The sequence below is a fragment of the Mesoplodon mirus genome (genome assembly GCF_964341445.2).
Source record: "Mesoplodon mirus genome assembly, chromosome: 6".
NCBI lineage: Eukaryota > Metazoa > Chordata > Mammalia > Artiodactyla > Ziphiidae > Mesoplodon > Mesoplodon mirus.
The window spans coordinates 682,315-806,244 of record NC_138982.1 but is presented as its reverse complement, the minus strand read 5'-3'; the positions used below and the strand labels follow the sequence as shown (position 1 = coordinate 806,244).

General features: G+C 38.8%; 2 protein-coding genes across 8 annotated transcripts; one reads left to right on the top strand and one right to left on the bottom strand.

Annotated features, from left to right (window-relative positions):
• Positions 1–6,518: 6,518 nt before the first annotated feature.
• TOPBP1 (DNA topoisomerase II binding protein 1) lies at positions 6,519–76,721 on the top strand. 2 transcript variants are annotated; one of them, XM_082625275.1, is made up of 28 exons: positions 6,519–6,598; positions 7,237–7,327; positions 9,316–9,450; positions 10,922–11,065; positions 11,743–11,924; positions 13,156–13,352; positions 14,811–14,990; positions 15,664–15,824; positions 17,521–17,684; positions 17,831–18,081; positions 36,426–36,769; positions 37,417–37,589; positions 41,894–42,105; positions 43,354–43,640; positions 50,406–50,579; positions 50,672–50,781; positions 53,362–53,485; positions 54,305–54,454; positions 54,572–54,674; positions 56,264–56,456; positions 57,864–58,084; positions 58,937–59,103; positions 59,343–59,454; positions 61,344–61,507; positions 62,047–62,184; positions 65,146–65,235; positions 65,374–65,535; positions 76,316–76,721. In XM_082625275.1, the coding sequence occupies exons 2-28, from the start codon at positions 7,244–7,246 to the stop codon at positions 76,457–76,459; spliced, it is 4,566 nt and encodes a 1,521-aa protein (XP_082481401.1). In that variant the 5' UTR covers positions 6,519–6,598; positions 7,237–7,243; the 3' UTR covers positions 76,460–76,721. The 2 variants fall into 2 exon arrangements, with proteins under 2 accessions (XP_082481401.1, XP_082481402.1); XM_082625276.1 differs by lacking the exon at positions 6,519–6,598 and adding an exon at positions 8,441–8,528 and having other exon boundaries at positions 7,255–7,327.
• Positions 76,722–107,635: 30,914 nt separating this feature from the next.
• On the bottom strand, positions 107,636–123,807 carry CDV3 (CDV3 homolog; the record flags this gene model as incomplete). 6 transcript variants are annotated; one of them, XM_082625279.1, is made up of 5 exons in its annotated part: positions 107,636–109,983; positions 111,149–111,308; positions 112,586–112,731; positions 122,764–122,840; positions 123,568–123,807. In XM_082625279.1, the coding sequence occupies 5 exons, from the start codon at positions 123,805–123,807 to the stop codon at positions 109,833–109,835; spliced, it is 774 nt and encodes a 257-aa protein (XP_082481405.1). The 6 variants fall into 6 exon arrangements, with proteins under 6 accessions (XP_082481405.1, XP_082481409.1, XP_082481408.1 ...); XM_082625283.1 differs by having other exon boundaries at positions 107,636–109,805; XM_082625282.1 differs by having other exon boundaries at positions 107,636–109,525.
• Positions 123,808–123,930: the final 123 nt, after the last annotated feature.

Below are 123,930 nucleotides of genomic sequence, written 5' to 3'. Positions count from 1 at the left end.
AAGCAGAAGAGTTAAGTGTCTGAATAAGGCAAAGAAAGCCTGCAGTTGCTGGCTTTGAAGATGGAATGGGCTGCAGTCACGAGCCAAGAAATGTGAGCAGCTCTAAAGCAGGAAAAGCCAGAAAATGGATTCTCCTATGGAGCCTTCAGAAAGGAGAGCAGCCCTGCTGACAACTTGAGTTTAGCCCAGTGAGACCCATTTCAGACTTTAGTCCTACAAAACTGTAATATAACAAATCTGTGTTGTTTTAAGCCACTTAATTTGTGGTGATTGTTACAGCAGCAATAGGAAACTAATACACCTGGTATATTCTTTGGGACCTCTCTAAGGTGTGGAATTATATTTTTTGCCTCCCTTTCCATGGAACTTCAAATTGTGCCAAATATCTTAAGGGGAGAACTGGTCATTTATCAGGCTTCGTTCTCTGCACCTCCATTCTCATTGGGATCTTGACTCCACTTGCGTTTTTCCAGCCGTGAGACTGCCAAAGCTCTGCTAGCAGGAGCCCTCTGCTCAGGCAAAGCCAGATAGATACCTCTTACCTTGTACCAGGAAGTGGCAAATTCCCCCAAGGAAATGTGGTTCCAGAATGTCATCTCACCTCCCTGGGTTACCCCTTCCCTTTTCCAGAAATTTGGCACCTCTAATGTCTAATGTTCTTAAATAGGTTTTCTGGTGGTTTATCCACATCTAGATGTGCTCAACAAGAGCACAGTTCTTGAATAAGTTACTTCACCATTACAGAAGCACAAATGAGGACATTAACTACAATTTTTAATCTTTATTTTTGAAGATTCTAGTATATTGTTACTGAATGAATGAATTTTACAAGTTATTGTGCTCACAACTGCTCTAACTCCTCATTTATTCATAACTTTGAAAGGAAATAGGGTCTATGAGGGCAGAGACCACATTCTTCTAGTTCAGCACGCTAACCCTAGGTTGGAAAACAGTGCCTGGTATAAGACTCAAAAAAAAGAAAAAGATCAAATATATGATAATTATGATGAATAAATGCATGTAAAGGATTGACTCAAAAGTAGGTTGAACAATCTTCTCTGTAGGCCTGTGGACAAAAACCAAATAGGGTCAAGAGGTGAGCATTGCTCCTAAGGTTAATGATCTACCTAAAGCTAACACAGCCTAAATCCAATAGACCAAGATGCCCTCTGACCTCCGAGTGGAGCAAACTCTGGAAAATTCCTATGTACCGGAACAAAGTCATATTGCAAAGGAAGGACATCCATAGTCCTAAAGCCATCTCTGTTGTTTTGGCACAATCTCTCATAACAGCAGAGCAGGAGGTTAGGAGATTGTATTGTAGGAAACAATGTAAAGACTTCACTATGGCCTTTGGAAAATTAGGAATTTGTGAATTTATCATTAACTGTGTGCGAGGCACTGAGCTAAGTGCTTTTCAGGTATTAATTTATAGCAACTCCATAAGGTAGGGGCTACTGTCATCCCCATTTCATACAGGAAGAAAGCGAAGCACAGAGAGGTTAAGTTACTTGCCGAAGGTCAGACAGCCAGTGCATGTCACAGCCGGCAATCAAACTAGGCAGCCTGCTTCCAAGTCCAAGCTCTCCCCATGTGGCCTCTGGCATTTGTCTCTGAAGCAGTTTCACTTTCCTCTTTCCAAGGGCCTTTGTGGTAATAAAAACAGTTTTTGAAGCGGCAGCACATTTGTTTAAACCCTGGCAACTTCAGAATTGATTAGGTTGGTCCTAGTTGACATAACAGATGAAACTCCCAATCTCAATGGTTTAACATAATGGAAGTTGGCTTCTTGCTAATAGAAAACCCAGATGGCAGCAGTGGTCTTGTTTTGTTGGAGAGGCAGGGATGGGGAGTTCACCTTCATAGCTCTGGTCAGTCATTCAGAGATCCAGGCTAAGAGATGCTCTGCCATCTTCAACATGTGGTTTCCAAGATTGCCTTGTGTATTGACATCTAGAATAAGGAATTGTGTAAGGCAGTACAAGAAGTTTCCATGAGCCAGGCCTGGAAGTGCTAAACATCACTTCTACCTATATTCTATTGGCTATAACTCAGTCACACGATCCCACTGAGATGCAAATATGATGGGAACTGGAATCCCTGGCTGGGCAACTTTGTCCCAGCAACAACACACACTATCAAAGAGGACCGCATGCCTTGGGTCTTTTGTCTCAGTTTGAGTTTCCCCAGAAAGCACACTTTTAGACAAGCCTTTCTAAATGTTTTATTTGGTAAGTGAAGAAACAAAGGTTAGAGAATGGGGAGGGGAGACAGGGATAAGAAGGCATCCAAAGGATGTACTGACAGGTCAGTTACCACTGTGGGGACTGGGGCTTAATTCCACTGGGGAAACTCTGGGAGCCAGGGTAGAATATTCCATTAAGAGGCTTGCAAACAAGAGTCTTTATACACGAACTCCTGTCAGTCATTGTTTGAGGGTTTTTTCCCATGGGTCATAAATCACCTTGCCTTCTAGGATACTGTGCAGGTGGCTAAGCAGACTTCTGGTGTCAGAGAATGCCTTCATGCAAAGGAATGCAGGTGCTGGCAGTTGGAAGTTTCCCAGTATGTCTGTGAGTGGTAAGGCTGAGGGGATATGTATGGGATACTAAGGATCTGCTACACAGTCTCAGCCAGAGTCCACCGGATGGTCCAGTGACATGTGGACTAACAAGACCAGTTGTTGCCCACCCCTCACCCCCACCCAATCGCATACCTGATATACAGTGGTGGAGCAGGGACGGAATAATTACAATAAAATTCCTTTTCAGAAAGGGAAGGAGGGGAGACTCCTAGCTGTTGCTGATCAGCATTAACTTTGAAGTCCTACTGGGCAGGCATTGGGTGGTTCCTCGGCCTGATTAGACCCAGGTTCTGCTCTCTGAAAGCAGGTCCTTTGCTCATTGCTCTCCAAGGTCCCTGGCCCCTCCCTCTGGGATGGTCTTCCTTTTCTATCAATATTATCCTCTCTAGCCAGGTCTGGATGGGGTACTGAGGAGCTTGTGCTCCCTGGGGGCTGTATGACTTTTCACCCACTTCCGACTATGCAAGCTTGAAGGTTGTACAAAGTTTGAATACTCCAGATTTCTGGTTTTCTTCACAAAACAATGAACCTTCAGAACCTTAGCAACCTTCAGATCTATTTGCTCCCAGTCAGTTTCACACATACAAGACAAGGTCAAGGGCAAGGCCTGACTGATGAGGCTGGTGAAGATACATGAGACACGTTGATTGTTCCATAGATAGCAAAAAGGAAGAAGCCAAAGGTGCCAACTCCCTGGGTCCTTACCCACACACCAAAAAGGATGACACTGACGGGGCTGGTGACTGCAACTTGAGTTGTGGGAAACCCCACCACTGGGGAGCCAAATCTAGATGGTAGCTAAGTCGTTTTATATTCTGTAGCTCTATTCTGAGGGGAGTGGTGCAGAAAGCCCCACACTTCATCAGAATCTGGGAGGTGATGAGAAACTATCTGATGACCGCCTTCCGGGGGAGGCAGGAAGACAAGTGGGAGGTGGCCTCCATCCTCCCATGTTCCTGCAGGATCACAGAGTGTTTTGCCTCACATATGCTGCAATCCCAACCTTAGCCTGCATGGATGTGTGCACGTTTGCCAGGAAGCCATGGCAGAGCTGCTCCCCTACAGTAGCTGCCACACCCACAGTTCTCTCCTGGACTAATTTTCATGCCTGATTGCCATCCTTGGCCCCAAACCTTTCTCTCTCAATTAATGGTGCCTACCCAGCTTGGGTGGGAGGACCACACTCTTAACTAGGTCTTTTCCACGTGGATGGGTTGTAATGTACGTTTGTTCTGGAAAACCTCTCTTGGGTTTGTCTCTCACTTTTAGAGCCTAGATGCAGTCAGCTTTTCCAACCCTGCAAATCGCCAGTTTTGGACTTTTTAATTCCTTTTATTTTTTGCTTGCAAACAAGCCAGTTCTTCCCTGAGTTTATCACTTTCTTATAATGCCTAATTAAATGCAGCCAATAGCAAACAACACGTGCCAGTAACACTCCATTTTACCTCCTCTTCCCAACACTTCAGCAGACCCAGTAGGCCTATGTTCTACCTTCCAGGTGGTACTGAAGACAACAGTTTAAATAAATATTTTGCCGCTGCAAAGACTATTTCTGCAGCAAGAAAGATCATTTACTAATCTCATTTTTTAATTATACATCCCCTTATTTGTACATATTTATTCATTTATAGCACTGGAAACAAATCTAAAACCCTATCACTGAAAAAAAATCTACTTTTACTTTATGTTTTAGTTTTGAGAAATCTTACGTAGCAAAACATAACAAGAAATACTCATATTCCCACCACTCGTATTTTAAAAGTAACCATTTTGTCGTATTTGTTTCCTGTATTTTTTCATTTTACAAACAGATAAAGTTCCCTTTAATTCTACTCCAAGCAGGATCTGGAGTGACTGGCTCTAGGTGACAGAAGTGCCAAGGAAACAGGGAAGGAAGGGGGTGGTTAATGCCCAGACCCCAACTTCAGAGGCAGCTGCCTGAGGACACATCACTATTCCCGGCTGTCACCAACATCTTCATGGACCACAACCCATATAATCATTTTCACCTTTTCCTAAGGGACTGCTATTCAAGCAAACGTTAATATGCATCAGAATCATCCCGAGGGCTTGTTAAAACACAGAGCAGTGGCCCCATCCTGGACCCCAGCAGACCTGTGGTCAGACTCAAGAACACTCACATCTAACAAGTTCTCAGGCGATGCTGATGCTGCTGGTCCAGACACCACACTACCTAGAGAACCACTGCTCTAGCTAATGCCCAAGACTAGGTACCTCAGGGACAGACACAGAACCTCTCTGCCCATGTGGAGACACAGAGGGGAAAACTTGTCACCTGGTCTCCTATTCTGAAGAGGAGGTCAACTCCCCAGCTATTCCAAGCCAGCCACGAAAAGCTAAAGGGTCGATTTCATTTTCATCCTCCTCCTCTTCAGTAGCAGCATCTATGACCCCCCTCCTCCTCCGCTGAGCATCCACTGGGCCCCAGAAATGTCAGGAACGGGCTCCCGCCCCGGTGCAGAGATGGGTGGCAGGATGTGACAGGGAGCACTGCGGTGGGTCAGGAAGGGCAGGGGGGCTCCAGTCACGGCGCCTCTGCTCAAACCCAGGTGCAGCCACCTCCCGGCTGTGTGGCCCTGGGCAAGTCACACTGCCCCTGGGCCTCACCTTCCCATCTACGTGATGCTGCCAGCGACGTCCATGCTCTAGAGGACTTCCGAGCAGAGTGAGCAGAAGCAGTGCAAGCATGAGCCCTCTGTCCACTGTGACATGCCCCACGATAGACCTGCTCCTTCACGGTGGACTGCGGCTGTGCCATCTCTCTCTCTTTCTTTTTTTTTTGTTTAACAACTCTAATAACTTTGGTTTCTTTGTAAGGCTTTCCTCACTCCCTCCCTGACAACAGGCCTTTACCTTTGAGCCCCAGTGTTACTGATTCTGACTCACCTTCCACAGGTGTGTTCACACACTGCTGCTCTTTGCCATCTTGAGACACTAAAAACGATTGAAGTACAGATCATGAAACTGTCACATTACTCAGGTCCTGATTTTCTCAATCTCAATAGTCAAGAATAAAATGAGGAAAACCGCTAGCTAATCAGTTTGTCATTGGCCATCAACAAGCGGAGATCCCGCAGTCCTATTTCGCCTCCTCTCCGCTGACCTGTGCTATCTGAACATTAGGTTCCATCCCAGACTCTGCCCAACACTCGGGGGATTACAGAGAAAGGAAACGAGATGCTCACTGCAGCGGGTGCTGTGGCGCTCCTGAAGAAGTTGGCAAAGACCCCTTTGCACCAGGTGTGTAATCCACGTCATCCTGACATCTTCCTTCCCTTTAGACCGCTTGGCCGTGGTAGCTGGTGAGTACATTCGGGGTATGCTGGAGGAAAAGGAATCCAGTCTGCCAGTCCATGGAGTCAAAAAGACCGGGACGCAGTCTTAATTCTACCACTTACTGTGACCTTGAACACGTCATATACCTTCCCTAAGCCTCAGTGTTTACATCTGTAAAATGGAGATGCCACTGTTTGCCTCACAGAGTTGTTTTGGATGATAATACATGGTTTCTCAGTATAAACGATTTATTACAGAAACCTCTTCCCTGCTTATATTTTTGGATGTGTTAGGGCCTCCTCTAAGGCACTTCTGGCCTGCGGCCCCACCCGCTAGCCGTGGGCGCTTGGCCAGCTCCCAGCGGAGCACAGGCCCGCGCTTGCAAGCCCTGATCACGAGGCTCCGACCTCAACGCTCCTGGTACCCCTCGCCCCCGGCCCAGCGCGCCACGCGCTCCACCCACCTCCGCCGCCTTACGTCTCCGCCGTCCTCCCGCAACTGCGGTGCCGTCACTTCCGCAGGAAGGGGCGGGCGCGTCCGCGAGGTTGGCGCGAAAGTTGGGTGGCGGTTAGGCAACTTCCGGGTCTGCGCTTGCTAGGGTCGGGGGCGCCGCCGGGGGCGGCGGTTGTGCGCCGGCCTGGCGCCCAGCCCCAGCCGCCGTCCCGCCGGCCGCGCGGCTCCCCACTCGCCGCCTGGAGACCCCCAGGCTCCACGGAGGTGAGTGCGGCTCGGAGTAAGGACCCAGCTCCCTCCCCCCGCCCCGCTGGGGTGTCGCGATGCTGCCTCTGGCCTTCGGGGCCCTGGTTTCCGGACCTTGTAACCGGCCCCTGGACCGGCGGATAGGACTTAGACGCCGGAGAGGGAGTAACTGCGGCTGGACCGAGAGCCGGGCCTTTCCCTGGGACCTGGGGAGCTAGAGCGTCCAGCCTTTTAGGCGCCTGACTTTGCTGGCTGGCTTTCATGTTTATATTTGAAGTCCGTTTACTAAGGGCTGAACCTACCTCGAGGGCCGCGGATACCCGCAGGGACCGATTCGTTCTGAGCATCCTTAAGCTTAATGCAGTTGAATGACTGTTGGCTTAGGGGACTTAGCCCCAGAGCAAAGGTCCTAGATGTATTCAGTTTAGCGACATTAATTTCGTTCTCTGATTTGCAAGGATTGGTGTTGTCATCTTTTTCCTTGATTGTGCCCACGTTCCAGTGTTTCTTACAAATCGTAATGGACGAATTCATGGGCAAGGCCGGAATGTTTTTCCTGGGGCATTCTTGTCTTCGCAGAAAAATAGGTGCTTTAAACATTTAACTTAATATGTAACGTGTTTTTCTTCTTGTTAATGGTTCCTTTATTTTGACAGTTCAAAAATGTCCCAAAATGACAAAGAACCGTTTTTTGTGAAGTTTTTAAAGTCTTCAGACAATTCTGAATGTTTTTTTAAAGCTCTTGAGGTAAGACTACTTGAAAATGTCTTGTTTGATGCTGTGAATCCATTTTCTTGTTTTTAGTGTTTTTGATTTATTAGGCCTTTTTGTCTTAGTCATAGTTATTTTATTTTCATAATAGTTTTACTGTCGTCTACATTCATAGGTATCTCATTGTTACACATTTTTGAATTGACATTAGTATATCATTATGTATTTTGGGGGGCTTGAAATCTTTAATGACATTTCTATTGAAAGCGATGGACCTACTATTCTTGGAAATTGTTTTCTTTTGTCTGCTAACCATAGACCTTTGTGTGCTGAAAAAATTTGAGTCAGTCCTATATTGGTTACACTTCATTTTTGTTGTTGTTAATTGTTAACTATGTCTCATTATGTACAGTATTATATTATCTAGGTAGCGTAGGGCCTTGCTACTCACAGACCACAGTAGCATCACCATGGCCTGAGAGTTGGACCCCAACTCAGACTTAGCAGTTGGAATCTGCTTTTTAACAAGATCCGGTGTACTTTAAAGTTTAAGGAGCACTGTTGTAGCAGGTTTTTCTTTAAAGTTCATTCATTGAGCAAACAATTATTGAGTGTCCATCATCTAAGAAGCACTGTTCTAGTACTTGGGATATATCAGTGATAAGAGCAGGCAAAGATCCATGCTTTCTCAGAGCTTACCTTCTATCCTAGCTGGAGGAAATAGACATTAATCAGACATATAAATGAGTAAACTCTAATGTTAGAGGTGCCAAGTGCTATGGGAAGAGAAAAACAAAGCAGGTTAAGGTGTTCTGGAGGTTGTTTGTTGGGGGAGAAGGGAAGGTTACAATTTATTTTAAATGGAGTGTGATCAGGGTAGACTTTATGGAGAAGATGATATTTGAGTATACTTGAAGGAGGTGAGAAAATGAGGCATGTGGATATCTGCAGAGGAAGGTTTCAGGCAGAGGAAATAATCATACACAAGCCCTGGGAAAGTGCTTGCGGTGTCTGTCCTGCTTTAGTGTGGCTATAGTGTAGTGAACAAGGGATGTGGAAAGAATGCTAAGGTATGCTTTAGAGAGTAAGAGTAAGGAGGTCATGAAGGGCCTTGTGGGCCATGGTAAAGACTTTGGCTTTTTCTTCCAGTGAGATGGAGAGCCACTGGGGACTTTTAATTGGAAGAGTAACATGATCTGACTTAATCGTTTTAAAAGGATCACCCTAAGTATTTAATGTAAGGACTTCAAAATTTGTTCAGAAAATATTCGAGTGTTTACTGGGAGCCAGGATATTTTGGCAAACAAGATAGATCATGAAATTTTCATTCTTAGAAGGGAGAGAGACAAAAACAGTATGTGTATACGTGTGTGTGTGTGTGTGTGTGTGTGTGTGTGTATATATAATATCTATGTTATTTTTTCTTCATAAAATACACTAGAGGGATAGGGAAAGAGTATTTTAGAAAAGGGTGATAAGGAAAGGCATCTCTGAGGAAGTGACATGTGAGCAGATATGGTTGAAGTGAGGTAAGTCAGGTGAAGTCCTGGGGGGAAGAGTATTCCAGGCAGCGGGAAAAAGAGTAAAACCTCTAAATGAGGTTATGCTTAGTTTGTTCTAGGTTACAAAAGAAAGCAGGAGTGGCTAGGGAAGAGTGAGCAAAAGGGTTTAGAGGAAGAAGGTAAGTGCGGGGAGACAGACAGGGTCCAGACTCTACGGTCTTGTAGGCAATTGTAAGAAACGTGGATTTTATTCTGAGTGTGGTGGGAAGCTGCTGGAGGTTTTGAGCAGGGTGATATGACCTTTTTTGTATTGTTAAGAGATTACCAGCTGCTGGCTAGAGAATAGATTTAGGGGAAAGGAAGGAGAAGGAACCCCTTGGAGACTTCTGCACAGGTCTAGTGAGAGATGACGGTTCCTTTCAATAGGAGAAAGGCTGGGTTTGAGATGGATTTTAAAGATAGAGTTCATAGGGCATAAATACAGGTGAATTATTTCATATGCATTCTTACTTTTTCTTTCAGTCAATAAAAGAGTTCCAATCAGAAGAATATCTTCAGATTATTACAGAAGAAGAGGCATTGAAAATGAAGGAGAATGATAGATCACTTTATATCTGTGACCCTTTTAGTGGCAAAGTCTTTGATCATCTCAAAAAGGTTTGCTAACTTTTAGTGTGTTCTTTCAGGTAGTCTGTTTTTTGGGTTGTTTTTGCTTCAGTGGACATAAGTTCTTTACTGATCGTGAAGTATTTTGCAAATTATGAATTGAGAGGAATCCTTTGGTTTTGGAAGACCAGAATAGTATTTTTCAAGGTTAATCATTACAGTAGGCTTTGGTTAGTATGTAATTTTTATATTTCAGGGAATTTAACTTCACTTAGAATAATTTAACCCTGTAGTAATGAAGCGTTTTATTGATGAAGTACTACTGTACTTAAACTCAGTTTGATTGCAAGATATATTAGGGAAAAATAGTAGAGTAGGAAAAGACTTCAGCGTAATCCTTGGTTACTTACTGTCTTTCCGATGTGCTCTTGAATTTTAGTACCTGTACTTTGTATAGGGTCTGAAAAATTATATGCTAAAAGGAAGCATTTGGGGGCCGAGCATTGCTAATATACCATTGAGCCATCTTATTTCTTTTTGTTGATTCTAGAGTCTACTGACTCATTACTTTTTTGGTGTCTGGAGAAGAGAGAAACATTGAAATAAAAGTAAACTGGCTGTAATTCCATCCAGAATCCAAAGAAGTGATTCTTGTTTGAAGGAGAAGAAAACATAGAAGAGTAGGTAGCTGCAGTACTATCTGTACAGTATATGGAAGGTCTGTGCCCACCTTTGCCAAAAGCATTGTTGGTCTTACCCTCCTTTTGGAAATAACACCGCTTGTAAGATAGAAGCAATAGCATTGAAAACCCAGTTTTCTTATGACTGACTGGAAAGATAGTAATAATCATTTACCCTGTAGATATTTACATCGGTCATGCTTTGGTGACTTTGGCAGCTGTAGGCTTTTTAGTCTGGGTTGGATGTGCTGATGTTGAGCAAGATTGTCACATTTCTCAGTTATCAATGAAAGTGATACCTTAGGAGAAGTCTTTGTGGGTCTTCCTTGGAAAGACATTGAGTTGCGAACAAAGTATTTAAAAAACAAATGTAGGAACTGCCTAGGATTATACATTTTTTGTAGCAGAATAGGTTTTTTAGAGGGGGGTTAGTTGGGCTCTCAACACTTTTTAACTGCTTCATTGGCTGGCTGCTTCATTTGAAAAGTACATGTAGATATATCCTAATTATTATGGCATAAGACTGTTACTCATATCCCCTATCACTAAGATTGTGTTTGTTTCAGAGATTAAAATTTTAGTGGCAATTTTGAGTCAGTGTGGCTTTTGGAGCCTATTTCTTTTGATAGCCTGCATTGTTTGATTTGCTTGTGTGTGTATGTTAACGTGTGGTGTGTCTGAGAAATTATATAGTGGTTATTTTTTTTTCTTGTAACAATTTGGTGGTTTTTCTGCAGTGGTCATCAACTTCTGTAAAGAATTGGTAAATACAGTATTACAAAATGTAATTTTATAAGACTGGAGGACTTTTTCTACTTAGTAAAGTTTCTCTGTTTTTGTAGCTTGGCTGCAGAATTGTTGGTCCTCAAGTAGTCATATTTTGTATGCACCACCAACGATGTGTCCCAAGAGCTGAACATCCAGTTTATAACATGGTTATGTCTGATGTAACCATATCTTGTACAAGCCTGGAAAATGATAAAAGGGTAGGTGTTGCGGTATTGAGTGAAATATCATGGTCAATATGTATGTATTTCCACACTTAACTTTTCACTGTGTAGGGGATATTTTGAAAGACCTTGACTTGGTGTTTATGACCGATAACCAAGTCAAGATGACAGTGTATACCTTTTTTTATTTTTTAATAAATTGAATACAGTGGAATCTTTTATTGCAAACTGGCTAGTTGAAGTTTTTTGTTTTGATTTAAAAAGGAAACTCACTTTTTTTCCTGTGTAATTTTCCCTGTTTGTTTTTGAGTCACATTTTCCCACCATAGTTGCTTAATCTTTTAAAAAAGGATTGAGATTTACATATAATATATGTTTTTATATATTCTATATATAATTTGTATATTTTTAAGTATCAATATGTATGTAGCATATTAAAATATATAGTGTTTACTGTAGAACCAACATAGTTAAATTCATGGAGTTGCAAAAGATAAATGTAGGAAAATAATGTATATAAAGGTAATTATTCTAAAATGTATACTTTATCTTCCAAAAAGTAATTTCATTAATTATTTAACTTTATAGTGGTGAGAAACATTTGTGCATTCAAGCTAACAACAACAAAAGATGTTTATGGGATATTGTATAAAAAAATGGAAGAGATATTGTTTGTTTCAGTATTAATAATATATTTTCTTTGGGGGCTACAGGAAGAAGTTCATAAATATGTACAAATGATGGGTGGACGCATATACAGAGACCTTAACATATCAGTAACTCACCTTATTGCAGGAGAAGTTGGTAGCAAAAAGTATTTAGTTGCTGCAAACCTGAAGAAACCTATTTTACTTCCTTCTTGGGTAAAAACACTTTGGGAGAAGTCACAAGAGAAGTAAGAAAGATATTCAGATATTTTCTAGATTTGAATAAATGATACATTCAATCATTTTGGCACATTGTGGGTTTTCATAGGGGAGGTTTTATGGTATCCTGTTTGGATTTGTTATTTGGGGACAAAAATAGGATCATTACTCTTCTCTCCAATGAAAACAAAAGATAATCTACAAGCTCTTATTATCAAGGTATAAGTTGATAGGTGGAATGGGCTATGGGCTTTAGCATTAGCTACAAGGTAAGAAATGCTTTGATAATAAAATGGTTTTCAGAAGTAAACATTTATAAAATAGTTGAGAAAATCAGTGTGGCAACTGTAGCTTTTATGCTGCGTTTATCCTTCAATACTGTGCCAACATGTTAAGATGGAGAGTAAATTTTAGCCACTTTGGCATTCGTATTCCCTCCCAAAAGAGACATATTTAAGGTTGAATATAAACACATATAAGCCATTAACTGAGATGTGATCATTCAGTAAACATTAACTCAGCCCATTTTATGTACCTGGCTTGAGTTAGGCATTAGATATAAGTGGAGAGCAGAACAGGACAGCATCCCTGCCCTCATGGAGCTTAGAGCCTATTTCAAAGGATAGAATTGAGTTTCCATTAGAATTAGATTAACAACCAATAAGTGCAGGTACCACTGTTTGAATTAAACAGGCATTTTCCAGTCTTCCTTTCAACACCATCTAGCACATCCTAAACACGTCTCCACGTTGGCACCCTCATTCCTAGCCTGTTTCGTCAGCACATCTGCCTAGCACGGCAACAGAATGATAATGATATTTTTGTTGGCATTCTGCCCAAAATCATTCCTTATTATTTGTATAGTATGGAAAAATTAAAAGTCTGTTTTTCTAGTAGGCAACCAAAGAAGCTTTGGGTTTTTAGGTAGAAATTTAGACTTACAATTTGGAAAATGCACCACTTTCACCAGCATGGATTTACAGTTAATGAAATGTATATTTTCCCGTAAAACAGTTTTATTTGAGAGACTCTGAAACATTAGTTTTTATTAGAGGCATGGTTTGAGCTAGATGAGCAATTAGTATCATTCGAAGTGTGTTTATCAGTTTCCCTTTTCTTAATAATGATTAAAATCCTAAAAAATGAGGAAAGCATTAGTGATATTTCTGTTGTTTGTCATTATTCTTCTGGTAAAATTTAAATTATCTGGTATATTTAATTTGTTAATGTTTTTTCTTTTTTATTGTTTGTTTTCCCCAGAAAAATAGCTAGATATACCGATATAAACATGGAAGACTTCAAGTGTCCTATTTTTCTTGGTTGCATAATCTGTGTCACTGGCTTACGTGGCTTAGACAGGAAAGCAGTTCAGCAACTCACAGTTAAGCATGGAGGTCAATACATGGGACAGTTGAAAATGAATGAGTGTACACACCTCATTGTGCAAGAACCAAAAGGTAAAACTGTTTCCCAAATGAACAAATGCAACATTTTCTTCTATTTAACATTTTAAGGTCATCATAGAATACCTTTTACTTCTGACATGTCATAAATCTGCTATGATTTTTTTTCTTGCAAACATAGTTTGGTTTATAATCTTTAGAAAAATTACATGACTTCCCAAGTCTTTATCAGGTCATTGAATAAATATTAAAAAACAAAAATTTCCAGTGGTGTTTTATCTAAATTTATTTTCAGATCTTTTTTTTTTTTTTTTTTTTTTTAAGTCCCCACACGGTTACCCATTACTTAAGAGATGAGAGATTTGGATGAATAACAAGAAAGCTAATAGATGTCACTAAATTACATTTCTTTCTAATTATAAATTTTAAAGGCTTGTCTTAGTTTTTAATTGAATGAATCAACCTTACTCAATGAACTGCAAGTTTTAACTTGAAGATGCACCTTGCAGAACATGAGACAACTAAAAGAAGAAAAATATATTACCAAGAAGAAGAATTCCTTAAAATTGCAGTTAATTTTAGTGTTCTATAACCTTTATTCTGGAGAATATTTTTTACCAGTACTCTTAAAATGTATAAAAATTGATAAGAGCAGAGTTTTATTAATATTTTATTATATCTTTTTATATCTATACTGTGTTTTATTAAGCTCCCTAAATAATTAAAATTAAGGAAAAAAATTAAAATCAATTAATAATTGTCGTTAAGTGAGAACTTTGGGTATGGCCAATTATGATATTATGATTGTGAGTAAAGTTGATAACTGCTATTGGTTTTCTGAATCTGAAGACAGTACATCTCTCAGCTCTCAAGAACTTCAAAGAAACCTTTCTTGTTATTGTTTACTATATATTGTCCTCAGTTTCTCTATACCGTTTCAAAATACATTGTGTTAAAAAGTTTTTAAGGCAATAAAAGATACGTATTTTTAATATGACTTATTTAACTGTTTGCCTCTCTATCCTGGACTTCAAGTAGAATCCTTTTGACATAGGAGTAGTCTCTTGAAAGTTGGTGTTTTTTATATTGCAGACATTTATAATTTTCATGGTTATTTTATACAATTTATTAAACCACATAATTCTGTGAGTTATCCCCATGTTACAGATTAAGAAAATGGTTTAAAGAATTTAAATGATGGAGGCTGTACTCGAAAATACTGAGTTAACCCCCAGTTGCCTCTGTCTCTGTGAAGTTTTGTAAAAGATAAACCCCCCCTCACATAGCATGTGTATTTAACAACACATAGAAAATACAATTGAGCAATAACCTAATATATTACCTTTTAATACACTGTATAGCATACTGTTAAAAGTAAGAGTAATTGCTAGTAACTTTAATTTTGTCCCAGGTAGATTTTTTTTATAACCTGTCATTTAAATATTTCTGCAAAGATTTTAATGGTTTGCATTTCTCTCTCTCTCTGTTTCTCTTTCTTAATGAACATAATAGGTCAAAAATATGAATGTGCCAGGAGATGGAATGTACACTGTGTGACTGTGCAGTGGTTTTTTGACAGTGTTGAGAAAGGTTTTTGTCAGGATGAATCCATATATAAGACAGAGCCTAGACCAGAAACAAAGACTGTGCCTGCTACTTCAACTCCTACTAGCCAGATCAGCACAACTAATAGTAAGTCTTTTTTGGATTAAAGTAAACAATCAGCTTTGAGACAGTTTTCTGTGTAAGAATTGATTTGTTAATAGGATCAGGGAGGTACAGTAGGGAATTCCATCTTTTTTTGCTATGCTTCCAGGTATAATTGTATAATAACCAAATTGTATTAAAAAATTAGTCCAGAACTCCTGATATTTCTTTTTATAATGCGTACTTTCATACCCTCATGTAATGCACAAGATTATTAAAGAAATTAAGAATATTAATAAAGACTTAAGAGAATTAATTTATTAGTTTGCTACAATTGTTATAGATCATCTATATTCATATAAAATTTAAAACCATTTCTGTTTTGGAGGTATTATGTTGGCAATTTAACAAATGTTATAAATTTTTTTTCAGATGTAACTTTGCTGGACCTTAAAGCCAGCAACTTCAGATTTTTATTGGAAGCAAGTCACTATTAAGAGAATGTATTAAATATATTTTCATTTAAATAAGATATGAGCCTTAATTAGTTTCATTTTCCCTTTTCATACTTTGCCATCAAGACTTCAGTAAAAGCATTTGAATCTTACTTTAGAAATTGTTCATGGCTCTTTTTGTATAAGAAAAGTTCATGTGTAGGAAAATATGTAATCACAGTTATTTTATTTCCATAAATTACATCTTTCTTTTTAATATGTAGGTTATGCTCTTTCAGATGTCAGCCATATTTCCAACAGCAGTGCAAGTTGCATAAATGAATCGATATGTAGTTCAGTTCTTAATAGCAAAGTGGAGCCTACACTTGAAAATCTGGATGTCAGTGCATTTCAGGCACCTGAAGATTTATTAGATGGTTGTCGGGTATGTCTTTATCATGTAGTAAATGCAGTAAGTGATAATATACTTTAGTACTTGTAGCTTCACTTTGAAGACCCTTCAGAGTTGGGCTTGTTCCTTATTTACATAAGCCCTCCACTCTAGCTAAGCAGATGCACTCATTAGGCCATGTCTGTCTTTTAGCTTAGGGGCTCTCTGCCTGGGATGTACCTTCATCTCTCATCCATTAAAAGTTCATATCATTTTTTTCAACTCTTCTCTGAACATTCCTAATAACTACCTTAATCTTCCATCTGCTGTGTTTTGAGAGCATTTAGTTTCTGAACCACTTAATGGATTTTTATTTATAGCTATCATTTATTAAGTGTTTATAATATGCTAGACACTGTGCTAATTATTTCATATACATTGTTGATACGTTTTGTATATAATCCCATTTAATTCCCACAAATAACTCTAAAACAGATGATATTGAGACTGATACTTAGAGGATTAAAGTTCCTGTTCAGAATCTCACAGACATTAAGTAGCCAGACATCTACTCCAAAGCCTGTATTCCTAACCATTAGGTGCACTGCTTTGATCAATATCTCTTGAGCTATTTTATTTTTTAGTGTCTGAGTAACTATCTTATAAGTGCCTTTGATGGGATCATCATATATATCTTCTAGAACTGAATACTTAATATATTCTTGTTTGTAGAATCAATAGGCTAAGCATTAATTCTAGAGTAGCAAAGATTTAACCTTATTTTATTGATAAAGAAATTGGGCAAATTACCTTCCTTTCTATACTTTTAAAACTTAACGGTTTACTAGTAGAACAGGAAGTGTGTTGTCTAATCTTTTATCTAGACTATACTAATTCTGGATATGACTTAATTATTCTTATAGAAAAACATGATTCCTCATTTTTGTTAAAGTGTATTCTAGTGATGGAGGTTATTTAGTTTGGGATATAAATGCAGTTAGGAATAGATTGGTCATTAAGAAGTTTTTTAAAGACACGTTATGTAAAATAGAGTTGAGGATGATTGTTATATTGATTAAATTCATTTAAATACATACATAACCCTGTCCGTGCCTCCAGAAGTATATATATACATATTGATAGTTAAAAATAAGTTACTGCTTACATGTCATCCTAAGCATTCTGCTTAGCTCTTTGACTTAAATTTTCTTGTTTAATCAACTCTGTGAAAAAGATATCTCAATATATAAGTGAGAAAATTGGTTTAAGGAGTCTGAGTATCTTGAGGTGGTCATGTGGTTAATCATTGGCAGCTGAACCAAAATTTAAACCTAGCTTTTCTGAATTCAAGTGTTTAACGCCAGTTTATTTCTGTAATTACTTTAAAATTTAAAAGTGGTAAGACCAATTTAAGAAGCTACCTGATTTTAGAAATTGCTATGCACTAATGTTCAGAAGATAATTGAATTATTCTGGCTTCTATTTTATTTAAAGCCTCAGAATACTTATCAAGTAATGTCTACTGTAAAGGGTAAGAATGCTATGGGACTGTGAAATGATAAAATTTAAGAATACTTTAAAATTCAAACCTTCAGAATATACTTCACTTCCTAATGTATCTTAAAATGTAAACAAGAGTTGTCTTATTTACACGCAATGGATTTAGATATATGCTTTTAATAAATAGGTTTCTATTGAGAGAAATAAGCCATTTTAAATACATTGAACTAAATGTTTTCTTTCTTTGCAGATCTATCTTTGCGGTTTTAGTGGCAGAAAGCTAGATAAACTGAGAAGACTTATTAACAGTGGAGGTGGAGTTCGTTTCAATCAGCTCAATGAAGATGTAACTCATGTTATTGTGGGAGATTATGATGATGAATTGAAGCAGTTTTGGGATAAATCAGCCCACAGGTTTTGTCAGTTTTTAATTCAAAGCAATTTCTACTCTAATAATTTTTTTTAAATTGCATGTCCTGACAGTTATGTAAACTGCATGGCAAGTGGGATTGTGGTCTTTATAGTTTAAACTAATATATAACTATGTACTGTTTTTGTAGGCCTCATGTAGTGGGAGCAAAATGGTTGCTAGAGTGTTTTAGTAAAGGTAATATGCTTCCTGAAGAGCCATATATCCATGCTAACTACCAGCCAGTGGAAATTCCAGTTTCAGATCAACCTGAAAGTAAAACAACCCTTTTAAAAAGGAAGAACAGCAGCTTCTCTAAGAAAGACTTTGCTCCTAATGAAAAGCATGAGGAAACTGATGAAGATCTGCTCTCTCAATATGCAACTATTAACCCAACCATAGGTAAGAAAGAGTGATTAGTGTTTACAGTCATTAAATATTCTGGTAGCAGAATACATACATATGTGATTTCTGCCAGGTTCTCTAGAATTTAGTTAAACTAACGTTTTTCTTGAAGTTTTTTTATGTGTGTTACTTCTTTTTTTTAAGCAGGCAAGGCTAAGGGATTCTGGACCTTCTGACTCCCTCTTCTCTCTTCAACTCACTTGTTCCTCTTAGATCTGTTTTATACACAGGCATTACTTGGTTTGTGTGAGTTTGTAACACCCTGAACTTTTATTTTAACCTTGTAACAAATGTCTCTTACTTGGTAATCCTGCTCTTTGATGGATATAATGCTGCACTGTAGACTACCATCTGAGGATTTAGTCTTCTCAGTGTGGTAAGCAAAATTGCCAGTAAAGAGTTGTGGGCAGCATTTCTTATTTTTTTATTCTTTATACTTTGTTATTCTTCTCTCCTTTTGGCTTGTTCCCACCCCCCACCCTTTTTGCTTCTTTTTTCTGTTGTCGTTTTATTTTACCTTGTTGCAGTTGTTTCAATTATAGTTTTATTTTTTCCTAATATATTTTGTATCTTTCTAATTGTATTTTGTTTTTTATTCTTTGATATTGTACTGCTCCATCCCTCCCCTCCCCTCCCCTCCCCCATGAGTCTTATGGAATCTTGGTTCCCAGGCCGGAGGTCAGGCCCGAGCTCCTGTGGTGGGAGCTCTGAGTTCAAACCTCTGGACTAACAGAGAACATCTGACCCCAGGGAATATTAATTGGAGTGACACCTCCTGGAAGTCCTCATCTCAGCACCAAGACCTTGCTCTATCAAACTGCCTGCAGGCTCCAGTGCTGAACGTCTCAGGCCAAACAACCAGTAAGACAGGAATACAGCACCACCCATCAAAAAAACAAAAAAACCAAAAAACTATGTTGCAGATGATGGAGCAAGGTAAAAACTTACAAGACAAATATATGAAGACGAAATAGGCAACCTACCTGAAAAAGAATGCAGAGTAATGATAGTAAAGATGATTCAAAGTCTCAAAAACAGAATGGAGAAAATACAAAAAACATTTATCAAGGATCTAGAAGAACAAAGGAGCAAACGAACAGTGATGAACTACACAACTACTGAAATTAAAAATACTCAAGGAATCAATAGCAGAATAACTGAGGCAGAAGAACGGATAAGTGAGCTGGAAGATAAAATGGTGAAAATAACTGCCAGGGAGCAGAATAAACAAAAAAAAGAATGAAAACAGGAGAGTCTCAGAGACCTCTGGGACAACATTAAATGCACCAACATTAGAATTATAGGGGTCCCAGAAGAAGAAGAGAAAAAGAAAGGGACTGAGAAAATATTTGAAAAGATTATAGTTGAAAACATCCCTAACATGGAAAAGGACATAGTCAATCAAGTCCAGAAAGTGCAGAGAGTCCCATACAGGATCAATCCAAGGAGAAACACGCCAAGGCACATATTAATCAAACTGTCAAAAATTAAATGCAAAGAACAAATACTAAAAGCAGCAACGGAAAAGCAACAAATAACATACAAGGGAATCCCCATAAGGTTAACAGCTGATCTTTCAGTAGAAACTCAGCAAGACAGAAGGGAGTGGTAGGACATGTTTAAAGTGATGAAAAGGAAAGACCTACAACCAAGATTACTCTACCCAGCAAGGATCTCATTCAGATTCAACAGAGAAATTAAAACCTTTACAGACAAGCAAAAACTAAGAGAATTCATCACAAAAGCAGCTTGACAACAAATGCTAAAGGAACTTCTCTAGGGAGGAAACACAAGAGAAGGAAAAGACCTACAATAACAAACCCAAAACAATTAAGAAAATGGGAATAGGAACATGCATATAGATAATTACCTTAAATGTAAATGGATTAAATGCTCCAACCAAAAGACATAGACTGGCTGAATGGATACAAAAACAAGACCCACATATATGCTGTCTACAAGAGACCCACTTCAGACCTAGCGACATACACAGACTGAAACTGAGGGGATGGAAAAAGATATTCCATGCAAATGGAAATCAAAAGAAAGCTGGAGTAGCAATACTCATATCAGACAAAATAGAGTTTAAAATAAACAATATTACAATAGACCAAGAAGACACTACATAATGATCAAGGGATCAATCCAAGAAGATATAACAATTGTAAGTATTTATGCACCCAACATAGGAGCACCTCAATACATAGGGCAAATGCTAACAGCCATAAAAGGGGAAATTGATGGTAACAATCATAGTAGGGGACTTTAATACCTCACTATCACCAATGAAGAGATCATCCAAAATGAAAATAAATAAGGAAACACAAGCTTTAAATGTCATTAAACAAGATGGACTTAATTGATATTTATAGGACATTACATCAAAAAGCAGCAGAATACACTTTCTTCTCAAGTGCTCATGGAATATTCTCCAGGATAGACCATATCATAGGTCACAAGTCAAGCCTTGGCAAATTTAAGAAAGTTGAAATCATATCAAATATCTTTTCCATCCACAACGCTATGATACTAGATATCAATTACAGGAAAAAAATCTGTAAAAAATACAAACACATGGAGGCTAAACAATACACTACTAAATAACCAAGAGATCACTGAAAATCAAAGAGGAAATCAAAAAATACCTAGAAACAAATGACAATAGAAACACGATGACAGAAAACTACTGGGATGCAGCAAAAGCAGTTCTAAGAGGGAAGTTTAGCAATACAATCCTACTTGAAGAAACAAGAAACATCTCAAACAACCTAACCTTACACCTAAAGGAATTAGAGGAAGAAGAACGAAAAAACCCCAAAGTTAGTAGAAGGAAAGAAATCATAAAGATCAGAATAGAAATCAATGAAGTACAAATGAAGGAAACTATAGCAAAGATCAATACAACTAAAAGCTTGTTCTTTGAGAAGATAAACAAAATTGATAAACCGTTAGCCAGACTCATCAAGAAAAACAGGGAGAAGACAAATCAACAGAAATGAAAAAGGAGAAGTAACAATTGACACTGCAGAAATACAAAGGATCATGAGAGATTACAAGTGACTAAATGCCAAAAAAATGGACAACCTCGAAGAAATGGGCAAATTCTTAGAAAAGCAAAACCTTCCAAGACTGAACCAGGAAGAAATAGAAAATATAAACAGACCAATCACAAGCACTGAAATTGAAACTGTGATTAAAAATCTTCCAACAACTAAAAGCCCAGGACCAGATGGCTTCACAGGCGAATTCTATCAAACATTTACAGAAGAGTTAACACCTATCCTCCTCAAAGGCTTCCAAAATATAGCAGAGGGAAGAATACTCCCAAACTCATTCTACGAGGCCACCATCACCTTGATACCAAAGCCAGACAATGATGTCACAAAAAAAGAAAACTACAGGCCAATATCTCTGATGAACATAGATGCAAAAATCCTCAACAAAATACTAGCAAACAGAATGCAACAGCACACTAAAGGGATCATACACCATGATCAAGTGGGGTTTATCCCAGGAATGCAAGTATTCTTCAATATACACAATTCAATCAATGTGATACACAATATTAACAAATTAAAGGATAAAAACCATATGGTAATCTCAGTAGATGCAGAAAAAGCTTTTGACAAAATTCAGCACCAATTTATGATAAAAACTCTCCAGAAAGTGGGCACAGAGGGAACCTACCTCAACTTAATAAAGGACATGTATGACAAACCGACAGTCAGTATCCTTCTCAAAGGTGAAAAACGGAACCATTTTCTCTAAGATCAGGAACAAGACAAGGGTACCCACTCTCACCAGTATTCAACATAGTTTTGGAAGTTTTACCCACAGCAGTCAGAGAAGAAAAAGAAATAAGAGGAATCCAAATCGGAAAAGAAGTAGTAAAACTGGCACTGTTTGCAGACGACATGATACTATACATAGAAAATCCTAAAGATGCTACCAGAAAACTACTAGAGCTAATCAATGAATTTGGTAGAGTAGTAGGATACAAAATTAATGCACAGAAGTCTCTTGCATTCCTATATACTAATGACAAAAAATCTGAAAGAAATTAAGGAAACACTCCCATTTACTATTGCAACAAAAAGAATAAAATACCTAGGAATAAACCTACCTAAGGAGCTAAAAGACCTGTATGCAGAAAACTATGAGACACTGATGAAAGAAATTAAAGATGATACAAGCAGAGAGATACACCATGTTCTTGCTTTGGAAGAATCAATATTGTGAAAATGACTATACTACCCAAAGCAATCTACGGATTCATTGCAATCCCTACCAAACTACCAATGGCATTTTTCACAGAACTAGAGCAAAAAATTTCACAATTTGTATGGAAACACAAAAGAACCCAAATACGCAATGCAATCTTGAGAAAAAACCAGAGCTGGAGGAATCAGGCTCCCTGACTTCAGACTATACTACAAAGCTACAATGATCAAGACAGTATGGTGCTGGCACAAACAGAAATATAGATCGATGGAACAGGATAGAAAGCCCAGAGATAAACCCCCACCTCTAATGTTCACCTTATCTTTGATAAAGGAGGCAAGAATATACAATGGAGAAAATACAGCCTCTTCAATAAGTGGTGCTGGGAAAACTGGACAGCTACATGTAAAAGAATGAAATTAGAACACTCCCTAACACCATACACAAAAATAAACTCAAAATGGATTAAAGACCTAAATGTAAGGCCAGACACTATCAAACTCTTAGAGGAAAACATAGGCAGAACACTCTATGACATAAATCACAGCAAGATCCTTTTTGACCCACCTCCTAGAGAAATGGAAATAAAAACAAGTAAACAAATGGGACCTAATGAAAGGTAAAGCCTTTTGCACAGCAATGGAAACCATAAACAAGATGAAAAGACAACCCTCAGAATGGGAGAAAATATTTGCAAATGAAGTAACTGACAAAGGATTAATCTCCAAAATATACAAGCAGCTTATGCAGTTCAATGTCAAAAAAAAAAAAATCCAAAAATGGGCAGAAGACCTAAATAGACTTTTCTCCACAGAAGATACACAGATTGCCAACAAGCACACGAAAGGATGCTCAACCTCACTAATCATTAGAGAAATGCAAATCAAAGCTACCATGAGGTATCACCTCACACTTGTCAGAATGGCCATCATCAAAAAATCTACAAACAGGGCTTCCCTGGTGGCGCAGTGGTTGACAGTCCGCCTGCCGATGCAGGGGACACGGGTTCATGCCCTGGTCCGGGAAAATCCCACATGCTGTGGAGCGGCTTGGCCCGTGAGCCATGGCTGCTGAGCCTACGCATCCGGAGCCTGTGCTCCACAACGGGAGAGGCCACAGCAGTGAGAGGCCCGTGTACCGCAAAAAAAAAAATCTACAAACAATAAATGCTGGGGACGGTGTGGAGAAAAGGGAACCCTCTTGCACTGTTGGTGGGAATGTAAATTGGTGCAGCCACTATGGAGAACAGTATGGAGGTACCTTAAAACACTAAGAATAGAACTACTCTATGCCCCAGCAATCCCACTACTGGGCATGTACCCTGAGAAAACCATAATTCAAAAAGAGTCATGTACAACAATGTTCATTGCAGCTCTATTTACAATAACCAGGACATGGAAGCAACCTCAGTATCCATTGACAGATGAATGGATAAAGAAGACGTGGCAATGTATACAATGGAATACTACTCAACCATAAAAAGAAGCAAAATTAAGTTATTTGTAGTGAGGTGGGTGCACCTAGACTCTGTCTTACAGAGTGAAGTAAGTCAGAAAGTGAAAAATACCGTATGGTAACATATATGGAATCTAAATTTTAAAAAAAAGGTTCTGATGAACCTAGGGGCAGGACAGGAATAAAGATGCAGACGTAGAGAATGGACTTGAGGACACAGGGAGGGGGAAGGGTAAGCTGGGATAAAGTGAAAGAGTAACATTGACTTATTTACACTACCACATGTAAAATAGATAGCTAGTGGTAAACATCTGCCTAGCAGGTCCACCTAGAGGGTTGGGATAGGGAGAGTGGGAGGGAGACGCAAGAAGGTGGGGGTATGGGTATATTCGTATGCATATAGCTGATTCACTTTGTTATGCAGCAGAAACAATATTGTAAAGCAATTATACTTTGATAAAGGTGTTAAAAATTTATTATGAACTATTCAATACATCCAAAAACATACAAAGAATAATTTAATGAGTAACCGTATACTACTAATCTAGCTATTAGAAAAAATAAAATACTCTACTTGGTCAAAATTCTCCTGTGAATCCCTTCCCATTTTCTTTGTGGTTTACAACGTGTATATATCTGTAAGTAATATATGCACTACTTTGTTTTGTGTGTATTTTGACTTACATAAGTGATACATGGTATGTACTCTTTTGCTATCCTAATCTCAGCATGAGAGATATTCATCTCATCCAAGTAACTGGTTATGAATGTACCACACTGGTATATGAACATACCACAATTTATTTTCCCACCTAAGGATATTTTTATTGTGTTTTTTTTGGTTTTGCTTTGTTGTTTTGCCAATGCAGTACAAACCGTACTGCTGAGATTGTTCTTATGCACGTCTCTGTGCACATGAGCAAGAATTTTTCTAGGGTGGGCATGGCTGATTCCTGGGATATGTACGTCTTCCACTTTCTTACATAATGCATATTGCTTTCTGAAGTGTTTGTTCTAGTTTACCACTTTATACTAGAACAATAGTAAGGATTCCTATTGCACATCCTTTCAACATTTAGAATTTCCCATAAGGCTTGAAATTCTTATTAATTTGATGGATGTAAAGTGGGATCTCATTGTGTTTTTAATTTTATAACTGATTGCTAGTAAGGTAGAGCATCTTTTTGAGTGTTATTTGATGAATATTTTAAAGTAGTTGGATTTTTCAATCTGTTATTTTGTGGTTTATGGTTTTCTATTTTATACAAGTTTTCCTATCTGAGGGTCATAAAGTTATTTTTATGTGTATTTTTTAGAAGTCTTAAAGTTTTGCCTTTCCACGTTATGTCTTCAGTCCACATGGAGTTGATTTTTGTATTTGATAAGAAGTGTTCAGATTATCCATGTGGATAATCACTTGTTTTCACACTTTTTATTGAATAGGCCATCCTTTCTCTACTAATTTGCACTCCTGCCCCGTCATTTATTAAGGGTCTGTTAAGTGGGGATCTGTGTTTAAGCTTTTTTTTTTTTGCAGTACGCGAGCCTCTCACTGTTGTGGCCTCTCCCTTTGTGGAGCACAGGCTCCAGACGCACAGGCTCAGTGGCCATCGCTCACGGGCCCAGCCGCTCCGCGGCATGTGGGATCTTCCCAGACCGGGGCACGAACCTGTGTCTCCTGCATCGGCAGGCGGACTCTCAACCACTGCGCAACCAGAGAAGCCCTAAGCTTTTTATTCTCTTCCATTGAGATACTGCACTGATAAACCATCTTATTATAATATCCTTGTGTAATATGTTTTGATATCTGAAATAAAAGGACTCCAATTTTCTTTACAAAAGTGTCTTACCCTTTTTTGGACCTTTTCTTCTAATTTTTAAAATTAGTTTTTCAGTTTGCATAAATTAATATGGGAATTTGGTTGGGATTGTACTGAATTTATAATTTGGAGCAGAATTGACATCTTTACAATGAAAAGATCTTCCTTTCTATGACTATAGAATATCAGCATAGAGTTTTATCTTTTTTTAATGTTGTTCAATAAAGTATAACTACATTCATAAGATCCTACACATGCTGTGTTATAACTATTCCTAATTTTTTGTTTTCTATTTATATTATGTTCATTTGTTCTTTTTGATATTTTAATTCTTATGTCTTAAAATTACATTTTTGAACTGTTTGCTGGTATATAAGAATGAAATATTTTTAATACTAGATTTCATATTTAAACTTTTCTATAGAACTTTTTGGGTATTGAGTTTTTAAAAATTATGGTAAAATATGCCTAACATAAAATTTACCATTTAAACTATTTTTAGGTGTACAATTTAGTGGTACTATATTCACACTATTGTGTCACCATCATTACCATTCATGCCAGAATTTTTTATCTTCCCAAACTGAAATTTTATAACCATTAAACAGTAACTCTGTATTCCTCCCTCCACCCAGTCCCTGGCAACCACCATTCTATTTTGTGTCTCTAAATTTGACCATTCTAGGTAGCTCATATAAATGGACTCATACAATATCTGTCCTTTTGTGTCTTATTTCACTTAGCACAATGTCCTCAAGTTTCATCCATGTTTTAGCATGTGTCAGAATTTCATTCCTTATTAAAATTGAATATAGTTCATTGTATGTTGGAATTATCTGTTCCTTTCTGTTGATGGACACTTGAGTTTTCTCTGTGGTTGGCTTTTTAAAATAATGGTGCTGTGAACGTCGCTGTACAGATATCTGTTCAAGTCCCTGCTTTCATTTTTTTAGATATAGTCCCAGAAGTGGAATTGATAAGTCATATGGTAATTCTATGTTTAATTTTTTGGGAAACCACCTTGCTGTTTTCCACAGTGGTGTACCACTTTACATTCTCACCAGCAATGCACAAGGGTCCCAGTTTCTCCACATCCTCACCAACATATTATATTTTCTGTTTTTTTTTTAATAAGCATCATCCTAATGGGTATGAAGTGGTATCTCTCTGGTGGTTTTGATTTGCATTTCCCTGATGATTAGTGACATTGAGCATCATTTCATGTTTTTATTGGCCATCTATAAATCATCTTTGGAGAAATGTTTATTCAATTGAGTTGATTTTTTTTTGTTCCTGAGTAGTAGGAGTTCTTTATGTATTTTGAATATTGATCCCTTATCAGATACATGATTTGCATATATTTTCACCCATTCTTTGGGTGGCCTTTCTACCCTGTGTTCTTTGATGGACAAAAGTTTTAATTGTGATGATGTCCAATTTATCTATTGTTTTCTCATTGCCTGTGTTTTTGTTGTCATAATTAAGAAATCATTGCCAAATCTAATGTAATGATGCTTTTCTTATATGTTTTCTTCTAAAAGTTTTGTAGTTTTTCTTCTTTAGGGCTTTGATCTGGGTATTATGTACTTTTCCTCTGCTCATTAGAATTATCATACTTTTTTTCTCCTTGGTGTGGTAAATTGCATTAGTAGATTTTACATTGTTAAATCAGGTTTAAATTCTGGATATGATATATTCATCTTTTTTTTACTGTGTTCTGTTTACTAATATTTTATTTAGGATTTTATCTATTCGGTGTGATATTGGCCTATAATTTTCCTTTTCCGGTTGTCTTTGTTGGGTTTCGTTATTATTGATAAAATGGATTGGTGAGTTACTTTTTTTTTTCCTTTAATCTCAGTTTGTGTAAGACTGGAGTTCCCTTATACTTGAATGTGTGATGAAATTCATCTGTCTAACGGCCTGGTGTTTATTTTGGTTTGTTTTTTTTGTTTTTTTGCGGTACGTGGGCCTCTCACTGTCGTGGCCTCTCCCGTTGCAGAGCACAGGCTCCGGACGCGCAGGCTCAGCGGCCATGGCTCATGGGCCCAGCCGCTCCACGGCATGTGGGATCTTCCTGGACTGGGGCACGAACCCACGTCCCCTGCATCGGCAGGCGGACTCTCAACCACTGAGCCACCAGGGAAGCCCCGGCCTGGTGTTTTTTTGTAGGAAGGTTTTATAGTATGGATTTATTTAATGGATATGAAACTATTTCATTGTTCTGTTTCTTCCTGAATGAATTTTGGTAAACTATATTTTCTAGGAGATTTAAACACCAGTTTTAATCTTTTTAACAAACCAACTTTGATTTTTGTTTCATTAATTTATTGTCTTATTCTTTTTTTCCTTCTCTTTGTTCTTGATTTCTTAAGTTGTACAATTTGTTTTTTTTGTATTCTTTTTGTCTAAGTGTTTATGTCAGTAGATTTCTCTGAAAGTACTAAGTTATATTTCAAAAGATCTTTTATGTAGCATTTTTGTAATTGTTCAAGTCTAAATACTTTCTAATTTTATCATGTCTTTGGTCTATGACGTGTTTAGGAAGTGGTTTTCATAAATGTTCTTCTGTGCATCAGAAAAATAAAGTGTACTCGTCATCTCCTTTCGCAGGGTGGACTTGGTGGTGGTGGTGGTGGTGAATTGGGTTTTGGTCGACATTTTCACTGAAGGCATTTCCCTTTAGGGTTTCTGAGTGGTAAGGTATACTCTGCCCCACCTCTAATTTGTGTGAGATCAAAGGCTTGACTCCTGTCCCTCTATGTGATATCCTTAAATTCTCAGGGTCACTGCCAAAATAGGTGGTAATCGTTAGCTTTAGTATCACTTAACGATCTGAATTCATGCTACTACTTCATTTTTAGCCCTTGAGAATTTCCCTTGCTTTCTTGCGAACTCAGCTATGTAGTTATAAGGATATCTTTAATATTTCATCCTGTATTCTAGGTGTGTTTAGTGAGTGGGTTTTGAATATCTAGCCTACCATATTTCTAGAAGGGAACTTTCAGTACTCTTATTTTTTTATCCACACTACTTCTCTTCATGGTGTACTGCAGAATTGACTTTTGTCAGACCACTTGTTTATGCTTTAGTAGTGTGTCATATCAGATCATCCTAATTTTTTAGGATGTCCTAGTACTAAGAAGCCACAGATTGGCTGGAAGTAGTTTTATGCATTATCCTTCAACAAGGGTACTTGCTGGAGGCAGGCAGTTGGTTTCTCAAACCTTCCTTTCTAAAGCAGCTAGTAGTCTACTGACTTTGAAAGGATTTAGTAACAGTAAATCTCAGTGAATCCCCAAGCACCAAATTTAGAAGAATGTAATCAAGTGTTTTACAATTACTTCTTAAAATTACTTTTGATTTGAGAGAGTTTTTTCAATAATAGGCTTGTCAAAAAGCCTATTATTATTCGGTAGTTTATTGGGCTACTGAATGACATCTATTTGAGAAAGGGTTTTATTTCTAAAATGGGAAGAACTACTGTAGAACATGTTAATTTATTCTGAGTCTTTAATAACTTCAGGGTTTTACTTATCATTTATAAGAACTTAGTATTTCTAGTTTGTTTTTATAGTAGTCTAAAATTCCCCTGGGCTTCTTCCTTCTTCCCATCTCACCACCTATATATAGACATCAAAAAAAGTTGTTTTTTCCCTCCTTGATGTGATTGTGAACAATTTTAATGGCAAAATACTTTGTTTTTATATTTTATATTAGAAATACCTATTTTAAAAACTACTTTCCAAAATGTTTTATAGTATCATGTCACCTTTATTTCCATCTAAGCTTATTCATCCTCATACATCTCTATAAATTATAAATATACTATTATCCCTTATTCCTTATAATATGAAACTGAGGGTCATAGTCTCCTGACCTACTGATCAGTAATGCTCTAGACAAAACTACTTCTTCAGAGTGTCAGGAAGAGCAATTTAAATACTTGTATTAAGTAGGAATTAAAGTATATATAAACAGTAATTAGTCTAAAAGTGAAAATGGTCATGTCTATTGGAGATGAAGATAGAAATAAGAAGATGGCACTATAACATAATGTTATGGACCCTGGAGTCAGACAGACTTCGGTTTATATCTCATTTCTGCCACCTAATAACTGTATGACTTTAGGTAAGTTACATAACCTCTTTAAGCCTGGTATTCTTCTTGAAGAAAGGGTATAGATACAGCAATAGAATGAGCCTAATAGTATCATGTCCATTAATTACATGCATGTAAAGCACTTAGGCATAGTACCTATATAAATAAATGTTAAGAATCCTTGAATACCTTCCAGGCTTGTTGGAATCCCATGAAGCAGGGCTTGGCAAACTGTTTTTGTAAAAGGCCAGACAGTAAATATTTTGGGCTTTGCCAGCCACATTCTGTCTCTGTCACACATTCTATTTTGTACTGTTCTATTTTTGCAACCCTTTAAACATGTAAAAACCATAATACACAGGCCATGGGCCCACTTTGGCCCCTGGGCTGTAGTTTGCCTATCTCTGCTGTAAGGCATTACCCTTCATCACAGCACCTCTAGAGTTTTCAAAAACATGCTAAGTTTTTACCTCTTAAACTTCTAGTCCTGATTACACGATATTTATTGCATGTTAGGGACTGCATTTTCTTTTTTTGTTTATACAGCAAGTCAGTAGAGCAACTGCTCCTAATCTCTTTACTTTTATTTTTTAAATTTAATTTTATTTATTTTATTATACAGCAGGTTCTTATTAGTTGTCCATTTTATACATATTAGTGTATACATGTCAATCCCAATCTCCCAATTCATCACACCACCCCACCTCCACCACCGCCCCCCCCACCACTTTCCCCCCTTGGTGCCCATACGTTTCTTCACTGCAACTATGTCTCATTTTCTGCCCTGCAAACCAGTTCCTCTGTACCATTTTTCTAGATTCCACATATATGTGTTAATATATTTGTTTTTCTCTTTCTGACTTACTTCACTCCGTATGACAGTCTCTAGATCCATCCACATCTCTACAAATGACCCAGTTTCATTCCTTCTTATGGCTGAGTAATATTCCATTGTGTATATGTGCCACATCTTCTTTATCCATTCATCTGTCGATGGGCATTTAGGTTGCTTCCATGTCCTGGCTATTGTAAATAGTGCTGCAGTGAACACTGGGGTGCGTGTGTCTTTTTGAATTATGGTTTTCTATGGGTGTATGCCCAGTAGTGGGATTGCTGGGCCATATGGTAATGCTATTTTTAGTTTTTTAAGGAACCTCCATACTGTTCTCCATAGTGACTGCATCAGTTTACGTTCCCACCAACAGTGCAAGAGGGTTCCCTTTTCTCCACACCCTCTCCAGCATTTGTTGTTTGAAGATTTTCTGATGATGCCCATTCTAACTGGTGTGAGGTGTGATACCTCATTGTAGTTTTGATTTGCATTTCTCTAATAATTAGTAATGTTGAGCAGCTTTTCATGTGCTTCTTGGCCATCTGTATGTCTTCTTTGGAGAAATGTCTATTTAGGTCTTCTGTCCATTTTTGGATTGTTTTTTTTTTTAAATATTGAGCTGCATGAGCTGTTTATATATTTTGGAGATTAATCCTTTGTCCATTGATTCATTTGCAAATATTTTCTCCCATTCTGAGGGTTGTCTTTTCATCTTGTTTGTAGTTTCCTTTGCTGTGCAAAAACTTAAGTTTCATTAGGTCCCATATGTTTATTTTTGTTTTTATTTCCATTACTCTTGGAGGTGGATCAAAAAAGGCCTTGCTGTGATTTATGTCAAAGAGTGTTCTTCCTATGTTTTCCTCTAAGAGTTTTATAGTGTCTGGCCTTACATTTAGGTCTTTAATCCATTTTGAGTTTATTTTTGTGTATGGTGTTAGGGAGTGCTCTAATTTCATTATTTTATATGTAGCTGTCCAGTTCTCCCAGCACCACTTATTGAAGAGACTGTCTTTTCTCCATTGTATATCCTTGCCTCCTTTGTCATAGATAAGTAGACCACAGGTGCGTGGGTTTACATGTGCGCTTTCTATCCTGTTCCATTGATCTATGTTTCTGTTTTTGTGCCAGTACCATATTGTCTTAATTACCATAGCTTTGTCATGTAGTCTGAAGTCAGGGAGCCTGATTCATCCAGCTCCATTTTTTTTCCCTCAAGACCACTTTGGCTATTCGGGGTATTTTGTGTCTCCATACAAATCTTAAGATTTTTTGTTCCAGTTCTGTAAAAAATGCCATTGGTAATTTGATAGGGATTGCATTGAATCTGTAGATTGCTTTGGGTAGTCAAGTCATTTTCACAATATTGATTCTTCCAATCCAAGAACGTGGTATATCTCTCCATCTGTTTGTTTCATCTGTAATTTCTTTCATGAGTGTCTTATACTTTTCTGCATACAGGTCTTTTGTCTCCCTAGGTACTTTATTCTTTTTGTTGCAGTGGTAAATGGGAGTGTTTCCTTATTTTCTCTTTCACATTTTTCATCATTAGTGTATAGGAATGCAAGAGATTTCTGTACATTAATTTTGTATCCTGCAAGTTTACCAAATTCATTGATTAGCTCTAGTAGTTTTCTGGTGGCATCTTCAGGATTCTCTGTGTATAGTATCATGTCATCTGTAAACAGTGACAGCTTTACTTCTTCTTTTCCAGTTTGGATTCCTTTTATTTCTTTTTCTTCTCTGATTGCCGTGGCTAGGCATTCCAAAACTATGTTGAATAATAGTGGTGAGAGTGGACATCCGTGTCTTGTTCCTGATCTTAGAGGAAATGCTTTCAGTTTTTCACCATTGAGAATGATGTTTGCTGCGGGTTTGTCGTATATGGCCTTTATTATGTTGAGGTACGTTCCCTCTGTGCCCACTTTCTGGAGAGTTTTTATCGTAAATGGGTGTTGAATTTTGTCAAAAGCTTTTTCTGCATCTATGGAGATGATCATATGGTTTTTGTTCTTCAATTTGTTAATGTGGTGTATCACATTGATTGATTTGCATATATTGAAGAATCCTTGCACCCCTGGGATAAATCCCAGTTGATCATGGTGTATGATCCTTTTAATGTGTTGTTGGATTGTTTGCTACTATTTTGTTGAGGAATTTTCATCTATACTCATCAGTGATATTGGTCTGTAATTTTTGTAGTATCTTTGTTTTGATATCAGGGTGACAGTGGCTTCATAGAATGAGTTTGGAAGTGTTCCTTCCTCTGCCATTTTTTGGAAGAGTTTGAGAAGGATGGGTGTTTGCTCTTCTCTAAATGTTTGATAGAATTCACCTGTGAAGCCATCTGGTCCTGAACTTTTGTTTGTTGGAAGATTTTTAATCAGTTTCAATTTCAGTGCTTGGTCTGTTTATATTTTCTGTTTCTTCCTGGTTCAGTCTCGGAAGGTTGTGCTTTTCTAAGAATTTGTCCATTTCTTCCAGGTTGTCCATTTTATTGGCATAGAGTTGCTTGTAGTAGTCTCCTAGCGTGCTTTGTATTTCTGCAGTGTCTGTTGTAACTTCTCCTTTTTCATTTCTAATTTTATTCATTTGAGTCCTCTCCCACTTTTTCTTGATGAGTCTGGCTAATGGTTTATCAGTTATGTTTATCTTCTCAAAGAACCAACTTTCAGTTTTACTGATCTTTGCTATTTTTTTCTTTGTTTCTATTTCATTTATTTCTGCTCTGATCTTTATGATTTCTCTCCTGTTGCTAACCTTGGGTTTTGCTTGTTCTTCTTTCTCTAGTTCTTTTAGGTGTAAGGATAGATTGTTTATTTGAGATGTTTGTTTTTTCTTGAGGTACAATTCTATCGCTATAAACTTCCATCTTAGAACTGCTTTTTCTGCATCCCATAGGTTTTGGATTGACGTGTTTTCATTGTCATTTGTCTCTAGGTATTTTTTGATGTCCTCTTTGATTTCTTCAGTGATGTCTTGGTCATTTAGTAACGTATTGTTTAGCCTCCATGTGTCTGTGGTTTTTACGGTTTTTTTTCCCTGTAATTGATTTCTAATCTCATAATGTTGTGGTTGGAAAAGATGCTTGATATGATTTCAGTTTTCTTAAGTTTACTGGGGCTTGACTTGTGACCCAAGGTGTGATCTGTCATGGAGAATCTTCCGTGTGCACTTGAGAAGAAAGTGTAATCTGCTGTTTATGGATGGAGTGTCTTATAAATATCAATTAAATCTATCTGGTGTATTGTGTCATTTAAAGCTTGTGTTTCCTTATTAATATTCTGTTTGGATGATCTGTCCTTGGTGTAAGTGAGGTGTTAAAGTGCCCCACTGTTGTTATTTTTATTAATTTATTTATTTTTGGCTGCGTTGGGTCTTCGTTGCAGTGCGCGGGCTTTCTCTAGTTGCGGGGAGCGGACTACTCTTTGTTGCGGTGCGCGGGCTTCTCATTGCGGTGGCTTCTCTTGTTGCAGAGCATGGGCTCTAGTCGCGCAGGGTTCAGTACTTGTGGCACTTGGGCTCAGTAGTTGTGGCTCACGGGCTCTAGAGAGCAGGCTCAGTAGTTGTGGCGCACGGGCTTAGTTGCTCCGCAGCATGTGGGATCTTCCTGGACCAGGGCTCAAACACGTGTTCTCTGCATTGGCAGGCGGATTCTTAACCACTGGACCACCAGGGAAGTCCCCCCACTATTATTGTGTTACTGTCGATTTCCTCTTTTATAGCTGTTAGCAGTTGCCTTACATATTGAGGTGGTCCTATGTTGGGTGCATATATGTTTATAATTGTTATATCTTCTTCTTGGATTGATTCCTTGGTCATTATGTAGTGTCCTTCCTTGTCTCTTGTAACATTTTTTGTTTTAAAGTCTATTTTATTGGATATGAGTATTGCTACTCCAGCTTTCTTTTGATTTCCATTTGCATGGAATATCATTTTCCATCCCTTCACTTCCAATCTCTATGTGTCCCTAGGTCTGAAGTGGGCCCTTTGTAGACAGCATATATATGGATCTTGTTTTTGTATCCATTCAGCGAGCCTGTGTCTTTTGGTTGGAGCATTTAATCCATTCATGTTTAAGGTAATTATCGATATGTATGTTCCTGTTACCATTTTCTTTGTTGTTTTGGGTTTGTTTTCGTAGGTCCTTTTCTTCTCTTGTGTTTCCCACTTAGAGAAGTTCCTTTAGCATTTGCTGTAGAGCTGGTTTGGTGGCGCTGAATTCTCTTTGCTTTTGCTTGTCTGTAAAGCTTTTGATTCCTCCATGGAATCTGAATGAGATCCTTGCAGGGTAGAGTAATCTTGGTTTTAGCTTCTTCGCTTTCATCACTTTAAATATGTCATGCCACTCCCTTCTGGCTTTTAGAGTTTCTGTTGAGAAATCAGCTTTTAACCTTATGGGAGTTCCCTTGTATATTATTTGTCACTTTTCCCTTGTTGCTTTCAATAATTTTTCTTTGTGTTTAATTTTTGCCAGTTTGATTACTGTGTGTCTCGGCGTGTTTCTCTTTGGCTTTATCCTGTATGGGAGTCTGTGCTTCCTGGACTTGGGTGGCTGTTTCCTTTCCCATGTTAGGGAAGTTTTTGACTATAATCTCTTCAAATATCTTCTCTGGTCCTTTTTCTCTCTCTTCTCCTTCTGGGACCCCTATAATGTGAATGTTGCGTTTAATGTTGTCCCAGAGGTCTCTTAGTCTGTCTTCATTTCTTTTCATTCTTTTTTCTTTATTCTGTTCCACAGCAGTGAATTCCACCATTCTGTCTTCCAGGTCAGTTATCCGTTCTTCTGTCTCAGTCATTCTGCTATTGATTCCTTCTAGTATATTTTTCATTTCAGTTATTGTATTGTTCATCTCTGTTTGTTTGTTCTTTAATTCTCCTAGGTCTTTGTTAAACATTTCTTGCATTTCCTTAATCTTTGCTTCCATCCTTTTTCCGAGGTCCTGGGTCATCTTCACTATCATTATTCTGAATTCTTTTTCTGGAAGGTTGCCTATCTCCACTTCATTTAGTTTTTTTTTGTGGGGTTTTATCTTGTTCCTTCATCTGGTACATCGCCCTCTGCCTTTTCATCTTGTCTGTCTTTCTGTGAATGTGGTTTTAGTTCCACAGGCTGCAGGACTGCAGTTATTCTTGCTTCTGCTGTCCGCCCTCTCCTAATCCCTTTATTTTTAAACCAGGACTTTTCCAGTGTATAACACCCTGCTAGTGTTGGAAGGTCTCCTGCAGAGGCAGGGGGTAGCTGTGTCTCACCGTGAGGACTAGGACACTGGCAGCAGCTGCATTTTCATTATTGACATGTATATTTTAAAATAGCTATGGTTTTTTCTTCTACTACCCATTTATCAGCCAACTTTATCCTGAAGTGAAATTGTTGAGACTGTTGGGTCCTTGATCAGTTGTTTTCTTAAGAATCTATATAGAAGCTAAATAGCTCCAATTTCATTATGAAACTTTTTAGAAATTTTTGAAAGGGAAGTAACCATAATTCTCTTATTATTGTATTTATTCAGTTATTTCCATGTGATGCGCTTGACCACTTAGGCCTGTTGCTTCCATTTTTTGCTTAATGGTATTTTCTTAATTCTCTTGTGAATTATCTGAACCAGTTTCGGAACTCAAACAGGCCCATGGAGTTATTGGAGCTTCATGATTTTCAACTAATTAAGAGTTTTCTAGTACACTAGCAATACTTAGAATAGTAACATGATTGCTGTTGTCCTAGTAATACTGATACTCCTGGGAACCCAGAGAATGGGATGGTTCGTATTCTTTCTTCATTGTGTGCTTATAAAGCCTTAGTTTTATACGTGTGATCACAGTTCTCAGGTTCCATGTTACCTTAATATCCTTACTAGGAAATAAACTTTATAAAATAAACTACCTGTTAGAAAACATTTCTTTTTCTGTTCCAGTTGAAGTTGCGAAGTCTGAAGTTGGGCCCTTTAATGATTCTGCTCATGTGGAGCCCCTTATTGATTCTACTCATATTTCTCTGCAAGAAGAAAACCAGTCTTCCGTCAGTCATTGCCTCCCTGATGCTTCTACAATTACTGAAGAAGGTTTATTTAGCCAAAAGAGTTTTCTTGTTTTAGGTTTTAGTAATGAAAATGAATTTAGTATTGCAACTATCATAAGAGAAAATGCTGGAAAAATTGTGTCACTTCAGAGCAGAGTTGTTGCTGATTATGCTGTGGTTCCTCTGCTGGGGTGTGAAGTACAGGCAACTGTGGGAGAAGTTGTTACAAATACGTGGCTGGTAAGAAAACACTGTATCAGTTGAAATGTAGTATTGAAGGATGTCTGAAACTAAGAGTACACGTTTATTTCTTAGGCAGTTCCGTTTCAGTAAATTGGTATTTGGGTTTGAGCACTGTCTGGATTTTGCTTTTAGCAAAGGAAATTGTAAATAATAAACTATGCAAGCTTTGTGGTCCTAATCCTGGTAGAATAGAGGGGCCATACCAGCAGTGTTCCTTCTTAGGAAGTTGCTCCAGGTCATCTCATACTATTTCAATTTTCCTAATTTTCTTACTACCAAAACATGACATACACTTTTGTATTATTCCATCTTGCTGGCTTATCACTAATAATTTCATCATTGATTTATTTTTCAACTTTCAAAGAAAAAATGGTAATACATTGGAAGAAATTAAATTTTAAGCAAAATTCAATAAATTCGATGATAAATCTGACTGATTTTAACATCCTATATAATGGATTGATGTGTATGTATTTCTTTAATGTTATAATTTTAAATGGTTGAGAATGCGCATATATACACATTTATATGAAAGTAAAATTGCTTTTCATCTAAACTAAAATTACTGTTACTGTAACTGAACCAGTGTTAACCACTAGTCGCTTATTTCAGGTTGATGTTATTGTTTCTCTTGTTTTTAAAAGGTAACTTGTATAGACTATCAGACTTTAATTGATCCAAAGTCAAATCCTCTCTTCACACCAGTCCCAGTAATGGCAGGAATGACTCCTTTAGAGGATTGTGTTCTTTCATTCAGCCAGTGTGCAGGAGCTGAAAAAGATTCGTTGACATTCTTAGCAAATCGCCTTGGAGCAAGGTATGTAGTATTTTTAGTGTACCTGCTGTCTTGGTGTACTTTTTATTTGTTTTGACTTATAGAAGAGCATTCAAATTAGGATTTCACTGGGTGTCTTTATAATATTTATGAGGAGTGTGTTGAATATCTATGTGATGGCTCAAAGTGGGAGAGGGAGAATGCTGTTAGAAGGCTGCCTGGCAAATGTTAAGACTCCAGGTATTAATGCTTACCTACCAGGAAAGGGAATATTTAAAGCTGATACATGGGTAGTTATTGAGTGTTGCTTATCTAAGCATTATTTATTTCCTTCCGTGTGCCATACGGATGATTTGTTCTTTTTCAGTGAACATGCATTGTTTTTCTGCAGTGCAGATATTAAGCAGGAATAATGACTACTCTGGGAGAAAGAAAATGAACTTTAAAATTCATTTTAATTTAAAAAAAAATTTAAAGTTCATTTTAAAGTTCCAAAATCCAAATTAGCCCAACCTGTAAGTGAACTTTAATGGTGGCTATTTAAAAAGGAAGTAGAAAACTCATTATATAAATAAATATAAATGAAGTAAACTTTACATTAAAGGAAAAGTTCTTTTAGATTATATCATTAAGCAGCACTTAAAATGCTTTTAAACAAGAGACACATCTAAACCGAAATGATCCGGAACATTCGGGGAAAAAAATAAGATGGGCAAAGATACATCAAAAGAAAAGAGAGTGTTGCAGTTTTAACGTCAGACAAGTTTGGATTCAAATCAAAAGGCATTAAACAGGAAAAAGAAGAGCACTGTAAATAAAGAGTGCTATTCACACTGAAGGTGAAAAATATGTATATACCAAATAGAGCGTGACTGCCATTCATAGAACAAAAACAGCAGGAAATTCAATGAGGAATCAGCAGAAACATTAACTGTAGGAGACTTTAATTCCCACCTTTTACCTCATGACAGGTCAAATGGAAAACAAGAAAGGATACAGATTTAAACAGCATAGTTAGCTATCCACCCTAAAACAGTGACCATACCATTTCAAGCACCTTTGGAACACTCATAAACGTTGCTTGTATAGAAATTGGCCACAAAGAAAACCTCAGTAAGTTCCCTGAAGTAGAAAGAGTGGAGACCATATTCTGTAATCACAGTGCAAAAAAAAAAAAAACCCCCAAATTAGAAATGAGTAGTAGAAATAGAAAATGAAAAGACTTTATCAACTGGACATTTTAGAACTTTTTAGTAACTCTTGGTTCAAAGAGGAATTCAAAACCACTTTTAAGCCTAGAAATCATGATCAACCTGATAGTAACAAGCAACACCAGTGCCCACATTGTGACCTTAAAATACCACTTCCCACTAAAAGAAACTGAAGCTTAAAGAAACGATCAGTTCTAGGTCTGGGGCAGAGAAGATACCAGTGAGTCTGAAACATTTTGTCAGAACAGAGAGCAAGTATTGATATATTATTGAAGACTAGTAGGAAGGGTTGTGTCAAAAGGAACTCCACTGGCCAAAGACAGGAAAAGTTAAGTGTCACTAGAAATAATAATGGCAGTGGATCCAGACACATCAAATAATGTTTAAATCATAACTTCATAATGGCACCAAACAAACTAAGCTAATTGGTCATGTTTGAAGGATGCTAGGAAACCAACTCATTATTTTGAAAGCTGGTAAATAAAGAGAAAGGATCAAATATTTATCCTGCCTTTCCTATACAGTCTGTACCAGAGTACCATAATAATGGATAAGACAATTTCCCTTTATAGAAGAATTCCAACAAATAAGTGAAAAAGGAATGATAAGATTGTGACTCCTAATAAATGAAAGAATCTAGGCATTGAAAACCAACAGTTAATCACATACTAAAGAGAAAACCAGACATTATATGCTTCCTTGTGAAGAATACATCACCACCTTGAAGTAGTCTTAGCAAAATAATGAAACCTCAATCTAATAAAACCTAGATTCAACTACTGAATTATAGGAAATACAGGAGAATAACGTTCTATTACAGCACAGCAATACAATCAGCAAGATCCAGACTCTGAGATAACTCTACATTATACTGTCTTCAACAAGGGGGCAAGGAAAGAAGAGGGAACCTGCAAGCTAAAAGACATAAAAAATTAAATGTAGTGTTTAAGGATGCACTATGTGATAAAACAAAAGAAAAGTAAGGAAGTGATAATCATAAATATCCAAATAGTGGCTACTGTTAGCAAGGGAGGGAAGGGGGTTAGTAACTGAGAAGAGGCACATTGGAGAGGTTCTGGAGTGACTGGTAAGATTCTGTCTTCTGACGTGGGTGGTGGATATAAGGGTTTTCATCTTATGATAATTCATTAAATTGTATATTTCCTTTTTTGCTGTGTTGTGTACTTGGATTATACCAAACAGTAAGCTTTTGGAAAAAACTGAAATTGTAGCAAATAACAATAACAAAATATGGCAACAGGCTGAAGTGGTGCTCACAGAAAAATTCAGCAAAGTGGTTATGTAGAATATTAATATACAGAAGTCACTGACCATCATATGTACAACCAGTTAGAAGAGCTAATGAAAACAAAGGTCTCTTACTAAATCTGTAATAAGAGATAAAACACCTAGCAACATGGTGTGGAATCTAAAAAAACAAAACAAATGAACAAACAAAATAAAACCAAAATAGGCTCATAGATACAGAGAACAAATTAGTAGTCACCAGAGGGGAAAGGAATGGAAGGTTGGGCAAAATAGGTGAAGGGGATTAAGAGGTACAAAATTCCGGGCTTCCCTGGTGGCGCAGTGGTTGAGAGTCCGCCTGCTGATGCAGGGGACACAGGTTCGTGCCCCAGTCTGGGAAGATCCCACATGCCGCGGAGCGGCTAGGCCCGTGAGCCATGGCCGCTGAGCCTGCGCGTCCAGAGCCTGTGCTCCACAACGGGAGAGGCCACAACAGTGAGAGGCCCGCGTACCGCAAAAAAAAAAAAAAAAAAAAAAAAGTACAAAATTCCAGTTATAAAATTAAAAAGTCACGGGGATGTAATATTCAGCATAAGGAAAAAAGTAATACTGTACTACCTTTGTATGTTGACAGATGGCTACTAGACTTTTGGTGTTGATCATTTGTAATGCATTTAAACGTCGAGTCACTACGTAGTACACCTGAAACTAATATAATATTGTATGTCAACTATACTTTGATTTTTAAAAGAATTTTAAAGGGAAACTTGGAAGAGCTACAGAAACTTGTAAAATGCTATTGAGGGAAATAAATAAGACTTAAACAGTATGAAAGATGTATCTGCTCTTGGACAGGAAGACTAAACGTTATAAAGAAATTTTTTAGAGAGGGCAATAAGCAAACTAATTCTTAAATTCAAAGAAAATATTAGCAAGCAGGAAAGTCATAAAAATTCTGAAATAGAATAGTTATTTAAATATATATTGTAAACCTCACTAGATAAAATAGTGTGTCTGTAAGTAGCAGAAAGTTCAGTGAACAGGCAGAAAGTCTAGAAATAGACCTAAACACAAACAGGAATTTGGTATATGATAAAAGTGATATTTCCACTTATTGAGGAAGAGATGGTTTATTTAATAAATATGATTCAGTAAAGTTGGAGCAACATCTCATCCCAAAATAAGTACCAAATTAATTGATCAGTGGGTTAAATGTGAAAAATGAATCCATGAAAGTACTAGGAAAAATGTGGAATATTAAAAAAATCTTAAAAGTGGGGATCTAGACCTAAAACCCAGAAGTCCTGAAAGAAAAGACAATTCTGTTTATATCTCATATTCTGTTTTTGCCCCCATATTCTCTTTAATATTCTGTGATCATGAGGAAGGCGTTTAATTTCTCTGCATCTTTTCCCAGGTCGTATTTTTACAATAATTTGTAAAATATTGGTATTTCACAAATATTGAGAGGATCGAATGAGATATATGAAAATAGTTGGAGAAGTTGTAGTGGGCTAAAAGATATAATGTGTTATTAATACTCTTCCTTTGCTCCCGTAGTTGTTCCATGCTGCCTCCTTTTGGGAGGAAAGACAAGGTGGATGGGTGATGACTAATTAAATAGATGGTTTTTCTGGTTATTTCTTGTAAGTGTAGTTTAATTTGCTTATGTTTTTATAAAAAGTTTAATTGTAGTAATACATTTTCATTCTAGAGTAAGCACTTGTAAGGGGATTAGCTTAATTTAAGAAATAGAGCCAACTTTTAATCTGTGAGTATTTTCTTATATTCAGAACTCTAACAAAACCATTGTATTAGAAACTTCATTCTTACTTTGCTGGCTAATTGTGCATATGACATTTAGTTTTCTTTAAATGTAACTTTCAGCGTTCAAGAATTCTTCGTTCGCAAATCCAACGCAAAGAAAGGCATGTTTGCCAGTACACATCTTGTATTGAAAGAACCAGGTGGTTCTAAATATGAAGCTGCCAAGAAGTGGAATTTACCAGCGGTCACTATAGCTTGGCTGTTGGAGACTGCTAGATTGGGAAAGAGAGCAAATGAAAGCCATTTTCTGATCAAAAATTCACCTAAAGAAGGTTAATACTTTTATTTTGTCCTTTTATATATATATTTTTACAATTTGATGGTTTCTGGGATATGAATGTGCTAAAACTTATTTTTAGGACAGGTCGTTAAAATTTCTCCCTTTCACGTGAGCCACTCTTGGGCACTCATTATTGGGGGTGTGGGCAAAATAAATATGCGTTCATAGCACAAATGTTTAATTTGTATCTGTACTATCAAGTGTAGGCACTATCTGAAAGTTAGAGGGTACAGAACAATATAGGAACATTCTAGGGTCTCAGTGTTTGAAGTCTAATGAGCTTAGATCCCATTTACTGTTCCTTCAGTGGCTCATACTGACACATCTTGTGAGTAAAGTACTCTCTATTCCTCATCTTTGGGCTTTTGCATGTTATCTCTTACCTGCTTCATTCTTGCCTATTCCTCCTTATCTTTCAGTTCTCGACTTGGGTATCACTTTCCCTGGAAAGCCTTCCTTGACTCACCAAGTATGGCCTTTGTCTTGCCATAACACCCTGGCCTTTTGTAGCTCTCGTCCCAGTGTTACCGTTCTAGGTTACTTTCATGTTTCCCCGCTCAACCAAAAGCCCTGAAAAGGCAAGGAGTACATGTGTCTTGTGCATTATATATTTTCATTGTCTAGATCGGGCCTGGCACGGAGCAGCCGTCTAATAAGTGTATTCGTTAAATGTTGAAAAAAGGTAGGAGGCAGGGTCGGAGGACACAGTAGCCTCTCTTGTAAGATGATGGCATCCCTGGGCAAACTTCAGGGAAGCTTCTCAAAGCTATTACTTACTACTTTTTTCTAGACAACCTGGAAATTTTACAATGCAGGCAAAGTAATATTAAAACTTCATTAAGCACTTTCCAAAAACTTGACCGTAGTTGTTAACTCTGAGTGCATGTAATTGGGATTTTCTTTTTTACTCTGCCATTGACTAAGATGACATTATTTATATTTTTGGGCAAATTACGAGGTTTATTGAGAATATTTCAAGTTACAACAAGATGAAACAGGAAATCTAATTTCATTAATTATTTGTTTCAGTTGATGTACTTGCCTAACTCAACACATATTTTAATAGATTGTCTGGTTTGTTTCTTTGAAAGTAGGTATATAACTTTGTGGTTTGAAGTATACTTGAGAATTCACATGAAAACTCACAATAAGATGTAAAAACGTCACTTCTTGTGTGCCTCTTTAGACACAAAAAGACATTACTGGCTCACATTTGTTTCTTTTCATTTTAAATCTCTAGAACAAAGTTTGGAAACTGAAACAACAAACGGGGTGAATCTAAATCCAGATACTCCAGAGCATCCTGTCACAGACCTGGAAACTCACAGAAAAACGGCCGTTACACCTTTAGATATGAACCGGTTTCAGAGTAAAGCTTTCCATGCGGTGATCTCACAGCTCTCCGGACAGGCTTCAGTCTCCCCTGCAGCAGGACAACCACTTCAGAAGGAGCCCTCATTACGCCTGGATACGCCATCAAAGTTTCTGTCCAAAGACAAACTCTTCAAGCCTTCCTTTGATGTGAAGGTAAGGCTTATAGAAAATGGTCCTGGAGATAACAGTTTTATAGCTTATAAAGTAAAGCACCAAGTTCTCCATCACCTCTGAAGTTTGTAGTGGTAACTTCCAGAAATGTTGGCAAATAGATGCATAGTATTGAGTCTCTACATATATCCAGGGTTGAGGTAACAGCTAGAGATATATATGGTGTGAAATCAGGACATCTGGATTCAAGTCCTATATCTGTCATGAACGGTATGACTCAGATCATTTAACATATCTGAGCATTAGTTCCTTTTGTACAAAGAGCATAGTATCACTCACTCTGAAAACTTACAGGTTTATCATAAGGATTAAGTGAAATTGTGTGATGAAATAATTTCGTAAACTGTAAAATAACATAAACACATTGCTACTTATGTTTTGATTCTAGGAGTACACCCGCTGCTCTTTCTGAAAATGTCTGTTACCACTTTACTTTTCAATCATTTCCCTTAAAAAGATGAGTTAAGTGTGCATCTTTCTTTGATCTTCTGAGCACTGGAGTATGGCTCCCTTTCTGAAAAATTCATTCACAAATCAAGGGCTAATTCAAGCTTCTCAAATGGTTTCCTTTCATTCCCCAAAGATAATTTCTTCACTATTCCTTTAGTAGTTTTTGGCCTTTCAAGTGGCTATTTAAACCATGTTTTTTTAATCCATGACTTTGCAAAATTATTGTACGATTTATCTATTGAGGTTTTACTCATAGAGTTTAATAATCTTTACTAGTATGTTTTGGAGCAGACTTAAAGTTTACAGATTGTTCATCTTTAGAAAATAAATATAAATTGATACCCAGGACAGTTTGCTCCAAACTAAATCTTTGATCAAATTTCTTCTGAAGTGACATTTTGTGCTGTGATTAACACTGTTCCTTGTGCCTTAAGAAGTAGAGGAAAACCACTGGTTTGGGAACTGCAAGATCTAGAGTCAGGCCTCTGCTTTTCCTTTTGCAGCCTTTTAAGGCGAGTCAACCTTCTTGGGTTTCATTATCCCCGTCTGTAAAATCATGGAGCATATCTAGATGATTTCCAAGGTCTCAAAGGTCATAGACTCTTTGAATAGTAAATGAAATAATATTAGGAGACAAGAAGTTAGCAGAAATATTTCTAGTCATTGAGACCATTCTTCTACCTTGCAGTGAAAAGCTGATGGTTCTGAAATAGAAATAGTCTCAGTGAAGGTACAAAAGACATTTAAAGGTTTCATTGTTTAGTCATAGTGTATTTAGCAGTGTCTCTCTCTCTCTCTGTCTTTTGTGATATATAAAATAGTTCTTCATCTTATAATCAGTGGTTCTTCAAATTGATGTAAAATGGTATTTTGAATTTTTTCTCTGAAAACAGAAGGGCCCATGATTCCATGTGGGTCACAAAATTGAACATACATTAGCCCTCACAATAAAAAGCACCCCTTATTTAACTTAATTTTTAATTGACACACGTCCAGAAAAGTACAACGAATGTGCTGGTAAATGAAACATTAGTGTTAACAGTTGGGAAGACACAGTACACATTCAGAGAGAGATCATTGCCAACGCTATAGAATCTTCCTCAAGTCCCCGCTTCCCATCACTTCTTCCTCCTTCCTCCCCAGAGGTAATACTCCTGACTTCTAACACTAGCTTTTTTTTTTTTTTTCCGGTATGCGGGCCTCTCACTGACGTGGCCTCTCCCGTTGCGGAGCACAGGCTCCGGATGTGCAGGCCCAGCGGCCATGGCTCACGGGCCCAGCCGCTCCACAGCATGTGGGATCCTCCCGGACCGGGGCACGAACCCGTGTGCCCTGCATCGGCAGGCGGACTCCCAACCACTGCGCCACCAGGGAAGCCCCTAACACTAGCTTTGTTACGCTTGTTTTTCACTTTTAAATAGGTGGAATCATAACATGTATTATGAGTCTGTCTATTCTTGTTCAACCTTCATTTAGAAGATTTGTCCATGTTGCTACCTCTAACTATAATTCATTGATTTTATTACTGTGTAATAATCCAGTATATGGATATATCACAATTTACATATTCAGTCTACTGTTGATGGGCATTTAGGTGGTTACTAGTTTTTTGCTCTTACAAATAGCGCTACTGTGAACATTCTTGTGCATGTCTCTTGGAATATGTATACATGCTTTGCTTTTGGGTATATACCTAGAAGTGAAATTGCTGGGTCGTCTTTCACCTTCAGTAGAGACTGACAGGCTGTCCAAATGGTTGTACCAGTTTATACTCCCACCAATAGTGTATTGAGCACCCAGTTTCCCCATCCTTGCCAAAGAAGTATTATACGTTTTTTTTTAATATTATACTTGGAAATAATTCCTAACTTACAAGAAGTTGCAAAATAAAAATAGTATAAGGAATACTCACATAACCTTTTACTCAGATATGTAGAGTTTTCATTAATTTCCAGATGGAAGGATTTTGTTTGTTTCATTTTTAATGTCTAGTTTTATTGCCTTGTGATCAAACTTTGTTTGTAATATTTCTACTTCACAGAACTTACTGATCTTTTCTTTGTACTCTGATATATGAGCAGTTTTTGAGAACATTCTTTGACTTTTGAGAACATTCTTTGATAAGAAGATATATTCTTTATCAGGGTTTTCTCTCTATAGATAGAAGTCTGACATATTGATTATATTGTTTAGATCTTTTATATCCTTTCCTACTTTTTGTTCATTTAACTCTTCTTATACTAAGTGGTATTTTCAAGTTTCCTAATATTGGTGTGTTATTTCTCCTTGCATCTGATGTGGTTTTTGTTTTGAATAGATAATTGCTGTATTACTTAGTGCATAGATAGTCATAACTGTTTATAAGTAGGAATGTGTCCTTTGTCTCATTTAATGCTTTTGGCTTGAAGTGTACTTTGGTATCAGGATTTCAATCGCTTCTCTCTTACTGTTTTCATTTCCCTTATAAATCTGTGCATTCCTTCATTTTTAGCCTTTTTGGATTGCTGTGTTTTAAGTGGGTCTCCTGTATACAGCATAGAGTTGGGTTTGCTTTTTGAGCTATTTTGAAAATCTTTCACTTAGGCAGGTTAAGCCCATTCACATTTAATATGACTTATATTGTATTTGGTCTCATTTCTGTCATATATTATATTGTAATTGCTTCGTGATTATGTTTTATATATTTTTATTATATGTTTCTTCACTTATTGTGTCCTCTTTGCGTTTTTTTTTTTTCCTTTTGGTATTTAGGAAAGAGTTTGTTTATTTTATTCTCATGGTTTCTTATAGTGTTCTTATTCCCCCTTCTTCTTAACCTTTTGTATGTCAGTTTTAAATTATGTCTAGATCCCCTGCTTACTGCTTCTATTGCAGTCAATGATCTTATTCTGTTTCCACCTTTTCTCTCTTCCACTGTTTTTAGTCATATTTGTCTACTTTGTCAGAAAATAAAATGTTTATATATTCTTCAACCCATGGACCTCACCCTTGTTTTAATCTTAACTCTGCATTTAAATATATGAAATGCCCACTGTCTGTCCTTTGTGAAGCTTCCCAGTCCTCTTTTGGTAGGAATGAAGTTCTCCACCTTTAAAACTTTTACTAAGGCCTTGATTCTTCAACAAATTGTTCAGATGTACTATTCTTGGTTTGCTTTTGTTTTTTTTCCCCTTGAGTTTCCGGAAAATGCTGGTCCACTGCTACCTTGGTTTTTTTTTTTTTTTTTTTTTTGCGGTATGCGGGCCTTTCACTGTTGTGACCTCTCCCGTTGTGGAGCACAGGCTCTGGACGCGCAGGCTCAGCGACCATGGCTCACGGGCCCAGCCGCTCCGCGGCATGTGGGATCTTCCCGGACCGGGGCACGAACCTGTGTCGTCAGCATCAGCAGGCGGACTCTCAACCACTGCACCACCAAAGAAGCCCTCCCTACCTTGCTTTTATGTATGTTGTTTTTGAAAATTGTAATGCCAATCTAATTATGTTGTCTTTGTAAATTATTTCTTTTTTACCTGAAAGCCATGTGGATTTTTCTTTTATTTTTAAAGCCTAATAGTTTTACAAGGATATGTCTAGATATTGATCATTCTCAATCAATTTTCCCTAATACATGATAAGATTTTAAATGTTTAGAATTTGGCTTCTCTGAATTTTGGTCTGAGATTAGAAAAATGGAGCTCAACTGAGTTGAATAGAATGCTTTGGGATTAGAGCCTAAAGATCAAGAGCTCGTGTTTTGGACACATAAAGTTTGAGATGCCTGTTAGACATCCAAGTACTTTTGTCAAATAGGCAGTTACACATAAAGCCTGAAGTTTGAGGAATGGTGAGTGGTCTGGGCTAGAGAAAGAAATTTGGAGATCCGAGTTTGTAGGTAATATTTAAAGCCATATGAGAAGAGATGCCAAGAGAGCAGAAGAAGAAAAGAGAAAAGGTCTAAGGAACACCCATAGGGGCTCACATTTAGAGAAGGAAGCAGCAAAGGAGACTGAGAGGAGCCACCAGTGAGGGAAGAGAAAGCCTAGAGATTGTCTTAGAGACCAAGTAAGAAAGTATTGAGGAAGGAGTAGTTCACTATGTCAGATGCTGCTGAAAGATCAACAAAGGTGAGAAGAGAAAGTTGACCACGGGATTTGGCATTGTGGACACTGGTGATCTTAACAATAAGGGTTATTGTGACATTGTGGAGGTGGAAGCAAGTGGGTTCCTACAGGAATGTGGGAAGAGTTCGGGACATTGACTATGAACTATGCGTTTGAGGAGTCTTACTGTAAAGGGGAATGAAGAAATGGGGTGCCAGCTGTAGGGCAAAGTATGATCAAAAGAAGGTTGTTTTTTTAAAATGGAAGAAATAACTGTATGCCAATGTGATGGATCAGTAGAGATCCAGTTGATGGTGCAGATGAGAGGGGAGAATTAGTGAGAGGGGTTGGGATCTAATGTTTAAGTGGGGGAAAGTACCAGAAGGAAAGCAGTGCTCATGGCATAGGTGCAGAAGGCGGGTAGACATGGTGTGGGTGCTCCGATTTCTTTTGTATATGAAGAATTCTTTTAAATGTTGCAGAGAAATTAAAAAACAACAACAAAAAAAACTTTTGCAAATAGAAAGCCTTACCATGTTCTCAAAAAAAAGATTAAACATCCTAAAGATCTAAAAAGATAATATAGATCCTATTAAAAATGTAAGCAGAAATAGTATAAAAATTCTGAAAAGAATAATTAAGGGAAGGCACTAGCCCTACTAATTATTAAAACATCTTATAGAGCTTCAGTAATTGAAGCAGTGTGTTATTGTTACGTGAATAATCAAATCAGTGCAGAAGATTACACCCCATAGATAGAAGAATGCATTATGTGATTAAGGGGACGTTCAAATCAGACAGCTGGGTAGCCATCTGAGAAAACAGTTAGGATAAAACCTCAAACCTTACATCAGAATGAATTTCAGAGGATCCGATACTTAAGTACAAGAAAGGAAGGCATAAAAATACTAGAACAGGCCATGAGAGAGTGAGTTTGTTTTTAAATAATTCCGTTGTGAGGAAGGTCTTTCTAACTATAACATAATACCAAAAGAAATAAAAGATTCATATGAATTTGACAGCACTAAAAAATTATCTACATTCAACTATGCAGATTTTATAAATATGCAATAAAAGTATTTGTTTTAAAAAAAATTCTCCATGGCAAAAATTTGACAAATGACAAATTGGGAACAAATATGTGCATATCATAGTGGGTATATATGTGCATAAAAATATATACAGATATATTTAGGCAAGTGGATATTTTAAAAAGACTAATAACCCAATGGGAAAATAAGCAAAGGATAGGAAGAGATATGTCACAAAAAATTGAATAGAAATATTGTATATGCATGAAGATGTTTAATCTCATTCAGTATAAGAGGATGGAAAATTAAAGCATGCAGATATATTTTTTAACCTATCAGATTCTCAAAAAAGAAAAGTCTGATTACCCACTGTGCTGTCAAGCATGTTGGGAAACACTAATGCTTTGCTCATGAGAATGTCAGTGTTGGTGCGCACATTTTGCTTAAATGGTTCCCTTTACTCTTGTGGGTGCAAAATGTGTGTGTGCAAGGTTATTCACTACATCGTTATACTGGCAAAAGATGGTTAATCTAAATATTCATCAGTTGAGCACTGGTTAAATACCTTCTGCTGTATACATGGAATACTATGTAGATGGGAAAGAGAATGAGCACGAGCCCTGGACAGCAGTGGCCTCTGCTCACGAGGGAATTGTGGGTGGCTTGGGAACAGGAATACATTTTGTACCTTTGAAGATTTTTCACAATTCTCAGCTCAATCTAACTTTTTAACCTTCTTTATAGTTCATGTCTTGTTCATATCCATCCTTACTTGTTTCCGTCTGTGTGTTTTGTTTGTTTACTTGTTCGTTTATTTTGTTTTTTGGTATCATTAATTTTAACCAACTTCAACTCTAAGATCAGACAAATGTGGTAAGTGCTGCTGAAAATGTAAGCTTGTCAGTCTCTTTGAACTAATTTGCTGGACAGTATGAAATTTTTTTTCTTCATAATAGATACTAGTTCAGTCTTTTTATTGTTGTTTAGAGGAAAACTGGAGGAGGTTAAAACTATAATCCAATTAATATTGAGGATTATTCCCTTTCTCTCTTTACCTCTTTTTTCTCCCTCTTTCCTTATTCTGTTTACCTCTCTCTCTTCCCTTCTCTCCCCTCTTCTTCCTTTCTCTCTCCTTTTCTTCTCCTTTTCCTCTCTTCCTTTCTCCCTCTCCCCCTCCATACATACAGGAGGCACTTGCAGCCTTGGAAACTCCAGGAGGTCCCAGCCAGCAGAAGAGGAAACTGAGTACACCACTCTCGGAAGTCATCGTCAGAAACTTGAAACTTGCTCTGGCAAATAGCTCTCGAAATACTGTCGCTCTTTCTGCCAGCCCTCAACTGAAAGATGCCCAGTCAGAAAAGGTAGAATTAAATCTCTCATTATAAGGAAGTTTTAGATAAAAAACACTTAAAACAATAATGGTTGATCTGTTTCTTTTATTTTCCATGGGCAGGAAGAAGCTCCAAAGCCACTTCACAAGGTAGTGGTATGTGTTAGTAAAAAACTCAGTAAGAAGCAGAGTGAACTAAATGGGATTGCAGCCTCTCTAGGTGCAGACTACAGGTAGTTGGCTCATCTTTCTGTTTGGTGGTGATATGGCCTAAATTTATAGGGAAACCTAAAACTGTTGTGAGCATCTACAAAAAACATTATTTTGACTTTTAGTTGGTCATATTATCTACAAAATCTCTCTAATTGACTTTTAATTTAGCACATCCTTTTAAAATATTCTCTGCCATATTAATTCACTCTTACAAGTTTGTTTTTAGGGCATGTTTAACATATATATGAGAACTTATTTTGTGCCACTCTTCTAAAAACTTGGGATCCATGAATGAGTATAATCTAGAAAAAAATCCTTGTCTTCAAGGAGTTTATAGTCTAGTAATACATTTAGGTCTGACATTAAGCATGTTTCTTAATGATTTTCAAATTAGAGCCTTCCTGTACGTAGTACTAAGTACTGCAACACTCCTGAATTAAAAGTGTCTTTTTGAGGATGTTTGAATTTCTATCATTTTTACTACTTTGGAGACATAGTTTATCAGATCCACTCTCAAACTGACAGCCAAACTAGAGCCAGGTCTCTAGCATAAATGGCATCAGTACCAGGCAATGAGAGACCCTTGCCTATTCCGGCCAATCCTGAATTGATTGTATTCCTTCATTGTCTGTGGTGCTTGCTTTCTTGATCACTTGTTTTCAGCCATTCATAGATAGCATAATGGGTGGTTTTACAAGTAACAAACAGTTTGAGGAATATGATTATCTTTCCCTTTGGTAAGTCATTTCAGTTATCTTTCTTTTTGATAAAGAAATTAGATCAGGAGAATGTAAAAATAAAATGGGTCTGTGGTAGTTATAAGCACCTTAGTGTTTAATTCATCTGTTGTCGAAGGGTAAAGCTTTCTTACTTATTATAACTATTATTTGTATTGTCTATTTTATAGATATATTATTCTATAATAATTATGTAATTATCTAATATTATATATTATATTTATATTACCTATTACTAGTTGCTGAGTGCTTAGTATGAGGCAAGTATTATCTCATTTCATTCTCACAATAGCCCTATGAGAGTATACATATTTGTCAAAATTGAATGCTTCCTTCAGTATTCCGTTTGGATGTGGAGTTGATGTAAGATTTAAAAGGAACACATAGGACTTGTGTTTCTATAAGATTTAAAATGCCAGTCCTGGGAATTCCCTGGTGGTCTAGTGGTTAAGACTGTGCTTCCACTCCTGGGGGTACAGGTTCCATCCCTGGTCAGGGAACTAGGATCCTGCATGCTGTACAGTGCAGCCAAGAAAAAAGGAAAGAAAGAAAGAAAGAAAAAATTTGCCAACTCCTGATCTATCTACATTTACTGTCTACAGCCATTGATGGTCTGTTCTTGAAGGACTAAAAGGCACAGTTTTTGTATTATCACAGTGGAGTCGGATAGTAGTAAACCAAGATGATTCAGGCAAAAGATATTCCTTTTTTAAAAAAAATTATCTTGATAATTTATTTACATTTTACTGTTTTACCTCACAGCAGAAATAGAAACGATTATTAGAAAGACTGGCAATTCAATTAGCAAGGGGTTTTTCACTATTATTTTTAAGGACACATGGGCAGTGAGAAATAGAATGTTTATAATATAATTTAGGAGGGAATATTCCTTCTTAATTTGTTTAACTTGGCTATTTAAAAAGATCAGAAATAGGAGTTCCCTGGTGGTCTAGTGGTTAGGATTCTGGGCTTTCACTGCCGTGGCCAGGATTCAGTCCCTGGTCGGGGAACTGAGATCCCGCAAGCCGAGCGACATGACCAATAAAAAAAAAAAAGTTCAGAGATATTTCTTATTTAGGAAATGGGAAGTATGTTAGGTATCCATGAAGAGAAACCTCCCTTTATTTTGGTGATTACATTTGGAATTACAATTTTTATTTCCTCCTTGGTTTTTACTTGATCTTTTGAAGGATGACATATTTTACTCTTTTTAGATTATTTTCCTAAAATAATCAAGAAAATATTAAATGGAAGGAAATCAGGAGCATAATGTAATAGCTAAGAGTGTGAGTTTTGAAGTCAAAACTGGCTCTACCTCTTATTCACTGAATATCCTTGAACAGGTTACTTTAACCATGCCCTTCAGTTTTCTTATCCGTTAAATGAGTAAAATAAATACATTGTTTTAGCATTGTTGTGAGGAATGGATGAAATAATGCTGTGTAAAGTACACAGTGTGTTATGGGGCACAGAGCAAAATGTACAGTGAATAGTGGCTGCCAACAACTGGAGGACAGATTGGATGCTTTGCTATTTCATTAACTTGGAAATACTTTTATTGTTATATCACCTTTATAAAATGATATTATAAAAGAAAATTGAAAATTTAGAAAATTATACAAAGGAAAGTAATATTTTCAAGAATATCCTTCTAAATATATCTCTGCATTTATATACCTAGAGATATATGTATAAAATTTGACAGTGAAAGTGGAGCCTGTCATTTAATGTTTTTTGCTTACTCTGGTTCTTGAAAGTTTTGAGAAGGTCAGAGTATTCTGTTTATAGACAGTAATGATCATCTTAAACGAATGTAGTTATTTCTCTCAGGTATTCATTTTTTTGTGTGTTTGCTTGTTCCAGGTGGAGTTTTGATGAGACAGTGACTCATTTCATTTATCAAGGGAGACCAAATGACACTAATCGGGAGTATAAATCTGTAAAAGAAAGAGGAATACATATTGTTTCAGAGCACTGGCTTTTAGAAGTAAGCCATACTTTTTTCCCTCCCCTCCCTGTTAAATGAAAATGCATGTAAACAGTATTTCAAGGCACAAACCCATTTCTTTCTATGTAAACAAGTTCGATAACCTTAGTTAATTACACATTTCATATCTTTGGCATCAAAAAATTAAGATCTTTAATCCTTAAATGCTTAACGAGTCTTTAATGGGTACTCTTTCAGATTCTGATTCTTTTTGCTAGTTAAAAATGGTATGAGGGCTTCCCTGGTGGCACAGTGGTTGAGAGTCCGCCTGCCGATGCAGGGGACACGGGTTCGTGTCCTGGTCCGGGGAGATCCCACATGCCGCAGAGCGGCTAGGCCCGTGAGCCATGGCTGCTGAGCCTGCACGTCCAGAGCCTGTGCTCCGCAAAGGGAGAGGCCACAGCAGTGAGAGGCCCGCGTACCGTAAAAAAAAAAAAAAAAAAAAAAAAAAAAAAATGGTATGAAAGAAAATTTTATAATTTGAGGAGAATTAATTTAGCATGCCAATACAGCTTCTTTTCTTTCCTCTTCTTCCCTTTCCTTTCCTTTCTGGGTATTGCCTGCAATGTGATAGATACCTTGGCAAAAGCATAGAAATAGAATTAGATTTTATACTTTAGTGGACATGACATTTAAAAAGTGAGGACAATTTGTCATTTGATAGAATTTTTAAGTGTAAAGTACTTTTCAAAACTTTAATTTTGTGGACTCTTGCCATCTTAGAACATAATGTATTAGCTGTCTTTATTCTACTTGACATCACTTATTTGCTAAGATTTTTTTTTCAGTCCTGTTTTAAAGCACACCATTGTATTGCAGTGTGCCCAGGAGTATAAACATCTTCCTGAATCTCTTTATCCACATACTTATAATCCCAAAATGAGCTTGGATATCAGTGCAGTGCAAGATGGCAGACTTTGTAATAACCGACTACTACTCTCAGCTGATTTGACAACGAAGGATGATGAGGTAGATGATGTGGATGATACATTTACCCCCTCTTTAAGCTGAATGTACAATCATATATTGCTGTGAAACCTTATACTGGGCTTGGTTTGAGAAGTGGTAATTTTTCTCCTTCAATAGCCAGATCATTTGCCCGTAGAAGAAAATGATATAGACAGTATGACCACCAGTAATAAAGAACCAGCAACATCAAATGGAAATGGAAGGAATGACTCTAAAGGAGGTAAAATATTTTAAATTACAAACAAAAAAATTTATAAATATGTATCTTTAATATGGAATGATTCCTTTGCATCAGATGGACAAATAAAAGTTTTTTTCTGTGTTGCTAAATACAAGTAAAGCATATATTTGAGGATTGAATTGAGGTTCCATGCCAATCATTAAGTAATAGTTAACAAAGCTTTAAGTGATTTAAGTGTGAAACCTGTGAAATGTGTTGAACTAGGTATTTTACAGAGTTAGTGTGACACAGCCCTATTCTATTAAAGGTAGGTGGAGTTGGTAATTTTTTAAACATTTGTCCTTTGGTTCAGTTCCTTTCAGTGACTTTCAAAAAGTTTTATTATGTGCACAATATATTTTAACATAAATTCACATGGTTTTAAAGGTACAGAAGGAGGTGTGAAAAGTTCCTCCCACCCTTCTGATGTTATTTTCTTATGGAGCCTTCTAGAGCTATTTTATGCATACAATCAAACGTGTTTTCTGGGACTTCCCTGGTGGTGCAGTGGTTAAGAATCCACTTGCTAATGCAGGGGACATGGGTTTGAGCCCTGGTCTGGGAAGATCCCACATGCCGCAGAGCAGCTAAGCCTGTGTGCCACAACTACTGAAGCCTGCGCGCCTAGAGCCCGTGCTCCGCAACAAGAGAAGCCACCACAATAAGAAGCCCGTGCACCGCAACGAAGAGTAGCCCCTGCTCGCCACAACTAGAGAAAGCCCGTGCGCGGCAACAAAGGCCCAAGACAGCCAAAAATAAATATATAAGTTTTCTCCTTCCCCACTTTTAAAAAAAATATGTAAATACTGACTATTGTATATTCTGTTTTATACTTTGATCCTGATCTTTTTATTTAACAGTTCTACCTGTGGAGTGTCTTTATTAGTACATAGGATCTTTTTCAGTCATTTTCCCTTTTTTTGGCAACTGTATAGTATTCACAGTATGAATGGCCCACTTTATTTAGCCAGTTCCTTGTTGATGGGAATGTAGTTTATTTCTAATTTCTTGCTGTTATAAAGAGTGCATCATTGAATAACCTTATATCTATAGGTGTCCTCTTTTTAATGGATTAATATTTTCTATTTTTCTCACCCTACCATAGCTTTCCCTGTCTATGATTTACCTTTTTAGTTAGTCCCACTCTGTTCATTCCAAAAATCTTTATTTAGTACCTACTTCAATGTTTAGTCTACAAGGAAACCAAAGATAAGTATGGTGTGGTCTGTGTTTTTGAGGACCATAGGGGAAAATCATAAATGACTGTAATGTACCTTGGTGTAGTACAGAACATGAGAGGGTCAGAAGCAGGCAGGGAGCTCTACAAAAGGATGACGACTGTGGGTCTTAGCACAGTGTCTGCAAAGGGCTTCCTGATTATTTCCTCTACAGTCCTCGTAGTAATGGTTGCCTTTATGTTCTGCGGGATTCATAGTCTTAGTACATTACTATAGCCTATAGTAAGTATCTGATAAATGTCAGGTTAATAAATTTATGTTCAACCAAATCTAGACAAAATAGTTAATGTGAATAGGGCATGATAGAAAGGAGAAACTTACCTTGATTGGTGTATTTCTGTTTGTTTCAAGCTCTGACACAGACCTTGGAGATGAGAGAGAACTTTCAAAAGCAGCTGCAGGAGATAATGTCTGCAACTTCACTGGTGAAACCCCAAGGGCAGAGGACTTCCCTTTCGAGAAGTCGTTGTAACAGTGCCTCTTCAACGCCTGACAGCGCTCGCTCTGCCCGCAGCGGACGAAGCAGAGTCCTAGAGGCACTGAGGTCCGTACCTGTCGCTGAGGCAGGATAGCTTTTCCTTCCTCCCTTCCTTCCTGACTTTTCCTTCTTCCTTCTCTTGTTCCAGGCAGTTCTAGAATTCTTACTTGGGGACAGGAAGCAGAGGTTTATTCCATACGAAGCAACTGCTTCCAGCGAGGCATGATTAATACATTTTATTACCTCCCCTGAGAAAGAAATGATTTTAAGATCCAGTTTGCCTTGTTTGAAATGGATTCAATGGATAGTCCCCTCAGTTCTTAGTATTAGAATTAAATAATATTGGTATTAAACAGTAAGTGCATATATATGTGTGTATATATATATTTAAGCAGTTACTTCTTATTGGAACTACATGTGTTTTGTATTCTCTTTATAAATCTATCTTCTAGGGAAGGTGATTACAGGTCTTAGTGTGGTGTGACTGAAGTTCAGTAGAATAACTTCATCTTTTCCTTGATAGGAAAATCTCTAACTGATGAATTATAGTACTTATATCTTGAATTAATTGAACTGTGCATTTATCTACATTAACTGTATATTTCACGAGGCTATTTCTTTTATCTGAGTACTGAGCAAAAATGGTTTTTTGTTTAATAGACTAGATCATGTTTTATCATTTTAGAGAGCCTAAATCTTGTGTCAAAGTCAGAGTAAATAAATATGCTCTGAGAATAAAAGGCCATCTTCCTTGTATTTGAGGCAAATGAACACTTTGGGAGTACCATCAGCTTTGGCAAATTATTTTTACTAAGATTCCATATATATATGGAATTGAAATATTCAGTATACACATTGAAGGAAGATATTGGAATTCTATTTACTTTCCAGTGGAATTGTTACAGTTATACCATAAAAACATGTTTCACCCTAGTTCACTGTAAGGCTGTTCTACCTTAGACTCTGGGAGGTTCGGTTACCAGTAGCCAAAAGGACCTGCTTTTAAGGCAGCCTGTAGATAGTACACTTCCTGTGTAATTATAGTTCTTACTACTTCCAGTGATAAAAATACAACTATTGACTGGTCAGCAAAGTAACCAGGTTTCTAAACATTACCACGTTACCCTAAGCCTATATAATTAAGAGAAATCCCTTTTTAAAAGCAATAATCATTTAGAATTTTTTTTAAATTCCTTGACAGTAAACTCCCCCTTTGAAGTTTTAAATATATGGACATTCAGTCAAAATATGTATTTCATTTTCTAGGTAAAACAGATAAGTTTCTGGAAGAAACATTTTAAAAATAAAAAATTTCCCAAAGTTCACTTATTCAATAAGTATTTTCAAGTGCTTACTATGTGCTAGATGGTGGACATATAAAGGTGAACCACCAATTTACAAGACTTACAGAATTTATGAGTGTGGATTTTGTTATGGCTATCCATTACTAAAATTGTGACTTTTATTCCTTAGGCAGTCTCGTCAAACAGTACCTGATGTCAACACAGAGCCCTCCCAAAATGAACAGATCATTTGGGATGACCCTACAGCCAGGGAAGAGAGAGCAAGACTTGCCAGCAACTTGCAGTGGCCTAGTTGTCCCACACAATACTCTGAGCTTCCGGCTGATGTTAAAAAATTGGAGGATTCTCCTTTACAGGAGCCTTTACATGATTCAGAACTTGCTGAACAGGGTAACGAGAAAGAAATCTATTTAGTTGTTTGTATTAGGTACATGTTGACCTCTTGACAATAAACAGATAAGCACCTGTGGTTACTGTGGTTCTCTGAATTGTACATGCAAATGAAAAACTCACTAGATGTTTTAAGTTTAAACCCAAACCTTAGATTTGGGTTTAAGCTTTAAGAAGTCAGAAAAATAATTATAAATTGAGGTAATTTATCAGTAAATTGAAAAATATATTTTGATTCTTAAATTTGGAAATTTAGGGTTAGGCATTTTTTTCCCCGTACATTTTTCCAGTCCTTTTTGCGTTGGGTAGTTAATGCTTGGTTTTTCTTCCAGTCATCTTATTTTCATTTAAGTCTTCTTCTGAATTCCACCCAGCACATACCTACATTTGGAGTTGTATGTGTTTCTTTCTGAATTCCCTATTTTTTTCTTCCTTGGACTTTTACCTTGAAAGCAAAATACTTCCCATCTCTCATCATTGGTCATTTCCCCCCCCTTTCTTTTTCACATGATTATTTCTCTATACTAGATATATAGATTTATCTCTGCTTCTGATTTTCTTCAGGTGCAGAATTGTTCTCATTTTTAAAATTTTGTTTACATTTTACTGGTGAGAGCGTGGTACTTAAAGAAAGGGTTAGGAAACCCACAGATAAGCCATTTGCCCTTTTAAAGCTAACTAATTGCATTTAATTATAAGCTCTAGAAATAGGTTACTTTTTTTGCATGTGCTTTTTACATTCCAGAATTTGTGTTTAATTTCATCTTGGCTAAGACAGATGAGAATATTTCCCAGACTTTGTTCTTAGTCGTATTTGGATAACATCACACTGCAGCATTTTATTGCCCTCAGCTGTCTGTGATCCTGAGAACATATGTGTGACTGAAGCCCCGAAACACCCGATCTCTGAAGAACTGGAAACTCCAATAAAAGACAGCCACCTGATCCCTACGCCTCAAGCCCCCAGTATTGCCTTCCCCCTAGCCAACCCACCTGTGGCTCCACACCCTAGAGAAAAGGTTCGTTTATCCTTAGTTTGGTGATAAGGCTTTGGATATTGCTCTTATGCTGCATTCAGAATTTATTGATATCAATATCGAGGGTTCGTCGAATGTTGAAAACTGCATTTCTTTGCACTCTATTATTATTTCTATATTTGATAACTCAAAAGACTAAGTAAAATGTCACTATAAAAGAACCATAGGCCTGATAACTTTTTTAATGTTAATTTTTTCTAAAATAAACTCTTCCATTCCAGATTATAACGATAGAGGAGACTCACGAAGACTTAAAAAAACAGTACATATTTCAGTTGTCATCTCTGAATCCTCAAGAACGTATTGATTATTGTCATCTGATTGAAAAACTAGGTACAAGTATTTTACTTAGGTCAAAAATGTCCCATATAGTAACCTTATTTGGAAGTCAAATGTAGCTAATTATTGATATCATTTGTAAGCTGTGGAAATTGAGATTAAAAAGATGGGTAACTTGCCTCAGGCCATACACTGAGTCACCAGTAGAACGTTGATTTTATAAAGCTCTAATCTAAATCTAAAGTCACTGGGTCATAGGATTTAAAGATTTAAATTGAAACCAACCATTAAGGTTTAAGAATCTTGTGCTGCTTTGAGCATTTGTTCATTGTTGAAACCTTGGACAAAATCCATGGAATTATAGACTTAAAATATGATTAAAACTACATTTTTATGAAGTTGAAGGTACAGTGACGTCCAGACAGGAGCTCCTCCTCATGTGACATTCTTATTCCACTAGTTGTCAGGCTCTCCATCTGACACCATTCTGAAGGCAGCATACTAGGAAAGTAAACTTTCTCGGAGCTACATTTTAAAGAGTAGAAAGAAAGAGGTGAAATTAATTTAAAATATATAGTTAACCTAGTATATGCAAAATATTATATTCAATGTGTAATTGGTATAAAACATCAGTGAGATAATTCACCTGTTTTTCTTACTATGTCTGGAATCTGGGATATATTTTACACGTACAGCACATCTCAACTTGGACCGGCTGTGCTTCAGGTGTTCCGTAGCCGCATGTGGCGAGTGGCTACTGTATTGAACAAGGCAGCCCTATAGAGTTAGGAACATTACTGGAAAGAACTTAATATGACAGCTTGACCTAGAGAAAACATTAAGAAATAATGGTTGTTTTTAATAGTGGCCCTGAATCATCAAGAAAAGATTAAATGTCATTTAGTGCTATCCTTTTACGGATGTGGAGAACTTTTCTGTCAGTCACAGAATAAATTTGTTATGTAGAGTTAGATATTGATATTAATAATGGAATTTTTACCTATTGCTCTTTTGTCACTGTGATTCTGGGTGACTTACTCTGTACCTGTGTCCTCATGTGTAAATTGCGCATAACAATAGTACGTTCATAGAGTTGTGAGGATTAAATGAGTTAATACTTTCAACTTCCAACAGTCCCTGGCATGTATATAGTAAGTGCTCAAAAGGTCTTGTTGCTATTATTATTAGAGTCATCTGTAAAGCATGAGTAGAGTTCCATTTTTTGTTGAAATCTTAGGAAGTTCTTGATACTCTGCCTAACCTCTGAAGTGTAATCAAAAAAGCCATGCTTTACATAAGCTTACATTTACTTATGCCTTCTTCTGTCCTCAAAGCCAGACTTCATAATACATATCTGAGAAAAGGGTTCAGCTCCCACCTTCTTCATCTCTATTTACCTAGTGTTTTCCTCCCAAGCTTCTGTGTTGGTCTGCTGACCTTATTTCCACTAAAAGCAGAAGAAAAATTTTTTCTTCTGCTTTTAGTCTGTAGTTTCCCCCTTTGAATGAGGATTTAGCATTGAGAGAGCAAAGAATTTTTGTTAATTATATTAGATCTGATAATGGCATTGTAGATGTATGAGAAAATTTCCATGTATTTTAGAGATGCATACTGAATACATAGGGATAAATTAAAATGATATCTGGTATTTGCTTTAAAATGGTTAAGCAAAAATGGGGTAGTTTGAAGTAAGGATGGTGAAATTTTGATAATTTTAGAACCTAGGTAGCCAGTGTATGGGGGTTCATTTTACCGTTTTATCTACTGTTGGATTTAAAATTTTCATAATAAACATTATTTTATTTAAAAATACATGTAAAGTATGTTAGAGGTTTTGTTTATTGGTGCATTTTGTTTATAAATAATTCCTCTGCATAGTTGAGGTACATTTTCCCTCAGGAAAAGTTAAGAATCAATAAAGTACCTATTTTTTTCTAATCAAGGTGGATTAGTGATTGAGAAGCAGTGCTTTGATCCCAACTGTACACACATTGTTGTGGGACATCCACTTCGCAACGAGAAGTATTTAGCTTCTGTGGCAGCTGGGAAGTGGGTGCTCCATCGCTCCTACCTTGAAGCTTGCAGGACTGCTGGGCGCTTCATGCTGGTGTGTATGCAAATTCACGTGAAGGGTTGTTTTTCTTTAAAAGTAAAGGTCTTAATAACTGATTCCAGCACATAAAATATTAAGCTAATTATTTGAACTATTTTGGTTCCTAACTGACCATTGCAGTAATACCTATCATGTACTTTTTGAAGTTTTCAATCAAGATCATTCAGGGATCTCGCCTGTGTAGACAGGTAATCAAGCTGTTAATACATACCTCCTCTGAGACCATGTCCTTCTGTGAAGTTCATCTTACAGTAGGTGAAGCCCAATAATCTATTACCAATTGCTAAGACATAGTTATCTGTTTCTTAGAAATGTATGCAATATTCTTCTGATTTCTAATTAAAAGCCAGATCTACTTGACTTTCATATGAAGCCAAATTAATCTACATTTCCGCCATGCTCATAAACTGATGCTTACTTAGTATCCTCTGTATTTAGAGGAATGGAATGTATAGCTTGTAACTCTTATTAGATTGTGGATTCTTTGAGGACATATTGTATGAACTCAAAAGTTTGTTGGACTAATTCTCTAGGAAGAAGACTATGAATGGGGAAGTAGTTCCATACTTGATGTTTTGACTGGAATCAGTGTACAGCAACGAAAACTAGCACTTGCAGCAATGAGATGGAGGAAGAAAATCCAGCAAAGACAAGAATCAGGCATTATTGAGGTATTAACTTATATAACTATGTAGGTAGTATAAACGGCATTCGATGTCATGACTAGTCCAGATTTTTTTTTTCAGAGAATGTGCTTGACAAAATAAGAAAATTCTACTTGTCTTTTATCCCTTGATTGATATACTTAATTTGGGCATTCTAAATTGAGCTTAGTGTTGATTCCTAATTCTTCTAATTGTGATCAACAGTAAGATATATATAATGTTGATAGCTCTCTAAAAAATCATTTATATGTGTAAAATGTGACCCATACTGTATTTCTCCCAAAGAGTCTTTCTAGCATCCAGCTTCAGGGCTTCTCAACTTGGGGTCCACAGACTCTCCCAAAGGAGTTTTTTTGTTTTTTGCGGTACGCGGGCCTCTCACTGTTGTGGCCTCTCCCGTGGCGGAGCACAGGCTCTGGATGCACAGGCTCAGCGGCCATGGCTCACGGGCCTAGCTGCTCCGCGGCATGTGGGATCTTCCCGGACCAGGGCACGAACCCGTGTCCCCTGCATCGGCAGGTGGACTCTCACCCACTGCGCCACCAGGGAAGCCCCCAAAGGAGTTTTATAGATCAAATTCAGGAAGGCTATATACACTTTGTTTTTGTTTTGTTTTGTTTTGTCTTTTATTGGAGTATACTTACTTTACAATGTTGTGTTAGCTTCTGCTGTACAGCAAAGTGAATCAGCCACATGTATACATATATCCCCTCTTCCTTGGATTTCCTTCCCATTTAGGTCACCACAGAGCACTAAGAGTTCCCTGTGCTATACATTCTGTTCTCATTAGTTATCTGTTTTATACATAGTAGTGTATATATGTCAATCCCAATCTCCCAATCCGTCCCACCCCCTCCCTTCCCCCCTTGGTATCCATACGTTTATTCTCCACATCTGTATCTCTCTTTCTGCTTTGCAAATAAGTTCATCTATACCATTTCTCTAGATTCCACATATATGCGTTAATATACGGTATTTGTTTTTCTCTTTCTGACTTACTTCACTCTGTGACAGCCTCTAGGTCCATCCACATCTCTACAAATGACCCAGTTTTGTTCCTTTATATGGCTGAGTAATATTCCATCATATCTATGTACCACATCTTCTTTATGCATTCCTCTGTTGGTGGACACTTAGGTTGCTTCCATGTCCTGGCTATTGTAAATAGTGCTGCAGTGAACATTGGGATCCAGGAAGGCTTCCACTTTGGATGGGGGAAGAAATACATCCTTACTTTTCCTAACCTCTAATTGAAAGTTAACATTTCCTTCGTTGTCAGTCTAGGCAACAAACTGCAACACTATGAACAGTACTGTGCTCTTGCCCCACAGGAATCAGATATCTGTGGTTGCATTATGATTGCAACCTGAAATACTGTTCATGTTTGTCACAGCTTTAAAATAGTACGTACGGACCTCCCCAACTTGTGATGGTTTGACTGTATGATGGTGCAAAAGTGATACACATTCAGTAAAAACCATAGTGTGAATTTTGAATGTGGGTCTTTTCTCAGGCTAGCATTATGCAGTACAATATTCTCTGGTGATACTGGGCAGCAGCAGCAGCCACAGCTCACAGTGAGCCACGTGATCATGGGGGTAAACAACCGATACACTTAAAACCATTCTGTTTTTCACTTTCAGTATAGTATTCAATAAATTACATGAGATATTCAACCACTTTATTATAAAATTGTCTCTGTATTAGATGATTTTGCCCAACCACAGTCTAATGTAAGTGTTATGAGCATATTTGAGGTAGGCTGGGCTGGTAAGCTATGATGTTCAGTAGGTTAGTTGTATTTAAATGCTTTTTTGGGGGGCTGTGTTGGATCTCAGTTGTGGCCCATGAGATCTTCGTTGAGGCACGCGGGATCTTTCATTGCAGCACATGGGCTCTTCGTTGGCACGCGGGCTTCTCTCTAGTTGTGGCACGCAGGGTGCATGGGCTCTCTAGTTGTGGCGCGTGAGTTCCAGAGCATGTGGGCTCTGTAGTTTGCAGCACGCAGGCTCTCTTGTCGAGGCATGCGAGCTCAGTAGTTGTGGCACACAGGCTTAGTTGCCCCGCGGCATGTGGGTTCCCTGGGACCTGACCAGGGATCGAACCTGCATCCCCTTCATTGGAAGACAGATTCTTTACCACTGGACCACCAGGGAAGTCCCTTAGTGCATGTTTGACTAAACCGTATTTTCAACCCTATGATGGGTTTAATATAGAAGCACGTCTATTATTATGTCACAAATTTTGAAATATTTTGATACTTTTCAATAAAATGGTTTCTTTTGTAATAGTTTGTATTTTATTTTGGACATTTAAAAAACATTCATATGGTATGGAAATTACATCTCAATAAAGCTGTTATTTTTTTAAAAGTTATTTAGAGAACAGATCCATAGGTTTTACTAGACTTCCAAGTGGGTCCATGGCTCACAAAAAGGTTAAGAACCTGAGTTATATCGTCATTTGTGTTATATTCTGAGTTCTCTGCTGTCTTCAAGTCCCTGTTAGCCTTGATTCCCTTTCTTTTAAAGTAATGCCACTGGCTTCTGTTAATTGTTAATGCTGTACTTAAATATTTTATGTTTCAAATTTGTAAACATTTTCAAGACAGATATTAACTGGAGGCTTCATCTCATCTAAGAAGCTGTGCTTTAGGCTCTACCTTTGATTAGTTGTAAGAAAAAAATAGTAGAAAAGACTAAACAAATGTCACATTGCTTTGTTTTAATGTTACCTAATCATTAAATCATTTTCCTTCATTCTTCAAGTATTTATTGATGGCCTACTGTGTGCCAGACACCGTGGCTATCTGTTTCAGAGTATTCTGACCAAGATAGTTATCAGTGTGTTCGTCAGAAGTAAATGTTTTAAGATTATTCATTGACAGAGAAAATAATGTATTTTTTGTATTATTTTGTCATTTATTTTTCCAAATAATTTCAACACTGATTATTTTTTTATTTGTAGGGGGCGTTTAGTGGGTGGAAGGTTATTTTACATGTTGATCAGTCCCGAGAAGCAGGATTCAAACGCCTTCTTCAGTCAGGAGGAGCAAAGGTTTGTATCGACAAGGTTGCTGTGATCAATTCTTGATTTTCTGTGCTTTGTGAGATGGTAATCCTTTATGTGTAGATTATACAGTTGAACTGCTTTGAAACACTGATAGATTGTGATGCTTTTTGTTTTTTTCCTTAGGTGCTACCTGGTCATTCTGTATCTTTATTTAAAGAAGCTACACATCTCTTTTCTGACTTTCATAAACTAAAACCAGATGACTTGGGAGTTAATATAGCAGAAGCTGCTGCCCAGAATGTGTACTGCTTGAAAACGGAATACATTGCTGATTTTCTTATGCAGGTTTGTAAGATCCTGTCCTTGACCTCCTCGCCACTAGAAGTGTGCTTATATGCATAGAGTCCCCTCGGCTTGTTATTCATAGAATGTTAGTCTCTTGTTAGTCTCCCCCATTCAACCCCTTTCAGTTTCAGTCTATTTTTTAAAATAATGAAAACCTATGTAAACATTTAGCCTAGAAGTTAAATATGAAACAGGTATAAAAATCTGGATACCTCTAAAAGCACCCTCTAAAATGTTGGAATATAAAGAAAGCAGAAATTGATTCCACGAGTCCAAGGAGAAACATTTACCCAAGGGTCCTTTTTAAATTTTCTTGACCTTTTGTTTTGATACACTGTAAATACCTGTGTTAGACAGTAAGGGAAATGAAGCACTTACTACATGGAGGGCTCACTATACTCCTGTTCAGAATTGGCCTTTGTTGGGTGATTTGAATGGGCAAAGAAAAATCTTCCTGACACCAGAGTGCCTAAAATGCCATCAGGAATCAGCAAGATATGACACATGATTTTAAATGTCTTACAACAAAGGATTTCAAACAGATTAGTGTAGAAGTAGGGGGAAGCCAAAACTAACCTGCTTTGTGGTGGTTGCTGCTTGCGTTTGGGAGTTGGCCAGCTTTTAATAGGAGTGCCTGAAACATGCATGCAAAGCCTCTGTCATAAAGCAGTGGGGTGTATTGATTAGGACTTAGTAAACCAGTACTAGCTCTCCTTGAACGTCTAAATAACTTTTTACAAATCTCTATTTGTTGAGACATGAGGTTTTAAAATATTACCCACTGGGAAAAGGGCAGGGACTGGGGGAATGTAGAGAACCTCCCATACCTCTTCCCTCCAGAAATTCCTGATCATTTCAGGGATACAGCTGCCATCTAAGATGGGACCCAACATAGATTAATTGCTTAAACTTGTGCTGTGTTAAACTTGCACATGTGCTATAATTTGGGGGTATTTTTTCTTTTTACATAAAAAAGAGTGTATAGAAAATATGTCCTGGTTAAAGAATAGCAAATGTCATTCAGGTGCCCAGGATAAGAAATAGAAGTTTGCTAGTCCCATAGGAGCTCCCTGTTGCTCCTTCCCGGTTGTTCATGTCCCTGCCTTTCTCAGGGTTGTAATGTGTGTCAAATACTAGATGTCTGGAGAAACACCTTGGGGGAGTGAGCTGCTCTGTATTTCTGCATCTGAGCTTATTGTTGCCTATCTCTAGCTCTCAGGAGTAGGTCAAAACAGAACACTTCTATAGCGTGAAGCAGCAGGCTAAGGAGGGGAGAGCAGCAGCTTCGTCAGGTTCATGGCCAAGATAAGCCAAGCACAGATAGGACTCTGAGATAGGCTCACCCCAGTGTTCTGACTTCAGCTTAGAAACTAGGTGTGGTGGCTGCAGAGATCTTGGTTTTCAGTCACACTGCTGCAGTCTGGTTGTCACCCTCTGCCTACTTCTGTACACGGCCATCGTCCCAGAAGCTCCGTTCACCACCACTTGTCTCTTTTCTGTTGAATCTCCTGTTTCTGAATCGCATGTCATCTTGATCTGCCGTCTCATTGTGATGGAGGTCTCTTCTCGTAACTTCTTGAGAGGGAACACATGGAAGGTAAATTGAGACATTCTATGTGTGGAAATTCTTTTCTCTATTCTCATTCCTACTAAACTGATAGTTTGGCTGGGCATCAAATTCTAGGTTGGAAACTGCTTTCTCTTAGACTTTTGGTTCTTTGTCTCTTTGCTTCTAGTATTGCCATTGAGCAGTCTAAAGCCATCTGATGCTTAATCCTTTATATGTAGCTGTAATCTAGTTAGGAAGTTCTTTTTTTGCCCCAGTTTTATGAAATTTCAAAATGATATACTCTCATGAGGATCTGTTTATATTATGCTGGGCACTTGGGCCCTTTCTGGTCTGGTAACTTCTATCTTTGAATTCTGGGAAATCTTGAATGATTTCAATGATGAGGGTTTTGTTTTCCACTTTCTGTTCTCTCCTTCTGTACTTCTGCTATTTGTATATTAGATTTTATTACTTTTCATTTATTTTTATCTTTTTGAGAGATTCTTGCAGTTCAATATTCTATCAACTTCATTTTGCTATCATGTTTTAGACCTGTTTTCATTTTTTTAAATAAATTTATTTATTTTATTTATTTATTTTTGGCTGCATTGTGTCTTTGTTGCTGCACGCAGGCTTCCTCTAGTTGTGGCAAGTGGGGGCTACTCTTCGCAGCAGTGCGCAGGCTTCTCACTGCGGTGGCTTCTCTTGTTGTGGAGCACGGGCTCTAGGCGCACAGGCTTCAGTAGTTGTGGCACGCCGGCTCAGTAGTTGTGGCTCGTGGGCTGTAGAGCACAGGCTCAGTACTTGTGGCACATGGGCTTAGTTGATCCGTGGCATGTGGGATCTTCCGGGACCAGGGCTCGAACCCGTGTCCCCTGCATTGGCAGGCGGATTCTTAACCACTGCACCACCAGGGAAGTCCCTGTTTTCACTTTTTGAATTTATATTTTATTGTTTTAATGTTTTCTTGTTTCATCGATTAATACCTTCTGTAAGCTCTCAGAGGATTTATTGATGTATTTTTTTTAAGTTTTCTTATCTCTGCATAGTTTCTACTTCCACCAAGCTGTGTTTTTTCCTTTATCTGGGTTCTTATCTTCCATGTTAGAGGAATTTATCAGATATCTAGTAATTCTTGGTTTTCTGTCCATGATTAAGAGTAGGGGGTAGGGACTTCCCTGGTGGTGCAGTGGTCAAGAACCCGCCTGCCAGTGCAGGGGACATGGGTTCGAGCCCTGGTCCGGGAAGATCCCACATGCTGCAGAACAACTAAGCCCATGTGCCACAACTACTGAAGCCTGCGAGCCTAGAGCCCGTGCTCCGCAACAAGAGAAGCCACTGCAATGAGAAGCCTGCACACCGCAACGAAGAGTAGCCCCCGCTCACCACAACTAGAGAAAGCCTGCACACAGCAATGAAGACCCAACACAGCCAAACATAAAAATAAATAATTAATATTTTTAAATATCACTTTAAAAAAAAACAGGGGGTAAGAAGCTGATTAGAAGTACTGAGCACAGTTGGGTCTTGTCCATTTTGAGCTGGGTGAGATGGTGTGGGTGAACTAGTTATTGGACACCTCTCCTAGATTCATAACTTTATGTGCTTCTTGAATTTTTTCATTTTTATCCAAAGGGGAGTCTTCTGATCTGCCTAAATGATGAGTCTGGCCACCATTTTTTTTTTGAATTGAGATACAATTGGCATATAACATTAGTTTCAGGTGTCCAAAATAATGAATGATTCAGTATATGTATATTTTACGAAATGATCTACGCAGTAAGTCTAGTTAACATCCATCACCACACATAATTACAATTTTTTTAATCTTGTGATGAGAACTTCCAAAATTGAGTCTCAACAACTTTCAAATATACCATACAGTACTATTAACTATAACCATTATGCTGTGTATTATATCCCCACAGCTTATTTATTTTATAACAAATTTGTACCTCTTGACCACCTTTATCCATTTTGCCCACCCCTCACGCCCCTGCCTCTGTCAAGCAACTACCAGTCTGTTATCCGTATCTATTGAGTTTTGAGGGTTTTGTTTTTTTTAGATTCCACTTACAAGAGATCATACAGTATTTATATTTCTCTGTCTGACTTTTTTTGCTTAGCATAATGCCCTCAAGGTCCATCCATGTTGCCGCAATTGGCAGGATTTCCTCTTTAATGGCTGAATAATATTCTATTTTGTGTGTGTGTGTGTGTGTGTGTATACATAATGGTTTTCTTTATCCATTCATTCACTGCTGTACACTCATATCTTGGCTATTAGATATCTTCGAGTTAGTGTTTTTGTTTCCTTTGGATAAATATCAGAAGTGGAATTGTTGGACCATATAGTAGTTCTGTATTTAATTTTTTGTGGAACCTCCATACTGTTTTCCAGAGAGGCTGCACCATTTACATTCCCACCAATGGTGCACAAAGGTTCCATTTTCTCTGCATCCTTGCCAACATGTGTTATCTCTTGTCTTTTTTACGTTAGTTATCCTAACCGCTGTGAGGTGGTATCTCATTGTGGTTTTGATTTGCATTTCTCTGTTGATTAGTGGTGTTGAGCACCGTTTCATGTACCTGTTGGCCATCTGTATGTCTTCTTTGGAAAAATGTCTCTTCAGATCATCTGCCCATTTTTTAATCAGATTTTTTTTTTTTTTTTTTTGCTGTTGTATAAGTTCTCTATATTTTGGATATTAACTCCTTATCAGGTATATAATTTGCAAATATTTTCTCCCATTTGATAAGTTGCCTTTTCATTTTGTTGATGGTTTCCCTCACTGTGCAGAAGTTTTTTGGTTTGATAGAGTTTCACTAGTTAATTTTTGCTTTTGTTACCTTTGCTTTTGGTGTCAAATCCAAAAAATCATCACCAAAACCAGTGTCAAGGAGCTTGCTGCCTATGTTTTTTTCTAGAAGTTTTATGATTTCAGGTCTTATGTTCAAGTCTTTAATCCATTTTGGGTTTATTTTTGTGTATGATGTAAGATAGTGGTCGAGTTTCATTCTTCTGCATGTGGGGGTTCCATTTTCCCAACACTATTTATCGAAAAGACTGTCTTTTCCCTGTTGTATATTCTTGGCACCTTTGTCGTAAATTAATTGATCATGTATGCATATGTTTACTTCTGGGCTCTCTAGCCTGTTCCATTGATCTGTTTTTGTGCCAATACCATATTATTTTGATTACTATAGCTTTGTAATATAGTTTGAAATCAGGGAGCATGATGCTTCCAAGTTTGTTGTTCTTAACATTGCTTTGGCTATTTGAGATATTTTGTGGTTCCATACAAATTTTAGGTTTGTTTGTTCTGTTTCTCTGAAAAATGCCATTGGAATTTTGATAGGGATTGCATTGAATCTGTAGATTGCTTTGGGTAGTAAGGATATTTTAACAATATTCTTCCAGTCCATGAGCACAGATTATCTTTTCATTTATTTGTATCTTTTTCAGTTTCTTTCATCAGTGTCTTACAGTTTTCAGTTTACAGATGCTTTACCTCCTTGGTTAAATTTTTCCCGAGGTATTTAATTTCTCTTTTTTTAATTTTTAAATTATTTATGTCTTTATATTTAAAATGGCTTTTTTCTAAACAGGATATAGTTGGGCCTTGCTTTTTATTCTCTGGAATGTTTAGTCCATGATGTAATTACTGATACTGTATTTTTTTTTTTTTTTTTTTGCCATTTGTTTTTGGTTTGTCTCTTCAGTTCTTTGTTCCTCAGTTCTTCTTTTCTTGCTTTTTTTGGTATTTAATATTTTTTAGAATTTCATTTCATCCATTGTCTTTTAAAAAAACAATATTTGGCTGTGTTGTGGCATGGGGGATCTTCGTTGCCATGTGCGGGATCTTTGTTGCGGCTTGCAGGATCTTTAGTTGCTGCACATGGGATCTAGTTCCCTGACCAGGGATCAAACCCAGGCCCCCTGCATTGGGAGTGTGGAGTCTTAACCACTGGACCACCAGGGAAGCCCCCTCCATTGTCTCTCTTTTTTTTTTTCTTTTAAATTTATTTATTTTTGGCTGTGTTGGGTCTTCGTTGCTGCACGTGGGCTTTCTCTAGTTGTGGAGAGCAGGAGTTGCTCTTCGTTGCAGTGAGTGGGCTTCTCATTGCTGTGGCTTCTCTTGCTGCGGAGCATGGGCTCTAGGTACACAGGCTTCAGTAGTTGCAGCACGCGGGCTCAGTAGTTGTCGCTCACAGGCTCTAGAGGACACAGGCTCAGTAGCTGTGGCGCACGGGCTTAGTTGCTCCACGGTACCTGGGATCTTCCCTACCCAGGGCTCATACCCACGTCCCCTGCCTTGGCAGGCAGATTCTCAACCACTGCGCCACCAGGGAAGACCCTCCATTGCAAAGACTTCGCTGCTTTTTTTTGGAGGGGCGGGAGTGTTTTGCTTTACAGATTACCATATACTTCCTTAATTTTTCGTAGTCTTCCTAGAGTTAATATTGTGCCACTGTGCATAAAATGCAGAAATCTTGGACCATATAGATTCCTTCGCTTCCCCTGCCCTCAAACCAAGGGCCGTTAAAGTGTAGCCCACCGGTCGAATCCAGCCCACTGCCTGGTTTATTAATAAAGCTTTGTCGACACCTCTAGCCACGCCCATGCATTTGCATATTCTCTGTGGCTGCGTTTGCAGTACAACTGCAGAGTGGAGTGGCCGCAACAGACATTTGCAACCAGTAAAGCACTTAACGTCCGGCCCATCCATCTGTCGTAGCCCCACAGTACAGTGTCATACGTTAAGTAAGGTTTGCTTGAAACAATCCAATGTAGTTTAAGGGAATCAAAAAGGAAAAAAGCATTTTATAGTTACTCTAACATACACCATTTTGAGTGATATGTTTTTCTGAAGACCTAAGTTTCCATCTGGTATCCTTTTCCTTCAGCCTGAAGCACTTTCTGTAGTTTGTAGTACAAATATGATGAGGACCAATGCTAGTTTTCTTTTTCTTCTTTTTTTTGAAAATGTCTATTTTACCTTTATTCTTGAAGATTTTTGGCAGGATATAGAATTTGGGGTTTTTCTCTTCTTCTGGTACTTTAATAAAGACTTCATTTCTCCTGGCCTCCATTGTTTCTTTTTCTTTTTACTTTTCTAAAAAATATTTATTTTTAAAAATAAATAATATTTTTTGGCTGCATTGGGTCTTAGTTGTGGCACTTGGGATCTTTGTTGAGGCATGCAGGATCTTTGTGGCATGGGCTCTTCATTGTGGCAGACAGGCTTCTCGTTGTGGTGTGTGGGTTTTTTTCTCTCTCTAGTTGTGTCATGGGGGCTCCAGAGTGCCTGGGCTCTGTAGTTGTGTGGAATGCGGGCTCTCTCGTTGAGGCGCACGGGCTTAGTTGCTCCAGGGCATCTGGGATCTTAGTTCCCTGACCAGGGATCGAACCTGCGTCCCCTCAATTAGAAAGTGGACTCTTTACCACTGGACCACTGAGGAAGTCCTAAGGCCTCCATTGTTTCTGATAAGAAGTTAATGGTAATTTGAATTGTTCCCCTCTATTCAATGTGTCATTTTTCTCCTGGCTGTTCTCAGGATTTTCTCTTCAACTTTGATTTTCAACCATTTATATTTCCAGGTATGCTTTCTTTGTATGAATCCTGATTGGTATCCACAAAGCTTCTTTAAACTTATGTCTCTCACCAAGTTTGGGAAATTTGGGGCATTATTTCTTCATTCTGCTATTTTTTCTGCTTCATTCTTTTCTGTCTGGGAATTCAGTTACTCATGTTACTCTTTTTATATTGTCCCACAGGCCCCTAAGCCTGTATTCACTTATTTGCAATTATTTTTCTCTGTGTTCTTCTGATTGCCCAATTCCTGTGTATCTATCTCCAACTTCACTGATTTTTTCCTGTTATTTTCATCTGCTCTTAATCCTATCCAGTGAGACTTTGACTTAAGTCTTATATTTTTGGACTTCCCTGGTGGCGCTGTGGTTAAGAATCTGCCTGCGAAAGCAGGGGACGCAGGTTCAATTCCTGGTCTGGGAAGATCCCACATGCCACAGAGCAACTGAGTCTGTGCACCACAACTACTGAGCCTGTGCTCTAGAGCCTGCACGCCACAACTACTGAAGCCTGTGTGCTCTAGGGCCCACATGCCGCAACTACTGAGCCCACATGCTGCAACTCCTGAAGCCTGCGTGCCTGGAGCCCGTGCTCCACAACAAGAAAGCCACTGCAATGAGAAGCCCGCGCACCGAAACGAAGAGTAGCTCCCACTTGCCACAACTAGAGAAAGCCCACGCGCAGCAGTGAAGACCCAACACAGTTTTTTAAAAAGTATTACTTGTTTATATCTAAAATCTCTGGTTCTTTTCTGTGGTTTCTGTTTTTGTGCTGAGATTTCCTCTGTTCACTCATTTCAAGCATATTTTCCTTTATATCATTAAGAACAGTTATAATAGCTATGTTGGAATTGTCTACTATTTCCAACATCTGGGTCATGAGCAAGATGTTCGGTTACTTTTTTTTTTTTTTTTTTTTTTTTTTTGCGGTATGCGGGCCTCTCACTGCTGTGGACAGGCCCAGCCGCTCCGCGGCATGTGGGATCTTCCCAGACCGGGGCACGAACCCACGTCCCCTGCATCAGCAGGCGGACTCTCAACCACTGCGCCACCAGGGAAGCCCCTGTTACTTTTTTTTTAATTAAACTTTTTATTTGGAAATAATTGTAGATTATTGCAGTAGTAAGAAATAATACAGAGAGATTCCATGTACACTTTCTCCAGGTTACACTAGTGGGTAGCATCTTGCAAAAACTATAGTACAGTATTACAACCAGGATATTGGCTTTATACAATCCAAGCTTATTCAGATTTCCCCAGTTTTACTTCTATTCATGTATATTTGTGTATTTAGATTTCTGCAGTTTATCATGTGTAAGTTCATGTATCTGTCGCCACAGTCAAGATACAGAACAGTTCTATCACTACAAGAATCCTTCATTTTTTTAATCTTAAATAAATGGAATTAATAATAGTGTGTAAACTTTGGCAATTGGCTTTTTTCACTCAGTAAAATTCCTTTTAGTTTCATCCAGATTGTTGCATTCTTATGCAACACTGAATACTTTTATTACCTTTTATTGCTGAGTAGTACAGATGTACCACAGTTAATCATTAACCTATTGAAGGACATCTGGGTTGTTTCCGTTTATGTACAGCTTTATATGTGAATATAAGATTTCATTGCACTGGGATAAATGCTCAAGAGTGTGTTTACAAAGTGGACATATTTTACATTCTCACCATCAATGTATGAGTGATCCAGTTTCTTTGTATCCTCATCTGCATTTAGTTGTCATTTTTTATTTAGCCATTTCATTTGGTGTATGATCTCTCTTGTGGTTTTAACTCGCATTTTCCTAGTGGCTAATCAAAGTGAACATCTTTTTGTGTGCTTATTTGCCATGTTCATATCCTCTTCCTTGAAATGTCTCTTCATGTCTTTTGTCCACTTTGTAATTGAATTGTTTCTTTTACGCTTGAGAGTTGTTTGTAATAGATACGTCTCTTGTTGGATATGTATTTGCACATATTTTCTCCCAGTCTGTGGCTTATGTATTCATCCGTTTACCTTTATCCTCTTTTTTCTTTTTTTTGGCTTAGCCACACAGCTAGCAGGATCTTCGTTCCCCAACCAGGGATTGAACTGGTGCCCCCAGTAGTGGAAGCACTGAGTCCTAACCACTGGACCACCAGGGATCCCCTACCTTTATCTTCTTAGGAATTTTTGCAAAACAGAAGTTTTAAAAAAGGTTTTGTAGTTTTTACTTTTATGTCTGATAATACGTAGAGGTGTAAGGTTTAGGTCAAAGTTGTTAGGAGGTTGGTTGAGGGGTTTTCTGCCTCAGAATGTCCAGTTGCTCCAGCACCATTTGTTGAAAGAACTATACTCCATTTAGTTGCATTTGCACTTTGGTCAGTATTCAGATGTGCATTTTGTGTGGGTCTATTTCTGCATCCTCTGTTCTGTTCCATCAATCTATGTGTCTTTCCCTCTGCAAGACTCTTAATTACTGTATACATAATAAGTCCTAATATTAGGTAGTGATTCCTTCCTCTTTATTCCTCTTTTTCAAAATTGTTGTTGCTATTCTAGGGCCTGTACTTTTTTTTTTTTTGCCTGTATCTTTATATGTAAATTTTTAAATAAGCCCGTTTGTCTATAAAAATACCTTGCTACGATTTTGATAGGAATTACATTAAACCTACAGATCAGTTTGAGTGTTTGACATCTTTACTATGTGAAGTCTTTTAGTCACTGAGGACTAATCTCTAATTATTTAGGTTGTCTAATTTCTTTCATGGGCATTTTGTAATTTTCAGTATATGTATATTTTTTTCCTAAGTTGATACCTAAGTATTTCCATTTTGGGGGGTGATTGTTTTTTCTTGAGAATAGTTCATGTTCTGCTTCTTCACATGTATAGTAATTTTGGATGTATCCTAGAAATTACAGATCAGTTGTAGAGACTAGATCCTGTCATGTTCTTCTGAAGAGGACCATTTTATTTGTTTAGCAGGCAGTTTGTTTGGCTGACCTTCCGCAGTGAGTGGCAGCTCAAACCTTAGTTGGGTTCTTTGAGCCTTACCTTGAGTCTCTGCACATACATGATTTAGGGGTCAAGCAAGGATTTGGTCAGCGTTTATAACACAGAGTTTGGAGCTCCTCCCAAACTTTCTGGAATTTCCTACCTTATTTTCTAGTGCTGTGGTTGCCATTCTGTCCTCTGGTTCTTCAGAGTTTTCTGTTAGAGTTTTAGCCAGTCAACATGACACAAACAGGGGCTTCTCCTCAGACTAAAAGCCATAAGAAATGAAAAGGGGAGTTCATCCCATTCCATTCAAAGATTTTCAAAAATTTACACTAAACATAACATCTCACAGTTAAATGATAGCTATTAACTGTATTTTACCATATTTTCCATATTCTGTATTTAATCCATATTTTACAGATGAAACCATTAAGATCTGAGCTAGCCCCACTCTGCCTGAGCTATAAACTCATTTTTCTGATAAAAGGTGAAATTTTGTTACACAGGATCTGTTCACTAAAGGTGACAAGTGCTAAATAGCTACCTTGAAAGACAAATGTTTGAGTTTTTTGTTCATACAGCAGAGTAAAGGAATCTATTACCTAATTAACAGTTTGAAATCTGAAAAAAATGAACAATGTTGGTTTTTTTTACCCCCTTTTATAGGAATCCCCTCCTCAAGTAGAAAATTACTGTCTACCAGAAGCTGTTTCATTTCTTCAGAATAATAAGGAACCTGAGCCTGGATTCTCACAAAAGAGGAAAGCTCCTAGAGAGAAAAATAAAATCAAACGACCTAGAGTACAGTAATTGTATTTACTCAGTTACCAAACATTAAATGTGTTTTTAATTAATAACTTGAATGTAACTGTGATGGATTTGTATAGTAATTTAAAGACAAGAACTTGAAGAATTCAGCTTCAGTGTAACAATGACCCTGCTTGAAGTTAGTTTTTAACACCTGAAATTTTAATCATTGAAATATTAACTGTTCCTGAATGGAAAGTTACCTAAAATAACAAAGTGTAACTCTTCAGCTAGCTTGTCATTAAATCATATTGACATGTGTAAAGGGCTTTTTGTTTATTTATTTTCTTGTAAATATCTGAGTCTGTAGCTTAGTGGAAGTTTTAGCAAGGTGATAGATTTTGCCTTAAAATGTCTGTTTTAATTCATAACAAGGAAATTATCAATTGGGATTTATTCATGTTTTCCATGATTTTTAGCGTCTCACCATTTTACTTTTTAACAGGAGCCTGAGCACAAGGTTTAACGAGGAACTGAGGCTTTAAACTTAAATGTGTGTGTATATATGTAGATGCATGTTTATACAAATCTCCATGATGTTTGCCAAGTTTGGGCGCCAAAACTTGGAAAATAAGGACAATAAAGAATAAAAGTAGTGACTCAAAGTAGTTCAAATAAGTTTTTAAAAAGAAAAGCATTCTGGTATCCATTCTCTTGTTGAAGCAATAAAAGATTTGTAAAACAAACACATTAAAAAGTGAATCTAGTCATGTTTCTGATGTTGTTTATATAGAATATTGTTCTAGTGGGTTGAAAAAAAAGGAACTACAAAATTGCAGTAGCCTCTATTAATCTAAACCTAAACACCAGGTACTACATGCATGACCACAGTTCTCTAATTATAAAGCTACCTCATTTTGTTTGACTGTAATTTTGATGTAAACTGTTCAATTCCTAATAATTCTTTTAAAGCCAAATTCAAGTGGTGATAGATTAAAGTCCTCAACCTGGGCATCAAACCCCTGAAGTTTCCATCAGGTTTTCCTCTAAATGGAGTAGGGGTTATCCCGCCCTTCACAATACGAATTCCTACACCGCCAAACAGGGAGCACTGTTACATAAACTGTACTCCTGTCTCTCCCCCAAGCAAAAAAACACATGGGCCTCGTTTTATTAGAGCCATTTTGTGTAGGCTGGGTCCTTTCATTGGCAGTTTGCAGTAAGTTTCTCCCTGAATTTCACTACTTAAAAATTCTTTGAAATAGTTACTCTACAAATCTTCTTGATGAGCACACTGTTGACAAAACAAATGTTATTCTCCTATTTCTCTATCCCAGGAAAAATTAACTAATGTACCATTTTCTTTTCTAGCAAGATTATGAACTATTTTTTCAGTTCAGGCCTTCAACACACAGTTTACAATTTTAAGGCTCCAGATCGGTCTACACCCTGCATAAATCATTTCAACTCAGGCTTTGACTCTTACACTGTAAATGTCCTAATGCCAGCAAGTTCTTAACATGCAATTAATTCCAAGCATAGGTAGGTATCTCATTTAAAAAGGAAAAAAAAACCCCAAAAATCTTTCCTTGATTATTCTTATTTTCTCCTTAGAATTACTACAGTATTTTAATCTGTGCCACTTAAATTAACATCTTATATTCCTCCATGAATTTTTCTTGTTCATTAGTCTGACCTCATCACCATTAATTCAACAAATAAGACACCTTAGCTGTAAGGTAGTGCGTGGGCTTCAGGAGCAAACCACTTAGAGCACGTGCTCTCTGAGGCAGCTTACAGAAGCAGGGCCCTCAGTGCAGACACAGCACTCAGTTATACTCAGTATTTATATTATGGGCTGAACCGTGTCTTCCTCGACCCCCAAAAGAAAATTTCGTAAATTGAAGCTTAACCCCATATATAACTGTACTTGGAAATTGGGCCATTAAGGGGGTAATTAAGGCTAAGTGAGGTCCTATGAGTGGGGCCCTACTTTGGTAGGACTGGTGGCCTTATGAGGAGAGACCAGGAGTTCATGGCACAGAGGAAAGAGAGGAAAGACCAGACCATGTGGGGACACAGAGGTAGCTGTCTGCAAGTTAGGAGGAGATGCCTTACCAGAAGCCACCCATGGCAGCACCTCCGCCTTAGACTTCTAGCCTCCAGAATTGTGAGAAGTTTGTTGTTCAAGCCACCCACTCTGGTATTCTCATTTGGCAGCCCCAGCAGACTAATACAATATTACCGTGCAGAGGTTCACAAGCTGCGCCATAATGCTCAGGAATGGCATAAGCACACTTCCGTAGGGTAGAGCTCAGAGTTTTAGAGTTCACATCCGTGACTTCCCACCCAAAAAAGACACAAACCACTGCTCTAGTCCAAACCTGTTAAAAGACAGGAGGGAAAGGGGAGGACAGAACAGCTAGAAAATGAAAGAGGGGCGCAGCTGTTGGGATGAAATGAAAAGGAGCTGGAACTGGCTGAAACCAAGGAGCCTTCAAGAATGGCCTGGTCATTGACCTTTAGCTCATTATACCTACATTATACCTACATTATACCTATACCTTGTAATACAGTGATCCCCAACCTTTTTGCCACCAGGGACCAGTTTCGAGGAAGACAATTTTTCCACGGACGGGGGGTGGGGGGGTGGGGGATGGTTCAGGCGGTAATGTGAGCTATGGGGAGCGGCAGTTGAAGCTTTGCCGGCTCACCCGCTGCTCACCTCCTGCTGCGTGGCCCGGGCGTTGGGGACCCCTGTTGTAATACTAAAAATCACTCCTCCTTACGTGGACCAGAAAAGTGGGCAGTGGCTGAACACCTGGGAAATACCCACCCTTCACTGAAATAACAAGAATATTCCTCCCACTCATTAGCCTATGAAATTAGCCCATAAACCCCAAAACCCCATGCCCACTCTCACTTCTGAAGTCATCTGCATTCTGCCTGTGGAGTGTGTATCCCTCCAGATAAACTCACTTTCACTTTTCTTCCAGGGCCCGAGAGTGGGCTCTTGTCTCACACTCAGACATGAATGGTCCGAGGAGGCACACGTGTTGACAAGCAAGGGACTTTATTGGGAAGGGGCACCTGGGCAGAGAGCGGCAGGTAAGGGAGCCCAGGAGGACTGCTCTGCCGCGTGGCTGGCTGTCTCCAGTTCTATGGCAATGGGGTTAGTTTCCGGGTTGTCTCTGGCCAGTCATTCTAACTCAGGTTCTTTCCTGGTTGTGCGTGCATAGCTCAGCCAAGATGCATTCCAGGGAGAAGGATTCTGGGAGGTTAGTAGTACTTATGAACTGGCATCTATTTTTGACCTTTCCTGAATTCTTCCAGTTGGTGGTAGCTTGTTAGTTCCATGTTCCTCACCAGGACCTCCTGCTGTAAGATAACTAACTCATGCAAGTGTTTACTATGGTGCCTGGCCAGGGTGGGTGGTTTCAGTCATTGGTTCACCTAACAGATACACTGCATCCACAGCTGCATACAGAACAATTTCCTCTAAAAGAAACCACAAAACTAGCTAAGTGGCTCCTACCCATCAGGCAAATGAGAAAACCACATCAAAGCAGGTAGGAGGAAGCTGAGACAGTCTCACCATAAACCCCACCCCCAGCACAGCAACCCACAATCAAGGGAACTGGCAGCCCTGAGCTTCTCCCTGAGGAGCAAAGGTTTTGAACCCCGCATCTGACACCCCAGATTTTAAGAACTGTACCTGAGAGACAAGCCTCCAAAACATATAGCTTTGACAGCCAATGTAGCTTGTGTCCACAAGGCCCACAAGGCTACAGCAATCTGAGAACATAGCGCAGAGGCAGACTGAAAGGGCCCGTCTTTCTGTAAAAGGGGCCCAGCTGGTTACTGTACAGCTTCGGCGTTTATGTTATAAATGGAATAGAACTTCTAAACATTGTGAATCACTGTTTTACACCTGAAACGTATACAATATCGTACATCAACTATACCTCAATAAAACAAACAAACAAAAGCTTTGGCCTGAGGACCAGACATTTAACACACAAAGAGGGGACCACTGAAACACTCTGCAAGAGACAAGAGGCCACCACGCCTGCCTTCCGTGCAGTCTCCTTCTGCCTTGCTCCAGGTCGCCAGTACCTCCAGGAAAGGAGCTCGTGCCCTTGCCTGGCGCCCTGACTTTTGCAGCTACCACCCACAGGACACCATCTGATCACCTGGCTGTGGCAGCCACTGGGGCTTAGGCCAGCAGGTCCCACAGGACTGTAACAAATGGACAGAGTTCTTAAACAGCTACCACTTCCAGGGCAGAGCAGGGAGGCAAAAGACCGAAACACCAATTCTTTCTGTGAAAGAGGCCTAGTACTTACCTTCATCGCTACAGCCTGGGGGGCAGGCTTCTATTTAAACTCACGTCAAGAGGCCTCCTGAAATACTTCCTAAAGTCTATAGAGGCTGGTGGGAGCCATCTGCAACCTCTCCCTCTGCCTCACTCCAGGTCACCTGTATCTCCTGGAAAGGAGCTCATGCACACCCCTGGCACCCAGGCTTTTGTGGCTGCTGCTCAGGGGACACCACTTCATCACCTTGTTCTGGTGGCCAGCAGGGCTTATGTTCACAGGTCCCAAACTGTAACAAATAGAAAAACTGTTTTTAACCAGCTACCAACCTCAGGGCACATCACAAGGACAGCAGACTAAAACACACCCAGTCTTTCTGTGAAAGAGGTAGATTAGCATGTCTTCTTAGCTTTGGCCTGAGGGGCAGGCTTCTAATTATACACACACACAAGGGCTGGCTACAGTCTTCTCTAGAGACCTCAGAAGGTGGACACCATCTTCATGCTCCCCCTCTGCCCTGCCCCAGGTCACTGGTATCTCTGAGAAAGTTGCTTGTGTACATGTCTGGTGTCCCAACTTTTGTGGCTACCACCCAGAGGACACATCCCTTGATAGCCCAGCTCTAGTGGTCAGGGGGACTTGTGTTCACAGGTTCAATGGGATGGTAGCAAACAGTTCATAACTGGTTATCACCTCAGGGCTCAGTGCAGAGAAGCAAACAGAAATGTTCTTTTCCCAGTCTTCCCCTGAAAAAGGCATATTTGCATACTTTAAAACCTGCTTCCTAAGAGTCTGGCTTCCAATCAGCCTGAATCTTAGATGCTGACTGAGATCCTTTAGGACACTGACAGGTCTTGGCACACCCTCAACTACTGGGAGCCACTAAGAATAAATTAGGTTGCTTGGACAATCACAAAGGTTTGAAGGACAACCAAGAGCTAGAGCAGGGTTGAATGATCAGTTTCATCTCCAACACAAGCCCACTCCTTCAAGACTAGGAGAGGTGGTTGTTTTATCTAATGTACAGAAACAAATATAGAGAGGCAAGAAAAATGAAGAAACAAGGGAATATGTTCCAAGAAAAAGAATAAACTAAAACCTCAGAAAAGGACTATAATGAAACAGAGATAAGTGATTTAGCTGATAGAGTTCAAAATAACAATCATAAAGATGCTCCCCAAGCTCATGAGAACAATGAATGAACAAAGTGAGAATTTCAACAAAGAGAGAGAAAATGTAAATATCAAACTGCAGTCTTAGAGCTGAGGAATACAATAACTAAACTTAAAAAAAAATACAATAGAGGGGTTCAACATCAGACTAGATGAAGTGGAAGAAAAGATCAATGCATGTGAAGACAGGACAGTGGAACTCATTGCATCAAGCAGCAAAATGGGAAAAAAGAAAAAGATGAAAAAGAGTAAAGATAGCTTAAGGGACTTATGGAACAACATCAAGTGGACCAACATTCACATTATAGGAGTCCCAGAAGGAGGAGAGAGAGAGAGAGAGAGGCAGAAAATATTTATGAATAAATAATGGCTGAAAACTTTCCTAAAGTGGAGAAGAAAAAAGATATACAGATTGAGGAACCCCATAGAGTTCCAAATAAGATGAACCCAAAGAGACACATTACAATTAGGGTGTCAAAAGTTAAAGACAACAAAAGAATCTTAAAAGCAGGAAGAGTCAAAACAACTTGTTATGTACAAAGGAACCCCCATGAAGATTATTAGCAGATTTTTCAACAGAAATTTTGCAGGCCAGGAGGGAGTGGCATGATATATTTAAAGTGCTGAAAGAAAAAAATACTATGCTGACAAACTTGTCCTTCAGAATTGGAGGAGAGATAGAGGGTTTTCCAGACAAGGAAAAGCTAGAGAAGCCCATCAATACTAGACCAGACTTACAAGAAATGTTAAAGGAACTTCTTTAAGCTGAAAGAGGGGTGGGGGCACTAATTAGTAATGAGAAACATGGAAGTATAAATCGCACTGTTAGAGATAAATATATAGTAAAATTCAGAATAATCTAATGTTGTAAAATTGGTGAGTTAATCACTTATAAAGGTACTAGGAAGGTTAAGACAAGAGTAGTAAAAATAACTACAATTTGTTAACAATAATAACAATATTATTAATAATATTAATAATAATAGCAATAATAATTTGTTAATGGATACACAAGGTTAAAAGATGTAAATTGTGACATCAATATAAAACGTGGTGTGGGGAGTGAAAATGTAGAGCTTTAGAATGAGATCAAACTTAAGTTGTTATCAATTTAAAATAAACTGTTATAAATAAAACTATAAGTTGTTTTATGTAAGCTCATGGTAACCACAAAGCACAACCAACAGTAGATACATAAACGACAAAGCAAAGGAGTCACAGCACACCACCACAGAAAACCCTCGACTCAGAGAGCAAGAGAGGGCCTCCCTGGTGGCGCAGTGGGTGAGAGTCCGCCTGCCGATGCAGGGGACACGGGTTCGTGCCCCGGTCCGGGAAGATCCCACATGCCGCGGAGCGGCTGGGCCCATGAGCCATGGCCGCTGAGCCTGCGTGTCCGGAGCCTGTGCTCCGCAGCAGGAGAGGCCACGGCAGTGAGAGGCCCGCATACCGCAAAAAAAAAAAAAGTAAGAGAACAAGAGATGAACAAGGAAACAGAGGAACTACAAAACAGCCAGAAAACAATTAACAAAATGGCAATAACTATGCACCTATCAATAATTATTATAAATGTAAATGGAGTAAATTCTCCAAACAAAAGACACAGAGTAGCTGAATGGATAAAAAAACAAAACAGGGGCTTCCCTGGTGGTGCAGTGGTTGAGAGTCTGCCTGCCGATGCAGGGGACACGGGTTCGTGCCCCGGTCCGGGAAGATCCCACATGCCGCGGAGCAGCTGGGCCCGTGAGCCATGGCCACTGAGCCTGCGCATCCAGAGCCTGTGCTCCGCAACGGGAGAGGCCACAACAGTGAGAGGCCCGCGTACCGCAAAAAAAACAACAAAAAAAGAAAAGATCAATGAAACTAAGAGCTGTTTTTGAAAATGAACTATCAAATATAAACTAAAGAAACAAACCTTAGCTAAACTCAAAAGAAGACTCAAAGTCAGAAATGAAAGCAGAGACATGACAATGTCTACTATGAATAATTATACACCAACAAATTGGACAACCTATACAAAATGGATAAATTTCTAGAAACATACAGACTACAAAGACTAAGTCATGAGGAAATAAAAAATTTGATTACACTGATTACTAGTAAGGAGATTGAATCAGTAATCCAAAACTTCTCAACAAACAAAAGTCCAGGACCAGATGATTCTACTGGTAAATTCTAGCAAACATTTAAACAATACCAATCCTTCTCAAACCCTTTCAAAAAAACAAAAGAGGAGGGAACACTTCCAAACCAATTTTATCAGGCCAGAATTACCCTGATACCAAAACCAAAGACACTAGAAGGAAAGAAAATTACAGGCCAACAATGAACACAGATGCAAAAATCCTCAACAGAATATTAGCAAACTGAATTCAACAATACATTAAAAGGATCAGAAACCATGATTAAGTGGGATTTATTCCAGGGATGCAAGGGATAGGGGTGGTTTGACATCCACAAGTCAGTCAATGTAATACACCATATTAACAAAATGAAGAATAAAAATCCTATGATCATCTCAATAGATGCAGAAAATGCTTTTCACAAAATTCAAAATCCATTTAAAAAACTCTCAGAAAAGTGGTTATAGAGAGAATGTACCCCAACATAATAAAAGCCATGCATGACCAGCCAACAGCCAACATCATACTCAACAGTGAATAGCTGAAAGCTTTTCCTCTAAGATCAGGAACAAGACAAAGATGCCCACTCTTGCCACTTTCATTCATCATAGTATTGGAAGTCTTAGCCAGAGCAATGAGGCAAGAAAAAGAAATAAAAGGCATCTAAATTGAAAAGGAAGAAGTGAAACTGTTAACTGTTTGCAGATGACATGGTATTATAGCAAGAAAACCCTAAAGACTCCACCAAAAACCCGTTAGAATTAAATAATGAATTCAGTAACGATGCAGGACACAAAATCAATATGCAAAAATAAATTGCATTTCTGTACACTAATAATGAACTATCAGAAAGTGAAATTAAGAAAACAATCCTAGACCTATACACTGAGAACCATAAAACATTGATAAAGGAAATTGAAGATGATTCAAAGAAATGGAAAGAGATCCCATGCTCTTGGATTGGAAAAAATAGTATTGTTATAATGGTCCTACTACCCAAAGCAATCTACAGATTTAATTCAATCCCTATCAAATTACCCATGACATTTTTCACAAAACTAGAACAAATAATCCTAAAATTATTTGGGACACAGGTTCAATCCCTGGTCCAGGAAGATCCCATATGCCGTGGAGCAATTAAGCCCATGTGCCACAACTACTGAGCTTGTGCTCTAGAGCCCGCCAGCCACAATTACTGAGCCCACGTGCTACAACTACTGAAGCCTGTGTGCCTAGAGCCCATGCTCCACAACAAAGAGAAGCCACTGCAATGAAAAGCTCATGCACCACAATGAAGAGTAGCCCCCGCTCGCTGCAACTACAGAAAGCCCGTGTGCAGCAACGAAGACCCAATGCAGCCAAAAATAAATAAATAAATTTATTTTTTTTAAAAAAAGAACACTCCTTCATACCATATACAAAAATAAACTCAAGAGAGTTTAAAGACCTAAATATAAGACATGACACTAGACTTCCCTGGTGGTGCAGTGGTTAAGAATCTGCCTGCCAATGCAGGGGACATGGGTTCAAGCTGTGGTCCGGGAAGGTCCCACATGTCTCGGAGCAACTGAGCCCATGTGCCACAACTACTGAGCCTGCGCTCTAGAGCCTTCCAGCCACAACTACTGAGCCTGTATGCCACAACTACTAAAGCCCACGTGCCCACAGCCCGTGCTCTGCAACAAGAGAAGACACCACAATGAGAAACCTGTGCACCACAACGAAGAGTAGCCCCCACTTGCCGAAACTAGAGAAAGCCCGCGTGCAGCAACAAAGACCCAATGCAGCCAAAAATAAATAAATAAAATTATTATTTAAAAAAAAGACGTGGGAGCTTCCCTGGTGGCGCAGTGGTTGAGAGTCCACCTGCCAATGCAGGGGACACAGGTTCGTGCCCCGGTCTGGGAGGATCCCATGTGCCGCGGAGCTGCTGGGCCTGTGAGCTGTGGCCGCTGAGCCTGCATGTCCGGAAACTGTGCTCCGCAACAGGAGGCGTCACAACAGTGAAAGGCCTGTGTACCGCAAAAAAAGAAAAACAAAAAAAACAAAACAAACAAACAAAAAAAGACTTGACACCATAAAACTCCTAGAAGAGAACATAGGCAAAACATCCTCCTATATAAATCATAGAAATATATTCTTAGCTCAATCTCCCAAGGCAAAAGAAATAAAAGCAAAAATAAACAAATGGGACCTAATCAAACTTATAAGCTTTTGCACAGCAAAAGAAACCATAAACAAAATGAAAAGACAACTTACAGAATGGGAGAAAATATTTGCAAATGATATAATGCCAAGGGGTTAATTTCCAAAATATATAAATAGCTCATACAACTTAATATAAAAAATAAACCAAACAACTCAATCAAAAAAGGCAGAAGACCTAAATAGACATTTCTCCAAAGAAGACACACAGATGGCCAAGAAGCACATGAAAACATGCTCAACATCACTAATTATTGGAGAAATGCACATCAAAACCACAGTGAGCTATCACCTCACATCTGTCAGAATGCCTATCATCAAAAAACCTACAAATAGAATTCCCTGGCGGTCCGGTGGTTAAGACTCCATGCTTCCAATGCAGGGGGTGCGGGTTTGATCCCTGGTCAGGGAACTAAGATTTCACATGCTGTGCAACGTGACCCCCCCCACCCAAGAAAAAGAAGTCTACAAATAATAAATGCTGGAAAGGGTGCGGAGAAATAGGAACCCTCCTACACTGTTGGTGGGAATGTAAATTGATGCAACCACTATGAGAAACAGTATGGTGGCTCCTTAAATAATTAAAACTAGAGTTACCATATGATCCAGCAATCCCACTCCTAGGCATATATCCAGAAAACACAAAAACTCTAATTCAAAAACATACATGCACCCCAATTATCATAGCAACACTATTTACAATAGCCAAGATATGGAAACCACACAAGTATCCATGAACAGATGAATGCGTGAAGATGTGTGTGTGTGTGTGTGTGCATGATATATATATATATAATGGAATATTACTCAGCCAGAAAAAGGAGTGAAATAATGCCATTTGCAGCAATGTGGATGGACCTAGAGACTGTCATACTAAGTGAAGTAAGCCAGACAAAGACAAATATCATATGATATTGCTTATATGTGGAATCTTTTTTTAAAAAGATACAAATGAACTTATTTACAAAACAGAAATAGACCCACAAACAAAGAAAACAAACTTATGGTTACCAAAGGGAAAAGGGGTGGCAGAGGGATAAATTAGGAAGTTGGGATTAACATATACACACTACTATATATAAAATAGATGACCAACAAGGACCTACTATATAGCACAGAGAAATATACTCAATATGTTGTAATAACTTATAAGGGAAAATAATCTGAAAAAGAATATATTGTCATATATCTATATATATAGCTATATGACTGAATTACTGTGCTCTACATTTAAACTAACACAACATTGTAAATCAACTATACTTCAATTATATATATATAATTATATATATAATTTGATGATTAAAAAATAATATATATTATATATATAATATATATTTTATATATATATATAGTAGTCCTAAAATTTGTATGGAATCACAAAAGACCTGAATAGCCAAAGCAACTTGAGAAAGAATAACACAGCTGGAAGCATCATGGTTCCTGATTTCAAACTATATTACAAAGATATAATAATCAAAATAATATGGTGTGGGGCTTCCCTGGTGGCTCAGTGGTTAAGAATCTGCCTGTCAATGCAGGGGACACGGGTTCAAGCCCTGGTCTGGGAAGATCCCACATGCGGTGGGCAGCTGAGCCCGTTGGCCACAACTACTGAGCCTGCACACCACAACTACTGAAGCCCACGTGCCTAGAGCCTGTGCTCCACAACAAGAGAAGCCACTGCAATGAGAAGCCCGCACAATGCAATGAAGAGTAGCCCCCGCTTGCCGCAACTAGAGAAAGCCCACATGCAACAACGAAGACCCAACACAGCCAAAAATAAATAAATAAAATAAATAAATTTATACAAAAAATAGTATGGTGTGGACATTAAAAACAGACACATAGATCAATGGAACAGAATAAGCTCACACATACATAGTCAATTAACTGACAAAAAAGGTGTTAAGGATATACAATGGGGGAAAGATAATCTCTTCAATAAATGGTGATGGGAAAACTGAGCAACCACATGTAAAACGATGAAACTGGACCGCTATCTTATTCCATACACAAAAATAAACTCAAAATGGATTAAAGTCCTGAATGTAAGACCTAAAACCATAAAACTTCTGGAAGAAAACATAGCAGTGATCTCCTTGACATAGGTCTTGGTGATGATACTTTAGATTTGACACCAAAAGCAAAAATAAACAAGTGGGACTAAATACTTCTGCACAGCAAAGAAAACCATCCACAAAATGAAAAGGCAACCTACTGAATGGGAGAAAATATTTGTAAACCATATAACTGATAAAGGTTAACCTCCAAATTATACAAGAATTCATGCAACTCAACAGCAAAAAAACAATCTGATTAAAAAATGGGCAGGGGCTTCCCTGGTGGCGCAGTGGTTGAGAATCTGCCTGCTAATGCAGGGGACACGGGTTCGAGCCCTGGTATGGGAGGATCCCACATGCCGCGAAGCAACTGAGCCCGTGAGCCACAACTACTAAGCCTGCGTGTCTGGAGCCTGTGCTCCGCAACAAGAGAGGCCGCGATAGTGAGAGGCCCGCGCACTGCGATGAAGAGTGGCCCCCACTTGCCACAACTAGAGAAAGCCCTTGCACAGAAATGAAGACCCAACACAGCCCCAAATAAATAAATTTAAAAAAAAATGGGCAGAAGGGACTCCCCTTGTGGCTCAGTGGTTAAGAATCCGCCTGCCAATGCAGGGGACACGGGTTTGATCCCTGGTCCGGGAAGATTCCACATGTCACGGAGCAACTAAGTCCATGTGCCACAACTACTGAGCCTGCACTCTAGAGCCCGTCAGACACAAGTACTGGCATCAAAGAAGTTCTTGAGAATGAGCATATCTTTGCAAGGCACTCTGACCCAAGTGAAGAATCTCGGGACTTTCAAGAAAACGTTCGCCTCCTCAGCTAACACAGGAGGGCAAACTATGTCCACTGACAAGGAAGGCTCAGAGAGACTTGACTTTTTAACACTCTCAGTTTAGTCCGATTCCAACCAGAATTTGCCATTCCAAGTTCCCCCATCTCTCCCAGTCAGTATCCTAAATTTCACATAAGCAACTTAATGAGGTTGTGAATTCAACTGATGTCATAATTCTACAACCTGCACAATTAAGTTTTGTTTGAATTTCAGCAACATCAGCTCCCTGGCTCCGTGAAATGATTCTCTTAGGGCTGCCATGGATGCTCTCTGGTCCTTGGACTGTAACTTGAGCTGAGAGTTTCAGGACCGGAGCTTGTCATTTCTTCTTGTAAGCACTCCAGTGCATGGAGAACCAGCCCCACACTAGCCCTTGCAGGCGTCATTACTGCCATAAAACTCAAGTGCAGCCCAAGTCCCAGGGGCTCCCAAAGCACTTGCTTCAGCAGACACTTCATCACAAGCAGAGGTGGTAGCTGAACTGTAATGCATGTCGTGGATTATGAGTATCCCATTTCCCACTGGCAAGGAGCTCATCATTTTTTTTTTTTTTGAGTCCAAAGGTACCACCAAACCAATCCCCAAATCCAATCTTTGAAGGCTTGTCTCCTGAGACCACTCCTGATACCATTTCATCAGCCAGCATTCAGTCAGGAAACAAATTAAGCCAGTAATTTAGACAGGAAAAATACAAAGAATTATTAACTAGTAAAAGTGGTTAACGATTAAGAAGGGTAAAAGAGTGTGCTTAGAGGTACAGCAGTAGCAACTACAGAAAGCAGCCACTAGCCCTAGAGCTGAGGAAGAGTGAACAAGAAAGGAACTTAGAAACTTAAAGGCAAGGGTCCCTCCCAAGGTTGAGGTTCAAACCTGTGAAGGGAGAGCATGGCTGCCACTGCAACAGCCAACCTGCCAGTGGCAGAGAAACTTGCTGGGGAATATGGGCTGGAGTAACTTCTGGAGGGTGGCTGAACCGCGAGGGCTGCTGAGGTGAACATCCCAGGCTAAACATGCCAATCCTCCCAGAGGACCTGAAAAAAGACGCAGTCCTCTTGCTAACTCTGCAGTGTTCCTCTGGCGCCCTCTGTTGGCAAAGCACAGATGTGTACAGGGTCCAGAGTTCTTGAAGCACAAAATAAGGCTATAAATTAATAACGGGCACACTACTCATTTATAGAAGACATAGGAAAGTAACCTGCTAAGTTCAGAATGTGGACAGTTTTACAAGCCAAATGACCAGAATTGTGGTAAGAATACAGTGGGAAAATTATAGGAGCCTTAAAGACTAAATGCAATGGGTCATCCTTGTCTGGATTGTTTCAAACAAACCAACTGTAAAGCACCAGGAGAAATCAGAGTAATTTTAACACCAATAGGATATTTGATATTAAGAAAATGTTAGTTGTCAAGCCCGTGCGCCACAACTACTGAGCCTGCGCTCTAGAGCCCACGAGCCACAACTACTGAAGCCCGTGTGCCTAGAGCCCATGCTCCTCAGCAAGAGAAGCCACTGCAATAGGAAGCCCACGCACCGCCATGAAGAGTAGACCCCGCTCGCCACATCTAGAGAAAACCCACGTGCAGCAAAGAAAACCCAATGCAGCCAAAAATAAATAAAATAAAATTAATTAATTTTTAAAAAAGAAAGAAAATGTTAGTTGCTTAGGTGTGATAATGGTCTTATGGTTAGGGATCTTTATCCCTAGGTGAAACATTTATGGATGAAATCAGTCTGGGATTAGCTTTAAATTAATCCGGGAAATGGGGAGGGTGTTTGCAGGTGAAATAAGAGTGGCCCACAGATTGATAATTGTTGAAGTTGGGCCATGGGTTTGAGGACATCTATTATACTGTTCTCTGTACTAATGTATTTGAATCATAAAACATCCTAAAAAATAAAATCCCACACCCAGAAAAAAATTTTAAGGTAGTACACCTCACCTCAGTATCAGGAACTCTACCTTCTGCTGCTTTGAGAGGGAGACTGTAAGGAAGCCAGCCTCTAGGACATCCATGCCGACCTTGGGATGGGAATATGGCAAAAGGCATTTTCAAGCCAAATTCGAAGAAACATTAGTTACCCACTTTCCTTCCCTAGCCTTAAATCTAGCAAGTGGAGTGGAAGCAAAGCCTCATGGTTAAGAACACGCCAGGGCCAAAACACCGGGGGTGGAATCCTGGCTCCTTCATCACCCGCCCTGTGATTCAGGCAAGTTTACCTAACTTTTCAGAACCTATTTTCCCATCTTTAAGGGACTGCCAGGAATTAAATGAGTAACATTTGTTAACTGTTTTGAAGAGTGCCTGGCCCAAGGTTAAATACTATATGAGTAATTTTTAAAAATTCTAACAAATGGGGACTTCCCTGGTGGTCCAGTGGGTAAGACTCCATGCTCCCAATGCAGGGGGACCGGGTTCGATCCCTGGTCAGGGAAGTAGATCCCACATGCATGCCACAATTAAGAAGTCCACATGCCACAACTAAAGATCCCGCATGCCACAAAGAAGATTCCACGTGCTGCAACTAAGACCTGGTGCAGCCTAAATAAATAAATTAATTTAAAAAAATAATTCTCTAAAAACAAAATTCTAACAAATGATTTGCTATTTAACACTCTTGCCAGACTAGAGCTAAGGTTAAAAAAAGAGAAGGAAGAAGGGAGTGTCAGAGGACATAACAGAAGCTGCAACTTGCTTTCATCCCCGTTACACTAACGTGGTGTTACTGAGGTTGGGAGTCCCTGACATGCAAGTTTAATTCAGGTCCTAATTAAAGGCATACATCTGAACTCTAAAATCAGAGAAACCCAGGAAGACAACTGCATTAGTTCCAGCCATCTAAAGCCAAAGACAAGCCTAAGAAGATTCCTCTCTGTGCCCACATGCCATTCAAAAGGATGCTTCAGTGCAACCCAACAACCCCTAGAAGGGGACTGAAGTACACCACCGGCCAGGAGTGTGGGCAGTAAAGCATCTGAAGTTCCAGGGCTGAGTAGGTGAGCCGTAGGATAGTGCAGTTGCTAAAGCCTGTCTCTGGTAAATTTAATCATGTTCATTTCATAGTCACCAGGGAGAACTCAGAATTCCAAAGAAACCCTTAAGACCCAGAGGTGGTGTCACTGGGCAACATAATGGAAGGACAAATTAAAAGTAGCCAGTGTAAGGCAGATTAACATATACAGTGCGTAACTTCTGGAATGGTCAGACTTATTGTCAAGACACAAGTCAAATAAATTACTGTATGAGAGGGAAAACAAAGTAGCTATGGTAATTATATTGATGGTGAGGCAGTTTTCTGGGAAATATTTAACATAGTCTTTATGCTGATAATTACTGAACTATAAAAAAGTGTATGGAAAAATCAAAAAAACTTAGTATTTCAGCTTACAGGTCTTCCCCCTCCCCGTTTCAGTATCCATTTCCCTCCCCCCCATTTCACAGTCTCCAATAATGCATTTAGAAATATGATAATCTTTTCTGGGCTAAGAATACAGTAGAAAGGATTTCCTACATAGTCTAATGAGCTCTGTGACTGTTTCCCCACTCAGTCACAGACAGATCATTGGTCTCTCACTGATATAACCCAGTGGTTCCCATAATTTGCCACACATTAGAATTAACTGAAGAGAAAAAAAATCCCTGTGTGCAGGTCACACCCCAAACCAATTAAATCAGAATGCCTGGGAGTGGGAGTCAGACATCAGTATTTTGGGGGGTTTTTTAAAAAAAATTTTAAATTTATTTGTTTTTTTATACAACAGGTTCTAATTAGTCATCAATTTTATACACATCAGTGTATACATGTCAATCCCAATCACCTAATTCATCACATAAACATCCCCACCCTGCCACAGCATTCCCCCCTTGGTGTCCATACATTTGTTCTATACATCTGTCTCAACTTCTGCCCTGCAAACGGTTCATCTGTACCATTTTTCTAGGTTCCACATACATGTGTTAATATACGATATTTGTTTTTCTCTTTCTGACTTACTTCACTCTGTATGACAGTCTCTAGATCCATCCACGTCTCAACATGTGACCCAATTTTGTTCCATATGGCTGAGTAATATTCCATTGTATATATGTACCACTTCTTCTTTATCCATTCGTCTGTCAGTGGGCATTTAGGTTGCTTCCATGACCTGGCTATTGTAAATAGTGCTGCGATGAACATTGGGGTGCATGTGGCTTTTTGAATTTTGGTTTTGTCTGGGTATATACCCAGTAGTGGGATTGCTGGATCATATGCTAATTCTATTTTTAGTTTTTTAGGGAACCTCCATACTGTACTCCATAGTGGCTGTACCAATTTACATTCCCACCAACAGTGCAAGAGGGTTCCCTTTTCTCCACACCCTCTCCAGCATTTGTTGTTTGTAGATTTTCTGACGATGCCCATTCTAACTGTGAGGTGATACCTCACTGCAGTTTTGATTTGCATTTCTCTAATAATTAGTGATGTTGAGCAGCTTTTCATGTGCTTCTTGGCCATCTGTATTTCTTCTTTGGGGAAATCTCTATTTAGGTCTTTTGCCCATTTTTGGATTGGGTTGTTTGTTTCTTTAATATTGAGCTGCATGAGCTGTTTATATATTTTGGAGATTAATCCTTTGTCCATTGATTCGTTTGTAAATATTTTCTCCCAATCTGAGGGTTGTCTTTTGGTCTTGTTTATGGTTTCCTTTGCTGTGCAAGAGCTTTTAAGTTTCATTAGGTCCCATTTGTTTATTTTTATTTCCATTACTCTAGGAGGTGGATCAAAAAACATCTTGCTGTGATTTATATCAAAGAGTATTCTTCCTATGTTTTCCTCTAAGAGTTTTACAGTGTCTGGTCTTACATTTAGGTCTTGAATCCATTTTGAGTTTATTTTTCTGTATGGTGTTAGGGAGTGTTCTAATTTCATTCTTTTACATGCAGCTGTCCAGTTTTCCCAGAACCACTGATTGAAGAGACTGCCTTTTCTCCATTGTATATCCTTGACTCCTTTGTCATAGATTAGTTGACCATGGGTGTGTGGGTTTATCTCTGGGCTTTCTTTCTTGTTCCATTGATCTATGTTTCTGTTTTTGTGCCAGTACCATATTGTCTTGGTTACTGTAGCTTTGTCGTATAGTCTGAAGTCAGGGAGTCTGATTCCTCCAGCTCCGTTTTTTTACCTCAAGACTGTTTTGGCTATTCGGGGTCATTTTTGTCTCCATATAAATTTTAAGATTTTTTGTTCTAGTTCCGTAAAAAATGCCATTGGTAATTTGACAGGCATTGCATTGAATCTGTAGATTGCTTTGGGTAGTATAGTCATTTTCACAATATTGATTCTTCCAATCCAAGAACATGGTATATCTCTCCATCTGTTGGTATCATCTTTAATTTCCTTCATCAGTGTCTTATACTTTTCTGCATACAGGTCTTTTTTCTCCCTAGGTAGGTTTATTCCTAGGTATCTTATTCTTTTTGCTGCAATGGTAAATGGGAGTGTTTCCTTAATTTCTCATTCAGATTTTTCATCATTAGTGTACAGGAATGCAAGAGATTTCTGTGCATTAATTTTGTATCCTGCAACTTTACCAAATTCACTGATTAGCTCTACTAGTTTTCTGGTGGTATTTTTAGGATTCTCTATGTATAGTATCGTGTCATCTGTAAACAGTGACTGTTTTACTTCTTGCTTTCCAATTTGCATTTCTTTTATTTCTTTTTCTTTGATTGCCGTGGCTAGGCATTCCGAAATTATGTTGAATAATAGTGGTGAGAGTGGACATCCTTGTCTTGCTCCTGATCTTAGAGGAAATGCTTTCAGTTTTTCACCATTGAGAATGATGTTTGCTGTGGGTTTGTCGTATATGGCCTTTATTATGTTGAGGTAGGTTCCCTCTATGCCCACTTTCTGGAGAGTTGTTATCATAAATGGGTGTTGTATTTTGTCAAAAGCTTTTTCTGGGTCTGTTGTAGACAGCATATACATGGGTCTTGTTTTTGTATCCATTCAGCAAGCCTGTGTCTTTTCGTTGGAGCATTTAATCCATTCACATTTAAGGTAATTATCGATATGTATGTTCCTGTTACCATTTTCTTAATTGTTTTGGGTTTGTATTTGTAAGTCCTTTTCTTCACTAGTGTTTCCCACTTAGAGAAGTTCCTTTAGCATTTGTTGTAGAGCTGGTTTGGTGGTGCTGAATTCTCTTAGCTTTTGCTTGTCTGTAAAGCTTTTGATTTCTCCATCGAATCTGAATGAGATCCTTGCCGGGTAGAGTAATCCTGGTTGTGGGTTCTTCCCTTTCATCACTTTAAGTATATCATGCCATTCCCTTCTGGCTTGTAGAGTTTCTGCTGAGAAATCAGCTGTTAACCATATGGGAGTTCCCTTGTATTTTATTTGTCTTTTTTCCCTTGCTGCTTTCAATCATTTTTCTTTGTCTTTAATTTATGCCAATTTGATTACTATGTGTCTTGGTGTGTTTCTCTTTGGCTTTATCCTGTATGGGACTCTCTGCGCTTCCTGGACTTGGGTGGCTATTTCCTTTCCCATGTTAGGGACGTTTTTGACTATAATCTCTTCAGATATTTTCTCTAGTCCTTCCTCTCTCTTTTCCTTCTGGGACCCCTATAATGCGAATGTTGTTGCATTTAATGTTGTCCCAGAGGTCTCTTAGGCTGTCTTCATTTCTTTTCATTCTTCTTTCTTTATTCTGTTCCACAGCAGTGAATTCCACTATTCTGTCTTCCAGGTTACTTATCCGTTCTTCTGCCTCAGTTATTCTGCTATTGATTCCTTCTAGTGTATTTTTCATTTCAGTTATTGTATTGTTCATCTGTTTGTTCTTTAATTCTTCTAGGTCTTTGTTAAACATTTCTTGTATCTTCTCGATCTTTGCCTCCATTCATTTTCCGAGGTCCTGGATCATCTTCACTGTCATTATTCTGAATTCTTTTTCTGGAAGGTTTCCTATCTGCACTTTAGTCGTTTTTCAGGGGTTTTATCTTGTTCCTTCATCTGGTACATAGCCCTCTGCCTTTTCATCTTGTCTATCTTTCTGTGAATGTAGTCTTTGTTCCACAGGCTGCAGGATTGTAGTTCCTCTTGCTTCTGCTGTCTGCCCTCTCATTCATTGTTTTGATTGAACTCCTCCTCCTCCTCCTCCTACAGACATCAGTATTTTTAAAAAGATCTCCTGGGTATTCCAAAATGAAGCAGTTTGAGAACCAGGGATGTAACCCATAGAGCTGCTTCACTTCTTAAGAAGAAAATCGCTACAGGATAAAAACTTCAGCTGCAGTCTTTTTAGGGATGATACACTGACTGAACTTTGGAGTTGAAAATCCAGGACACAGTCTCTGTCCTGAGGTAATGTTCTGAGTTTCCATACGCTCACATTCAAAATTATCAATAGTTTATTTTGTACGTTTTGCCTCCTTACACAAAAAAGATTAAAAAATCAAAGTTTGAGTTTTCCGGGGAAAAAAAGGTTAAGTTATACAACAGGAGTTAAGAGATGGTATAGAAAATTATTGCTACTTTGTCATAACAAAGTAAGGAAAGTTAAATACCCTGGTTTAAGATTTAAAACCCAAGAGCTTCGGTCAAAACTGCTCAGGTTTAAAGAAAAACAAAACCAGAAGACCATGTTTCCTAAAATGGCACTCCAAATATGTAGAACATCATACTAAATATTTGCAATAATTTTTATTAATAAATTTATTTATTTTTATTTATTTATTATTGGCTGCGCTGGGTCCTCATTGCTGCTGGGGGCCCGCGATATGTGAACCTCTCACTGTCGTGGCCTCTGCTGTTATGGAGAATGGGCTCCAGGTGCACGGGCTTCAGTAGTTGTGGCTGGTGGGCTCTAGAGCCCAGGCTCAGTAGTTGTGGTGCACGGGCCTAGTTGATCCATGGCATGCAGGATCCTCCCTGACCAGGGATCGAACCTGTGTCCCCTGTGTTGGTAGATGGGTTCTCAACCACTGTGCTACAAGGGAAGTCCCTAAATATTTGCAATAAATTTTAAAACTCATCCCCTCAGTTGAATCTGCTACCCTTTTTAAGGAGAAAGTGGCCGCCTCCTTAGATGTTTTCACCTGATATTAAAGCTGTCTGCTCAGGCCTATTACCAATTAAGACAGACTATGGATGCTGCTTCCTTCATACTTACACACCATCTTCCATCATATTTGAGACAAAGGATCTTATCCTTATACACAAGTTTCTTGCTGCCTGCTCTGACTGGATCCCTATGGAGTGCAGTTGCAGGAGGGTGTTCAGTGGGGAGGATATTCACAGGTGAAATAAGAGTTGACAACTTAAGTTCAACGCATTTTCTGTTACTGTATCCAGTTATTGTCTAAAATGCTAGTTCTCACTTGGGTTATAATTTCAAAAGGCTTAAAATACCTTAATGATTTTATATATATATATATATATATATATATATATATATATATATATATTCTAAATCCTTGATGTGGATATAATCCCTTCTCATTGATTTTTAGATAATAAAAACACTTATTTAGATCAGTTATTTATGTTCTTTGATTAATTTATTCTTCATAATATTCTTTACCTTTATATCAAGCTCTAGAAACAATTCTTCGGAATTCCCTGGTTGTCCAGTGGTTAGGACTTGGCGCTTTCACTGCCAGGGCTGGGTTCAATCCCTGGTTGGGGAACTAAGACCCCGCAAGCTACACAGCATGGCCAAAAAACAAACAAAAGAAGCAATTCATAACTTGCCTGCATTCTGCAGGCCCTGTTATGCTTTGTCAAAGTAGCTGGGTGATAAATTAAAACTATTATACGCCTGCAGTTTCAAGCACTGGTTATTAGAGCATTTGTGTATATGATTCTCTACTTCCTTGATTCTCCTTCCTAGCTCTGATTATCCCATTAAATTCTGTCTCCACTGTGTAATACTGATTCTTTTTTTTTTAATTTTTAAAATTTTTCATTAAAAACATTTTTTTTTTTTTTTTGGCTGCATTGGGTCTTCATTGCTGTGTGCGGGCTTTCTCTAGTTGCGGCGAGTGGGGACTATTCTTTGTTATGGTGTGTGGGCTTCTCATTGCGGTGGCTTCTCTTGTTGCAGAGCACGGGCTCTAGGCATGCGGGCTTCAGTAGTTGTGGCACGCGGGCTCACTAGTTGTGGCTCACGGGCTCTAGAGCGCAGACTCAGTAGTTGTGGCCCTCGGGCTCAGCTGCTCCATGGCATGTGGGATCTTCCCAGACCAGGGCTTGAACCTGTGTCCCCTGCATTTGCAGGCAGATTCTTAACCACTGTGCCACCAGGGAAGTCCCTGTAATACAGATTCTTATCACAATCCTTTCATGTCTACCTGACCTCTCTCCCCAAATCCTATGCCACACTCCGAACTTGACATCACTTCCCATATGTTTCTACTCCAATTTCACATTCTAGTGGAGGGAGATAAACAAGATGTTTAATGTGCAAAATAGTGGACGAGTCTTAATGATGGAGGAGTCTTTTTAACAAATGGTGCTGGACAACTGAATATCCACGTGTAAAAGAATGAAGTTAGACTCCTACCTCACACCATATTCAAAAAGTAACTCAAAATGGATCAAAGTTCTAAATGACAGAGCTAAATCGCAAAACTCTTAGAACAAGTATCTTTGTGATATTGGTTAGGTAATTTCTTGGATACACCCAAAGCATAAGCAATTAAAAAAAAAGATAAATTGGACTCCATCAAAATTAAAAACTTTCGTGCTTCAAAAGACACTATTAAGAAAGTGAGGATGGGAGAAAATGTTTGCAAATCATGTATCTGATGAGGGAGTAGTATCCAGAATATATATATAGAACTCTTATAACTCAATAATAAAAAGCCAAAAAGTCAATTTAAAAATTAGCAAAGGATTTGCATAGATGAATTTTTCCAAAGACATACCAATGGACAATAAGCACATGAGCAGATATTCAACATCATTAATCATTACAGAAATGCAATCAAAACCATGAGATATCACTTCATGCCAACTAGGATGACTAGAATTAAAAGTCAGGTAACAAGTAATTATGAGGCTATGAGGAAATCAAAATCCTCAGACACTGCACAGCCATTTTGGAAAAGAGTTTGGTAGTTACTCAAAAAAAGTTACCCTGTGACCCAGCAATTTCATTCCTAGATATATACCCAAGAGAATTGAAAAACATGTTGTCATAAAAACTTGTAAGTTCATAGCAGCATTATTCATAACAAGGACAAAGTGGAAATGACCCAAATGTTCATCAAATGATGAACGGGTAAATGGAATATGGTATATCCACACAAGTCTGGCAATCAAAAGGAATGAAGTACTGGGACTACCCTGGTGGTCCAATGGTAAAGAATCTGCCTTCCAATGCAGGGGATATGGGTTCGATCCCTGGATGGGGAACTAAGATCCCACATGCTGTGGGACAACAAAGCCCTTGAGCCACAACTACTGAGCTCACATGCCTCAACGAGAGAGCCCACCTGCTGCAAACTACAGAGCCCATGCACTCTGGAGCCTGCACACCACAACTACAGAGCACATGCACCCTGGAGCCCGCATGCCACAAATAGAGAGAGAAAAAAAACCCGCGTGCCACAACTGGAGAGAAGCCCATGTGCCACAACTAGAGAGACACACGTGTGCTGCAATGAAGACCCGACACAGCCAAAGATAAATAAACAAAAACAACAAACATGCCAAATGAAAGAAGCCAGTCAAAAAAGACCACATATTATATAGCCCAGTTTATATGAAATGTCCAGAATAGAGAAATCTATAGAGAAAAAATAATAGTTGGTATCTAGCGTTGGGGATTTGAAAGGAAGTAGGAAAGGACTGCTCATGAGTATGGGGTTTCTTTTGGGGATGATGAAAACATTCCAGAATTAAAAGTAGTGATAGTTGCATAACTTTGAGAATATATTGAAAACTACTTAATTGTACAATTTAAAATGGTGACTTTTATCTCAGAAAAAAAAGTTGGTTAAAAAATCTATGGAAGGGCTTCCCTGGTGGCGCAGTGGTTGAGAGTCCGCCTGCCAATGCAGGGGACACGGGTTCGTGCCCCAGTTCGGGAAGATTCCACATGCCGCGGAGCGGCTAGGCCCGTGAGCCATGGCCGCTGGGCCTGCTCATCTGGAGCCTGTGCTCCGCGACGGGAGAGGCCACAGCAGTGAGAGGCCCGCGTACCGCCCCCCAAAAAAATCTATGGAGGAACTCAGAGGAGGGAAGAGTGATAGGAAGTGTGTTTTTGTGTGTGTTCTATTTTAAATAGGGCTATTGAGAATAATCTCAATCAAGTAGAAAGAATGACCAAATAGTAAATCGTTAACATTAATGGCTGGCAGCAGCCATTCTGGGGAGCTTATTCTATCACAAGGGCACTGGTGCTGGCAAGTGCTATTTTGGAATCCTCCTTCTAGATTATTAGCACCGGGACCCCACCCCACCAACCAGTTTATTGGCACCAGTCCTGGGCACCCCCCCCCCCAAGCCAAGCAGCTATGTGCATGGGGACACAGCTTTACCCATCAGGAGGCCAACAGCAGCTGTGGGCCTGCCTGAGGCCCCCAGGGTCCCTGACCTGGCCCCTCATAACATAGAACCCAGGAGCTGGCCCCACCCACTAGTGGTGCCCCCAAAGCCCGTAAGCCAGCCATGTCAGGACCTAACCCTGACCACCAGTGGGCTGATACCAGCTCCAGAACCCTGGGCCCCTACAGCCAGAGACCCCAGGACCCAGCTCCACCCTTTAGTGGGGGTTTAGTGAGACCAGCACTAGCCCTGAACCTGGTCTCACTCACCAGTGTTGGACACCAGCTCCGAGACACCTTGGGCCCCTCAGCCAGCAGCCTGGGGTCTGGCCTCACATACCAGTGGGCCAGCACTAGCCCTGGGCCCTGGCCCCATCCACCGGCAGTCTAACACCAGCTCTGGGACACTTGGGCCTGCAAGCAACCACCCCAGGACTCAGCTTTCTCACCAGCAAGCTGGCACCAGCCCTAGAAACACCCCCACCACCACCTCCTGAAGCCAGCTGCCCATGAATCAGCCCTGCCCACCAGTGGCTGGTGGCCTGTGCACTAAGCAGGTCCTTGTGACCAACTGGACCAGGGACCAGTCATGACTACAAGCATGCCCACGGCAGTCTGCTCCACCACAACAAAAAAGCCCAGAAGTTCACAGAGAGGGCACCCCTAGAGAATATAGGTCTGGTGACCAGAGGGCAGTGTGCTGCTGGGACACACAGGACATCTCCTACATAAGGCCACTTCTCCTAGATCAGGAAACATAACAGACCTACCTAATACATAGAAATAAAAACAGCAAATTAGGCAAAAATAGGAAATAGAGGAATATGTTCCAAACAAGGAAAAAGATAAAACCCCAGAGGAAGAGTTAAATGAAGTGGAGATAAACAATCTACCCAGTAAAGAGCTCAAGGTAATAATAATAATAAAGGTGCTCAATGAACTCAGAAGAATGGATGAACACAGTAAGAAGTTTAACAAAGAGTTAGAAAATATAAAGAAGACTCAAAAAGATTTGAAGAGTACAGTAACTGAAAAAAAAAATACACTAGATGGAATCAACAGTAGATGAGATGATAGAGGAACAGACCAGCAAACTGGAAGTCAGAGTGGTGGAAATCACCCAAGCTGAACAGAAAAGAGAAAAAAAAAAAAGTGAAGACAGTTTAAGAGACCTCTGGGACAACATCAAGTGTATTAACATTCGCATGATAGAGGTCCCAGGAGAATAAAGAGGCAAAGAACATATTAGAAGATAAGAGTTCAGCACCACTAAACTGGTTCTACAAGAAATGTTAAAGGGACTTCTCTAAGTGGAAAAGAAAAGACCACAACTAGAAATGTGAAAATTACTAAAGAAAAATCTCATTGGTAAAGGCAAATATAGTCAAGGTAGTAGATCAACCACTTATGAAGCTACTAGGAATGTTATATGAAAAAGTAGTAAAATCACCTATATCCACGAGTAGTTAAAGGATACATAAAACAAAAAAAATGTAAAATATGGTGTCAAAAACATTAAACATTGGGGAGTAAAAATGCAGGGTTGTTAAAATGTGTTCAAACTTGAGATCATCGGGGCTTCCCTGGTGGCGCAGTGGTTGGGGGTCTGCCTGCCGATGCAGGGGACACGGGTTCGAGCCCTGATCTGGGAGGATCCCATGTGCTGCGCAGCAGCTGGGCCCGTGAGCCACAATTACTGAGCATGCGCGTCTGGAGCCTGTGCTCCTCAACAAGAGAGACCGTGATAGTGAGAGGCCCACGCACCGCAGTGAAGAGTGGCTCCCGCTTGCCACAACTAGAGAAAGCTCTCACAGAGAAACGAAGACCCAACACAGCCATAAATAAATAAATAATTAAAAAAAAAAAACAACTTGAGATCATCAACTTAAAGTAATCACATATATATATAGATTGTTATGTATAAACCTCATGTCAACCACAAACCAAAAATCTATAATAGATACACACACAAGAGAGGAAGCCAAATATAACACGAAAGAGAGTTATCAAATCACAAGGGAAGAGGACAAAAAAAAGGAACCAAAAAGAACTACAAAAACAACCAGAAAACAAGACCCAAATTTTTGTGTTGCCTATAAGAGATTCACTTTAGATCTAAAGACACACAGAGACTGAAAGTGAGGGGATGGGAAAAGGTATTCCATATAAATGGAAATGAATAGAAAGCCAGGGCAGAAACACTTATATCAGACGAAAGAGACTTTAAAACAAAGACTGTAACAAGAGTCAAAGAAAGACATTACATAATGATCAAGGGATCAATCCATGAAGGTATGATAATTGTAAATATAACAACTGTAAATCCAAGAAGATATAACAATTGTAAATATATAACAATTGTAAATATACATGCACCTAACATAGAAGCACCTCAATATATATGGCAAATTTTAACAGACATAAAGGGAGAAATTGACAGTAACACAATAGTAGGGGACTTTAAATAACACCCCCCTCTCCTTACATCAATGGACAGATCATCCAGACAGAAAATCAACAAACACTGGCCTTAAATGACACATTAGATCAGATGAACTTAACAGATGCATCTTTTCCAACCATAATGCCATGAGACTAGAAATTAATTACAAGAAAAAAAAAACAACTGCACAAAGTACAAACACATGGAGGCTAAACAATATGCTACTGAATAACCAATAGGTCACTGAAAAAATCAAAGAGGAAATAAAAAGAAACCTGGTGACAAATGAAAACACAATGATCCAAAATCCATGCGACACAGCAAAAGCCATTCTAAGAGGTAAGTTTATAGTAATACAAACCTCAGAAAACAAGAAAAATCTCAAACAACCTTACACCTAAAGGAAGTAGAAAAAGAAGAAACAAAACCCAAGTTAAGTAGAAGGAAAGAAATAATAAAGATCAGAGCAGAAATAAATGAATCAGAGACTAAAAATACAATAGAAAAAAATCAATGAAACAGCTGATTCTTTGAAAAGATAAACAAAATTGATAAACTTTTAGCCAGATACATCAAGGAAAAGAGAGAAGGCCCAAATAAGTAAAAATCAGCAATGAAAACAGAGAAGTTACAACCAATGCCACAGAAATATAAGATCATGAGAATACTATGAACATTTATATGCCAATAAACTGGAGAACTTAGAAGAAATGGATACATTCCTAGGAATGTACAATCGCCCAAGACTGATTCAGGAAGGATAAAACATGAACAGACTAACAGTAATGGAAATTAAATCAGTAATAAAAACAGACAAAAAAACAAAACAAACAAAAAAACCCAAAAACTTCCAACAAAAGTCCAATACCAGACAGCTTTACAGCTGATTCTACCAAACATTTAGAGTTAACATCTACCCTTCTCAAACTTCAAAAAATTGCAGAGGAAGAAACACTTCCAAATTCATTCTACAAGGCCAGGAAAAATCCTCAAGAAAACATTAGCAAATCAAATTCAACAATACATTAAAAGGATCATACACCATGATAAAGTGGGATTTAACCCAGGGATGCAAGGATGATTCAATATCCCCAAATCGATCAATGTGATACACCATATTAACAAACTGAAGAATAAAAATCATGATCATCTCAATAGATGTAGAAAAGCTTTTGACAAAATTCAAAATCCATTTATGATAAAAATTCTCAACAAAGGGACTTCCCTGGTGGTCCAATGGGTAAGACTCTGTGCTCCCAATGCAGGGGGCCCGGGTTTGATCCTTGGTCAGGGAACTAGATCCTGCACGCATGCCACAACTAAGACCTGGAGCCGCCAAAATAAATACAAAAATATATTAAAAAAAATTATCGACAAAGTGGGTACAGAAGGGAACATACCTCAGTATAATAAAAGCCATGTGTGACCAGCCTACAGGTAACATCATATGGTAAAAAGCTGAAAGCGGGCTTCCCTGGTGGTGCAGTGGTTCAGAGTCTGCTTGCCGATGCAGGGGACACGGGTTCGTGCCCCGGTCCGGGAGGATCCCGCATGCTGTGGAGCGGCTGAGCCCATGAGCCATGGCTGCTGAGCCTGCACGTCTGGAGCCTGTGCTCCGCAACGGGAGAGGCCACAGCAATGAGAGGACCGTGTACTGCAAAAAAAAAAAAAAAAAAGAAAAAAAAAAGAAAAAGCTGAAAGCATTTCCTCTAAGATCAGGAACAAAACAAGGATATCCACTCTCACCACTTTTATTCAACATAGTATTGTAAGTCCTAGCCACAGCAATCAGACAAGAAAAGAAATAAGAGGAATTCAAATTTCAAAGGATGAAGTAATGCTGTCACTGTCTGCAGATGACATGATACTATATGCAGAAAATCCTAAAGATGCCACCAAAAAATTATTAGAACTTATCAATGAATTCAGTAAAGTTACAGGATACAAAATCAATATACAGAAATCTGTTGCATTTCTATACACTAACAACTATCAGAAAGAGAAATTCCATTTACAGTTGCATCAAAAAGAATACCAGGAATAAATCTAAGAAGGTAAAAGACCTGTATTCACTGATGAAAGAAATTGATGACACTAACAAATGTAAAGGTGTACTGTGCTCACAGATTGAAGAATATTGTTAAAATGACCACACTCCCCAAGGCAATCTACAGATTCAGTGCAATCCCTATCAAAATACCAATGCTATTTTTCACAGAACTAGAATAATTCTAAAGTTTGTATGGAAACACCAAAGACCCCAAAAAGCCAAAAAAATCTTAAGAATGAAGCTAGAGGTAACATGTTCCCTGATTTCAAAGTATACTACAAAGGTATAGTAATCAAAACAGAATGGTACTGGCATAAAAACACACACAGATCAATGGAACAGAATAGAGAGCCCAGAAACAAACCCACACTTTTATAATCAATTAACCTATGATAAAGGATATACAACAGAAAAGACAGAATCTTCAATAAATGATTTGGGAAACTGGACAGCTACATGCAAAATAAACTGGACTACTTTCTCACACCATATACAAAAATAAACTCAAAATGGATTAAAGACTTAAATGTAAGACCTGAAACCATAAAGTTTCTAGAAGAAAAAACATAGGCAGGATGCTCTTTACCGTTGGTCTCAGTTGTGTGTGTGTGTGTGTGTGTGTGTGTATATATTATACATATATATGTATATTATATATATATATATATATATATTATATATATATATATATATATATATATATCTGATGTCTTCTCAGGTAAAAGAAACAAAAAAGAAATATAAACAAATGGGACTACATAAACCTAAAAAGCTTTTGTGCTTTTGCACAGTGAAAGAAACTACCAACAAAATAAAAAGGCCACCTACTGAATGGAAGATATTTGCAAAGGATGTATAAGTGGTTAACATCCAAATATAAAAAGAACTCATACAGGGACCTCACTGGTAGTCCAGTGGTTAAGACTCCACGCTTCCACTGCAGGGGGCATGGGTTCGATCCTTGGTCAGGGAACTAAGATCCTGCATGCCACGTGGCATAGCCAAAAAAAAAAAAAAAAAAAAAAAAATTTAGAAATGGACAGAGGGGACCTGAAGGACCTGAGAAGACATTTTCCCACAAAAGTCATACAGATAGATGCTAAATATCACTAACACCACGGAAATGCAAACCAAAACCACAGTATCACCTCACACCTGTCAGAATGGCTATTATCAAAAAGACAACAAATAACAAGAGTTCTCAAGCATGTGGAGAAAGGGGAACCCTCATGCACTATTTGTGGGAATGTAAATTGGTGCAGCCACTATGGAAAACAGTCAGGAGGCTCCTCAAAAAATTAAAAATAGGGCTTCCCTGGTGGCGCAGTGGTTGAGTCCGCCTGTCGATGCAGGGGACATGGGTTCGTAAGCCGGTCTGGGAAGATCCCACGTGCTGCGAAGCGGCTGGGCCCATGAGCCATGGCCGCAGAGCCTGCGCGTCCGGAGCCTGTGCTCTGCAACGGGAGAGGCCACAACAGTGAGAGGCCCATGTACTGAAAAAAAAAAAAAAAAATTAAAAATAGATCTACCATACGACCCAGCAATACCACTCCTGGGTATTTGTCCAAGGAAAGTAAAATCATTATTTTGAAAAGACATGTACGTCCCTATGTTCAATGCAGCATTATTTACAACAGCCAAGATATGGAAGCAACCTAATGAAGAAAATGTGTTACATAGATACAATGAAATAACAGCCATAAAAGAGAATGAAAATTTGCCATTAGCAACATGGATGGACCTGGAGGGTATTATGCTTAGTGAAATAGTTCAGACAAATAGTGATTTTACTTATATGTGGAATTTATAAAATAAAACCAAACGTAACAGAAACAGTCATAGATACTGAGAAAAACACATGCCAGAGGGGAGGGGTGTGTGGGGGGATATGTGAAATAGATGAGGAACATTAACAGGTACATACTTCCAGTTACAAAATAAATGAGCTGTAGGTATGAAAAAAATACATATACTTACATTCCAAAATGAACAGTTCAGTTAAAAAAAAAACACCTGTATTTGATTTTTGATATTTCAAAAAAATTTACACTCCAAAAAATGACTGAAAATATACTTCCTCTAGCTTAGAAATTTAGGGACTATAATCCAGACTAAATCCTGAAATTAAAAATGGCTCTCATTTGAGAAATTCGTAAGTTCCTCACAGGACAAGCCCTGAAATCTTTAGTTTACACAGTAGAGACTGTAGATTTCCCTACCATGGTCTAAGATAACACAATTTAATATAGCAATGAAGACAAGAGTACATTTCAATGTTTATCTCTGGAAAAGAATATTCATCACAGGTTCACAGCCAATTTCATTCCAGGTCTGGTTTTAACATTAAGAGTACTCTACAAACATTTCTCAAATGGAAAGGTCACTCGAGATGACATTATCAGCCTCCTAGAGCAAAGGAGGAATGTCATCAATTCTCCATTTTCAAAGATAATCAGTTACCAGTTAAGAGTAAAAACCACCAGACTCCAAAATCTACATATTTACTTTTTATTGAATTTGTTAATGTTAACAGAGTTTTTCCACTGCCAAACCATGCCTGAGAATTCAAAGAAAGAAATGGTACAATGGACAGCCTCATCCACCCATCATACAGCATATTAAAACTTGATTCATGTGCATCTTGATAATTTCACAATCTTTTAAAAAGTTATAACAAGGGTTGGAATTTTTAAATCTCCTGCAGGTCTTCAGATTTCTATGCCATTAAGTAACAGTTCCACATATTCATCTCAGTTCATTCCTCAATAACATAAACCCCAACGAAATTTTGCTGGAAAAAAATACATACTTTTTAGGGGAAATATGTGGCTCAGGGTCCAAGAGGTTATTTGTTAAAAAGATTTTTGGTTCTCAAATGAAGTCTTCAGATGAACCAAGAGTCCTTTCTCACTCATCCAACCTCTCCTTGGCTGGCTCAGCTACTCACCCAAGTACACCAGAACGTAGGCATCCTGCCTGCCACTTCAAACAATGCCATTACTGCCCAGACATGGTTCGCATCTGACAGCAGATGACTCTGTGACACTCCTAGGAGTGCGATTCCTGCACTGACACTTATTAAGACTGAACTCCTACAGGAAAATGCTCCCACATCAGGATAGTTTTACTCACCCATTTGCTTCACTCTTGCCAGTAGCACGTCTGCAACTCCTACATTTGGCAAAGGGATTTTATTATAGAGAAACCCAGACTCTGCATCAAGTGGTCACATGCCACTTTGAAATATTTCTATTGAACCGAAGATACAAAACGAGGAAATTACCAGACTATCTCATTAGATGGAAGGACTTTTCAGTAATCCTGGGTAGCGTCCTGATGGCCTCTCCCAGGACTCAAAATTACTGGATAGTTTAAGCTGTCATCATTAAAAACGGAAGTGCTACATCACCTGTCTTTCGCCCCTGACTCTCCAAATGAACAACGTAAAAAGACACACCCAGAGGTTGATGACAGAGCTAGGCTGGGACAATCACTGCGTCTAATACCCTAAACGTTTGGGTACAAGTGCATCTGGAATTCTTGTCAGAGATCATGCAAGATCCATGAAACTTCAGTGGGTTTTAGGTTGAGGTTCTGCTCTCACTGCTTTGAATTTATAAGGACACATCTGTGATTCCCTTGGCCTGAGCAGAAAATATACTCTTTCCACCAGTTTACTATACAACTTAGACCTGATGAGAGGAAGCTTTAACAGCACCTGAAGTAGAGCCCCTGCATCTACTGCCCTTTATATCAAAGGCCATCTGGTCCTGCTCTAGGGATTGGCAAATGCATGAGACGTTTCACAATTCCAATGCATATTTCAGGTTACTTAGTCAAGCAATATGCTCTGTCAAAGAACTATTCCAAGTCAAAGAAAAAAAAAAAAAAAGCCTTAATATGGAACACAGAAAAAGCACTACCCAAATAAAAAATTACTAAAAAAAATAAGATTATTCCCCCCCCACACACCCCTTTTCCCACTTGGTGACCCGAGTTTGGTTGAATTTAATTTGTGGTTACCTCAGAATACAACTCAAAGTTTAAATTATAAATCACAGCCCTACACAGACAATCTGAACACATCAGTTCTTTTGAGAGCGGCATGTTCCAGGAAGTCTAATACCCACTACAGAGTGTTCCTTATGAATGGGGCACAGGACAGGTTAATTAAGGTCACTTAAATCTTCATCTTTTACAGCAGATCAGAACCCAGATGGCTGACTTTCTGCAGGATTTCTGATAGGAATCCAGTAGAGCTGGTTTCAAGTTTCACATCGACACTTAAAAGCTGTAACCTTCTTATCCAGAAGTTGTGATCCACATGAAGTCCACAATGAGTGCAGCAAATCTGAGGTAGTCAACCCTTACGAAGGCTCAGTATCTGAACATAAAAAGATTTTGAAATGACCACTGGCTGCAGTTTTTGATTTTTTTGTATTTGCAGAGTAACTCTGAAAGAACACTGCTGAATCTAGTTCACACATTTATTTAACAATGAAAATCCCCCTAAATCCAATACACATAAAGAGCAGTTGTGATACTTTAAACTTCCATAGTGCAATAGGGCCGGTCCCGTATACTGAGTAGTCTGCATCAGTTGTAGATCCAGCAGAGATCAGATGATGATGGCTGTCCGTGGTGGTTAGCTGTGGTCTAGTTACCTTAGAAGGGTTAGCAAACACCATTCCTTAATTGTACTGTGTGTGGCTGCTTTTCTGATTCTCAAGCACAGCATACTGGTTGTCTAGCTGAAGTTTAAGGGCCTGGTTTTTTGAAACCTCATCCCTACCTCTAGTTTTGTGTCTTACTACTTCAAAGCTCTTCTCCATTTCTTTATCCCTAAGGGAAAAGAAATGTAATCAGTAAATATTTCTTCTTCACTAGGTTGTTTTGAAAATATCCTTCCTTGAATTTAAAAAAAAAGCCACCCCTTAGAGAAATCTTGAGGATGGGACAGGAGGGGGAAACTGGTATGTAAATCCTTTTTACCAAAACCATTTTTCAGGCTTCACTTGAACAGGAAGTATAGAATACTGTACTGAAGCTCCAGGGTCCTATTTTCTGTGGTAGCAAATCTACTGAATACTATTAACTGAAAACCTATTTGGGGACCAACTTCAAGACAACTGGAAAGTTAAAAAGCTGTCTAATGACATGGTGATTCCTTCTAAGACTCACGGTTACTCTTAGCAAATAACAGACAATACACATCTCTTTCTTTATGCATAAAGTAAGAACAACAATTTCCTCATTCAAGTAAAGTTCTACTCGTTATTCAAAGGACTCTCCACACATCTACTTTATGGGAGTGGGTCAGATAAAGGGGAGTGTGGTGAATCCCTGCCTCCCGTGGAGGACGGAACAGAGGAACAAGCCACGTACAGGTCTAAGTTCAAGCCAGCTGTGCTCTCAAAGAGGCAAAAGCACTGGGATTTAATTTAAAAGCCACCCCGAAAAATTTCCATCTGAGGTCATTTACATTTCTTCCCATTTTACTCTGTAAAAAATTCATGTCCCTAAATAAGATGTGGATGTGCCATATGTGGTCATTTAACTCCAGGTAGCATTCATTTTAAGTACCTGCTGAAATAAGATTATTTGTAATATTAGATTTATAAATGCCAACATCTTTCATCGACTCACATTAACTGGGAATATAATGAAATATTGCTGACTTTTCTAGTTTCTATATTACAAGGAACATAGAAGCAGCAATAATGTACTTAATATTTATTAAGAATTCTCACTGGATGAGACTTGTCATGGCTACAGAACGACATAGACTAGGGCTAAGGGACACTTGCAGACGAAGTCTGTCTTTGGTGCTCTTTCCTCTCGCCCCCCCCATCCCGGTCCTTCCCCCCTTCTCCCCCCAGTCCTGGGCATACAAATCCCACCTTAATTCTCAGTTGCCTCTCAGCTGCAGCTTGGGTTTTCAAATCCCAAATACCCCACTCCCTGGCCAAAGGATAGGGCTCCAAACCACAATATTGAGAATACTTACTTCCGGCTTTCTACATGCTTGGCAGTGGACTGCAGGGATGGGAACTGTGTATCACTGTAGATTTCTGGTGGTCCTTGGGGTGCTTTCCTTGTTGTGGTCAACCTGGCCCCAGGAGGCCTATACACACCACTAGTCATTGTCGGTTCTGGGGGTTCTGTAACTAACATTTCAAAACAGTTTAGAGAAACTATTCAAGTGCTTGGTGGTTTAATAAGCTACTCCTGAATTCCTGATAATTTTAAAAGTTATGGAAAAAAACAATACTTACATTAAGGGTCTCTGAACAACAGAAGAAAAGTTATCTAAGGAAATGTCCAAAAGCAAAAGCCTATTTTTCTAGGGTAAAAGTAGTCTTCCAATTTCTCTTCCATGTACAATTTTAATTATCTATGTAAATGAGTTCTATTAAATCAACTTATTGGAAGTGGGAAAGGAATCTGCTGGTCCTGGGAGACAGGCCTCATCAGGGACTACCTTTCAAAGTATGACCACTTTTACATCATCAATGAATTTTTTATTTTCTAATAAAACAGGAGAAAAAATTAAGCAGCCCAAAGTCTTGTACCATGACCAAGATTTTGGGGACACAGCCTTCCAGCTTTTCTTACATACCATTCGCCCCCAGATCCTAAACATGAATTCAGTGTTTTACACATGTTTTCTAGTTATCAAAAGCTTCCTTTCAAATGAACATCTCTACATGATTTATTAGCTCAAGTGTAATGCAGCTAGAAAGAAACATGCAAAAACTATGCATGGTAGTAATCTGTGATCTTTGGACAGTAACATTTGGGGTGATTTGTTATTCTTTATATTATTCTGTATAAAATGGGTATACATTAGAGCATTATTTCTCAAAATTTTTTCTTTATTGCTTTCCTAAAAGAGACTTTTAGACAACTTTCTCCTAAATAGTACCATCCCCATGCCCCAAGCAAAAAATGTTAATACCACAGATACACTGTACATATGTTTACATACCCTGGCCCTCTGATGGGCCACAAACCACTGTAAGATCTAAGATTTCTTTACCATTCCCACTCTCCCCCGAGCCAAGAAGCACTTTTCATCCTCTCGGGAGTCATAAAATCCACCCTTCTGAGAATTCATTCTTCAGACAGAGTAAAATGGGGAATGGAAAAAAAAAGACACGGGTACCCAATATTCCTTAGTCAGCCGTCAAACATTGAAAAAAAAATGCTTAAACATGTAAATCTGGCAAGCTATAGGACTGCAGTAAGATGTAAGCAGCCTACAGCCTTAACTTCCAAATTTCTTTATTGAGGATGTGAAAGTCTTTAGATCAGGCACAAATCTCTCTCCTAGGAATGGAAAGACCCTACTCACCCAGTGCAAGCGCGCATTATGTTGAAAGCTGACTGCATATAAAATTATACACAAAGAGACATCTTCATGAAAATGAAATATGAAGATTACCAACTACTGGAGTAGGAGGTGCTTGCACCGGAGCTGTTTTATTCCAGGGACCTGAAGATTTTTCTACACCACCACCACCTCCTCCGCCTTCTTCCCAGTTATCACCTGGATCTTCTCTTTTTTCATTTTCATCTTCTTCCTTTTCACTATTGGAAAATAAACAAGTGAATTCAATTACAGGAACACATCCTTAATTCTATCAATAACGATCTGTGATTCTGGAGAAGGTACTTAACCTCTTCAAGCCCAAACGCCTCACTTGTTTTAAAAAAAAGAGAGGAAGAATTAGGGAATTTATCTATTTTATGCATTAGGACTTCATGTAAAAGGATTCACTGCTGGAAAAAGGTTCAGAAAACCTCTCTGTCTGACAGTCTCCGTTTCCCTTTTTGCAAACTCCATACACTCAAGAACATCTAGAAATATTTATACTGACATGTCAGGCTTTTAACAACCTGTGTTGATTATTTATAGCAGTCCCTAGTAAGGGAGGGAAGAGAGGTCAATCTAGCCTGAAATGTAGAGAAAAGGGCAACTTGAAAGATTAAAAGTACAATTACTTGATTTTTTTCTAAGACCAAAGTGTACAAACAGGCACTTACGGTAAGCATATTTTTAGTGATCAAATGAATGGGTTTTAAAAGTTGTATAATTTCATTTGCTAATCCTTTAGTACATGTAAAAAAATACTCTTAAAATTAATTCACATTCCAACAGAGGAAAACAAGTTAGCATTCAGTATTTACATCAGTGCTTCATACTTTATTAGTGTCAGTCTCTACTGTCTAGACATAGGAAATACATAGAACTGGTCCCTAACATCAGAGACGTGTCACCCATTTAAAGAAGAGAATACAAGAACTCAGTCTTTGGCTCACTAGTGATTATAAATGCAAAATATATCCTCAGTGGTAACATACCATTCTAAGACTGACTGAACTGTTCTATTTAATTCCCATTTTTAATTTTTTAAGATTTGATGTGGACCATTTTTAATGTCTTTACTGAATTTGTTACAATATTGCTTCTGTTTTATGTTTTCTTGGTTTTTTGGCCACAAGGCATGTGGTATCTTAGCTCCACGACCAGGGACTGAACCCACAGCTCCTGCATTGGAAGGCAAATTCTTAACCACTGGGCTGCCAGGCAAGTCCCTATTTCTTTATTCTTGAATTGACTTGAGTCAGAAGTCTGTGATCTCTGCAAGGTATCTTTGATTATTTCTCCTTGTGTTGGATTACTTATTACTATTTTATGTAAGCCTGAATGTGCTAAATTATCAAGTACATGTATCTTGCCTCTCTATACCGCTGGCTTGACAGCACAAAGATAACTGCCAAATCAAACTTCCTTTTTGCAACTCTTTGCCCTTGAAGATGATGCACCTGGCACAGACCACCAACCTTCTCCCTGGATTACTTTCCATGACAGTGGTGGTGTTTCCTAGGTCTTCAGCTTATCAATCTCTGTCATCAATCTGTCCTTTCCTCTATTAAAAAAACAGGCTGCAGGACTTCCCTGGTGGAGCAGTGGTTAAGAATCCGCCTGCCAATGCAGGGGACACGGGTTCGATCCCTGGTCCAGGAAGATCCCACATGCCGCGGAGGAACTAAGCCCGTGTGCCGTAACTACTGAAGCCCACGCACTGCAACTACTGAGCCCATGTGCCTCAACTACTGAAGCCCCCATGCTCTAGGGCTCACGTGCTGCAACTACTGAACCTGCATGCTGCAACTACTGAAGCCCGTGTGCCTAGAGCCCATTCCCCTCAACAAGAAGCCAATTCAATGAGATGCCTGTGCACCGCAACAAAGAGAAAACCCGTGCACAGCTGTGAAGACCCAACGCAACAAAAAGAAAAAAAAACAAAAAGCTACATGCTGCTGCCTAAAGCTCTGTCCCTGGCCTTCCACTCTTTCAGACATTTTCTCCTTTTGATACCTGATCCATGACAATGGCCATAACAATGTATATATGACTCCCACCCTGACTGTGACCTTGGGAACATCAGGGCATATCCTGGTTTCTGCAAAATGACATCTAAGGGTGCTTTCTTTCCATGTCTATTAAAATAAGTCCTGGCTATATAACAAATTTCTTGAATAGCTAATGGTCTTCTTTAAAGACACTCATATAATAGTACCATCACATATTGCCCACCAACCAGAGATGATTCCAGAATTTAGAGGCCTAGGGTGGCAACAGAAAGCGGACAAGGGAACAAACTTATTTCAATCTGCATTTAGAGCATGATTTTACTAAAGACTATAGTTTGAGAGAAAAAAGCATGGGGAGTATGGCTAAGCCAGCCTTCAGTCTTCCTTTTTGCTAATACATAATAGAATCCCATGGAGCCATTTAAAATGATGTTAGGCCTACACTAACATGGAAGTAATAATGTCACATAAACCAACAATGTATCAATACTAAAAATCTATGCACCTAATATAGGTAGAAAGACAACTAGAATGATTTCTTGGGTAAATGTTAAAAAGTGGGTGCTAGAATGCATGACTTTATTCTCTTCATGGAGCAAGCAGTTATAAGCAGATTTTAAAGCCAAACTGCCTGGTTCAATACATCCAGGCTCTGCCATTTACTAGCCAGGAAGACTAAGTACGGCATCTAACTTCTGTATGCCTCAGTCTCCTCGTGTAAAAAGGGGATAACAGCCCCATTATGAAGATTGATTAACAGACATAAAGCACTGAGAACAGTGCCCGGCACATGGTAAGTGCCGTAAGCATTTGGTATTACATGCTTTTTATTTATTTATTAATTATTTTTAAAACATCTTTATTGGAGTATAATTGCTTTACAATGGTGTGTTAGTTTCTGCTTTATAACAAAGTGAATCAGCTATACATATACATATGTTCCCATATCCCCTCCCTCTTGCGTCTCCCTCCCACCCTCCCTATCCCACCCCTCTAGGTGGTCTCAAAGCACCGAGCTGATCTCCCTGTGCTATACGGCTGCTTCCCACTAGCTATCTATTTTACATTTGGTAGTGTATATATGTCCATGCCACTCTCTCACTTCGTCCCAGCTTACCCTTCCCCATCCCCGTGTTCTCAAGTCCATTCTCTACGTCTGTGTCTTTATTCTTGTCCTGCCCCTAGGGTCTTCAGAACTTTTTTTTTTTTAGATTCCAGATATATGTGTTAGCATACAGTACTTATTTTTCTCTTTCTGACTTACTTCACTCTGTTTGACAGTCTCTAGGTCCATCCACCTCACTACAAATAACTCAATTTCGTTTCTTTTTATGGCTGAGTAATATTCCATTGTATATGTGTGCCACATCTTCTTTATCCATTCACCTGTTGATGCACACTTAGGTTGCTTCCATGTCCTGGCTACTGTAAATAGGGCTGCAATGAACATTGGGGTGCATGACTCTTTTTGAATTATGGTTTTCTCAGGGTATATGCCCAGTAGTGGGATTGCTGGGTCATACAGTAGTTCTATTTTTAGTTTTTTAAGGAACCTCCATACTGTTCTCCATAGTGGCTGTATTAATTCCCACCAACAGTGCAAGAGGGTTCCCTTTTCTCCACACCCTCTCCAGCATTTTTTTCATATAAGCACCACATATACCACCTTTACAATAAGAAAAAACATAGTTTTCATTAAAAAAAAAAAAAGCAACATGAAAACATGTTCTTTTAAAATGGACACTAAGCAGTATGACCTTGCTTCCTAAAGCTTTTAAGTAGAATGATCAGGTAAGAGTATGAAAGTCATAATTTATCCAGGAGTCTAACAGTGGTATCCAAATATCAAAATTGTCCCAAAAGAAGTTTTTTTAAAAAAGTTACCCACCTCTGAAGCCACAACTATGTAATTACACTAAAATGTAATTTGCTTGGTCCATTAGTAAAAGCACAGGTGTTACTCACCTAGCTATAACTGACTACGTAGTTAGCAATGTCACAGCAACCCAATCCATGCCAGACAGGGTGATAAGATCCCCACAAAGATTTAAGTGACTTCATGGCACTTTTACACTCTTATATCCCCAAACTGTGATAGCTTTCATTTGGTCAATTACATTTAGAAATGGTTAATTTCAACAATGCACTGCATTAAAATAGCTTTTCCCTGAAATTATTTTAATATTTACACTCCAGAATTATCAGCTTGCAATAAACTGAAAACCAAAAAAATTTTAACACTGATTATCCCTAAGCAGAAGGGATTATGAATAATTCTTGCATATTTCTTTATGCTGTTATACTCTTCAAATGTTCTAAAGAACAAAAACATTGTTTTCCTAATCTGCAAAAAAATAAATTTTGAAGAAAAACTCCAATTTGGTCTGATAGAATGCTGAGTCTCAAAGAAAAGAAGATTCCTTTACTGTCTAGTGTTCATCACCTTTTCACCCTCAGAGACAAGTGAAGAAATGAATTTAAAAAAATCACAAATCTAAAATACCTCTAGATGACAAACTATCACTAGAAAATAAGAGTGATCTGTTTTAATTAGAGGGATTGTATATTGATAATAGGCACAAGACAACTTAGTATTTTGTTTCGTAAGATTCTGAAATATCAGCTAAACTAAACATTGGAAATTGTCTAGTCAAGACACTTCATCCAACAGAGGGGAAATAAGACCCAGAGATGCTAAGAGCCTTGTCAAAGTGCTGTAGTAACAATGGCAGGATAGAAATAATAGCCTACTACTCTTTCATATTTACATATTCCAGAAAATGTCAAACCTCCAGATGCCAAAGAACAAAAAACATGTTGCAAAGAATTATTTCCACTGAAGACAACTAGGCTAAAATTTGGCGTTTGACCCAAATATAATATACAACATCTCATCAGCTAAATTTGATGTTTTAAAAACTACAATGCTTAAAAAATAAATAAGTAAATAAAATAAAAATAAAAACTACAATGTTACTGTAAATTCATTATCACAATCCAAAGTATACTGTCTTAAATATGCATTAGTCTGTAGGCACTATTTTGGGGTAGGGGGAATGATAATGCTACAAAAAGGAATATTTACTGAGCATCTACTATGCCAGGCAGTGTTGTACCCGCTTTACAAAGTTAAAAATCAAAAGAACACTAAGGCGGGGAGAAGACCCATTGTACATATGAGGAGACTGATACTCAGATACTTAAGTACTTTCACCAGGGCTACAATGTAGCAGAGCCAAGTCAGTGGGACTCCAGAGCCCATATTCTTTCAGGTTGCCTATTACTTCATTTCACTCTCTTTATAGCTCTAAAATATGCAACAAAAATTTTCCCTATTTTGAGATTTGAGAAATTCACTTTTTTTTAGTAAGATTGATCAGGATCATACATTCTACAGTAGTGTATTTATAAAGAACAGAACATTCTTACCTCCTTATCTCAAGGGACATTACAGGAGAATTTATGTATCCTAACTCCCCCTTCCCCAAAAGCAGCTAAAACAAAATCCAGACTTGACTGCACTTTAGCCAGAATGCTGGGCAGCTCCACTGATTTAACCCTATTATCCAACCACTGTTACAACAGTAAACTGGGGGGATAGAAATGGCCTGATGTGCCATGGCTGGCAGCTTAAAATGTCACTGTATTTCATCCAAGGACTCTTTCTTGACCCGTTCACGGTAGACCTAAGCGTCTCTCCTGGACTCCACGGCCCCTACACATCACTGACATGACCTGCTAGTGTTCAGTAGAGCATGAGTTATTTTTGTTTACAACTCCGAGACCCAGCAGTCGATGCCCAATATCCAGGACTCAGCAGTCCCACAACTATTTGCTACAACGAATCCAGCTTGGATGCTGGAATAATTCCTTCTCTTCAAAGGACAACTTAACCAGCTCTACCTAATGGGTTTAAAAGTCTAGATTTCTTAAGATTCTTAGAAAACCATTGGGCTCCAAGGACTCAATTTTTTACTGAAACATGACAAATGCTCACCATTTAGTAATAAGTAGTAAATGAAATCTTTCTTCCTCAAATCCATTTTAAAGATGGGAAAGGCCTATAGGTCCTACTATCAACCAATAATCTAAGCTCAAGCAGTAGGCCCCTTCTTTTATCACCATCTCAATGGCTTCCCTCTCAGAACTTGTCTGTAAACAATGATGTGATCTTGAATAAGATTTATTAACTTAGACACAAAACTTGACACATGACCTCATAATACTCTTGGTACTTAAATCTTGAGCTAATGGGTAAATGTGAGCTAGGACATTAATACAGTATGCTTGCTGCTGCTGAAAACCTACCCCCTTTCAATTGCACACTCATCTTCAACAAACGTCCAGCATGCTAACTTACTACGAGGACTAGTGCCAAGAACTTTTAAGACTGTATGCAGCTAACTAAAGAGAAAGTAAGCGTGGGCAAAAATGATTTGTAGATCTCCGGCAAGAGCATAAGGGTACTTATTCTACTATTCTTGCAACTTTTCTGAGGTTTGTAATTTTTCAACACAATAAGTTGGAAGAAAAAAAAATTAAGACTATAGATGGAGAATTTCAAGACATTTTTAAGTCAACTTCAAAGTTTCATTTTCCCTTGTTTCATATTGAAATAGCAAGGCTGTCTCTCTCATGGATAGAAAAGGTAACAAACTAAAGGCATAACCACCCCCCTCCAATTCTAGAGGAGAGATCTCATTTCTCTCCCCTTTCAAGGGCTTCTGCCCAAAAGGTAAGACCAAGTCATAAAAGACAATCATTCAAGATCTCCAGCAACTCTGAGAAGGATTTCTCTTTGTATGGTTATACTAATGCCAACCCGAACATGTCATGTTCTTCTATTAAGTCCATAGTGAACTGACTCACCAGAGTAGGACTTTAGTCATGATAATATTATGTGCCTCCACTACCCCTTCTCCTCAAATATTGGTATCATAAAGCAGGTGCCTCATGGTTAAATAGCAGAGAAATTCTCAAGAGTAAGACATTCTAATTTACCCACTAAATAGAGGTTGATTAACATTAACCAAGTGGATATATTATGAACATCCTGTTCAAAATCCTCACAAAAATCCTGAGTAGTCATCTCAATTTTGCAGATAACATTCACAAGTAAAGTAACTCGCCCAAGGTCACACATAAGCAGCAGGGCTAAAATGCAAGCCCAGGTTTGTCTTTCCCTAAAGTCCATGTTTTTGCTACATTATCAACTATATCCTATTTGTGTGAGTAACCTACTTCCCATTCTATTGAACCAATGCGTCTTTCCTTGTAGACTCCCACTCCTACTGAGTTTCAATGTCAAGAACATTTAATACAAAGTTTATAAAGATATTCAGTACATGGTTGACCCTTGAACAACAGGGGTGTTAACATGCCTCATCTGCGGTTCCTCCGTATGGGTAGATTCAACCAACTGCAGGTCGTGTAATACAGCATTTACTATTGAAAAATATCTGCATATAAGTGGACCCATGCAGTTCAAACCCATGTTGTTCAAGGGTCAGCTGTATAAAGTGAAAGTTTTTGTCATTATTATTAACCCTCTGATGGCTTCTCACTCTCAAGCCTTCCCTGGAAGCCATTAGGTTCCCCTCTGTTGATTTATGAAGGCAATGGAGATAGACCCCAGACTCCACAGTGACTGAGAATCCACAAAAACAGCTTCCTGAAGAAGGTATGTTTCTCAATGTTAGCAGGTAAGAGAAAGATCTCTGGATGGCCACTTAGGGGCAATGACTAGATGCTAAATAATGAAAAATGCAGTACAAAAAAGCTGGTCTAGGGCTTCCCTGGTGGCGCAGTGGTTGAGAGTCCGCCTGCCGGTGCAGGGGACACGGGTTCGTGCCCCGGTCTGGGAGGATCCCACATGCCGCGGAGCGGCTGGGCCCGTGAGCCATGGCCGCTGAGCCTGCGCGTCCGGAGCCTGTGCTCCGCAACGGGAGAGGCCACAACAGTGAGAGGCCACAACAGTGAGAGGCCCGCGTACAGCAAAAAAAAAAAAAAAAGCTGGTCTACTTCAGGTCAAGCAGACCTTAATGCTCATAGTAGCTGAGATTTACTTATGCCCCTGGCAAAGGTGAAGGATATAAATGATTTTAGAAATGTTTCACCACCTCGGGAGTAGCCAAAAATGAAGAAAAAATAACCCTGAATGGATATGGGATATATACTCAATGACAAAAATAGGTGCAGTTTAAATATCCTCATGCACTTCTAGCATTCAATGAACTTGAAACCTTTCCCTCAGAAAGGGCTGCTATTGCTCAGTAAGTCTGAGTCTTGGAGAACATGCAGTCTAGGGCCTGCAGTCAGGAAAGGCAGAGCAAGAGCCTTATTCTACAACAGAACACAGGAACCAAACACACAGGCAGTTCCACTATCACAAATGGCTGTTAATAATTGCACATCCCTACCTCCCCATTTTAAACGTCAAGCCCTAGGAGAAAGAAAACGGATATTTTCTAAACTATGTCTCTTCAAAAACATCTAACATTGGGACTTCCCTGGGGGCGCAGTGGTTAAGAATCCTCCTGCCAATGCAGGGGACATGGGTTTGATCCCTGGTCCGGGAAGATCCCACATGCCGCGGAGCAACCAAGCCCGTGCACCGCAACTACTGAAGCCCGTGCACTCTAGGGCCCGTGTGCCACAACTACTGAGCCTGTGTGCTGCAACTACTGAAGCCCATGTGCCTAGAGCCCATGCTCTGCAACAAGAGAAGCCACGGCAATGAGAAGCCCGCGCAACGCAATGAAGAGTAGCCCTTGCGGCAACTAGAGAAAGCCCATGTGCAGCAACAAAGACCCAACACAACCAAAAAAAGAAAGAAAAAACAAAAACAAAAAACATCTAACACACAAAGAAAGCCAAGAAGTGGCTGGGAATAAACCTCCAGTCTAATCACCTCTACTTCACACCAACACGGAAGGTATTTCACGTGTGGGGAAGCTGCATGGGGAAGCTGCATTTCCTAAAAGTTTCCCACTGTCAATCAGGTTTCACTTTGCTTAAGCTCACACAGCGACGTGAAAGAACCTAGGACATGAATACCTAGTTGCGGTAAGTATCCAACAAATGTCATAAAAGTTAGCCCTGGTTTTTTAATAAGTTATTTAACACCATAAATGTTACCATCTAGAGAGGTCAAAAGACAGTATTTTGTTAAGGAAAAGTATTTCCTCCACTGTGCCAGGCAGTCACGGGCATATATAAATCACAGACTTCAAACTGGGAGGCAGTGCATCTGGTTCACTTCTTTTTTTGGCTGTGCTGTGTGGCGTGCGGGACTTTAGCTCCCTGACCAGGGATGGACCCCAGGCCTCTGGTAATGAGACTGCGGAGTCCTAACCACTGGACTGCCAGGGAATTCCCAGGGATCACTTATTTCTTGAAACTCAGAATAAAGAGTTTTTTAATCTAAACCAATGGATTTTCTACTTCACGAGACCCTTAAAAACATGACATTTATTTACATGAATCTGAAGTTCATGTGACTACCATAGACTGGACTTGACAAAATACGTTAATTTCAAATCCTCTAAGCCAACCAATCCAATTTTCAGAAATTACTGTTTTCTTGAACTTTAAAAATGTACTTAGACTATGATTCCATTTCCACAAATTTCTAGGAAAATTAATCTAGTGTTAGGTTAGTGGCTATTTGAGGGGTGAAAACAGTGACTACGAGGGGGCTTTCTTCTCTACCAGTAATGTTCAGTTTCTTGACCTCAGTGCTAATTACACAAGTTGGTTTCACTGTGTGAATACGTAAAATCTTTATTTCCCTCTAACTATGCTTCAATTACGAATACATATATAGCTTGTTTGTAAAATCTGTTATTTCCCTCTAACTATGCTTCAATTACGAATACATATATAACTTGTCTGTCACAGAGGATCTGAAAACCACCCGTTATTTTTGGAAAAAGAAAAACTAAGTTCGACCCACCAATATTAAAAGTAAAAATTTTGAAACCACAAAATCCATTTTAGCTGTCTCAAAAAGGCCTAACCAAGATTTGAAGCAGGCAAGCTCTCACAGGATTTTAGAGCTGGCAGCTAATTTGATCAGCATATAGAAGGGCTGCCATCAGAGCAATAGGCACAATCCATTAGAGTCCTAATAAGCATATCTAAAACACAAGAGTACTGTGATGCTGTTTTGGGGCTAAAAAACCCCAAACATACAGTATCTATCCTTTGGGTTATCTAAGCACATCTGTAACCAGACCATACCTTATTTGCATTGCTTGAACTCTTAGGCCGCTGTAATCAACCTCTTTTTGCTCAAATTCTTTCCACTCATCTTCATCCTGTAAAACAGGTACCACTTAGTCAATTAAAGCTATTTGTAAAAACACAACTAAGACAACTATCAGACTATGAAAAAGGGATCAAGCGGCTGGAACCTAAAGTGTGGACTCGTTTTCTGGCCAAAGCCCTTGCTCAATCCCAAGGCCAACTAGGCTGGAGGACAAACGTGAGTAAACTTTACTTCCACCGCGTTCCTTCATGAGACCTGTTACTTTAAAAGCAACCAGGAAACGCCAGATGAAATCAACAGGAAGCCCACAACGAAACGTCTAGCTCAATCCTGCCATGAGACTTTTCTTTTACGGGCTTCGAGACCAAGTCGTGCCAGTTAGAGCTGCCACAAATGTGATTGTTAGAAAATTCAGCTCAGACTACTGGTCTGAAATCAGAACGCTAAATTACTCAGAGTAGACGTCATTCGGTAGATGCACTTCCGACCCGGGCCGATTCCCCGGGAGGGTGCCGCCGCCAGCCTGCGTCCTCGCCCGAGCCAAGCGACGCGGGTCGGGAGCGGGGTGTCGGGGGTCCAGCGGGGAGCGCGAGGCGGCCCGCCGTGGGAAGCCCGCGTCACGTGGCAGCCTCCGCGCCCATCAGCCCGCCAGCCGGGCCCGGGCCGCCCCTCCCGGCCGTTTCCCCGGGCAGGCAAGCAGGCAGGCGGGCGGGGGCGGGCACATGGGCGCAAGCGTGCGGCCCGGGCCCCGACTCCCAGTCTCCCTGGCCCCTCACCTTTGTCACAACCTTGGTGGCGGCCCCGGGGCCCGTGGCCCCCGCGCCCGCGGTCCCGCCGTCGCCCGGCCGGGTCCCCGCGCCCGCCCCACCGCCCGCCGCGCCCGCGGCTCCGCTGCTCCCGCCGGCGACGCCCGCCGAACCCGCGGCGCTCGCCGCCCGGTTGCTCCGTTCCTTCTTCTTCTTCTTGTCTCTCTTGGCGAAGAAGTTGTCCAGGCTCCGCTCCTCCATCTCAGCCATGGTCGCGGCCTCCTCGGCCCGGATGGGTGGGGCCGGCGGCGGGCGCTGCCCGCGGGGCTTCGAGCTCGGGGTCGAGGCCGGCTCGGCGCTCAAGCTCCCGGGCGCGGCGACGCCTCAGCCCCG

Coding starts and splice junctions, on each gene's coding strand:
- TOPBP1 (XM_082625275.1), top strand. CDS start 7,244: ATGTCCCAAAATGACAAAGAACCGTTTTTTGTGAAGTTTTTAAAGTCT. Junction 13,353..14,810: donor CATTGTGCAAGAACCAAAAG/GTAAAACTGTTT, acceptor TGAACATAATAG/GTCAAAAATATGAATGTGCC. Junction 65,536..76,315: donor TTGCTGATTTTCTTATGCAG/GTTTGTAAGATC, acceptor CCCCTTTTATAG/GAATCCCCTCCTCAAGTAGA.